This window comes from Oreochromis niloticus, linkage group LG22, assembly GCF_001858045.2.
Source record: "Oreochromis niloticus isolate F11D_XX linkage group LG22, O_niloticus_UMD_NMBU, whole genome shotgun sequence".
NCBI lineage: Eukaryota > Metazoa > Chordata > Actinopteri > Cichliformes > Cichlidae > Oreochromis > Oreochromis niloticus.
Window position 1 is genome coordinate 21,695,993 of NC_031985.2, and position 124,326 is coordinate 21,820,318.

Sequence of the window (124,326 nt, forward strand, 5' to 3'; positions counted from 1 at the left end):
AATCATATCTGTCACTTTTCCTCATCACTGTTCAAATCCACCTATTGTGCTTTTTATAAACCGGATACCTCTTTCACTCTCTTTGTCTGCCCTCTACCTGACTTTTCTCCCATCTTCTTCTCCTCTCCTCTCCTCTCTTCCCGATCCAAATAAGTCCGTCCTCCTCAATAAGTGTCCAGAGGTCTCCAATGAGGGAACACTCCCATTGTCTGTTTCATCTCCAAGCATGTCTCAGCTTGCTTGAAATCACATGAATGGCCTTAAAATTGCTCCAAAATAAAAGCAGCTACAAAAGTACAGATTGTAGTAATATCAACGATTCAAACAGGGCTCACACATCCAAGGCTGCCAGAGAATTTATTTTAGTAATGAGATGGAGAGATGCCCTGCGCATATCACAGCTTGGGCTTTGATTTATGCCGCTGAATGAGGTGATGCCGTAATTTGTGCACGAGGGGAAAACACACACAGCCATTTAGTGATGGGATCCAGCACTGTTCAGTGGCACTCTCCCAGCCCATCTGGCTTCATTTACAATCCAGTTGGAGTCACACACGAACATTATACTTGGCTGTCTTCGTTTTTATTGGTCAGCCTTGATTTATGACCATCAAAGTCCAACATAATTGGCTGACACTAGATGTCTTTTATAAGTCTTGTTCAAGGGGCAAAGCTTTGGCGGCAAAAAAAAAAAAATGCTGGAAAATGAGCGAAAACAGAAGGAATGCATGACGTGATGCCTTGAGAAGGAGCAGCAGAGTCTCTGCAGCCGAGGTTCCACTTGTGTATTTTTATAACAGGCGCCTCCTTGCCCAGCTATGTATGGCTGTGCCAAGCACTTGTGTACACAGCAATGGCCAAGTCATGTAACTTGTAGATGAAAAACATCTTTGTAGGATAGGTTCAGTAAGTAGGGAAAACACAGAATATATGTACAGGAAATATGAACACTGGGAAAAAACATATTACCCAATGTCTAATTTATTAGTTTAACAGCAATTTGAAATCACCTTATAACCTCTTGTTTATGTAAGGCAACATAAGTTATGACACCCCAGATAATATTAATATTATAGATAGATAGATAGATAGATAGATTGATTGATTGATTTTTAAAAAAAAACATGATGACTTGGATGACTTCAAACCGTGAAGAAATGCCCCAAATGGGTTATTTGCTAGGCAATATGATGATGTCATAATATGTACAGGAATGAACCTTCAGAGGCCAAAGATGTACCTGTGTGATAAGTTTGGCTGATCAGCTCATGATAGTCCAAGAGGAGTTCAAAGAAAGAAACAAAAACACAAACAGAACTTTTGTGTATTATGATAAGAATGTAAGAAGTATTTAATTTCCTGTGGATATTTGATTTCATGGCACAAATTACCACTAGACTTTAGTCTCAGTCATGGTATTTTACCACAGGACCAGTGCAGGTCTGTCGCACATTATTCAAAGAATGGATAAAGCAACTATTAGCTGTGTTTCACCTATGATCCTGTAGTACTGATGGCAAATGCTCAAAACTGAAAGATAGCGCTCCAGCTATAGCACTTCTAAGGAAATTAACATAATCATACAGTATAACATACCTACTACCACTGAAAATACAAAGTGTTTACCATTGCATGCAGTATCCATATATCTGTGATGTAATCTTAGACCTCTAAACTAAAAACAACATAATACTTGGTCTATTATTATGTGGATGTTCAGGATTTTGCCCCACATTTTTACTTTCAGTTTTACTCTTACTTGTTTACTTCATCGTTGTTGAGACATGACTGTGCATGGATACTAGAGTGCAGTCCACAGTTAAACCCAAATATCTACAACACAACTCAAAGGTTCTTACAGAGACCCACAAGGATTCATCACAGAGACTGATTGCTTGTAGCATAAATCAGCTGTGAAGTGACCCTACAATCGTTGACGGTTATATTGAGTGTGACCAATGCCCGTCACATTCGAAAGAATTAAAGGTGGCTTTCAGAGTGCATGTTTAACTTGTGATTGCAGTTTTATGGGATGGCACATTCTTCTGGTAAACTCGCCGAGGGAGGAAGTGAGATTTTGTGTTTCTGAACTTGTTTTTCAAAGTCTTTCTGTTTTTCTAGTGACATGATGCAAAGTCAAGACTATCCACATGGGTGTTCCTTCTGCAAATCACAACTAAATGAAAAGCTGCATTATGTCTCTTTCAGGAGTAGCAGAAGAGATTAAATGACAGAAGGAAAAAAAATATACAAAAAAAAGTAATAAGACAGCAGAATGAGAGCAGGCGAGTTCAGCCAAGCAGAGATTTTTTTTCTTTCTTTTGCCTCCGTCTTTTTTTAGTTTTTGGAAGGCAGCCTAAAAATGTGCCTGTCGCAGATGTTTGGACAGAAGGTGTTTGCATGCTGTTCGTTTATACGCTGCCATACGGGACACAGTATGACCACCACAATAACCAGTAAGTAACACTCTCCATGTGCACAATTCCTCGCCAACTTCTACCTTCTGTTTTTGGAGGAATCACATACCCCCATGGATTGAGATGTACCTTGAAGCTCCTGACTTGCCCCATAACCACAGTTAATGATGCTGCACCCAGTAAATGATTTTTTGTGTTATCTTGGCTTCGGGAAGGAAAACAAACTGTTTCATTGAGATTTCACTGAATCGCTTCGTGTGAATACGCGCACAGGTGTAAACTTCAGTGCGAGCACAGATTGCTGTAGATCGGGGCTTGTCAGAACTCCCACTCATGTAAACTTCTTCTTCATGACGTGGTAGCTTTGCTCAGCTATGCTCTACTGCAGAAAGCTACCCGGGCCATCTGTCATTCTGCCCGTGAAGGTGAACAGACTGTGTGCCTGAACCAGTTCCAAGTTTCTCATGCTACCACTCCCACTACATATTGCAGGGGTACAGTATCACTGTCACCAGCTTTGTGCTGCATATTCATCAGTTTCAGCACTTTGTCAAAGTTCTAGCGTCAACATCGCTGACTTCCTCTCAAACAGACACCCCAAAATACAATCCTGTTATAAAAGGAAGAAAACTGAAGGATCCCGATATGCTTTGTGAAAATGTGTTGATTAATGATGCAGACAAGTATCAGAAATTTACAATGTGGGGAAACTACTTAATGAGAGTAGCAGCGTGTAAAGTGACAACTGTGCCGTACAAATCAGCTCGTATGTGTCCAGCTATCAGAACCATTTGTCTTGCGTTTGTTTAAATCATCTCCGCCATCACATGCGAGGAGAAAAAAAAACTTCACTTCATTAATGCAGCTCACTGGTACGATGGAGATGAGGCAGACTGATGCAGCTCCAACCATATGCTGTTCATTTTTTATCCTTGAGCCACAGCTTCCTGCTTTTTTTTTTTTTTTTTTAGCAGAGAGGGGAAGAGAGCTGGTTTAGTCATAAATGTGTTATTAAATCTATACAGTCGCCAACAAATTCTGCATGTGGGTCCCACAATTCCCTGGACACATAGCCTCATTTTGAGGCTGAGAAAACACACAAGTCTACTAGCAAACATTTAAAAAGTAATTTTTCTTTGCTTGCCACCAGTTATTTGCTCTCACTGCTCTGCCCGACCGCTTTCAACGAGCTGAAACGTTAGCGATTTGCACAGCTCTCAAGTCTTACCCTGGCATTACTGAGTTGTGGATTCCTGGCTCAGTCGTTACTCTAACGGTTAGAAATACGAAGACGTGAGATGGTTAAAGCAGCTGCTTCTGCTAGCACAAAAGTTCAGAGTCCTGCTCCATTGCACGTGTCCTACTTCATCTATTCATCCTGAAATATGGCTACATCTCTAAATCTTGTACAAACATAGAGAGTGGATATGAGCTACAGTAACAACCAGCCGGCTGGAGTTTCATATTCACAGAAAAACCCAAGATCATAGCACAGATCATCTCATCTTACTGTCTAAAAATTGCATTATGATATTATTGTCCTTTTTAAAAACTGTTCCTTTAACTTTAACTTGGATTTAAGTAATGGGAGATGAAATTTACTGGGAGTCTTTGGACATTTGCCAAGAGATACAAATTTGCTGTACAGCACAAGATGCACTACTTCCTAAAAATGAAAAATCTACTGTATAATTCATATTACCAATATTTTTATCATCTACAAATACTGTTAGGACATATTCCCATTGAATGAAAAAGTAAATTAAAGAAGTAAATTAAACTTTTTTCTCTCGTCTTAATCAGATGGGTAATTTTTCTCATTTGTTGGTTGGCTTTCAAATCACTCAAGGCCAACTTGCAACACAAAATTTGGAACAACATTAAAAGGGATTTAAAACCCAGGAATAATATGAATATTAGCTGGTTGAATCAGGTGAGTTTTGATTTGTGCCAAAGAGCCTATTGGATGAAGGTGAAGTGGTAATAAGTTCCAAAGATGAGATAAAGCACAACTAAAGGCTCTGGCCTCCGTGGTGTTACGTCTGAAGAGAGAGGCTGTCAGGAGAGCAGCTGAAGCTGAGCAGGGATGAAGGAGGTCTGAAAGATAGATATGGGGGTACCAAATCATTGAGGGCTTTGAACGTGAGAAGTAAAATCTTGTATTGGATATGGGGTGATGATTCTTGCTGCAGCGTTCGGTGCTATTTGCTACAGAAAAGGCTTGCCTACCCATCCTGCACGACCTCAAAGAAACAACAACCAGATCTGGTTTTTAAAAAATAAGCACTGACTCGGAGAAAACGGAAATCTTCAAGATTTTTTCAGTTTCTTCCATTCATGTATGAAAAACAAACAAACAAACAAACAAAGCTTTGTTTTAACAGATATTGAAAGATGGCTTTAAGGTAACTTTACTGGATGATTTAATATCACTGCAGTTTTTCTTTCTTTGCAGTCTTACTGAGCTCAGCATTTAAAGAGAAAAACCTATTATATGTAACTGAATAGACTCTGCCCTTGAACAACCACTGTGTCAGAATAGCATAATTCATAATAACGTAGGTCTCTGAATATGCATGGCTCTGTTTTTGGTAGGAGCAAATAGGAGAGACAGTGACTAACACCCTTTGTCGAAGGAGCGAAAACCTCTCACAAAAACTTGTTTTCTGAATCGAATGAAAGACTTTGACTGAAAGAGTTAGCAAGTCAACATTAGGTAAGAGGCGATTTTTCAGCCATTTAAGCAATTTCAATGTGAATCTATTTTATTAAGTATTCTGGGATTAAACATAAAAGCAGCACAAAGTAACATTTAGGTTTGAGCTCTGTGAATAATAACAGATGTATATGACCACTGGGCTACAACACCAGTGTCATCATTTACCCGCTTTTCCATAGGAGGAGAAGAAAAACAACCATCAGGACTGGACACATTGCTTATTTGTTTACCCCCACATATTTCATTGACATGCAAATGTGTCTCTCTACCCCCACTCGTCACAAAAAAAAAGAAGAGAGAGAGGAAAATCAGTTATTAAAATTCAGGTAATGTATTCCTGTTTCTGAATTCTATTTGAGAAACGTTATTAATTTCATATATCAAGTTTGGAGCGGCCATCTGTTCGCTGCGCACCGCTGCACCTCCTTCCATCTGCCCCTGAGTTCCCCACGCGCCGTTCTGCCGCCGCCAGCTCCAAGTTTTTATGCACTCTGGCTTTTTGATTTGTCACTTATCGCCACCAAGGCCCATGTGACCACCTGAGCGCACTCGCTCCAGGATGGCAGCGGCCTGGCGGGGGCATTCAAAAGGATCAGCGATGGTGACTGCTGAGGTTTAATAAGTGACTTTGCTGAGCCACAGCCATGGCTGCTACCTCCTGATGCTGCTAAAGCCAACTATGGCTTTTCTATTCTCCTTCTATTTATTCTCTGGACCCACAGCCCCATACCCTCCTCTCTGCCTGCTATGTTTTTTGGAGTTTTAATCACGCTTCTTCTCCTTTTCTTCTCTTCTTTGTTTAACTCTCTCTCTCCTCCTCAGTGTTCTCTCCTCCAGCTACAACACCCCTTTCCTCCCTCCCTCCCTCCTTTCTGTAAGTGGAGGAAGCAGATTGTGCAGTCGGCACAGTGCGACGTGTCCCTGCCACAGTTAATTTAGCATCTGTGCCTTCATGAATATGAATACATTTACACGTCCAGGATATAATTAGGTGGTGGAGTGTGGAGAGGGTTCATGACACTCCAGGTGGGGAGAGAGAGAGCAAAGGAGAGAGAGGGAAAGAAACAGAAACGAGAAGTTAAAAAAAATAAATAAAGAGGAGCAGGTAAGGCTACAACAATCTCCCAGGCAGTGTGACCTCTGTTGCCCAGCTAAGCACTCACATCAATCACGCAGAAATGGCTACAACTGATGACTGAGGCAGTTTACATGCCTGGCACAGAAAGGTAGATGCAGATGCATATGCAGGCTGTGGGGCCAGTTGTGATATAAGCTGATGATTACCATCAGTCTCCACGTCTTTGTGTCACCACACTCGTATGTTTATGTGTACCTTCAGAAGCCTAATGACATATTTTAGGCTTTAGGTGCAGCAATCAGACTTAATGTTAGCACTACTGTGACATGTAAATACCCACGAGGACTCAGGGATGCTCCTTTGGTTTTTGAAGATGATATAGTCCTTTCTTTGTCCGACTGTGGCAGTCGGAATGCACTGGCATGGGCCACATTGTTAAATGGTTGTAATGAAGTCTGAAGCCAAAGGCAATTTGTTCTCACTGGACTGAAAAAGAAATTATCAGAGTGTAAAATAGCTCCATCAAGTGCATGCTGGTGGGGTTATATTGTTGTTTTCCTAGGCTGTTATGGTAAAGAAAATGCTGAGGCTGAATGTATAAAACTTTGTGCTCAAAGGTGTTCACACGTTTTGAGCAATGACCAAGAGGAAGAAAGAAAGAGTTTGCAGGGGGACAAGTCAGGGCTTGGAGGAGGGCTGTGGCTACCACTCGATAAAGCAGTGTACAAAGAGGAGAAAACAGTAGAGATGGAATTGTTGTATGTTTCTGAAATTGCCATACAGAGATGGGCAGTAACGCGTTACTGTAATATGATTACTTTTTTCAAGTAACGAGTAATGTAAGGGATTACTATTGCAAAAACGGTAATTAGATTACAGTTACTTTCACGTAGGAACGCTGCGTTACTGCGTTACTAAAACCGTGATTTTTTGCGAGAATGTCTCATGACAGTGACGTAAGCGAGTGCGACGTTCGTGACAACAGCTGTGTGCAGATCATAATATATCAAGTGCGGGAGAGAGTATAGCATGCAGCGTTTAAAGCGTGGAAGTACTGACCTTATTTTGAGTTTGATTCCATAAAAAGTGACAAAAACATTAGTGTCCGTTGTGCGTGGGAAGAAAACTTCTTTTTACAGCGAAAAAACCCCTAAACTTCCAAGCAAGCACCGAGTGCACTACGACATAATGTGAAACTCACAGAGAAACTCGCGGATTCTTCCACTGACCGCTGCAGCACACCTGCACCAGGGTAAACCTCCGCCTAACCCAGTCCTGCTTTACAGGTGAAAATAGAGCAACAGGACCGCTAGTCTTTGATTTTATTTATTTTCTGCTGTGTTTTACTTTCATCTATTTGAAAGAGTGAGTGTAAATACAAAAAAATATTTTATTTTATGTGCTGGAATGTGCAGAAAATAGGTTTAAATGTTAAACAAATTTCTTCCAGTCAGAGAATGTTGCATATAATTAAGTTTTTGCTTGATGCATAATGTTAAAAGATTTAAAGTTTAAAGTTTTAAAAAGAGACGTTTCCATTTGATTACATTTTGTATGATGGATTATGCAGAAAAAGTAGAATTGGGCTGAAAGATCTATTGCTTTATCACCTATTCAGGTTGTAAATCGTGTTTTTAAAAAGTAACTAAGTAACTAAGTAACTAAGTAATTAATTACTTTTGAAAATAAGTAATCTGTAAAGTAACGGGATTACTTTTTCAGGGAAGTAATCAGTAATTAGTAACTGATTACTTTTTTCAAGTAACTTGACCAACACTGTTGCCATATAATTTTTCGATTCATTTCTAAATATTGGGAAATAACTGCAGACTGCACAGGTGCTTACTCTCGAATCTCAGCAACCACCAATGGAAGCGCAGGATAATGGTAACTGACATATAATGGGATGGGAAATAACACTGCTTGTTACTTTTCCAAGTAATTTAGAAAATGACCTAATTATTCGCTGGAGAAAGCAATTTGTTAAACTACTTTTTACATTACTTCTGCGTTACTTTGCAAAATGACCTGAAACCCACCATATGTCACTCAGGGTTCTTTGCTAGCTTTGTGTTAGCATGCTACCTGAGGAGATGCTCGCAAAGAGCTGATGTCATGTTAGCAGCATGATGCAGCAGTTTCTGTCCTGCAGGGACTTTAACATTGTGCTCGTGTTGTTTAGTGCAATAAAAATAAAATAGTCACTGAAGGTGCAAAATGATCAAGAATCAATGTCAGAATTGAGCTAATTGAATTCAAGTTGAAAAACCACTGAACTGCTGTTGGTCATCGGTCGGGGTTTCGATGTTAGCTGACGGTGCAAAAGTGAGTAAAAATCCATTTCAGACTTCAACACTGATTCAGTGAAATTTCATAATTGAGATTCCATTGAAGTTCAGTTCATTTTTACTCATCATTCCAACATTATTTCAATATACATCATGCAAAACTGATGAGGCTGACAGTACAACTTAGATTTAACAGTTTGAATCAATTTTTAAATAATCTGGAAAATCAGCTAGCTGTAGCACGAGTGTGCAGGAAGAAAAAAGTGTGTTTGATGTTGTTTTCCACTTTTGATTGACCCGTCATGCATAAGTGAAGATCCTGAAGAATCCAAGCAAAGATATGATTGTAATTGTAATGCGATTACTGAGTTTATACGAGTAACACGTTACTTCGGAACATATTATACCAACACAGCAAGGCGGTTACCTAGACAACCAAAGCCTAGAATGGAAATGAGCAATATACTGTAAGCTACAAAGCAATAAGGGGAACTCTTTCTATATGGAAGAGTCTTAAGAAGACAACTGAGCAGACCTCTGAGATAAGATTTTCTTATACTTTATCCTGAAGAATTTCTCTAAAAACAAAAGCGAAGCGAGAATGAATTTTGGATGATTCACACATATGCATTCATAAATGCAAAGTTTATGTAAATCTGAACATGTGCATTTGCTGTAATTATATATTGTCGAAATATTTTTATATTAAGTTTACTCACATGTGGCATGTGTATACATTTGCATGAGTTTATAATGCAGATTGCTCTCATTTTATGTGTCGCTTTGTTTGTCTCAGTAAAATGAAGCTCAGCTTGGCATGTGAGTCCATAAGTCATTCACACTGCGTAATGGTTTATTTGCCAAAGCGCTGTGCTATTTAGGCACCAGGGAGGCACAGTCTCCAAAATGTTTAATGTTGTGTAGTTTAGCCATATGCCACTGTTTTACAGCAAGCATCGCCTGTGTCATTACACTCCGGTGCATTGGGCGCTTTCCATAATGGATCCATAACGAGAAGTTGCTGCAAATGAATAGCCAAACATCTTTGGGGATGTTTGTTTAACACAGGTGTTACCCTCATGCACTTAGAAATGATTTTGAGATTCTGCTAGCCTGTCAGGCAGCGGCTGGCGTTGGCGTGTGTGGAAAAGAGACTGCTTTTTTTCACCCTGCTGCTCTTTTGTGGAGTCAGTAAGCAAGGATAGCAACTTGTGGCTTTAGAAGTCAAATTTTGCATTCATCCGTTGTCTCTGTTCCAAGCTGACTGACATGACAATCAGTTCTTTTAACCAGCTTTCAAATGAGGGGATGTTTGAATTGATAAAAGAGTCTCCTCATCCATAAAACACTACATCGCTCCATTATCAGAGATGTCCTTCAAAGCAAGAAAACAACATTGTCTTTAAGGTTAGAAGTTTGTGATAGAGGCTGCACACTGTGCCACTCTGTTCCTCGCCAAATGCTCGCTAGGAGACCATGCAAGGTAATTGATTTTGGATGCAGTCATGCAGTGGTAGTCCCACCAACTGTAGATAAGAAAGAATTTCAAATCAAAATTATGTCTGCACTATGCATATGAATCAGATCAGACCTAATAAAATAAAGGTATTAGCAGCGAGGGAGGGAGAGAAGTAATTAAAGCAGCTCACCAGGCACGTCTTTCGTTTCGCTCTGGAGGTCTCGGTACCTTGGGGTAAGTTAGAGAACTTGAAGCTTTTAGCAGGAGGCACAGAGGTCATCTGACTTTGACTTCATGCCAACTTTTCAACAAGGGTTCATACTGTGGTTCACTGGTGTGCAACCTATATTATGTTTTATTAAATATGTTATTCCCCTTCACATCAAATGCTGTGGTACAAAATGTATAAAAAGACTTTCAACTCGGGAGTAAATAGAATAAGTGAAAAACAGTTCTACCAAAAAAAATGCTGCCTGTCATTTCTCTATATTTCACTTCCAAGCAGTCAGACTTGTAATTTTTTAAAGCGGACTTGAGCAATAGTTCTCCATTCTTTCAGAGGGTCTGTCAAATCTATTCTTTGGACATTGGCTGCTTTTTCACTCATTTTCAGCCCAGTCCTTGTACCTGACCACTTTCAGAGGAATCCTTTTTGGTTCGTGTGTTTGTTAAGGCTCTTAATAAACACATTTAGTGTCTAGACATAGGAGATAACTGAATAAGGAACCATGTGGGACATTATTACTAGCAGTCTGTCACAAAAACACGGACTTTGTCCCCATTTCTTTAGTTACATGTGCAGTATGTCCTTAAAAATGTTGAGGAAACTGGAAACATGGATGATGCGAGAAGACATGACAAGCTTAAAAACATCTATAGTAGATGGACAGTACTTGAAAGTCATGTCCTTAAGAAGCAAAAAAAATAAAAATCCAGCAAAGACCTGACACCATCTGATTTTGATCCACCACGCAGTACCATCTGGAAAGTGTCTGGTTGGGAGCAGCTTCATCTTTCAGCATGATAATGAGCATGACAATGATCCCAAACATGGTGCCAGTGCAGAAAAAACACACAATAGAAAACTATCAATCATGGATTGGCATCTTCAGAGCCCAGAGCTCAACACTGTTGAAGCAGTGTGGGATCATCTTGACAGAGAACAGAACAAAAAGTTACCCAGCACCCAAACAACAGCTTTGAATGTCCTTCAAGAGGCCTGGAGAACTATTCCTAAGGCTACTTAAACAAATTACAAGAAAGTTGCCTAAAAGAGTTCAGGCTGTGTTGAAGAATAAAAGTGGTCACACCAAACATTGATTTCAAGCTCATTAGAATTGTACAAACTCTGTTTTCACCTTAGACGCTGTATTTCCACTTCAATAAACTCCTGCACATATTTTCCAAACAAAGAAACAAGTAGAAGCTCAAGACCTTTTCACAGCACTGTACATATCATATCTAGAATATTGCATGCAATGCACACTCAAGGTTTTTATGCATTTAATAAAAAAAAGAAAAAAAAACACCTGGGCCTCAGCTGTATAAATTTATTTCATGCATGTTGAATAGACTTGAAATGAATGTAGACGGGAGTAATTAGACTCTTTGTAAAATGTTGACTCTAACAGACACAAGAACACAAACATTTCCCACAGCATGATATGCCACAAATTGACAAGCAACAGTGGCTGAAATGCCTGTGTCATTTTTCACAGTTCACACTCACTGTCACACACATTGTTCTCAGCAATCTTTTGTGCACACTACATTACCAGAGCTACTTAATCCATTTGGAACCAACTCGGGCCTGATCTCAGTTACCAGAAAGCAAGCGAAGTAATGAAGAAAACTAACAGACATATTGTTAAATGGATGCTGGGGGGAAAAAACATGCTGTGTTTCTTCATTTACATAAGAAGGATTTTGTCCATCCTCTACAGAAACACCAGGGGTCAAACTATAACAGCAACCTTAAACCTAGAAGAAGTTAAAAGTTCAAGCGCTCTTGATAAAAACAGTAGCTACTTGATCTATGCTTCTTTAAGTCTGTGCCACCAGCCACCTCTTTGTAAAACACACTCTGCACACCCTGCACTCTCTCTTCCTTTACTCTCTCCTATCAGAAGTTTAATTGAACAGCCCTTTGGCTGCATGGGTTGGGGTAAATCTATCTGTCTCTGCTATGAGTTGTGGGTTCTCTGGGGGGGAAAGGATTAACCCTGGCAAAAACTCTGTACCGTCACACACCTAAGGGCTTCCCTTTGAGTTTGTCCCTGGATGCTCTTTCAGTATCTTCCTTGATCTGGACCTCTCTGGGGTGCTCTCTCGTTCTCATTTTATGTAGGTGTGTGTGGGGGGGATTGTCCTTTCTTCCCACCAATGTATCAGTTTCTTGTAGTTTCTGCTATCCAGCTTTCAGTTTAAGTTTTAGGTTCCTCCTTTTCTAGAAAGGGGCACACACACAGAGACATAAGATTTAATTTAGTTACTGAAACAGGTGCAGTTGAAACATAGCTTAAGACTCAGTCTTTCCAGCTGGAGGAACTAGTAGGGCAGCCAGGGTCGCAGAAATGGCAACATACCTATTTTTTAAAAACTTTTATTTAAACAGGAAGCAAAACTCTTTAAGATTTAGGATCACTTTGGGGAGAGTCAGGAGACCAAGACAAGCAGCATTAACATAGCATGTTTTTTATGGCTGGAGAAACTGGAGCTCGCAGTGAAAAACTGCACAGCACACGTACGATAAAACTAAGGATCCTTTTCCTGTGAAGAAGCAGTGCTAAGCGTCCACTGCATCCATCCAGTGATTTTCATCTGCTTTTCTTCTGCTATCCCAGCTGCCATGTTGAGAGGTGTGGTACACCTTGGATCTGTGACAGAATCCTGCTCAACTTAGATGCACAACTTCCCGACTTCCAACCTCCTTACAGAAAAATAACTTGAAAATATTACAACAAAGAAAGATCAGCAGCATGCCAAGATGTTAGGGAATTCTTGTATTTGCATAGGTATGCACATATGTCTGTGGATGCAAAAGGCTGCAAGTTCAATTCATTTTATTTACATTCAGCTCAGGGTTTTTTCTCACTTTCTTTTCTCTCACTCATTAAATTGCAACATTATATTATGAGTGAGAAAAAAGGAAAAGTATATATACACACACAAAAACATGCACATCTTATTCTATGTGACTCTCCTTTTATCCCTGCTGGATTTTATCTGCTGGCTCCAGAATCAGTCCAATCCAATTTATTCTGTCCTTCACCCTCACAGAGTCATTTACGCCTACTCTAATTTCCGTATCATTTAATTCTCCTCCCTATCTTCATCTCTCCAATCTTCATCTCTCTCCATTTTCTCATGACACCACATTTGGAGATAAAAACAACTCTGCTAACAACCCCCAAAAAACAACCAAAGACTCAATGAAGACAGCGTGGTTTATAGCTTTCAAGAGAAGTGACCACTTCTCTTGGCACATGGGTGTCACAAGAGGTTTTACTGCTGATTTGATACTAAAAACTTCTTGTTTACCTTAATTCACTTGAAAGCTATCAATTTAGCAATCAGCTAGCATGCTTGAGCATATGGAATCTATTTGCAGTTAAGTATAGCTCGAAGAGGGATTTTCACTTCTTTCCTTTCATAATTCTGCACAGCAGCTATCACGAAGGCACATTTGGGAAATCAGTTATTTTGTTTCATCTCTGTGACTCTAGGTAATTTAATTATCTCATTATTTATCATGACTACAACTTAAATAAATCTCAAAGATAGCAAGTTTCTACAACTAATTCTTTTTTTATAGAGGAAAAATTGTTCCTATAGATTCATTATTTGCCTTTTATCCAAATATAATACACACAGTTTCCATCTGTATTTCACTTGTACTGCTGTAATAACTAATACAATAAATCGTCTTCTTTTAGTGTCTCAAGATGCCGCTGATTGTGCCTTCATGATGTTTAATGGTATATGACTGTAAGCTTATTGTTTTATAAAGTACAAGTTTTTAAATGCTCCTAGTCTTGCCAGATCTTTGAAACTGGCATGCAAACTGCCAGTTTGGTACAAGTACAGCTGGTCCAAGAACATTCAGATGACCTCCAAAAGTTGCGCCTTTGTCCTGAGAGAAAATGATGTGCCAAGTCCCCTGTCTGCATGCCCTGCAAGCAAACGCAGACCTGGCAGCGATGCCAGTCCAGATATGGGTAGGAGTTCTGCAAGCCATCTGGGAAAGCTCCAGGAGGATCCTGGGAGGGCCTGGCACTCATGAATGGGTTCTGGGACCTGAAAGTGCACCATAACCATAAACACAACTGCTTGAAGAATAATGGAGCACAGACACACGCCTTCAAGTTCACTTGTTTTACTTAAGCAATGTTAAGATTTATTTTTCTTATTCAAAATATAGAAAACTCTCTTAAAAATACTAATAGAGTGAAATATTTTTTTATACTAAAAGAAATCTGAGGCTGATTCACTTTGAAAATACATCACTGAACAAAACTTACACCCCTGATCTACTTTGGCTTCCCAGTGCACTGTGGTTGTTTTTGCTTCATAGATTTTTTTCCTCCCACAAAGCCTTGCCTCAATAGATTGATCACATGAAAATGATTCAAGGGATGAAAGAGAATTTTCAAGATGCCAAACTAATTTTTTTTTCTCTTAATGGTCAATTTACGCAGTACTTACGACTTTATACCGCTTTGAAGTCTTTGAAATTTTAATGATGACCTTGATTCTGGTGTGGATCAAATGCTTTAACGAGTGTAGAGTGCACATCAATGCTTCACGCCCTGCACATAAACCAACGTTGGTTGTCCAACAATGTCTCCAAGGACTCCAGAGTGTGGTGAATATACTAATTAATCAGTGAAGATGTAAACATTCTTTTAGAAGTCATGTTTTAAGCAAAGCAGGCGTTTGTGTTTGTTTCGCCTCGATGGTTGCAGCTCATTCGGTTTATCTGACCTCTGGATTCAAAGGAGGCACTTTTCATTTTTAAAAAGGACTCTGTAGAAATTGAGAGCACACCTTTACTTTCCCAAGTGTACATGCATGACAGTCCCCTAGATGTTTTCGCTCATAGTTACAGTCTGTTTATCTGTCCCATTAAGATGCCAAAGTTAAACTATTGGTGCATTAAATCTTAGGTTTACTCTTTCATCTCCTTCTCTCCCTCAAAGGGTATATTGATCATGGAGCTCTGTGGTCAATGTTACAACCACCCCACACCACCCCGCCCCCTCCCACTTCTTTGCTTAATGTAGTCAATAATCGTAATGGTGTGATCAGTGCGGCCCCGTGAAATGGCTCCGCAGCTGTGACTGCTTCATTTGACTAGTGGGAGAGCTGGAGGAGGGGAAGAGGAGAAGATCGGAGATTCAGAAGAGGGCAAAAGGCAGCAAAATTAGATTACGGATGGCTGGATGGCTGGCTGGCTGGATGGATGGCTGGATGGATGCTGAAGTGAATGAATATTTGCACATGTGGAAGCTTTTTAATTTTGAAAAGTGTGAAGTAATAGAAAAGTTGCCGGTTTACAGCATAACAGATGGGAGGATTGATGGAGTGATGGGAGCGTGGAGGCAATAAGGAAAGAAGGGTGGAGGAGGGGGGGGCGGGGATGGAGGACTCTTAAAGTATAGCAGCATTCAAGGCATCCCAGTGGAAGGAGATTAATGGCGTGTGGCTCGCCGTTGTGTGGCACATTGTGCTGAGTGCCCCCTCGTAAAGCGCACCCCACACATCTGGCACTGTTGTGGCATGGGGCTCCCATCCCCACTGTGTCGCCCTTTCTCTGGAGAAACTGAGTTCCTCATAGTACTGGTATACTGCATGTTTATGCTGCCATTGGAAAACTTGATACTGGTAGAAAATTGGTTATATAGCCTCTCAGTTTTCAGTGTTTTATCTCCCTTTTATAATATTTCCATGTGATGAGGACCCTCTTTGTGAGGTTTTTCAGCGGATGTACCTTTGTCAATTAAAGCACTTAGTAACCAACCATTTGGGAATGGCATTTCAGGTTACCCTTATAAAGACAGTAATACAATTATCTTGTTAGTCACTGATAGGATTACTCTCATACTGAATACAAATGAATACAATAACATGATTGGGTACAGCTGTATCTTCAATCAGCAGAAAGGATTCTATCTCGTATTTTTATACTCATTTACTTTATCACAGACACCTAATATTTTATTTTCTTTCAGAGTTGAATGGATAACATACCACAACTAAATCACACTTTTACAGAGTGCCAAGATTACATCACAAGTCTACCTTAGTTACAATGCTGTTAGAGGCTCAAGATCACAGGTGGTAAATGTTTAAAAAGCCAGTGCATGATGTCTCCTGCTTCAAGAACTATTCAGGAAGGTAGTTTCTGAGAGGATGAAGTCACTTCTCAAGTTCAGACACACAATTCTGTTTATAGTTGCTCACAAGCTCAACGTGTTGACTCTGAACAAAGGTTGTGTGACAAAATGTATAACGTCTGGTTTAACGTCTGATAAATATGCCCACTTTAAATCTATGTCTAGCTCAGGAGAAGAATTTTTCAGATATGATGGATTCATAGAACCTTTTTTTGCGTTCAGAAGAAGAAATGAAGCATAGAGTTTAGACATATCCTCAGATCACATCAGCTGATCTTAGGGTCAGTCTGGATCAGCTAGCATGTCAGCTGAGATGCTTCCACACATCCAGCTTGTAAATCTTACTGGGGGCACTAGTGAAACTGCTTTGATGTCGCTAAAATTCCTATGCACATGCAAGCTGCTTTGCAACCTATCTCACACCCAGCCCTTAAATTACTCTCATATATTCATTGTTGTCACTGATGCTTGATTTTGTTTTGTCTTACGACTGCTCTCCTCAGCTCTAGCTTTCCAGCTATTTTCTCATGGAAGACTGCAGAGATTTCAGAACAGCTCTTTGCTACAAAATATGAATTAATGGAGATGAGAATAGCAATCTTCTTTTGACTATGGTGGTCTTGACTAAAATACAACTGAGACAAGCTAAAAGAGAAACACTAAATGCAGCAGTAAATTATTACTTTAAACCAGTTGGTAGTAAGACACTATCTCAGTCAGAATAACTGGAGAATAGAGAGGAAAAAGCCTAGTGGGGTGACACATTTAACAATATGTTCCTGAGCGAGCACACTGGCCATGACTTCAAAAGAGTTTTCTGCAGCAGGTAAAGTTCTGTGAAACAAGTATATTCTTTGCAATTAAAAAAAAATGTGTAAAGTCACAATAAAAATGATTGAAGTTACTTCTTGATGATTTGCAGTTTGCACACTGAAGGCAAATATACATTTATGTACAAGTATTTGTAGGTACAATCATTACACAATATTTCATTATTTTGACTTTATCAAAAGTGTGAAACAGCACAATTTGAACAAAATATATTTGCAAATGTTAATTAGTTGTTCTGTATTTTATTTGTATAGCATAATATCACATAAAGAGGTTCAAAGGTCCTCAAAAACATAAAAACATATTATTAAACATTCATCTGAAAAATTGAATTCAATTGAATTAAGAGACTTTCTATTTTCTTTCATTAACTTATAAAAAGTTTGAAGTCATCTATATGTTAATTTCAATTAAACACAGTGTCATCTGTCTCTACAGAAACATATAGCTGTATATCACCTGCGTATCTATTTTGAATGAATGTTATGCTGTTTGATAAGGTTGTCAAAGGGCAGCAGGTATAATAAGAAAAGTAACAGGCCCAGAAAACCACCTTGTGGAACACCACAAGAGATGTCATGGACCACATTTTGCCATGATAAGTAGTTTCACAAGGTGAAAATATTAACCTCCATTCTATTTCTGAAAATTATTTTCTCTATTAACATTTTAGTTTTTTAAGTTTTCTTTTTTATTGTAAATGCATAGCTGTTGCTGTTGGTACTGTTTCACCAGTATCCGACTAAGCCAAGTGATACTTAATGATCTGAACTCTCTACAGTAGCCAAATGGCAACTTGTCATTTGAGATTTGAGTTAAATTCTGTACAAGAGGTGCTGAAATGAGTGTGATTGGTGGTGAGAGGTGAGCAAAGGGTTGCCTGTATACACACGTATCAGTGTTTGCATGTGTGAGATGGGTTTGAGGTTTTACAATACTAAAACACTTTGGATACTGAGCACAGAATGTGTGTGCCCTCGCGGCCATGTGTGCGTAACCTATCTGAGAGTTGGAGGCAATCAGTCTCTGGTGAATTCCTGTCGGCGCTGGAGAGCTGGAGCATTTGACGGATCGGCCTCCCCCACACTCAGGACGCTGCGTTCCTACACAGATGGCGTAATTAACGGGAGGCGAGCCAGGGAGGGAAATTTATCTTTGATCAGCACCTTCGCGCCAGATTGTCATCTATGTTAATATGATGATAGCATCAGTGCGCACGCGCGTACACACACTCACGCACACACAGAGGTAGAGATGGATGGTGAGAGAGTAGAGGCTAGGCAGCAGTCAGCCCTGAGGATATAGGGTTATGTGTGCAGTCACACATACACCCACACATGCGCGTGCACACACACACATACACACACACAAATACAGTCTTCTCCTAGTCCTTTGTTCACAGCATGAGGCTGCGCTACCCTGCTGTGAGGAGAGCTGTGGTGATCTTTGGAGGGTGCCTCAGACAGAATCAAACGTACACACATACCACACTTCAGACATAAAATTATAAATGTGACTTCAACTTTCAAGAGAATTTCATTTGAAAATGCAACTTCAGAGCATCAACAAATCATGGCAAAAAAATAACTCGATCCACTGCAAAAACAGAAATAATATCCATCAATTTTAAAAACGTTGCCTTGATATTAAGAATTTGAAAGTGGCGACCAGCTGAAGATTGGATCACACCAACACAGACACATAGAATCACGAGGTGAGGTGATACCAGCAATGTTGTCATGACTGGTAAACATTAAGGTGAAAGCAACACCTTAGTATTTCCACTCTGCGTTTCTACGTGTGTGTGAGAGTGTGTGTGCCTGTTACCATTTGAAAAGAGCTGTGACAGAAGAGCTTTGCCATGAGCGTGCTTTTGCCCCAGTGAGATATTAGGACTAATGGCGTGTAGGTGTAATAGCATGTGCTGTAACATCTGGGCTATCGGCAGAGAGAAAAGGGAGAGAGAAACACATGAAAAAGCTGGAGAGATGTACGATATACAAGTTCCCCGGGGACTTTAAGTGCTGTGGAGGTATAGGAGGAGGATGAAGCAAGACAAGGAGAAAATTAGAAAGGTAATTGTGAGGTCAAAGCAGGAGAGGACAAGTTTAATAAGAAGAAAGGAAATTAATGAAAACTGGTATAAAAGGAAAAGGAGAATAGTCAGATGAGATGAGAGAGACGAGAACTAAGGACATGGAAACAGAGATGTAACAAGAAGAGACAGGAAGAGAGGAAGCGATGGAGTTTGGAAGTAGCAGTAAACGAATGAAGGGACATGAGTATAAAAGAATATTGCTGGTGAGAGTTAAAACATTTCTAAATCAACCAACCAGCAGGGAGACAGACAGCAAGGTAGGGAAACAGTAAGACAAAAAAGACCGACATTAGGGAGAACAAAGGCTGTGTTCCTCCGCCTCGCTCTGCTGCTCCCCAGTCCATCTGCTGCTTCTGCACACAGCCTCCGATCTGTTTCACACTCATTTTCAGCTATCTCGCTCCCCTCCATCCTTCCCTTCCTCCGTCTTACACCTGATCTCTCCTTCTCTTGCTATACACACATTACAGTTTGCTCATTTTCATCTCAAGCTTGTGCCATCTCTCTTGCCTTTTCCTTCGTAGTTATGTGTCTCTTCTTTTTCACGCCCGTGTGTTATTTATTTTAGAGTTTCTCACATCAAACGGCCATTACCTGTAGAAGACGAAGGCAATCATGAGTCATCCGCGGAGGAAGTCAGTTTGTAGTGTTTCCAATGTTGCTAACCAAATATTTCACAACATGATGAAAAAACAGCAGATGAGCTTGTGAAATGCATTGATTTATAGTTTTAGGGCTTATCAAAAAGATGATCTTTGTTTACAAAAGCACAGAGACACAACTTGCTTTTTTGTCAATATTCTTGGTTGAGTCTAAACATATATAACTTGGGTGTTTTTTTTCATGTAGAATTTTTATATTTTTTCAAACTTAGTTTAATAGTTATATGTGATCAAACCATCACTCAGTCCTGATAAAGCTGATAAGATGAACTGTGCAGTCAGTAAACAATTCAGACGGTTTTAAAAATGATAGAATTTTTTCAAAAAATCTGGGCATACTTGAGAGGTTAAGCCAAATTTCCGGGGATTTAAATAGAACTTCTTAAAATCTTGAATTTCCAGATGAATTTCACAAGTAAGTTATCACGTTTCATATTAACAAGACAGCACAGAAGTTGAAAAGTTCCCATCTAACCTAACTTTTCACTATAAACTCTAAAGCATCAAGACATTTTTTTCTACTGTATAGTTTTATGTCCCCATTAGATGTATTTTTTCAACCTTGTAGACCCTTTAAGAAGACTTTTCTCTCTTTAATTGCTATGTCGTTCCAATCTTTTTGTGTGTGTGTGTGTGTGTAGTGAATGTGAAGTTATTCCAATTATATCTCAAAGATAAAAAAAAATGTCGCACTGAGAAATGTCATAATTGCTTCTTTTTAAAGCTTCGCTAGGCATTCGGATGGGAAAAAAGACAATAAATCACTGGTCAAAGAGAAAGAAGAAGAGAAAAAGAAAAAATCCAGCTAACTGTAACAGGAGCAAATGCACATCGGTACCTTAAAATCCTTCTGATAAACACTTTAAACCATTTGCTTGTCGGGATACATTTGTTAGGTAATTTTCTGATGTGTTCAGAAAAGCCTTAAGTAAGATAAAGATAACATGTAAAAGTTAAATCAATAGAATAATCCCTGATTGATGTTTTAATCACAAACGTGCCTCCTACAAAAAAATTGTATATGACAATATTTTGACAGGAAATGGTTTTTATTGGACTCCTGCATTTCAGGACTCCTGTATCACCAAACATCACAGTTTTCCAGTGCAACATCTGTTCTCCTAGTATAATATTGCAGTGACTACATTTGAGAGAATGAATGCCAAGTACTCACCCAACACCTTACCAAGCACCCTTAGCAGGTGTAAATCTGTGCTCTTGATTTATAAAGCGCGCTCTTGGATTTGTAATACACTTGTACAGTCCTGCTAGATTTGCAGCTCATTCCCACAGATTTTCTAAATCATGTGCACAGGTCTGAGGTGGCTTCAGGAAACAAGGAGTCTCCTGCTAGACTAAATGGAAAAAGCTGTATTGGGGGTGAAAATCACAAGAAATAGAATATTCAACAATGAAAGCTTTAACACAACTATTGCAAAACACAAGGATGCATTAAAACTATTCTTTAAACAGAGTCAGTGTAACGTACTTGGCAACTGAAATACTCCATATCATGTTGTCTTGAGATACATACACCTACATTCAGGAGCACCGAAATCTTGAGTCAAATCATGACTCTTTTTGTCAGATAAATGTAGCTTATCAGCTTGAGATGGTGTTTGCTAACAAACCTTTAGTCACACAGCTGATAGCATCATCCTTTGTAAGGAGCCCCAGCTTCACTTACATCAGTGCAAACATTTGCATGGTTTGCATTGCAATATGGAGAGATCATAAAAAGCTGTGCACAATTCAGACTCAAAAGTGTGCGTCCATTTTCATCTTTGTATATATTTGCATGCTTTTGCATCATTTTATTTAACTCCACTTATATTTATATGAAACCATTTTACAACAGTTATTTGTTATCACTTTACATTTTAAGTTAGAGATATTACAACATTACATAGCAAAACCCAGTGATTCCCTCTGAGCAGGCACTTTAGCATTTAGTTATTGGTCACTCTCCAAACAGGGCTGCCCCAGCCTATAATACAGTGTATAATAATGGAAGATTTGCTTTCATGAGCTAAGCTCTGGGAATGTTTGGACCTCCCATTAAGACTCAACAGGAGCTTGGCACCAACTCTGCACAGGTGCAGACTGAGAGGGAGAGGGGGAGAGAGAGAGAGAAAGAGGGAGAGTGAAAGGGGGAGCGACAATTGGGTCCTGTGAACAACATTCAACATCTGTGTCAATGGCTGTTGCACAAATTTTCACCAATAAAACAGAGAGCAAGGGGAAAGAAGAGAGTCAAACAGAGAGAGAGGGGGATAAGGAGTAAAGCGGGGATTCAACATCTGTCAGTGTCTGTTATACTTTCCACTAAATTGAGAGAGAAACAGAGAGAAAAGGAGGCAGGAGCTTAAAATAGCAGAGGGAGAAAGTTGGTGGCTGGCCAAGTCTGGATGAAGCATTCCACTTCCAGCTGTTGTAGTATTTGTGTATCAGAGAGAGCGCAGGAGGGGAGGCAGAGAGGATGGGGAAATAGGATGCTATTGAAGGTGGAGAATTAGAGAGCGATGAAGAAAGAGCAGAGATAAAGTAATCACACAAGAGGTAGCAAGGACACTGTGGTCCTATAGGTTAGATGTACTGGTAGGAATAAGCAAAGAAACTACACGTTACATACAATCATCTCACTCCACCTCTGCATTCTTTCATTTTTAGAGTGATGTCTTTTCCAGATCTATGGATTCACACCTATAAGCGTTTAGCTATTTAGCTACTGTGATCAGAATTTGTTACTTAAATTGAACAAACCAAAGCCTTCCAAGCTGAAACCTAAATCAAAGTCTAGTTTGACCCTCCAGGCAACAAAAGAGTTTCAGCAGCTTTGCCTTTGTTGGATTCCAGTCTGATCTGCTCTTTATGAATGCACCTGACCAAAACTTCCAGAAACCTAATACTGTGCACTGCAGCTCAGAAAAGATAATGAGCTTTCACGCAAACATGTGCAAGAAAAGAAATGTAGGTGTGTAAGTGTGTGACAGGCAGAAAGCGTAAAAGGTGTTTGTGAATAGATGAACGTCTAAAAGCATTCAGAGTGCTCGGTAAGAGCAGCGCTATATAAATGCCAGTCCAGTGATTATATAGTCTCGTGGTTTATTTACAACTCTAGACTAATGCAAGACAACAAGCAACAGATTGGTGTTGACTATTGATTCAATAATGAAAAATAAAATGGTGAACTCAGCATGTGCATTGTGTATGCACATCTCTCCATAAATAACATCATCATTAAATGTTTAGTCAGGCTATAGTGTAAACAGTAAGCATCAATGCCTGTCTTTTAGACTCAATAGAAGAAAATCTTTGAACTCTACATTAATTCCATGACTTTACATTTAATTAGTACTTACTATAAACTTCAGCCCCAAGAAGAAAAAGTGATTCATCTAAGCAAATTGTTATTAGTTATTTTTATGTATCAATCAACACACAATCTGTATAAATACACATGATTCCACCATTTTTTTTTCCTTTATCATTTCCTTTAACACCTACGACTGGATATTTCCCTTATACAGGCGTTATCTGTGACTGATGTATTTGTAGATGTATGTATGGAATTTTCTTTTCAGCTTTAGGTGTGGAGGTGGAGATGGGGGGTGTTGCTTATGCTGAAATCAACAGGCTTTTGAAATTTGCCAAATTGACAAGCCTGACTGTGGACCGAACAGGTGGGAAGTAGTGCACTCTTAATGTGATTGCATGCGTCAGAATCAAAACCAAGCCTTTTACATGAAGAGGCAATTTATTTGAGATGTTGCATTTTGCAGTCAAAAGGCTCAAACGAAGCAATTTTCAAGCTGCGTCGAGGGTGTGGGAAGGGGGGTGCGAGGGTGAGTGGGTAGCCACTGCAAAGAACAAATTCCCCCCATAAAATGCAAAATGCATACCCAACAATTTGCACGTTTTTATTGAAGTTGCAACTTTTTAACTGGGCCACACCAACAAGTCAGAGAATACCAGAATGTCTGTTTGGAGTTCTCAGTTTTTTGTTTGTTTGTTTGTTTCCCCAGACCTGAAGTTGCTGTTGCTGCTCAGAGTCCAAACTTATTTTCCACACTCAGCCGTGATGTTGTCATTTGGTCTCAGCTCAGTCTGAACAATTTTCTTAGCTTGGAGCGCCATGCATCCACAATAAAGATTGCTTCCTGGCTGTTACCCATGCATAGCAAATGCTGCCGCAATGCTGTGGATCGCACCCAATGCATAGAAAGTAGATATGAATATTTTTTTTAGCATGTTTTGAAATCTGTCAATACCGATAATGATGCCAGCCTTTTGTAGTCAGAGAAAAGTGTGTTTGTGCCTTTTTCAGGGAAACACAGAAATCATTTCATTTCCACCCAGAGCAGACCGATATTTGTCTGTGTAGTTTGTGTTTTTGCTTATATTTAAAGAACAATAAAACTGTAAAGATGAAAGAATTTTTTTTAACCAATTCCAATACGGCGGGGAAAAAAGTTTTATTTCCAATAACTCTTAAGAAAAAATTCAACCAAATAAATGGTTGAATAGAGAGAAATTGATTGAGCAGTTGTTGATGGGCCAAATAAAGGATTTTTGCACTGTGTTGATGGTGGAGGACGATAAAAGTTTCTGTGTTGTTTAAAAAGCCAAAAGAAAAAAAAATTGGCCTCATAACAACCACAAGTTCTACAAGTGTAGGAAAATGGATGGACTGATAGTCCAGAGCCATACAGCTACATTGTATTACTTTGGGGGCATTTATGCAAGCACACAGACAGACCCGAACATGTCTCAAGTCTCATGTCTTACTACTACTGTCTTCTTTTAAAATACATCTTCATTTGTTTTCATTTTTTCTCTGTGTCAGTGTTTTATTAGGATTTATTTTCCATTTAAGATGCACATGGAGCAAATGGTAAATGAGCCCCGCCTCACACTTCATCAGTTTAATACACGGCTTCTCTCAGTAAGCAAGCTCATAGATCGCCTCGCTTTAAATGGAAAGAATTGGCTGAGTTCATTTTATTTAAAAAAAGAAAATCTTATGTGTTATTTTACTGTTTTTTTCTTTTGCCAAATGTACATCCATAATATGTTACTTTGCCATTTCATGCACATGCTGATCTGTGCATGCATGTTCTTTTCTAGTACACACTTCCTCCGGTCTTCTACTCAGGCTATTAACCTGTCTGCTTTCTGCAGAATATCTATAATTTGGCCGTCAGCAGCTAAAATTCTACCTGCTGGCACGTGGAAAAAGAAAGGTCCCGAGCATTCATTCTGGACACCGAATGGACTGACTGCTAACACAGAGACTAATGTGAATGTGACGTCCTGGGTACTGGAGATTTGACACTGGGCTTAGCACACTGAGTGGATAATTGTATATGTGATGAGAGGGGTGGGTGAAATGGAAGGGTCGGTGTTTTTGCTTAACAGCACGAATGATGTAATCGTAGGCCAATAAAACAGCGACCAGTTGTGTTACTGTAAATGGGTACAGTCAGCCATTTTAATCTACACTGTACACATTTTGCACCTTAATTAAGTTTGAATATCTAAACGAAGGCAAAGTTATTGATAAAATGGATGTATGAGAAATTATATTTGCTAATAGTAGAGCTGTTCTTTCTAGTCTAAGGAAATTAAGAGCCGTATAAATATTCACTTTACCTGCAGGTGGCACGAGTACTAAAATTACAGCAGCCATCAATGTCTTTGCCTATAGAGGAAGCATCGACAAGGGCACATGTGCATATTACTTTCTTTTCTTAAGGCTTGACATGACCAAAGAGATCCCCCACCATTAGGTGCTTTGAATGTAATAAAAGTATTAATTATGAGCGACTTACAGACACAAAGAAGGGCAGAAACCTAAAGGAATACAGTACTTTAACATTACAGAAAAATGCTGTGACGCCCCAGCGTTTCTGCAGCATATCATTTTAAAAAGTTTGCTTTTGGTACAGCTCAAACAATGATATATAATCACCCGTCCATTCGTTCCATAAAGCTTATCAACGTCTAAGTCACAGGGGTAGCAGTCCAAGCAGAGCTGCCCAGGCCTCCCTCTCACCAGCCACTGCCTCCAGCTCTTCCAGGGAGAATACTGAGGCTTTCCCAAACTAGCCAACAGACATGATCATGTCCTGGGTTTGCCTAGGCTTCTCTCAAAACACCTCACCTTCATGGTGTCCATAAGCATTCTCATCAAATGTCCAAATCATCTGAAATCAACAGCCTTCTGCAATTTAACCTAACAGCTTTAGGTCTTAATCTACAGTAGTGATGACCCCAACCCTTATTCTAACCCTTAGCAATCACCTTGTTTCATCTGTGTTTTCATTCAGTTCCCCTCGTGTTGTGGCTATCAGGGAACAAACAAAAGTCATCAGTCTGACTGACGTGCATCAAAAATATATTCACAGTTCTTCCAAATAATCTTGTCCAAAGGGTTACCGCTGCAGCAGCTCTACTTTGAGTTCCTCCCAAATAACTAAGCTCTTCACTCTGTCACCAAGGATAAACCGACACCCTTCAGAGGGAGCTCATATTTGAATTATCTTATTCTATCACTACCGACACTATCATTCCTGCCCTGATCTACCAGCCAGTCTCCATATGTCCAATACTCACAAACAAAACTGAGAGGTACTTCAGCTCCTCCACTCATCCCCTCATCTCATAAACATGAGATATTTATGCAAAGTAATAGTCAGCTCGTTGCTAAGTTTGTGCTAAGCTGGACAGCTGCTGGCTTTAACCACAAAAAGCTAGAATGATAAGATTTATGTCACACTTGTTAGTTTATTCATGAGGTCTAAAAGCACAAAGAGAAGAAACATAGCTCACGTGTTTTGAGCCCAAAAAAAAAGTACATTTGGAAAAATAGGGTGTACATTTTGTTTTGTGATAGGAAAAAGGTTGGAATTCTTTTTCTGACTGCCAAGACTTGGAAATACAGTTTTAATGCTTAAAAATCACATATTCTGACAGCATAGGTTTAAGACTTTGCAGTGCAGGACCTCTAAGAATGAGATTATATGTTACCTGACTTTCCCGAGCTTTTCAAGTTTGTCTGATTTTGTGCATATGTGAGTTTATTGTTTATTGATATGTTTGAATCTGTGTTCATCATTCTCTACTCTGAAGTAGTGTGACCATTTTAACTTTTCAGTCCATTTTTATATATTTACCAAGCTGAAATTTTCCCCAGCACCTTAAACAGCAGCAGGGAGTCTATTGTGCTTTTGCCTTTGAATGGCAGAAAGAAGTTGCACAAGTACATGCGCCGAAGAAACGCAAGAAAAACATAATCTAGGCGAAACCTTAAATTGCTGAGGTTACTGTGTATCCTGTCAATATGTGTAGGACTGCGTGGTTTTTGTGATCATTGTGTTTCTATGTCTCCAAGATTATGCCAAAAAAAAAAGAAAAAAAGAAAAACAGTACACAAACCCATTTTGAAAAGGATGAACGTTTCCCTCCTTCCTTTCAGGCTAATATGAACCATACACTCACCCACCACAGCTCGCCAAGAACAAAATGGTAATGGTGGAACATTGAGGGGGTGCTCTTGATTATTTATTTGTGTTTCAACAGGGGTAACCGGAGCTCCGTCACCACTATGAGGCTATGAGTCATAAAAGCCTGTTTATTTAGAAACCAGAACTTGCTGCTCGACAGCACGTTACATCTGGTGGCAATTATATCATTCAGCTCTCCGATCCAAGCGCTGAATTTAAGTCATATGTGGGAGAATGTGTAGCACTGTATGTGTGTGTTCATGGGTTATACATGACTCACGACACGGTTTTACTTGTGATACAAAAGCTAAACACATTTTGACTCGGTAGTTGCAAAGTCAAAAACTTCGTGTTTTAGGTGTTTCTGCCCCTGAAACATGACTCTTTGAGGACGTCTTGTCTGAGTGAAGAATATTTCCAGTGGGTTTTGTCACCAAACTAACAAAGCCGAGCTGGTTTTCAGGGAAAAGAAATGCTGAACTTTCTATTGTGACTCCTTTTTTTATGGGGGCTCCAGTTCAACAGCTGCTTCCCACCTTCACTAAAACACCATTTTGGCTCTGAGAGGGAAAACATCTTGTTTCATTTTAGCCGCACTGTTGTTGGGAGGACATGGAGCACTCGCGCTCTCATCTTCTCTCCGCTCGTTCAGCCTCCTCCCCTCTCTCGCCTTTTCCTCACCTCAGGTCCTGTCAAACCTCTCGCTGGGGGAGAAATGGAAGGTGTGTGGCTTCTCGACGCCGTGTGTGCTTTTATGCGTGCTCGTGAACGCCTGTGCATCCGCACACCTTGGAGTGCGTTCGTGTCTATTCGGTCAAGTGTGTGCATGTGTCTCAGTGTGACTCAGTATGTGCCGTGTTTAAACCCACTGTCTCCAAAGCCTTACAAGACTCCCCATGTATAATTGGTGACCTATTACTTTCTGCCCATTGCATTTGACAGTTATGAATTGGAGACTGCCATGCAGACATGCTGATTAATGACAACCACAATTGGTACCTTTTAATTGCCAAAGATGAGGAGTCAGGCACTGCAGTGAGAAAAAGAGTCAGAATCACAAGCAAATGCATACGTTTTGCACACATCTATGGCTGAAGGGGTGTGTCAGAGTCTCATCTCTGAGTCTTTACATGCAGGTCATTTATCCCTTCAATTGACCAATGGTAGTGTACGATTGAGGCAGCTGTTTGCATCCATGTGTCTGTGGGCTTTTTTTTATGTATGTGAACCTAGAGGTTTAGGTCTGAAGGGGGGTGGCAGTAGTAATGTGTCTGATTTAGCACACATCTGGTCAAATGCACTCTGCATCAGAGGGGAGACTTATATTAGCACACAGCGCACACACTGGAACAGATCTCCACACCACCAATTAACCTGGTGTTTCTCAGAGCCTCTGGGCCCGACTTTGCTCCTGCCAAGACAGACGTGGGTGGCTTCTCGACCTAAATCAACCTACACTAATTGCTGGTCTACGTTCCCCTGTGTCTTTACCTTGCTGCCTATCAGCATCCTATCCACATGCCTGATTTGACAAGTAGCTCCCACATATTCCTCTTCTTTAACTCAAAGGTTTCGGTGTTTCATTCTGTATTGTCAGCATGCTGCAGAACTGGCTGCATGCTTATCTAGGATCTCTTACAGCCGTGTAGTATTTGAGTGAGGTGAAGTCATATGTTGCTGTGTGGATGGCAAGATTAGGACCCAATATGGAGTAATCGGAAGCGACACTGGGCTTAAAATACAGCTTTATTGCTAGACTCACAGGGATCAAAAATACAAAAGGACTTTAACTGGGTAGATACTAAGAATTTGCTAACTAGGAAACTAAATGTGGAGACGCTTAAGTACACAACTAAATCAGGGGAAACAAAACAGAGGGAAGCAAAGCAAGTTAACAGGTGACAGACTCACAAATACGAAAACATAGACATAAAAACAGAAAGGTAAACAAACACAGAGACAGGACAGATGCAGGGACATTACTCAGGAGACAGAGAGGGATGACAAACAGGATGACAACTGCATATTACAAAATAAGATGAACCAAAACATAAACAGACTACTGTATGAACAAAGAATATATTAATTGCCAAACTTAAACATAAAAAATCCTTAAAACTAAAGGGAATCCCAAACTCACTAAAAACTTAAAATACTGGGTCAGAGACCAGGACCATGACAAGTAATGGATGGATTCATGCCTCCTTTCAACTTGCAGTTGCTGAACTTTTCCTCTTCCTTTTCTTCTTCTTCTTCTTTATTTTTTACTGTATGCCTTTAGCGTATAGTAATTTCTGCCAGGGGTTCATGGTAAGGTTGCTAAAACTATTCATCATATTAAGAGCGACAAAAAGCCTCTTTTTTAAGTAGCACATTGATTCAGTGGTGGAGCTGTTCACTTAGATTTAGAGCGCAGGTTTGGAGAAGAATAAGCTTTAGGATTTATGGGTAGGTGAGTCTCCACTCACAGTTTTCTGCCTCTTTTACAGCTACTTTGGCGAGCTAACTTATTCTTGTCATAGATGTCTGTGATCACTTACAGTCACTCCATCCACCGCTTGCAACTAGGAATGGTTTTGTCATCAATAAGCATGTTGGCAGGAACCTCGGGACCTAGAATAGAGGTGGAGCCAGCTGAATTTATATGTAGCTGAGCTACTCCTAGATACCAGAACCTTAAAAGGAAATGTGGATTAAGTAACTGTGCTGTGTCATTTCCACAAAAGCAGCCATCTGTCTTCTTTTGGCATTTCTCTCCATGCTGACAGAGGTCGTGAGTTTATGTTGTGTAAGCATGAAGTTAACGGTGATTCTGTCGAACTTAGTGCAATGACATGAATATGACAGGAAAAGCATACAGCCTATAGTAGCTGGAAATAACAAGAGCACATGCAACATTAAGCTTTTTTATTGTTTTTTTATTGTCCACAGAAAGCCCTTCGTGCCTTTTCACCAATAGTATGATATATCTCATATAAGAACCCTAAAAGAAAGGCCAAAAGATGAATGATAAAATTATACAGTATCATTTACCTGCTGGGAGCATAATTATTCAAATGTGTGTGATAGGAACAGTCTCCCTGCCATTGGTCTTTCACCCCAACCCTCGGTTGAAGCTGCACTTTAAACAGCTGTAGGAGGGTGAAAGAAGGAATACTGGCAGGTGGGAGTGTGGGCACCAAAGCAGAGGGAGCGAACTGTGTGAGCTGCAAATCCATCAACAATATTTCACTGAGGCTGGCAGCACTAATAGACGCATCTAATTAAAATTTTATTAAGTGTATGATTTGTGGCTCAGCTCAGGGACAAAGACAAGGGGTACTGTGATAGTCATACCAGGCAGTTAAACGTGGTTTGCAGTTCTGAGAGAAAGTGTAAAGTGGCAAAAGACGCTATGTTTTCTGTATTGCTGGTGCTGCAATGAAGGAGTCACTGCAAATAATGACTTGAACAATTTAGGGCCAGATTTATCCAACTGTAAAAATGCACCAGTTAGAGGTGAAATTTCTGCAACTGAACTAAAAAATGCAAATTTTATGGACACAGCATGCAGCAAGCTCATTTCAGTGACGGCCAACACAATTGACCAAGAGCAGCCCAAATTAACGGGTCAAAACCTGATGAAATAACACAGAGTCAGCCACGCATATCTCTCCAGACACATGATGGTAATTCAGATCATGTGAGTCAATGTTCTAATATGAAGGCAAAGTCTATTGATGGAGACTGTGTGACCATGTAAGAAGCTGTTCTCTAGATAAATCAGAGAGCTTAGATGGAGTGCTGGATTCATAGAGAGTAAAACAGATTTATTACAAACTATTCTACTGTAGAAACCTGAGATCTGTGTGTAAGAGCTTATCTTTAGGATGCATAGAAGAATAGAAAATACTTTATACTGTCATTTACTGATCCTGACCAAGTAGGTTGAAGTTACTGCATCTGTGCCACATGCATGTTGTTGCGTTTTGACAGACATTTCAAATGTTTAAAGAGATGCAGGTATTTCTGTGCCCTCTGCAGATTTCCTTATGGACACTTTTTTTGTGAAGAAGAGTGTCTGAATTGTCTTGATGATGCTCCTTATTAAGTTCACCACTCTTTGCTCTGTTTCATCAAAATACAGTCGTGGATCAGGGCTCAGCTGAAAACATTTACAGCGACACGACAAATCCAAAACCTCGACACTTCACTCGCAGCATGGTGCTAGTACATTGAATCATAGGCAGTGAATAAAAGATGGACATAGCCACTGTGATTCAGATTCAAATATCTTTATTGTCATTTAGTCAACACATCATTGGTGAATGAAATTACGTGCACAGAGAAAAACAAGAAAATCACCCAGCGGTTCAAGAACATTTGAAGCCTCGACCTTTGAAACCAGAGATGAGCAGTAGGTGGGTCTGACAGGGACACTGAGGATAATGCATATGTAGTAGCAGCTCATCAGTCAGAAGGTAGGCCTCTCCTAAAGTATATCCTCCTTTATGTCTCTGATGTCAACCATAATTTATGATTTATGATCATCACATTATATTATTGTATTAAGTAGATCCCGACTAGAGTTGCCACTATAGCTCACCATTTACCGTGTGGCATTCCCAACCACTTGCTCCCTGCTTTCCTGTCTAATCTCTACACTGTGCTTTACAGTCAGACTAGATTCTAACAATCAGATGAGTCACCACCAGCTGGATAACAATCCAGCACTTCCAGATTGGTTTCGAACTCAGATGCGACATCCGTCTTTTAAATACAGTCTATGTGATGGATATAGTAAAATTGCCTGGAGTCTTTCATGTATGAAGAAAATATCTCTCTCCCTGTGTGTGTGTGTGTGTGTGTGTGTGTGTGTGTGTGTGTGTGTGTGTGTGTGTGTGTGTGTGTGTGTACTCCCACATGGATAACATTGCCATTCTGGGCTTTTTCTGCCTCATAGACTCACAGCTGCTTTCTCCCATTTGAGGAGATTTGCCAGGTCTAATACATAATACAATCCATTTTGATGTTAATTCACAGTCCAGAAAGCCACACAAATAAGAAGGCAGATGACATCACAGGTGCATACATAATCACACAGCTATATCTCACATGAACGCAATCAGATTCACTTGTTCATGTAAAATTATTTGCAGAAATACAACCGTGCCATCATCTGTATGACAAGGGTGATGATAATATGGTAATACTCATATTTGCATTACAAAGAGTATAATATGGGGACATATATGTTTTATGATTAGAAAACTTTATAAAGCAGTCCCCTTGTCCACATCATTGCCTAATGTATTGCCATTAGCGGCGTATAATGAAACTGACCAGCATGGAGCGAGGTTATCCTCCATCAAACCACCTTGAGGCTGTCACAGTCCCAGAAACCCTTCTAAGTCAAGGGGACTGTGAACAGCTCGCATCAGGGGGGTCATGGATGGATGTATATTGACTCCAGAGGATGACTGGAAGGCAGAGAAAGACAGACGGGCTTTGATATGGACTCTGAACCGGTCCCTTGTCATCTACTAGATGGAGGCCAGAGAGAAATACAGGAGGGGGGTAAAACAGAAGGAGAAGGGAAGGGGAAAGAAGGCCTGGGGAGTTTTTTTAAGTGAATATAGTTGTATCATGATGAAAGAAAGGAGGAAAAAAAGAAGGGAAATAAAGGGCAATGAAACCACCAGATTTTTCTTTTCTTTCTTTTTTTTTAACACATTCGAAGTTATGAGATATTGCTAAATGTTTATACCCGACTTGCATTTTTTCAAGCCTGAAAAAAAATATATAAAAATTAGCAAATCATATTGTTATATTTAGGCACTTTGTTGCTAGTAGCATGTCCCCAAAAAATTTCCCAGTTCTTTAACTGAATCTACAAAAACAGCAAAAATAATGCAGTTTCACAGGCATAAAATGGTGTTTTTGTGCCAACATGGTGATTCTCAAATGGCTGTTAGTATGGTGTGCAGTGTCTCCTTAAACTGAGGAAACATTTATGAACACTGACCCCTGTAATTCTTAAGCTGCATTTATGGTTACCTCATTGGCTGTTGGACACACCAGCAGTGACAACATCACAAATCTGCAGCCACTCAGTGTGGCAGCAGTGTGGAGGTCAGCACAGAGAGCTTCTGTACAGGAAATGATGGAAGGACCTCTGGTAAACCGCTTCACTACTATCGCTGTTTTCACTCTTTATATTTGCATGTTTCAATAATTCAGTAGTTGCAATTATTTTTCCATCTAGATATATAGAAATAAATGTTGGCTCAAGACTTTGAGCCAACAGATAATTTGCAGTCGTGTAAGGAACACCTTCGACTTTATGTTTAAACAAACCATTTTCACTTCGTCAGTAGTGTGTGTGTGTGTGTGTGTGTGTGTGTGTGTGTGTGTGTGTGAGAGAGAGAGATGGAGAGATCTATCACTGGTGTTCTGACATCTGTTTTGGGTGAGAGAGCTAAATGGGCCTTAGATGCGATCTGTGACCAACTGTCTGTCCCAAAGCACAGACAGCTTGACTCTGTGACCAGTAAGTCAGCTCCACTGAAAATATGTCATCTAGACTAGCCTGTGCATGTGTGTTTGTGTATCTTTGAGCGTGCTCTTTGTATTCTTTTATATACCCTTAGGACTCAAATCTGTCCATGTCACAATGGGTTAATGAGTGCCTTCGTTCCTATCTAGGGAAACGAGAGCGAGAAACTAAACAATTAACAAAAAATGCAAAGCTAACAATAGCGTGCCCCTATTTGACTTTACATAATATGAAATAAAGATGTTAATGGTAACAACAATAAATGTATATAAAGCAAAGAAAAGGCTTAAAATTAGAGAGTATTCCTTAAATGCTTCCTTTTCTCTTGCCCCCTCTCTCATTTTCTCTCCCGTGCACTCATTTTCAGTGCGAGCAGTGGTGGTGGGAGAAAATGTGAGATCCAGATGTTAAACCCTCAGTGCAGATGTTCTCACTTGGATGCCAAGAAATGCTGATCCGCATTGCCGTGCACGTGCACACACAGTGGCATCAAAGCGAACCTAAAGATTTAACATAGACCCATATTTTTATGAAGAAAATCAGATATACACTCGTGCAGACAGGAGTGTTTGTGAAATTAAACCCAAACAGAAAACAAATAAATAAATAAATAAAATGAAAAGCGCATGTCAGATCAATGTAAAACTCCAAAGCAGACCAGCATAGAAAGAAAGAGGCCTAAAGGCACAGCGCTCCCTGTACATCAATGATTTTGGTACAATAACTCCCTGCTCTGTTTTATTCACTTAACAGTCACTAAGCTCTCAGTACTTACCAGAATGAAACACACATGCGTGCGCACAAACAAGCCTTAATGGTTTTCAAAATAGCTCCAAATATTAATGTTTCCTCTGTTCACTACTTACATGCCTTGTAGCCCATTATTGTAAAAACAAGCTGCATTTGAAGGACCTTGACTATTCTTGTCCAAGGACTTGATGCTAATGAAATGAGAGGAGAATGCCAGCATTGACCTGCTTGCATTAAGACCATTAGAGAGAAATAAAATATGGGAACAACCTGGCAGAGGAATCCAATTTCCAATTAAAAAAGAAATTATAGTATTAGTGCTTCAGAGATTACAAAATACTATGTTTGGGGGTTTTTTACATTTAACTTTTTTCTTCATCAAAATTATTCAGGAAATGTTACAGACTTTTTTACAATTGATGGTGTTGTTTTTTCTGTCTACGTTCATGTAAACCAAACAAAAAAAGAGGACATCTTTCTCTCCCTCTCTCTGTGTTTCTTTCCCTCTAATGTGTATAGCACATCCATTTATATGTGGATTCAGAAAACAACATATTGACATCATGTTCGTGTGTGTGTGCGGCATGAACACTGTTTGCTCATTATTTGTCCTTGTGTCCTCCTGGCCAATCGGTATTGATCGGACCATATTAAGTATGGAGAAGGCTGCTTATGGCGGCAGCCTGACTGAGTGTCAAGGGAGGCACATGGATGGAGGGGGGAGGACTGGTGTGGGGATGCATGTGAATATTGGTGAAAATGTTAGAGGGTCAGCTTAGCGTGGGAAGATGCCGAGTGGAAGAAATTAAACTGTACATGTGTTAGAAGGTTTGGACATTGGACTTTCTGTGTGTGTCTGTTACAGACATTCATCAGACCGTGTACCCTCCTGTGCAAAGAAACACACCTGAAGGAGCTCCAACGCAAGATTTAAGAAAACCCACTTTACTAGCTAATATAATGCAATACATCCAGATACCTAAAGAACAGAATAGGTCGATTGCCGATGATTAACAGAAAGAACAAATATCATAATTTTTCATATTCTAACACTTTTAGTGAGGCAGGGTGGAGGTCAAACATTGCGTTATGTGGTAGAGGGTGTGGTGGTGGCAGGAACCAAACAAGCAGTGGCTGAATTACATATGACTCGTAAACTCATAAATCAAGCAAACTGTGCTTTATATTACTCTAAACATTAGTTTACCTCAAAACTATCCAGTTTCACAGGCAACAAAAATAAATGACTTCTGGGGATCTTAGGAAGAATACATGTGTTGATATTTCATATAGTAAAATAAATGCATGTCTAAAAGAAACTTAACTAGAAACAAAATGAACAAGAAGGAATGCTTCAGAGCAAAAATATAACTATGCCTAAATAACTGATGTGCAATAAAATATGTGCTTTTTTATTTCAAAAAGGACAACCTCGGCGTAGAAATTCGACTTATTTTCTCTCAGGATATGTTAAAACACTAATAGTGAAATACAGTATCCACAAATGTAAACTGAAAACATATTTTGTTTCAACACTGCTGTAATTATGGACGTTAATGACTTGCAGAAACTAATATTTTATTCTTGTGATTGAGTATTTGCAGCACTGTTTTGGGTAATGAGCAGCTAATGCTAAAACTATAGTCAAGTGTCTTCACTATATTTTTATCATGGTGGGGTTTTTTTAATGTTTTTAGTCAGCAACACTATTTCCAAGACAAATTTCCCCTTAGGTTAAAGGTTACTTTAGATTAATGCATTTAAGATTTATTTTATTCATTTAAAACAAATTTATATATAAGACATTTTTCTGTTATTTTTCTGGTACCACAGCTACCAGAATATTGCAATTATTAACATTCAACTTTTGTTCTTTAAACTTTCATTGAACTTATAATAATTTTTATTCTTACCGTTGTTTTGTTTTGTCTTTGTTTCTGAAGTACTAGCAGTCAGGCTATAGTTGGTGCACAAAAACACCATCCATGATAAATTTCTCTCAGGTTAAGTTGCTCCTTTTAGCATTTGGCTAAATGCTAAAAGCAAATAAGTGCGGATTGCTGTATAGTGTGAGAGGGAGGTCTGATGCATGGTTGAAGGTGAAAATTAGTCTTGAAGCACTGTTGTCAACATTGCTATTTGTACACTTGAACATGGGCTTGTCTTTGAAGAAAATGAGTCTCAGTATAAAGCAATTTATTTTTCTTGCTGCGGAGAATCTCTTTTAACTTGAAAACCTAAGCGCAAGATCTCTTTTGAATTGTTTATGTCTAAGAAAAAGCTGAATCTATTTATTGCATCTATTGAATCCATTTATCTCTCTCATTGTGGTTGGATTGCTACAGATAACAGCCCAGTATTCGTTCTGTTGGTTCAGGATTTGGAGTGCTGCCTGTTGGCTTGCATCAGTGCCCTCCTGTTTGTTTTCTCCACAAGAGTAGATGAGTCAACTGATTGGCAGTCAGACTACACGCTAGACGATAGTGCTAAACCTTGGCTGGGGTTGGCTGTTCAATTATTCACAGAAAGAGCAAAAGAAAGAAAGATAGACAGAAAGAAAGGAGGAGTGTGGTTCATGTGCGTGAGTAAAAGGAAATAAACGAATGACAGAGCCAGGAAAATAGAATAAAAGAAGATGAACAGGTGAAAAAGAACAATTCAAATGCTTAAAATCAGCTAATATTACCAATCGAAAATGTCCACTTCTTTTTATCACCCACCTTCAGTGGTGCAAGCTCTGCCTAATGCCTTAATCATGCTGCTAGCCACTGTCACCCACCACACTGTAGAGACACATACAATAAAGCAGCGCTAGCTCTGCCAACACTACACACAAATGCACCAACACACACTCCAAGCACTCCAGCATATGGGTCAGATCTAATCGCAATAATTTCATTTCCCCCCTCATCAGCTCCAAGCCAGATAGACTAAGTCCCATTTGTAACCACTGCAGCGCTACTGGAAGGAAATATGACAGATAAGAGGACTCTTGTAATAAGCCGGCTGCGTGGATCTGATAAATGAAGAGAGCTTTTGCCAGTTAGCTGGAGAAATATATTGTAGAATGGTGAAAACCCGAGTGTGGTAGCTTGAGGATTCATAAAAATAAATGAAGAAACAAATTAACTTTGTTGATTAGCGGCAAGACGGAGGAAGCCGCTTGGAAACAGCTCAGCGCCACTTGGGATATCTGATATCACGGAGAAAGCAAAAACATAGATGTTTAAGATACAGTAAATCCTCGTAGGCATCTTTTCAACAACAGTCGCTCCTCGTTAACACATGCACAAATACACACTTTCTGTCAAAAAAAAAAATCAACCTTTTCAGCTGTTCCTAGTTAAAACAGATGTGCAAGGCTAATTCTGATGAGAAATTTTAATATTTGTTTCGAGCTCGGGCCTCCATCACGCACATATGGTTTTCAGGGGTAGAGGTGGAGTCGCTCAAGCGGAATTTGAAACATAAATAGAACAAAGGATTGTGGGAGGTGGTTAATTTCAGCTGTTTCCATGGCAGGTAAGCTCCGTCGGCAAGGCTCTGATGTTTATTTGTGTGCTAATGTTTCTCTTCACAGCATGTAAAATTATGTTTGACATGCTTTGCACAGTTCAAAAATATGCATGAAAAAGGGGGGTTTAAAAAAGAATCGGCACTAAAGGAAAGTCGCACTTTGAGAAAATTGCAGTATCACACAAAGATTTTAATGGCTGGATTGTTTAAACGGGAGGAATTAGGGTGAAATGTGGAGCAGATTGAATGTTATTTGTGCAATACTGTTCAACATCTGATCCGTTTCTGTCGTGACTGAGAATTTCAAACCTTTTCTGAGGCATATTCCAGTGAAATTAGGTCAAAAGCAAAGTGAAGGAGGTTATCCACGAGCCGGAGAAATGCTTCAGTGCATCTAAGAAAATCACCCATGCGAGACCCAGCACATAAACAGCCACCTTGTCAATCACCTTGTCAATCAGTCGGACACTAGGTCATCAACTCGGTAGGCCAGTTCTGCATTCACCCCGCGACCCAGTCATCCATCTTTGTATTGTTCTCTCATCTTCCCTTCCAACCTTCCTTTATCCTCTCACCACAACTAAGCTCCACAGACCTGTAATGATCCACTGTCTCCTTCACTTACTAATGCTTGGTCGAGTCAAGCCAAGACCTCTTCCCTCCACCTCCTACTTATTTCAAGATTTGTTGTTTATCAAGGATTTTTTGTTGTTGTTTTTATCTTTGCTTTTGTGAAATTAGTTTGTCTTCTGAAATTTCAATAAGTTTTAGCTTTATTTGAGTTTGCGATTCTTAAGATTTTCTTTCATTAACTACTGATGTCTGTCAAACTTGCCGATTCAACGGTGCATTGTCTTACACGTTAAGGTGCAAAATTCTCACTACTACAAATGAATAAAACCCTACCAAGCATCACCCGAACAGCAGATGTGTTCCAGGTTTTATACAATAAAGTACACATTTTTACTATTTAAGGCGCCTTCCCCTCGCTGCATATTGATTCATCATCAAAAAGGAAAAAGGAGAAATTGTTTCTGTCTCTTTTCAGCTCTTTTGAAGAAAAAAAAATTAGTGTGCTTGTGAGGCCACTGAATTGGTATAATTACATGGGTTTAAATGCAAATTTACAATGTGCTTATTAATTCTATTCTGCTCATTTCAAATGACTGACTGCACTTAATTAAATCAGATTGATTAGACCTTTTCTAGACTTTCCTTTTACAACCACATAATTATGACAAATAGAGCCACTTGACACCAAATCTACAGCAGAGGAGTGAGCTTTCTTTTCTCTGCCATTCAGCGTCTTTCAAGTCCTGCGTGGGGATCTATGGGCGGGTCACAAGACGGTTGAAATGGGCCCGCCACGTAATCCTGAGGGAATAGTGTTTATTTATACAGCGATTTAAGGCCACTGACCTGTTGTTCACATTTTACCAAACCATTCATGAAAACATTACATCAGCCATTACCTCTTCCCACACACCACATTTCAAACACCCCCATTTCAGCCTCAGTTCTCTGGACAGACTTTTCCACTTTATTAGTTCCTCATCAGCACACCCACATGACCTGAAGAAACGGGAGACCACACTAGTCAAAATATATTAGTTATATGATGCTTAATCTTCCTATGAGCTCCTAAATTGAAACCAGGCTGTCAAAATAATACAGACGATGGCAGAAATACGTATTTCCTTTAATTTGATACACTTTCCCAGTCTGTGCAGCTACAGTGGCTCCTTTGGCTCTGTCCTTAATGACACAGCCTGTCTGGACTGGTTGCATTTTGTTCCACTCGCGCTTCCTGAAGTCTAATGAGCACACAAGATTAGTTGTTTTTCACAGTGTCACAAATCTAGGTGTGAGGCAGCAATAAGAAAATGGCCAAACTTGCAGTCGCTCTGTAAATATCGTTCTTTGTCTAAGAACATGCAAGAACTGGAAGAAAGGCGATTATGTGCATGAACTTTCTAGTATTCTTTTGTCAATGCGTTTACTCAGCTTGAATATTAATAATTCCAAAAAAACAGTGCTAATGGTGCGTTGAGCAAAAGGGGAAATAGGATTAATAATTAAGAGTGGGGGGAAAAAAACAATATGCAAAAAACATATTCAAAGAAATGTAATATTTAAAAAGCAGCACCCCAGGACCTGGCGAGTTAATGGCTGAAAGAGCTCCTGCTCCTCAAGTGTTTTTCTGAGCTTTGATTGCAATTTGGAGAAAGAATTATCTCATCGGGGTGCGTGGGTGGAGGGAGGTCGGATCTGACTGTGAAGTGCTTGTCATTACCAAGATCTCTCCCCTTCTATTTTCGCTTGTTCCCTTTGTCTAACTCTTTCCCGTTCTCCCCTTTGTCTCGGTCGTCGAGGTTGCTCTGCAACTGTGGCTTGGCAGAGTCAAAATATTAGCGAGTTTTACAGCACAAGACACAGAATATTTATATAGCACTGTATGATCCATGCAAAGAAGACATATTTAGATAAATGTGCAAATTTACTAAACATATTTGGAAAAACAAAACTTCAAAACTCAGACTGTAAACCTGACGGTCTATAGCTGTTGGATTCAGATTTATAATCAGTGCATCGACACATCTGCGAGTCCATTTGCAGATGCACGCTGAAGCTGCTTCTCTCATCACTCATGCACCCCATCAAGACAGGTTCATTTTCCACATTCCTTCTCCCTCCCTCTTCTCCATTGATTTGACAATCACTGTGTAATCTCGAGCTTAAATGACTCTTTTTAAAAATGCCGTGGGCACTAGGGTCATGATATTTCCCCTTAATTACTGTGCCACATTATCACCGTAAAGCACTTTCCACCTCTCTTGCACTTCTAATTACATTGCTCCGATTGCCATGACACATCCTTTCATTTGCCGATGCACTTTGCGAGCTTATGTGTGCGTGAGCGAGAAAGAAGTAGTGAAAGAGCAAGGGCAAAAGAGGGAGAGACAAGCAGCAGCGTGTCTTCATTGAAGAAATATTTTAAATCCTTTTTTCGCACTCACAATTCTGTTTGGAAGCCTTGACATTTAAAACAGATTAATACAATTTATCTGAACCATCGGAGATGAATACACAGAAAAAAGTTTCAAGCAAAACAAGTCAAAGAATAAGACCGAGAGCAAATACATACTGAGAACACAGCGGCGGTACGCCTGTGTGGTTGAATTTGTGCAAATATCAGTTGTGTATTATTGTCAGAAGCAGCAATTAATCTTTTTTCCGAGACATTTCCAACTGTCAAATGAGTCTTTTTACTTAAATATAGTTTCCTGGTATTTGTGCTTCATCCGTCTGTAGAGGGGAGACGGAAAGGATAAATTACTAAAGATTTGATATTAACTCGTTGTAATGGAATCGCCTATATACATTCATAAAATAAACTGCATAATATATATATACATACAAAAAAGCATGAGAGCATCAGTATTCATTAAGCAGCTGAATGCAGCCATGCTTTCTGTGAAGTAATGCATAAAATTTTGCATTAGATGTAAAAAAAACGAACAAAAGGTACACATAGTCAGTGTCTTGTTACCTTCTGATGGATACAGAGAGTTAATGAATTGAAAGAGAAGTTATGCACACAGCAGCTGGGGCCAGTAGGTATACTGTAACAGTCACTTATACTAAATGGATGGACTGTACTTATATAATGTTCCACTTAAAGCACTTTCTTAATATAAGCCTCATATAACACTTCACACCAGTTCTTTGTTCTTATGCCTAAACACTGGGGAGAAACGCAGGGCTCAGTTTTTTGCCCAAGAATTCAAAGATGCAAATGCAGGAGACTGGGATTCAACCACTGACCTTCCAATGGAGTTTTTCCGATGGAAAAACTGAAAATAGCAATAATGATAATGCATTGACTATATTTGATATAGTGTGAAATTTTTTTTTAAAAACAACTATTTTCATAATAATTTAATGTTTATATCTAAAATGTGTCTATAAGGCTGCTGGAGATAAATATCTAAATGCATTTATTTCCCAGATAAACAGTAGTAGATGTTAATTTCTAGTTTGATCTTAATGTTCCATTTTCTTATTCTTGCAGTGTCTAGAAAAGACACATGATACACAGTATTTGTTTTATTGTAACAATAATATAATCATGCTACAGTGGGATTTAGGTGATTGCTATTTAGCTTAGCATTGAAGGGTTTTGTTAAGAGCATCTCTGCAAACTAACATGTAGTGTACCAAAGGACAATGAGCGATGAGAAATTTATCTGTTACTCATATTTTTTAAGAGCAGAAACAAAGCATGAACATGAAACATCAATTCAGAGTACATATTTAGCACAGCCAGTGGTTGAAATGTCCCAGCCTTCAGCTGAGCTCCTAAGTGTAGTTTCCAATGCCAAATTTACAAAGCCAAAGGCGTGCACCCTCCAAAAAATGATCACTTTTTAACTCCTGTGGTCACAAATAGAGAATCTGCTTCAGCTTTTGGTTCACACACAACTGCAAAGCTGTTATACCTTACACAATAACCACATTGTAATGATCAAAAGCATTTGATTGTAATCAGAGATTCCTGGCCAGCTAATTCAGACCTGTTAAATGTCACCATAAAAAGTTACGACACAATGTGTGCAAGATAACACAGTGTAACTACACTGATTCAATATTTGGCTGGGTTTTCCCATTTTAAACACCCCAACTCCTACCAAAGACCCATTTTACTTGTCACTGTGTTCACAAACCATTATGAGGTCTTTTCCACTGGTTTCAGAGTGGGATGGGGGAGGGGCACGGGGGATGCAGTTTCACCAGGTGGGCTCTCTGCTAAATAGCCGCTGCTCACTTAAGCACTTATTACTTAAATCTAGCTACACAGACAGTGTTACATCTATGGCCATTTTTGAGAGCAGGGCTCCGTGGTGTAAATTAGCCTTTTTACATTTAGTGTTTCATTTCCACTTTAAAACTGATTTTATTTTATTTCGTCCAGAGCTGGTTACAATATGATCAACTCACTTTCAATGTCATACACTTTTACTGGGATCAATTCTGATCTTTTAGACACCTATGATTAAGAGGTTAACGCATAGATTTAAATAAGTCTTTTACATTATTTTATATCATTTGACATCATATTTTGAATAATTCAAGGAAAAACTCACTGGTGGTTGAACTGATGATGATACAAAGTGTCTAATCTTTGTGCATAATCTGTAAGCAAAGGATGACTCTAAGCACTTTTGTTTTTGCTTTCATTTATTTGAAATTTGTGTTTTCTCGAGTCTATTTTCTGTAAGATGAGTTCTGAAGGACCTTCTTGATGGCGCAGTGGGTGTTGGTCAGAAACACTTCATTTCCCTTCTTGCTGAGGTGAACTCCATCCGGTACAAACATGGTGTCGTCGTAATATCTCAGGGAGGGATGTTCAATGATGAAACCTCCAAAGGAATGAACTGCCTTTCTCATGACTGAGTTTACAGTTTTCCTTGATGTACTTTGGATTTCCATACCTCACACTTGGCGTTCGTTGATGCAGGAATATATGATTGTCATGGAGGGGAACTTTGCATGCAGTTCAATCAGTTCTTTTTTCATTGCAAAGGAAAGTTCCAGGGCGGATATGAGTCCCAAGTCGTTGCCGCCGGCACGAATGACCAAAATATCAGGTGGACTCTGTGACAAATATTTTGCAGAAATCTGTTTTCTTTTTGTTTATTTTAATGAAATACACAACTTTTAAAACATTGACTTTAATGTGCCCATTAAAGGCAGTGAAGTGGTGATATTGTTGGACAACCCTTTCCTGTGTGAACACTATTTGAACCCTGGTGTGTTTGCATTGGTGGTCTCCATTTCTCTTACTCTCTTTCAAGTCAAACCTATTATACCCTGAGTCCTGCAATGTGATACATAACTCTTCAACACTTTTGCCAGTGTGTTTGAAGTGCCATTACACAGTAAACTGATGTTGGTTTATGTTGTAGAGGGCAGAGACAAACGAGACACGCATGATCATTTATCAAATAAAAACAAATTGTGGCACTTTGGATTTTAATGAACTGTATATTTTATATATTGTGGCACCTACACAGATATACACAGATGAGAAATAAATTAATGTAAAAACCAAAGTAAAGCACTTTAGTGTTGAGCCGTTTACACGGTGCCTGAAGAGTTTCACTGAGCCTTCACAATGATTTTAAAGTGGAGTGATGGATCACCATTTCTCCTAAAGAAAGAAAGGTGGAAAAGAGTGTTGTTTCCTTCGGTGTTGATTTAACAGAAATATGATAATATAAATAATAGAAAGTAACATAAATACTCTGACAATTTTACAGTAGCTGGAAGTGTGGGTGATGTTCAGGCGGAGAAGTGCAGTGGATGTTTTTGTGGAGAGGTTTGTATGTGAATAAGATCAGAGAGGTGGTGATCGACTTCAGAAGAACAAGGGGAACTGCAGGGTGCATGGCTATCCTGGGACAGGATGTTGTCTTGGTGGAAGAGTACAAGTTGTGACCTGATGGACCAACACAGAGGATGTATGCATAAAGTGAAGAAAGTTGAGATCTTTCAGCACATGCACCAAAATGATGGAGTTTTCTGTTGCTCAGCTACAGCGAGTCTAGCGTGCATTGCTGTGGTCTGCTGGAGGAAGCAGCCTCAGAGCTGGTGATACTCTGACAGACTGAATAAAGGAAGGCTGGCTCTGTAAACAGCTGCAAACTTGAAGCTGTAATGGAGAGGAGGTCACCGACAACACTGTTAGCCATCATGGATAATCCTGACCACCCTGTGCACCACTTACAGGACAGACACCGGAGGACCTTCTCTAACAGACTGGTACAGATACAGGAAACCTTTCATACTGTTAAATCTTTATAACACAATCCATCTGTTTGACAGATCTGGCAGAGATTTTATTGTCATTTATAATTCAGTCTGGCTTTGTATATTTAGAAATATTTCATTTGTTTAGTCTTGACTTATTGGCTAACTTAATAGCTTAACCTGCCTTCACTTAACTTGTCTTTCATTGCATTGCCAACATTCATTTCAACGACTAAATAAAAAATGCAGAATCTGGATATATCTCCACTATCTCTCCTGTGAAAGTCACAACATATGTGACTATTCCCATGTTGTGGTTTGGTGGATGTCAAATAAATATATATTTAAAATATAACATGACTAATATAAAACTGGATGTATTCTGCTACTGACTGTTTCATTTCTACACTGTGCAGAAGAGTGTAGAAATTACCTGTAACATTTACCTGTAACATAAGTGCATGCCATGTTGAATTAAAAATCATCGCTCTGTTATTGTTAATGTGCTTCAGGTTAAGTAATTGACCCAAATATGGAGACAGTCCCCTGAACGTTGGCCAATCATACTTGATCTGAAGATAAACAGATTAAAGCTCATTATTTTTGCACAAGGCTATTTCTTAACAACCATTAAGCAGCTTAATTAATGAGAAATAGAGTTCCTAACATGCTCTAATATTTCAAAATTCCAAGATCCTCTACTCTTACTTTAAATCAAAAAAGTGTTATACAACAGATTCCTTTAATTCCTTGGTCAGAGTGTCGTGTATCATCACTGGCGGTCTCATCCATACTGTATATCTGTATATACTGCATATACTTTTTATAGTAACCAGTTATCCATCAATTATAATAATTTATTCCAGCATGTTAGCACTCTGCATAATTGCATCATTGCACATATGAATATGCTATACATGTTGTTATTGTCATGTTACTATTGTCTGTACTGTCTGTTTGTCTATTCTGTTTACAGTGAGAGGAAAGAAAAAACTCGCTGCCCAATTCCTTGTATGTGAACACATCCTTGGCCAATAACGCTGATTCTCATTTTGATTCTGAATATGTATTTATTAAGTATAATCTCATGCCATGGGTGCTGATTGTATGCACGATCCCTTCTTCATATGATACAATCCTCCACTCACCGGTTTTCAATGTAAAGTGTGCATTTTGGCAGAAAGGAATCAAGATGTCTGTGTTTGGGACTGCGTGTGCTTCTGCATCTGTGTCAGTGAATCTGAATTGGTTGTGTGTCGCTTTCAGCCTCTGATGACCTTTGCGTGTTGCTGCTGTGAGCAGAGTGACCCGGCTGTACTCATTAAAACCAATGGAACGGATCATTCCCCGCTAATTGTTTTCCACTGACAAATGGCTCCTCTGACTCCCGAAGACTGCTGCAGGGACCCTGCCTGCCTAAAGCATACTCACTTCACTAATGAGAAATGCCTGTCTGCAAGTATTTGTGTGTAAGTGTGCGTGTGTGCGACGGAGAGAGAGAGAGAGAGAGAGTGAGAGGCAATGTAAACGTATGTCTGTAAATGCACAAAAGTGTGCATTTGTGTATACGATATTCGTCGTGCCTGTCTCCCTCGCTGTGCACTGCCATGTGTAAAGTCGGAAACACTGCTACATTAGGCTCAACATAAGCCATTAAGGCATTTTTCTCTTGTCAGTCACCCTAACACCGAGATATTATTAACAAGTAAAGTCTTGTATCTAACTGCTTAAAAAGTCAAGATTTACAGTCAGACATGTTTCATGCAAGGTGTGGATGGCAATCATTTTAGTACAGCAAAGGTAATTTTTCCCTTATTTACACCGTAGGTAAAATATTTTCACCATGGCAGCTTTAACAAAACCAGCCAGTCTTTCTGGTATTTTTAATTTGTTTCAGTAAATATACAAAGCAACACATTCACCTAAACTAAAGGTAAACTCAAGGACAAAGGGTAACTGGCACTTAGAATACAGGAATTTGTTTTTATTTCTAATCTTAATGGCAGGACCAAAATTAGTGCAAAATACTATTTCGAAAGAAAAAATTATTTCCTGACAAGGTTTGCTTAGCTACAGCGCTGTGCCACAAAATGACAGTGTTAAGGTTTAAAAAAAGGGCGCGGGCGGGGGGGGGTCCATAAGGCCACACCTGGTGCTGCTATTACAGCACACACACACACCTTTATTTCTCTCTGTTGTCCCTTTCTCTGCTTCCACCTGTTCCATGGTCCACTGGATGACTGTGAATCCTATTAGGGGACACCCTTCAGCACCCCAGCCCCTCCCCAGCTTCACTACCTGGCACTAATCCATCAGAGGGGCAGTCAGGCTGTGCGCCACCCCTCCACCACCCATCCCTGATTCCCGCCAGTGCCCAGTGCTGCAGCAGAAGCCCCAGCTGGGGGACCGCCAAAGCTTGGTCGTTATCAGATGACGGATAGCTTCATATCAGGTGGGTAAAGTGCGCAAGCATTGGAGAGGGCCATCTGGCTGATGATTTGGGGGAAGTTGGGAAGTCGAGTCTGCAAGTGAGGTATAGCAAGGCAGGTGATGATGATAGATGGGGCTGAGAGCATAACCGCCAATCACGATGTTCTTTGGTAGCTATACATGTGTAGATGAAACAGTTTTACTACTAAGACCATGCAGGCATGCACAATAGCACTGTAGTACTATTTATATTGTGTACAAATTTCTGCTTTCTTCTCTCCTTTCACTGCACTGACTGCTGCTGTCATGCAGTGTCAACATTTAAGAAGTTTGATGAATGTAAGCACAGCAGAAGTGTTATTTAGTAAGACAGTACAAGAATAGGAAGCGTGATGAGGACACTGACACATCAGCTGCTGATGAAGGCGTTATTGCTTCAGCTTTAGCATCAGTCTTGGATAGTGATGCTTTTCGTAGTGCACCGTACTACGACTGTTATTTTGTTAATTTTCTATGATGATTAAAAATACATTAAGAAGTCCCTGAGCAGTTCTGAATGATGAAATTAATTACAAGGGAACCAAAGATATTTATTCACAAATATCTTAGTTGGCTCTGTTCTGACTGCAAGCAAGTCAGAGATATTTCTCAAAATGCATCTTTGCGGTTGTCCACACTGGTATCTGCAAAATGGATTTGCGTCTCCAGATGCAACCAGTTTGTGTCTGTGTGGGTTGTTGTATTAATGATATAGACATCAGTGAAAACAGCTATAGTAGTGAAGCGGTTTTCCAGAGGTCCTTCCATCGTTTCCTGTACAGAAGCTGTTGTTCTCTGTGCTGACCTCCACACTGCTGCCACACTGAGTGGCTGCAGATTTGTGATGTTGTCACTGCTGGTGTTTCCAACAGCCAATGAGGTAACCATAAATGCAGCTTAAGAATTACAGGGGTCAGTGTTCATAAATGCATGTATTGCATTTTTAGAAATCAGTGACTTTTATGTAACTGAAAACTACTAATACGTTGTTATCTTTTGTATAATTTAGGTCTGCATGTCCGTGAACTATTAATGCATAGTTTTTTGAGTTATGGTGCCCATAAAATTTTAAGGATAGGTATCTAGGTTTTTTTGACTATACAAAAAAACTTTTCATATGAGATGTGTTGTAAAGTTGTCATTGAGCACATTTGCAGTTGTTAAAACATGGTCCTGTCCTGGCAAATTAATCCACTCCATCATCCCAAGAGTAAAATCCAGTCTAAACTTTCAGAGGTTTTGCTCGCTTAAAAAAAAGCAGACATTCTGTCAGACCCACTGATGAGGAAAGCAACAGAACATTTCTCGCATCTTGTCTCTAGTCTTAGCTGTCAAGTCTTCTTTTTTCTTTCCACAACCAGAGGGAACACAGAAGTGACAAGAAAAGGAGGAGATAGATGCAAAGACAGAGAACGTGTGGTGGCAAACAAGCAGGGAGATGTAATCTTTTCACATGCTCAGATCAAGTGCACTTGGAAAACAAAGGATTGTTGGCCTAGGCAGAAGTATGTATCTACCATTTTGGGGATTGATGCACACAAAGACAATACAATGATGCTAGCAGGATAACTAAAGAGAATCTAAAGTCCAATAGGCACTCACCAATTAAGACTTAAAAACTGAGCATACACATACACAAAATTTCAACCAATTATCACTTCGGAACAAAGCAGACTTCAGCCTACTCAGTGTGATCTGTGTCAACCATGAAACAAATTCCAGAAGGGGGAAAAATATCAACTGACACGGGAGCAGGAGAGGCACTCTTCATGCTTCCTTCTTGTGCAGTCTATTGTGTCTATGTGCACTGTTTGAAGGTAGACTCCAAGGGATTAAGGGCTAGGAGGCTAATAAGCTGGTGGCAAGCAGCTTGGAGGCATCTGGAGTTCTGGTTAGAGGGTAGTTGGCTCAGAACATGGATGAGGCTTGTAGACTTGATGACAGTCTGCTGATGTGATGACTCAGCAGTTAGACCAGGCAGAAGACTAGTCAACCGCAATAAAGTGCTTTTTAAGAATCTCTCATTTCCAGCCTTTACCACAGCTGACTAGTGTCCTGCCTGCCCTAACTCCTGAGTCATCGCATCAGATTGTGACCAAGTCTGCAAGGCTCACATAGATTCTCAGACAAGCCTTAAAGGATGTTTCCCTGCAAGGTACTGTGGGAGCAGTTTCTTTGTACTCCATCCTAGAGGCCCCTTTACAATCACCATAAATAAACCCAAGGGCACATGACACCTCAAAAAAGTCTTTAAATAATGATTCTGCTCAATCCACAACTGGCCACAATATACTGATACACTGTCACACACTGTGTGAGATGTCCCTGCTTTTTTATCTTTTCGCTACTATCCATTTCTTCCTTAGAGATAAAGATTGTCCTTTAATATACCATAACACAATGAAGTGTCAGTATCTGCTGTGTGATTTGAAAGTTACTGCCTTGAATGTCTGCATGCTGTCAGGATATTTAAACAGTCTCCCACAGAAGTTAGAGGCACTCATTTACAGTCTCATGAAAGAAAGTGGGGTTGTCAGTTTTCGCCTACTTAATTCTTCTCCTTGCTATGAGCCAGAAGGCGGGTAGAATTCCATAATACCCAAGTGAGTGTGTAAGATGCCTCTCTAGACAGCGTACCTGCATAAGATGCTGCACTGCAGCTGATATCCCATTATGCAGCTCTCTCTTTATTCCTCCCTCTCACAATGCACTTCCATCTCTATCAAAGGAGAGATCGGAATTTTGTTTGTTGCTTAAATTTAATTTAGCGTTTTCCAGTTACATTTTCAAAAGCAAAATAATGTGCATGCCGTGTCATATCTAAGTATTTGATTGTTTTACTAAAGAAAAAATAACTGTGTGTGTGTGTTGATAAAAATGTGAGCAGCATCTAAATGATGGAATGAAGGAGTCATGCAATATGTCAGTAATATTTCAGGTTAAGCCAAATATCCCAAAATATTTTAGATATTAAATTTGAGGCAGTTAACAAAACGCCTGACTCGTTTAATGTGCACATTCCAACCAATTAAACTCACGAGGGCATTCAACAAAAGCCATGTTCTTTTTGTTCCCTTGACAAGTTTGCACTCCCTGCCTCCATCAATGCCACAAATTCATCAAATATTCACACGATGCTGAATCACTTGAGGACAACTCTAAAAGTTACTGTTACCTTGGACATGACTCTACAACAGAATTTACTTGCTCGCGAACCCATTATTTCTCTTGTAAAAGAATTGTTCACGACAATCCAATCTGCAGAGGAATTTTGCTATTTATAAAAGAACACAAATTAAATCTCTCCTAGTCTCCCCGTCTGATCGATGTTGTGTGAGTGATTACAGTACAAGTATTGTGCAAAACTGGACTGGAGTCCGTTTGCATGTGTTGTTACCAACACAAGAAACCATAGTGATCATTTCACTTATGTTGGATTACATTTGATGAACACATATATTTGTAGGTTTAAAGTTAAGGACTGTAGTTTATGTTATATAAACCATGGCTATAGTACGCTTTTAAATACACACAGGGCGTGCTGCTTCCTCCATTAGCATCAACTCTTGTCACTGTTGCCAGGGGTCCCCAATCCCAGTCCGCGAGGGCCGGTGTCCCTGCAGGTTTTAGATCTCACCCTGGGTCAACATACCTGAATGACTTGATTAGTTCATTACCAGGCCTCTGGAGAACTTCAAGACATGTTGAGAAAGTAATTTATCCATTTAAATCAGCTGTGATGGATCAAGGACACATCTAAAACCTGCAGGGACACCGGCCCTCGTGGACTGGGATTGGGGACCCCTGCTCTATACTCTAATTCACTCTCCCCGGACACCTCCTCCAGCTTTTCTAGTGGGACACTGAGGTTTTTCCAACCTAATATTATCTCTCCTGAGCTTCCTGGGTAACCCCAGGCATTCCTTCATCCTTCTACTCCAAGCGCTTCCCAGATGACGCTATAAGAGACAGCCCAGATATTCTTCAGAGAAAGCTCATTCCTCATTTGTCCATCTGTACTGACAGTACATGGCCATAGCTAAGGTCTCTCTTGACCACAACAGACTAGTACAGGTGCTACACCAATCCATTTGTCAGTCTACTGCCCTGTAGTTCTCCCTCCATCAGCCCTGAAATACTTCAACTCCCTCTCAACCTGGAGCAGCAACTCATTCTCAACCTGCAGCGGGTACACCATCCTTTCTCAATTGAATTATCATCCTAAAATGGCTCAGATTCCTATAAAAAATGTAATAGATAGATAGATAGATAGATAGATAGATAGATAGATAGATAGATAGATAGATAGAAACAAGCTTATAGAGGCGAAACATGACGCAACAGAATCAAATAAAACATCCAGAGAGTGCTCTGGAATAGCAGCCCAGACATGCATGTGAAGATGCCCTTGATGGGGAGATTGTTGAATTTTAAAGGGCCCCTTTGCCCGAACCTTTGGTTACCACAACCTGATTGGATGTTTTGTGTTTTATGCGTATTATTGATATATATATATCTGTGCGTGTGTGTATGTGCGGTTCTGCGTTTATTAAGCAAAGCCGTGTTCTCAGGAGAATTCTTGCTTTTCACATAATTTAAGCACATCCTTAACAAGCAATCCCATTATATAACCTTATGGTATAAAAGGCTCTCACCCTCGACCTGTTTATGTTAATGATCCAAATAAGTCTAAATAAGTCAGCTACTTTCTGTTAATTGGTTGTCTTCCTTTTATCCTCTTGCTTTTGTCAGCAGCTATGTTAATGATGTTGACGGTGGCCTGCTTGGCTTCAGGCGTTGTTGATCAAATGCCAGTTAATAAATGGGATTTGAATAGCACTTGTTTACTGTCAACTCTCAGCTTATATCTGCTTCATTCTTCTTTGTCCCCATCTATATGTGTGTGAGTGTGTTTGTTTGTAAGAGTTTGTGGGTGTGTGTGTGACTGTGTTACAGGTGGCCGCCTAGTAGGTGGGAAAATGCAGGAAGTCTGCTTGTCTGTGTCCACATGTATCAGACGCAGCATGTTTTTCCCTTTCAAAGGCGAGGTATCCTGTGTGTGTATGTGTGTGCGTGCATGTGTGTTTATGTATGTCGCCGATCACGCTGGGCGGCTGACTTCCAGGAACCCCTGCAGCAAAAACAGGCACTGTGTGTTTCCTGCTCTCGCACACCATTATCACAGGACACACACACACACGCATACACGGATCATTGCCCTATTCTCTTTTCCCTTGCAGGTTTCCTCAACGCCTATCCTTGTGCCTCCGGCTGTCAAGATGTTTCACTGTGATTGTCATGAGAGAACTTGCTCTCTGGGAGCAAACTAGAGAACACAAATAGGCGAGGAGTGACAGCATCCTCACAGCTCTGCCGCTTTTTCTGACCACATTAGGTTGCTCACTTCGAGTGGGCACCTTTCTTCTGCACCTATTCTGACCTTCGGTGCATCCTATTCAGCTATGCGCTCACAACAGAACCTCCTTCCGTCATTTCATCGTGACTCACGTCTCATTTTCTTTTCCTGTCTCATTATCATTCAATATCACTTCCTTACCTTTCCATTCCTCGCCTTCAGCATATCTATTCGCACATCCTATCACTCGTCTTGGCCCATTGCCTTTGTCAGAAGCTTGCAAAAGGACCTAGACGGGAAAATGTAAGTACAGTACAAGTGCTAGTGACACTATCTATCGATATTGCCTTTGAGAACACAACCCACTCCTGAGACAGTGCAGATGACAAGTGAGAGATGAGAGTAAGAAGAGAGAAAAAAGCGAGAAAGAGAAAAACTCACAAAAATACTATTGCAAACGATTGCCATTAATGGCATCATTTTTCCCACATGGTGATTGCATTGAGGAATCCACGAGCTTCACATTAACAATTCGCTAAATGCTTTACATTCAGCACACAACTGACAAATGTAGTAAGTTATGATGATGCTCCAAAATCCAGATGTTTGCCATTAAAAACACACAGACTGAGATTTTGTTATTCAAGTGTAACTTTTGGCCCATGATTTAAACCCAAATCAGCATGTGACACAACACAGCATTACACTGCACGTCATAGCACACCGTCTTCCAATTAAGTGATGCATAGAAGAGGACTACAAGTGTACAAAAACTGCAGAATAAAATAAAATACAATGGAAATGATTACAACAGAATGCTTTATGAGATGTTGTGAACAGGCAATGGTGCATGACTTGTTCAACCGTGCAGTTCAAGTCGCCCGGTTGTTATCACCGAGTTGTAAACGTAGCTTCTGCTCTGTACTTTCGCTGGCTCTGCGGGCGAGATGATTTCCAGATGGTCCCGGGAAAGTGTTTGCCTTAGGTTACTGCAGGCCAGCCAGCTTGTGCCTTTTTCAGCTGAGAGAAAGATAGAGGTGCAGCGTGTGTGTGTGAGAGAGAGAGAAAAATAGAGTGTACATAGAGTGGAGACATGGCTCACACAGCCCTACTTTTTTTTTTTGGCTTCAGACATCCACACAATAGTAAACCAGGTCCTCGAGCACCCAGCTGGCTGGATTCGGTCCATGACACTCAACTGTGTGTGCAAGTGGTTCAGTGGTCAAAGGGCTCCCCAGACTAAAAAACAAAAAACTAGATCATTTATTTAGAAGATAAGAAGAATTAATGCATGTTTCCATCCCCTACTGTTAATTGAATTTTGATTCCTTGCTGTGTGCCCTTTCAGCAGAAGAGGGCTCAGTGATGACTCAGTTAAAGGAGCACCTGCCAAACCTCCAACAAGCAAATACAATGCAGAGACCCTGATGGAAATATGGTATTTACTTTGTGCATAAATTCATGAGAGCCCTCCTCATTGGTCGAAACATACCTAGAGTTTTAATGTGGAAGTTTCTGTCACTGTTTAAGTAAAAAATCCTTTTCCCTGTCAACTCTATTTATTAGCATTACAGAACATTTTCCACGTCAGTATAACAAGATTTTGGTTTTGGTTTTTGAGATTCTGACATTTTCACTTGGGCTACATGCAAATTGAAAATACAAATTCAAAGTATTTTCAGCATGGTATCCTAACAAAAACTCGCAATTTTAAGCACTTGGATGACGCCTCAGGGATATATTTTTAAAAGAGCAGCCTACACTGGACCGACTTACCCTTTAACTGAACTATGAAAGAAGCTAATCGTGACTGCAATGGCTAATGATGCTGCTGAATATACATGTACGGGCATGTGAATTACGACAGACTTTGAAAATCACCTAAATATCCACTAATTTTTCAGTAATGACTAAAGGACTTTAGAAAAGGGTTTTGGGGGCTTCCTCGCTTCAAGTGAAAATCCTTTACTGCCACAGACACGAAAGAAAACACTTCTGACCTGAAACTGCTTTTTCCAACCTGTTTAGGGGACACAGATGCTGGCTGCTGCCCAGTCGCCTCCTCCTCCTCCTCCTCCTGCTCCCCTCCTCAGCAGCGCTTCAGTCCCGCCCATCGCCACCTGGCTCTGCTGCGCACCGCCGACTGGAGGCAGAGTGTCGCTACTCCTCTTCCCCACGCCAACGGAGAAGCAGAACACAAGGAGCCCGAGTCCGAGGGTGTGTGGATGATTGTTTTCTCACATATAAAAACTGATTTTTTTTCCGGAAGCGAAACAGACGCTTAAGGGATTTCGGAGGAAAGTAAGAAGACGGGTTTAAAAAAAGAAGAAGAAGAAGAACTCAGACAGGGTGCCCCTGCGCAGTACAGCATCCTCCCTCTGCATCTGTTTCTCATCTCTCCTCCTTTGCCTCTGCGCTTTTTACAAGATTCCCGATTCTCCCACACTGCATATCCCCAGTGACTGATCACTTATTGCAAGCCGAGAGGTGCTCTTTTTCTTTCTTTTGTCGGAGTTTGAACCACATTTCTGAGCTGCTGGGAGTATACCACCAGAGCCCCTGAGAGCTGGCTGGACTGTAGTTTTCGTCTTCCCGATACAGGCGGATCATCGAGGGGACCTTGCGCGGAGTCAAAAGGACTGGAAATTATTTAGCCCTCTCACATCGACGTGCCGCATGGTGGGAATTTCTGCCTCTTTTCAGTGTAAGTGTTCTCTCTATTAATAATAATGTTTATATTTCCCAATTCACGCCTTATTGGAGTGTTTTGTGACTTCGTATGCACACGTGTGCGCCCGAATTACGAATGATATCACAAAATACCCAACACACCTAACTGAGAATTTGTTTTATTTCCACTTTGATATATATTTATATATTAATGTAAATTAAGCAGACTGCGCTGCAGTCCAAACCCCTCTAAAATTAAAAATAATAATACGATAAATACATAATCGCCAGGGACTGCATTTTTTTTTTGTTAGAGAAATATTTTTGTTGTTGTCCGAGATTATGTGCAGATCTGTTTCACATAGAAACAGTCCGTTTGTTTTGTGCATAATCGTGTCGTTTGGTTCATTCTAATGGGAGAAAAAGACAGAGCAGTCAGCTCTGATGTGTCTCATAATACATTTATCGCTCAAAAAATTAGAGAAAGTGAAAATACTCCGGCTATTGCCTGCTAATTAATCTAGTAATGTAATTAATGAAGACAGTTGGCTTTCTAGTTTGTTTAACCAGCGTGCTGCTGACTTAATAAAAATCAGCTCCCAGTTCACGAGCTTGTGCCCAAGATGCGCAGCTCTTCTGGGGCAACAGGCAACTTAAGTTTACGGACCAAGTCATCACCTTCGTTTCAGGTGGAGCAACCTTCACATTAAGGGGTGATCTTCGAAAGATATTACACAACGTCTTGGGAGTTTAAAAAATAAAAAGTCACAATTTTTATTATTCTCACTGCAGAAACGGAGAGAAATATTACAAATAATTCCTGCAAGTAGTCAGTTTTAGGATTACTACTGACTACTTTATGTTTTTTTGTTTTGTTTTGTTTTTGCGTGGGGATTTTGAACTCAATCTGAGCCTCTCACTTCTGTTCTGTGTAGAGCTGCTTCTTCTAATCTTTGCCTGGGAGTCCTGGAAAGCATTTCTAGAGACTTTGCATTTCAGAGTTTGAATTTGGGGTTAAAAAAAGAAAAGAAAAAAAGGAAACATCATCCGGAGCGCTGACACAACTGTCAAACGCATCTTTCTCAAACCCATGTGAAGTTTCCTTCTCCACCCGCTGCGACTTTGTCATCATCACATAACCGAAAATCTCCAAAAACGGAAAACGGATTCCTTTTTTTCCCCCCTTTCTTTTAATGGAGTGGCATAGGGTTGAAATTAAAGGCTTTGGGCTATATTTACTCCAGTGGGAATCTTTTCCCCCGACTGGGAAAAGAACAGACATGCGGGTTAGGGAGGGAGGCTGCTATGGCACAACATGCTGTCGATGCCCGACTGTTCTCACGGCTCAGATTAGAGAGAGAGGAAAATATCTTCTGGAAAACCATAGGGCTTTGGACATTTTTTTAGGCATACCAAATGCTCCCACACAGCATCATACACATTTGTAGATGTCCAAGAGAGCGCTTGTTAAGTCCTGTCAAAGGCATGAAACGGAGCAGAGGTGGCTTTAGATGGGCTAAATAAGGGCGACCAGGTACAGAATGAGCAAGAGGCATTGATATATACTGATCAACAAGAAAGCAAAGTATGGCAGCATTTTAAAAATGCTCCTCTCAAAGAGACATTTTATTGGGATATCATGATGCAGGTGTATCCTGTGTCTGTGATTCTTTTAAATCACTGAAATGAAGATTCAGGATTATTTTTTATTCTGTCTTTCTTTCTTTTAAATCCTGATTTAGTCTAATAATTTACTGCAGTGGCCATGCCAGGTGACGTGGTTGTTGTGGCTGTCATTTATTATGTCATCAGTTGTTTGTTTCCCATCCTTTTAACACTGGGACTTCCATTAAAGTAGTGACTTGACTGAAAAGACCATTACCTGGAGTGTGTGTGTTTACAGAGATAAAGAGAGAGGGGGGGGAGAAGGAGTAAATGAAAGGTAAACAAAGCTGCTGATGAGGGGAGAGTAAATGATAAGTGCTGTTTGCAGGTTATCTCTGCGTTTGTGTGTGTGCGCACGTGATTGGACATGTGTGACTGCGTGCTGCATGTGTGTGCACTGTATAAACAGGCTTGTATTAACGATAGCTGCTAAGTCTCTGCGGTCCATGCTCTGCAGCATAGCACTTCCAGGGGCCATCTGCCCAGCCACCAGCCTGCCTCACACCTGTTCTCCCTCCTCCTCCTTCCTTCCTCCTCCTCCTTCTCCTCCTCCCAGCTCTCAGGCTATAGGGTCAAATGCATCAGACCGCTGCTCACACACGTGGACGGCCTTGCAAAAAATGATGGCAGCCATTTTATTCTCGCCTTCACACGCAGCCAGAGAATCACACGTAGACGTACCTCTGGTTGGCAGATGGAACAAGTGATGCTGAGAAAGGCTGTGTGTGTCACATGCACACTTTCGAAAATGCGGCATGAATATCATACACACACACACACACATATGCACACACACTCTTTGGTTTCACTGTTTTTTTATGTTAAGCACTGGTAATAGCTTCCTAGCAATTTATACTGCATCTCTAAATCACAGCAACAAACAAAAAATTACTGCTTTTAAAAAAAGAGAGAGAGAGATTTTTTTCCTGTCTCGCACAGAGTTACATTGAGACTCCAGCGCTGTGATGTAGTTACAAAGCACTTCTTTTAAGTGTGTCACACAGACGTTTGGATGCAGTCCAGGTTTGCTATACGGTGAATAAGTGATGATGACTCAACACAGTTCATATGCTGACTGTCTCTAGTTTAATAAAATCCACTTCAAAAGCAGTGCAACCCGGATCACCTGTAATTTTTTCAGCGTTCTCAATTGGCTCTATCAGAGCCAGATTCTAGTATACAGAACTTAACACAAGCTCCCTCATTTGTGTACAGCCTACAGTATATGCTCTAAGTTATGTATGCGCTCAAAGATTTTTGGTTGTTTGTTTATTGTATAATTCAGTGCTTAGAATAAGTGGGCTTTCCTGGCGCTACTACTACTACTTGGGATTTTCACAGAACTTCTGTGTCAATCTAGAAGGTCTGTTCTTATCTAACTCCACAAACAACATGAAAACTTTACAATATTCTTCATTCTTTTCACTGGGTTTTAGTGCACATTTACCTCAGCTGCTGTTACTGCAGAAATGTGTATAAAGATCGAGATGGTGGAGCCTTGGATACAGATTGGAACTGAAGCAATGCAGTCAGGGGGCAACTATCAGCTGCCGAACCGGATACTAAAATCAGTGTTGCATGCACTCCTTTAAGATGTATAGATCTCTTCTGATTATTCAGAGCTGTCTGTTATCAAGTCCCAGAGTGAATTATAGTGTGTGTGTGTGCGTGCGTGTGCACGTGCATGGGCATGCACGTACGCATGAATGCTTTTGGAGATCGATAACCCCATCGATGGTTATCAGTGAGAGGGCAGTTCTCCTCACTGCTTATTGAATTTCATCGCCCACGAAAGAGCAGCGGTGGTATAAAAAGGACTTGCAGGTAGGTGTGTGTGCGTGCGCGTGCGTGCGTGTCCGTTTGCATTGTATACGCGGCGCTTGTGTGTCCACACTCTCTTGTGCTTACAGAAGCAAGAGGTCTTTGTTTTATTGTCGCTGTGAGTTGGCCTTTACAGGGCCTGATTTAATGTCAAAGTGAACGGTGAGCGCCACAAACTGATTTTATTGGCCTTGTTCGTGTTTTTACTTGGGATAACATAAGACTTATAGGTCAAGTGAAGAAGAGGCCGACAGGGAAGGGCCTTACAGTTCATAAGGTTTCATGGAGGATTTTACCTTTCTAGCATTTTTTTTATTATTATTTTTACTTAGTTTTTCACTTAGCCAGAACTCAGATTGATAATAGATTGGTTCCAGAGCAAATCTAAAAACAGCCGTGTCATGGGAGATGTAGTTTTTTCATATGTTTAGGGTAAACGGTTAGCTGTATCTATTGCACTCAGGTTTCTTGGGCTTAAAGTACACACTCAAAATAGACACGTCCAGGACAATATAAACCCACACACTGTCACACACGCACAGCGCTTCCTCAGTCCTCTGTATACAGATGCGGATTGAGTTGCTAATTAACTCTACTTTCTCTAACTGTATCGCTCACAGACAGACCTCCGCACAAACAAATGCACACATATAGAACCTCTCTCTTAGGCTTCTTGTCATGATGTCTGTCCCCTTGCTCTCGCTCTCTCTCTCGCTCTCTTTCTCTTCCACTGTTTATTTTCCTGCCTCCATCTGGAGTCGGCTGATATTGTAATCGCCCTAATGCACATTGCCTTCCCTTCTCTCTCTCTCTCTCAGTCACACACACACTTACTCAACACACATGCATACAATGTGCCATCCTGACAAGCCCCTTTTCTTATTTCAAAAGATAAGCAACTGGATGTGATTGTGTGTGTGTGTGTGTGTGTGTGTGTGTGTGTGTGTGTGTGTGTATGCAGGTGTCTATGCAGTATGTCCAATGAATACAAAAGGACATACCCACGACTGTGTTTCCCCCTACACTCTGCTAAAGGTAATGATATTGAATAGGCGCTTCTTAGCGATGTGGAGCAGCGATAAAGTGGCCAAGTGAAGATGTTACCCTTTATCGCTCACCTTCTCAATATTCACCTGTCGCCCAATTTACATTTAAAGATTAAACAGAGGGCCTGAGGGGCTGGGGGTGGTTTGTGTCTTCTGTGAAGATTCATCTGAAAAGGAACAGAGTGTACTGTATGTAAGAGAGTCTGAACTGCCATCTCTAAGCTTTTCTTTGTGATTCAGCAGAGGTTTGAGATGCTATACGGTGGGAATGTCTACACGCACAACCAGACACACACGCACAAACGCTCACACAAATCCCGAGGACACACAGACAGGTTTGATTGATGGGAAGTATGAGCTGTGAAACTGTGCGATTAGGAGCCTTTTTTCTCCCCAGTTCACGAGAGGACAATTGCTGAAGAATGGACCAGTTTGCTTTGCTACCAGTCCATAAAACCTGACCATAAAAGTCGTTTTTGTGTGTTTGTGTGTGTGTGTGTGTGTGTGTGTGTGCATTAGAGAAAAGAGAGAGAGAGGCGGTGGAGTGGGCACAGACAGACAGCGCTTAAAACAAACAAACAGGCAGGCAGAAAATCAGACAAATTGACAAAGAGAGACACAAAGAAAGAGGAAGTAGATAACAAAGAGAGTGAGAAACATCACCTCACCCTGTCACGCTTTAGCGGTTTTAATCACCTAAACTGAGGTTGCTTCCTCTGTAAAAACTTCACATTGTTAACGCTGACCTAAATGAACCCGTGAGAATAATTTCTCTCTTTTCTCTTTTCTTTTTTTTTGTTTTACGAAAAAGGACTTATGTAATTTACGATCACCACCTCGGCTTATCAGCTTGGATATTTGATTTACAGCTCGGTTCACTCTCATTAATTTTGATGTATGGATTTGGACAGTACATTTTATGAAAAGGGCAGCCGCTAGAGTGGAGCCCTGGCTTGGTAAAAAGAAGTGTAATTAAGATCAGCAGACAGGGAGAGAGAGAGAAAGAGAGAAGTGTAGATCAATAGATGCAGACAGTGGACCCTCTGTTTTTTTCCCTCCGAGTATTGACGTGCTCAGTCAATTACATCTAGAGAGTAGAAGAGAGAAGAAGAGATGGGGATGTGGGAGGCTGCGTGTTCAAAAATGCATGTTAGCAGACAGGAGCGTACACGTTATATATTGCGGTGGTCTACTCCGGTATTTGTACACAAGTGGAGGTGCAAACAGCTAGCACCAATCTGCACTGTGTTTCTTTAATGTTCACAATGAAATACAATCGGCACCGGCAGAGCAATCACGTGCACGGCTGTTTTTTTGGACGTCCAGTCGCTGCCAGCCTTTTATGTCCCATGGGCAGACACAACTAAATCATTGTTTCCTCCCCTTGCTGGTTAAAATCACACCACTACAGCCAAATAATGAGGCCCTTTTCTTTTGTGCTTGAATTTGACTTGCATGATGGGTATTGTAGGAAGAGAGGGCTTCCAGCTGTTGTCAGTTAGTGTCACAGACAAACAGGGAGATGGGACAATGGGACGACGGCCGGTCGCTCCATCTGATTGTCTTGTTGTCAAACCAACAGCAGGTGCCTCAAATGATAAACGCAGAGTGTCAATTATTTCAAGGGAGGGCCATTTTAGAAATTGGTTGAAAGAGAAAGCGGGAGAGTGGCAGAAGGGACAGTGGGGGTTACATAAAAAAAATGGAAGGAGCTGGTCCATTTTCTCCAAATGGGGCCAAGTAAAAAGCCCCATTTTGGTTAACTTCTAGTGCGTCCTGTCCATGAAATTTCGGTCCCTATACATGACCGCTCACTGCAGTCTAACCTTAAATGGCCCGAATCATTGCTTCATTGCTAGCTCCCCTGCTAAGTGTTTGTTTGTACAAAAACAGAACAAAACCACAGTCGGTTTAATCTTTAAAAAAAAGTATATTTAATGGCAGTTGTATATACCCAAAAATTGAGAATTACACTTAGAGGCTTCTACCTCACTGCTGTTTCTCTCAAAAGGGATAAAATGTCCAGACTTTCTCTCTGAAAATGGAGAAAGCTCTCGCAGTTCAGTCAAACTGGGAGATTAGTTGTGAGGCTGTAGCTGTGTATCGATGAACAGATAGAGATCTGTAGAGCTCCCTCTCCTCACAAGTGTCCATGTGAATGTGTGTGTGTTTTTATATCTGCCTACAGTATAAAAACATATATCTTTTTGTCTGGCTTGCTCGCTATCTGTAGTGTCATCTGATATACATCCATGACCCCAGCTGCTCTTATGGATTTGCGATCGACAGCCCTTTAATCAAGGCATCTGTTCCTCCCCTCTGTCGTACTCTAACCATATGGACGTGCCATCCTCAGCTGCGCATTTCATACTAGCAATAGACGACGGGTCTCCATGGTAACCGAACTCCACTTTTAGAAATGGGATATGAATTATATGTTTTTGGGCCTCACATGTGCAGGGATGTACACACATGCGTCTATATTGCAATGTACCTTGACATTTATAGTGTTTCATATCGAGTTAGTCTGCATGATTGTGGACCCCATCCCGCGGCACTCTCTGAAGTTTTATGGCTCCAACAGTGTGCAGACGTGTTTGCCTTCTCTACATGATAAAGCCATTTGTGGAAGAATCCAAGCTTTTTTTTCTCCAAGACTTAAACAGCTCCAGATTGCGGCAAAACTTTTTAGTCCTGGTAACACTGAGAGCAGCGCTGCACAGGAGGGAGAAAGGCTCTCACGGAGCAATGAAAATCCAAGATAGAGGGAGAGCATAAATCCATCTCCTTTTGTAAGGTACCTTTTTTTTCTTTTTTCTTTTTTTTTTTGCAGATGTTTCAAGATGTTTGGCTCAAGTGATGGTAATTTTTTGCCCATCTGTCTTCTCTCCTCCCCCTATGTCTCTTTATCAACATCTGGTTTTCGGTGAGGCAGGGAAACAAGTATCCTTTATAAGCCAAGGGTTCCCAGTTCCCCCTCTGCTTGTGCTATTAACTTAACCTCAACTACTGCTCTCTCTCTCTGTGCACACATATTCACATATGCTAACCATTAGAAAGTCATACCATTCAGAAAATGTAATAACTTTCAGTTAGAGGCGGAGATAAAGTATTTTAGCTTTTTTTTGTTCGCTCTTCACTTTTTCCATAGCTGCAAAGAATTCGAGGCTCTGGTTTTTTTTTTTATGCCTCCCCTGAGGGAGGACAAATTACTGCCTAGATGTTAGTTTGAGGATGCTTTAGTGAGTGGAAAGCCCCTTCCCCTTAAGCATTTGGGTTGCACCCCTGGGTCTCCATCTGCACCTCTTCTACACATTTAGGAGTGACGAGCATAAAGCCGCTACTCAGGGTGATAGAATCAGAGATGCGTCGTTTCACTTTGTAGGAATTTTATTTGAGCATGGATGCACACAAACATTTTGCCAGACACTTTAGCAGTGCAACAAAAGTACGATCTTAATTTCCTGTTTCCTCTTTGGCAGCATTAAATTGTCCACATAATAATTCACAGCTGTGCAGGGATCATGTACTGGAGTGCAGCTGCAACTTTATGTTTGCTAATGTAGCTATCTCACACATAGGACTGAACTACACATATGTAAAAAAAAATAAATAAATAAATAAAAAATACACAGGTGTGCACTTGCTAAATTGGTCTCTCATAAACTCAGACAGTAAGTGGCTGAATATGCAAACAAAGACAAAGCTCAGCACCATATGGCAGGCTTGTCAATCTAAAGTGAAGGCATGCAGAGCTCTCTTTGTGTGTGTTAGGTGGTCTACAAGTTTCTTGGTGTGCGTTTGATGTGATGAGTGATATTTTTAGCATTATGTGGCATGCCATATTAACAGGCAGCCAGACACGCACACACACACTTTCGCTGCCATTCCTCATCAGAATGAACACAACATACACGCACTATCCTTTCCCACCACATACCCTTGTCCTATTTCTCGTCATTTAGTCACTTAACAAAAGCATGCTGAGCTCATTGTTACTGCCAATTATGTTCTATTAAATCAGTGTTGTTCTTGTAACACAACACCGTCTCATAAAATTTCATGAAGTGAACATTTATACTAAAATACGGCATCAAATGCATTTTAAGACCACAGCATGCAACATTTTTACCACTTCGTCAAAATGAAAGGCGTCTCAAACTGTTAAGAAAGTAGAGCTTTGGTTATTGCCAGCCATATGTAACAAAAGAGTGTAGACAATGAAGACAAGCAACCAAGTAGGGGAGTTAAAAACTACGCGCAGCAGAACCGGAGACAATCTGCATCTGTTTCTATATTTAGATAAAACACGACTCTTTGTATTTGCCACTTTGCCCCAGGCTACATGATGCAGCCACACAAAAGCATGTACACACACATGACAGATGCCCCGAACTGCTAAAGACACTAATGCATTAGTCGTGCACTGCCCCGGGCTTTTGCCTGGCAGGGCAATGACAAACCCAAGTCACCAGCTGATCAAGGGTAAGGGACACACACACACAGCACGCATGTACGTTGATCCTGATCCCATCATATAAAAAGGATTACATTTCTACCTAAATGTAGCCAACATGTTTTAAAAATTCAGTGCAATTCCTTAACACTTATTCCGTTGCTTTCTGTCTTCGACGATCTGTCCTGTATTTCAGCTTGATATGGTGTTAATTTACGTGGTTTTGATTCGAATGAACGAAGATGTTCACAGTCTGTCTGATCCAACCAACGTGTAACAAAACATAATAATAGTGTGTTGAAATGATTGTTGATCCTGGTTTTGGTTGCTTTTGTGTCTTGCAGACATCTGTTTGCTTGGCGCACTGAGTGTGTGTGTTTGTGTGTGTTTGCCTGTATGTGTGTGTCATTTGGGTCGGGTGGTATCTTCGTGGGGAATTGATTGCAAAGGATTAGAGTGTGATTACAAAGGGGTGGGGAGCAGAAGCAGATACTGGGGTGCAAGAAAGGTGAACAGTGACAAGTGCAGCAAGGTGAAATGGGGAGAGGCGCTAGGGGAAAAAGTAGATATCCATCATGTGAGGATATAAGGTGCAGACAGTGGAAGTGTCTTTTCTAGAATAAAAATATCTACTGTTTTGCTTTCTTTTGTCTAAAATAGAGACAGATATATTCAAGAAATAATTATTTGAGATGAAATATTCAAAACACAGGGCTAATTATTGTAGACTAAATGCATTTGTTTACGTTTCATCAGATTTGAGGTATCAGGGTTAGAAGAGCTGTGTTTTAGATTTTTAAAGAACACGTTATTAGACGGGGAGAGTGAGGTTTTTGTGTTTGTAGATCTGATGTCACCCTGTTTGCCTGTGCCAGCTCGAGAACAAGAGTCTGAAAACAGAGAAAGTGGGAAACAGAGACGAGCTAGTGGGACATAGCTGTGAGTTACTTTAAACTGCTAAAGGGCCAAAGCCAGAAGCCACAGAGTCAAGCAACCAAGAGAGACGCAGGCTGTGAGAGACAACAGACAGAGAGAAATGACTCATATACAATGTTAAATAACATTTATGAGTTTCAAATTGCTGAGCTCGGATACAAGCTTCTGCTTTTAGACCTTGAGCTGCTGTCTCGTTTTTTTCTTCTTCTTTTAGACAGCCAGTAATGCTAAACTGCATTTGGGGAAAAATAACACATGAAATCATTCAAGCTATATTTAACCAGCCCCTGTCAAGGAGTTCACACAGCAAGCGTTTACCACAGCTGCATGTGAGCACCAGTATATACTACACACACATATATATATATGTCTGCCCTACTGTAATTGAGAATTATAGTGCAAGTGGGGATTGTGAGGTTAGGCGAAAATACTGCATGGTATGTGGATGAAAGCTTGTAAAATGTGACATTCCCTGCAGCTAAGAGTACTTAGCTGAGACTGCTTTATTTCACGATAAAGAATAGTTGGTTGTGTGTGTGTGTGTTTTTTTATATAACAAGAACAAAGACAAAACTGCTCTTGTGTGTGTGTGCGTGCGTGTACGCCTCGTGAGGAAAGCAATTTTGAATTTATTGCTTCGTCTCATTTGAAATGTGTGCTTTCATTCCCACGCGGCAAATTAAATCAGAATCTGGAATACGAATGTGACAGCGTAAGAAAATTCATGAATCCACCAATACCATAAAATAGCCCCTGCACTAAAGGAAAATTGATATCGTATTAATTTCCCCCTGAAAGGATACACTGGTGTATACGTGACACACAGACCTGAAACAGAAGCGATCTATTTCCTTTCACCACATATTACACGGGGAATGCATGCACGGCACAGACGGATTTAGAAGCAGAAATACGTGTAGGTTATACATTCACGTAACGCCGTGTGACGCTGACATCTCTCTACCCCCTAAAAACCATCAATTCAGATGACGCTGAGAGGTTTAGATTTAGGACAGTCTGTCTTTGTCTCTATCTCTCTCTAGTGTCTGAGAACAGAAGTTATGGCACACTTGTGCTAGAGGAAGTAGCAAGGACACCGTGTTTTATTTTACCAGCCAAGCCCGGTGACTCTAGTTCACAAGTTACAGAGGTAAAAAAAAAAAAAAAAAAAAATTCATACTTATTTTCAATTTTTTTTCAATTCAGCTTTAGCAGAATTGCTTTTGGTGTCTGTAATCATTATTGGCAATAAAGCAGCCCCTCCTAAGAACGACTTGCAGTACCAAAATGTGCAAAAATATATTCAGCATATTTTTTTTTAAGTTCAGCAGCAGCTGTATCTATCCTGCATTCCTGGCCTGTTTCTTTTTTCTCTGTTTCCTTTTTGGTTCCTGCCATTGTCTCTTTATTCTTCAGTCTTCTTTCTTCTGTCACTCCGGCGATGACAGCCACCTATGAAATGCTAAAAAAACACTTTAGTACAAACCTTTCTTTTTCTTTTCACCGCACGTGTATATATGTGTGTGCGCGTGTCCTTTGACAGTTGAGAGAGCATATCTGCTCCACTTGTTGTCATGGAAACAGTGGGCGCCATGTGCATGTGTCTGTGTTTTATTGAAGAGCACCCCCACCCCACCACCTCTATCACCCCCCCTCCCAAAACAGAACTGGGAGCAGGGTCACATCACGACCTGCTTCTCACTCTTATGTAATTTACTTCTTCCAGTTTGTCCCCAGGGTTAATTCCCATCATTAGGTTCAGAGACCAATGCTCCTCTGGACTGACTCACTGTTTGGGGCTCCAGGCGGTGTAAGAAAGCCCGATAGGACAGTTCACTTACCAGGGTGGGTGCCAGGTCCAAAAGCCACTGGTCCCACTGCCATTCTCCAATCCTGCTTCCCTCTTATATCAACCACTCCCCCATGCACCTTGTATCCCACCATTGCTGTCCCAGCTTTAATTACCTGTAAACAAGCTTTAACTTCCTTAGAGAGAAGAGTAGCAGTATGCATGTGTATGTGTGTGCGTTTGTGTTATTTTTGCATGGGAGCAAGGCATTTATCTGAACAGCTCTACTTTCTTTCACACAGACACAAACATTGTCCCCTTTACACACATCCTGACCCCGACCAACCATCCCCACCCTTCTTTCCCTGGCTGCTTGGGTTTGCATCCTTAAGGCTTACACACACACACACACACACACACACACACACACACACACACACACACACCTCCTCTTCCCCCTCCCAGGTTTCTTCTGGTTCCTGACCAGCAGGGCTATCTCTGGATGGCCGGAGGTTCCTCTCATTCTGCTGGCCCATTGTGTGGCGAGCTGGGCTGGGCCCTGGGCCCCAGAGGCCGGGAGGGGAGCCAGGAATGGCCTGGTTCCTGTTTCTGTACTAGTTAAAGGAACTGTGGCACCATTTCCATTAGTCCCACATAACGGCTATGAAGCTGATTTTAGGGCTATTTTTGTAGAAACAGTCACATCCATGCAAGTTGTTTTCCTCGTTTTGGGAGAACTGTGGCTTTGATAAGGGGAATTGGGTAGCTTAATTGGATGCCTTGGGTGTTAAAATGACTTAATAACACAATTTGTTCCACAGCTGTTGCAGGACAAATCTGTGTTTTACATGTGCAAAATGCAGCCCCCAAAATGGATGGTTTTCCTCTTGAGCAGGATTTAGTGGGAGAGACACAAATAGGCAGCGATGATATATAAATCTTGCACTGGCAGATATTTTTGTTGTTTTTAAAAAGACACCACCTTTGAAATATTTTTTTATGATTTTTTTTGTTTGTTTTGTATAATTAAATCAGCATACTTCTAAGTCGATGCCTTAAAACTTTAATTCCTTACAACAATAACAGACACAGAGAGTTGTATTTTAATGAATAATTTGTTACCTTTGGCCCGACGCTGATTTAATCAGCAATGTCTGACCTCACTGGAGGCAGTGATCCTCGAAGAAGCCTCAAAAAGTCCTTCTCCTTTCCCCACCTGTGTATGTAGCTTAGTTGACTGCACACTGTCACTACACACACTATTAATCTCACACACACACACAGAGGCATGCACACACAAACATGACCATCATGCCTGGTGGCAGCTCTCACTATGAGCAGTCCTCTCTGTGCTTGGCTCACTGTGGTGTGTTGCATGGAGTGCTACACTAGCTAGTGCACTCGGTTAATTATGACTGCCAAGCCGGGCTGTCACAATGATTCACTATGGAAAGACGTAAAGGGGGAGGAAGAGGGGGAGGAAAGGGTTGGCAGGTGTACAGATGTATCGTTAGCGCCACCTAGTGATGCAGGGCGAATGAGAAGCAGCTCTTGCTGAAGAAAGACTCGAAGGAGGCTCGGTTTTGACAAACTGTTTGTCATTCTGTCTGTATTGCTATGTATTTTTCTTTCCCCTTGTTTTCTCGCTATCATCTATTCTTTTCAAACGTCCCCTTTTTCGCTTTCCTCTCCTCTTCCCTTCCCATCTTCTGTATTGCTCCTCAATCTTTCAGCACCCTGGCACTCCCTTTTCTTGCCTGCTTGTTTCTTATTTTTTCTCCCTGTCACCACTCCTCTTGCCGATGTCAGTTGTGGTGTCTTGTGTTCTGTTGCGACAAATCAAGTGCTCCATTCATCTCCTGTCATCTGTACTACAGAGAACTGTAAATGTGCGCTCTCTCCCCTCCTCTGTCTCCTCTCCACTTTATCATCGCCGAGCAGATCAGATTGGAACTGGGCCAAGTCACTCAGTGGAGGATAAATAGAAGGTGGCTGGGTGTGAGGATATATAGGACTGCTGGAGGTTACCCCAGCTGGAATTAAATGCCATTGCGTTTATATGGTTTGTTTGCTATAGGTCCTTGAGACACAGTGGTAAATGCATTAAGACTGCAGATTCCTGAGCCTATGTTTGCGGTGCTCTAGAAATCAAGCATCGGTGCAAAGCAACATCAGATCAGGTGTCAGTAATCTGGAGCTATTTTGTGCCTTCAGGTGAGAAAACAAAATTGGTTTCTGCACAACCATTAACAACTCTTTCGACAGTTAAGCAAGTGGTTTGGAAACGAGCAGTCGAGATTGGAAGAATTCAGCAACCCATCCACCCACACACGCACACACGCACACACACACACACAGGGCCGCACACATGTATGCACCCACTGAAAAAAAGTCATTTGTTCTACCTCATTAGCATGTATTGTGGTGAGCGGGCGTAACACACTGAAAGGTGAAATGGGTCCGCCATGAATAGCACACCAGTCGGCAGAGGAGAGGGGAGGAAAAGGAGGGTGGAGGAGAATGGTGGGTGTGGAGGGCGGGGTGGGTTGGGGGGGGAGTGTCCAGATGGCTGGGGACCTGCCGCACACACAGGGAGCCTCTTGCTCGCTTTTTTTTTTTTCCGCCCCTCTGCTGATTGCACCTTTTCGACTACACTCACTTTCACTCGCTCTCTTTTTGCAGTTCGCTCGCCTTTTTCTCACTTCCATCAGCACACACACACACACACACGCACAGACACACAAAGGCCAAGCCCATATGTAACCTCCCTTCCTCCAGAGTTGTTGCTCAGATGCAGCCGTTGTGCTTGCGCGCGCGCGGACGCACACATCAAATATTCTCAGATGTAATGTGTGTCCAGGAGGCAGAGAGCAGTTGAGTGCAGCCCAGTGGAGCGCCTGTTGTGGCCAACTGCACCTCTATACAAGCTGGTCACCTTCTTTCCTTTCCTCCTCCTTCGTGTCTCTTTTAACCACCTCCTCCTGCATCCTCTACATCCATTTTTCTGGCTTCCACCTTGTCATTCGACCTTTGTTTTTCTTCAGGCATCTCTTTATTCCTTCTTTTCTCTTCTCCTGTCAAATGGGGTGACGCGTGTTTGCCGATATACGCTTAATTAAAGATATACACTCGAGTTTGTTAGATAACACTAAGTGTTCACCTTAAAGTGTGACACATTTTGGAGAGATTTCACATATCCTCTCTCTTCAGTCTGATGACTGGGGTATGACTATGTTTGATGTGCAGCATTGAAACTGTTTCTGGCGAGTTACATCAGATTGCACTAAAGCTGAGGCCATCTTTGGTCGGTTTGCGAGAGGAAGAGAACTGACGTTTGCCCTGATGTTCCCTTTCCCTTTCTTTCTGTATTATGTAGCACTGCCAGAATATCTGTTCATTTATCTTCCCATCTGTGTGTGTCTGTGTATCAGTGTGCCAGTCTGTCACTGTCTCTTTCTCTCATCCTTCTTCTCTTGATTCTCCCCCCGCAGCCACCCCACCCTCCCTCTCCCCTTCTCTCCTCTACACTTTTGACTCTTTGCCTGTGTCTCTCTCAGACTATGTGTTCCCTCTGTGTCTGGTAGAGAATCACTAATAGTCTCCACTGGGGTGTAAACTGTGTGAGGTTCTGTGTATTCTGTAGCCTGTGCAGACACACACACACACACAGGCACTCCTCACATGGAGACAGCACACAAGCAGGGGTTAGTGTGCAGCAGAATGTAGGCAGAACTGTCTAGCTTATTGTATAATTTTGCCTTCTGCGACTAGCTAACTCTGTTCTCTCACGCACATATCACCCTGTGCCATTAAACATGCACACGCTGAGTGGCCAGAAGCTGTCCCGTGGGACTTTGCTGTGTGTGTGTCTGTGCGTGAGAGAGAAAGATTATTTTCTGTGTGTCTCACTCCATCAACTCCGCTATTCAAGTGCACCTCATTGACTTATCATTGAGTTGGCCCTCCAAAGCCCCATTGAGTTTACCAAGTCTTCCACAAAAAAAGTCACTTCAGTTCCTTCCAATAGAACCCCTCATCACACACACATACACACACCCTTCACCCACAAGATGATATACACAGGATGGCTCCACCCCACACAAAACAGCTTTGACGCTCCATTGAAATCTCCTTAGCAAAACGGTTTCTCCTCATCAGTATTGTGCGACTATTCAGTGCGTTAATGCGCTCGTATTAAGAAAGCCTTTTATTTGCCTGTTTTGAATTTAAGCACATATATTAACCCATATATAGAGAATGAGTCCTTATTAGCCTGCGTGGGGGAGGTGTCAGGAGGTTGCAGGAGGACACAGAAGGAAGGCTCTACAGTACAGTGTATGCAAGCTCACTTAAAGCCACAGCATTGACTTGTTTAATTCTTGAATGAAATAAGCCCCTGATGCTCATTCACAGACACACACACACAGAGAGTAATTTAACTCAGCACGGTTTGTATCCCAGTTTGCCGTGCTGGTGCCACTTGTCTTTATTTTATTTTATTTTTTTTACAAAAGTGTTCAAATAGCAGGGGATGCCATTATAACAAACTGGTCAGATTATGGGTATTACAAACATAGACCAATGCAAACAATCATCAGTGTCTGTCTGCAGGGTTTTGCAAAGCTTTTGTTGCAGTCAGCTGGATTATGCGTTTTGGCAAGCCTCTCGACAAAGTAGTTGTTTGGTTGCCTACGTCGGTTGCTGTTATTACCTGCTTTTGTTGCAGATGAGACCGTGAAAGTGGGCCTGATTCCAGGCAGTTTTGGACAGAGGAGAACAGATGATTTGAAAAGAGGCTTTAGCATCCTGCAACACGTATGAGATGATTTCATTGACGCTTTAAGCCAGTAAAACCTCTCCAGGTAAAAAAATCTGATCATGTAGCTTGACTGGTATGGGCTGGTGATAGTTAGGATGACATGTCTTCCTGTTACTACTGCCAAAGCTAATCAGTACGAGTTCTCTGATTGCAATAACTGGAAGTGGCATTTGAAGTTAAGCTCCCAACTGTTTATTAAATAAACTCAAATGCATTCTATCAATTCCTGTCTCTGAAATGAAACGTGAGCTTAGAGAGAGACTGGGTTTGCTAGTGCTTTTAGGGGCCACGTGTCTCCGGAGAGCTGGAGCAGCTATTGCTTTTGTTTATACGCTCCCATACTCACATCTTCTCTGTCATCTCCTCTTTCTCTCTGTCCTAATATAATTCCTTTTCTCTCCTCCCTTACTGGCATTTTTAGCAGCTCACTTGGGGAACATTAGTGCTTGTTGTCTTGCACTAACATTAAGACGCTTTGTCTCTGATCCTCACTGTTGTGGGCACGCACACGTTCACGCTCAGGCGGAGTGGGACGTAAATGTAGCTAAAAGGAGGATCGTGAAAATCTGCTGCCATTTTTGTCCTTTACACTCTTGAACCTGATACACGGTTTACGAGGCTGCGTGAATGCGAGCGCCTCTGTTAGTTCGCATGTGTGCAGATGCCTGCAAGCTGACAGGGAGTGAAAGCCCAGACATATGTTAATCAGATGTTGCGATGATGGCAGAGCAGAAGGAGAGAGCGAGAGAGGGAGAAAGAGCACTGGAGGGAGGAATGAGGGGTAAAAAGAAAGGAAAAGCTCTTAAAGACGGAGTGAGAGAGGGGAGAGAAATGAGAGCCAGCTGAAGAAGAGGGATGGGGAGAGAAGATTTCAGGAGTAGTCTGGAGAAAATGACAGGAAGTGCTCCAGTGATTAATTTTCTTACTGCTAAACCACTGCTGAGAATCGATTAGTTTAGCTGAAGGGACCCACACAATAAGTTTCAGGTCACTAAACAAAAGTGATTAATGTTTCCTGTAGGCACATGAGATATACATACTAACACACACAGTGCACAAGGAGGTGTTTTTTGTTTCTTTAGATTTTTAGTATGACATTGCTGCCCAGTTTAAACCCAGTAGCACCATTTAATTGCCCGCCTTAAGGATCAGACAAATGAAGCTTAATGAAGGGCTGAACGGTCAATATTAAAGCTGCTGAAATCATTTCTTTGTATTAAAAATGTGTGAGGTAACTATAACTATATCTTCAAGTGAGCCTCCAGATATACAGCTTCCCTTTGCACCATGGAAATGCTCCTAACTGTTTGTTTCTCTCTCATGAGCTGAAAACTTTATCAGTTTTAAATTTTTTAAAACTGTGATAACCTCAGTTACCAAAAGCAATAATTCAAAGCGATAAAATTAAGTAAAGGGGATAAGTTTTCTAGGTGGGATGAGTCTTATTTAACTGACAGCACTGACACGAGATGGAAAAAAAAAACGTATGTGATTCTTAATTGCAGTTAATCGCAAATCCCAGCTGTCGTTTCGCTGCAGGTGTGTTCTGTGTACTGTGGTGAGTTGGTTGCTTTATTTTGTTTGAATTCAGAAGAATTCTGCACACTACCCAGCTTGACGTCTCTTCTCAGATGTCATGAATCCAGTGTCCGCTGTTCATCCTAACAACGGGGCTCTAACACCTGGTTATGATTCACCCGTAAGCACGAGCGTCGTCGGCAGCTCCGACAGCTGTTTTTGACATAGCTCGTGTATTCTGTGATGACTCTTGAGTCATGAAGGCAACTCGTGAGTTGAGTCATTGGACACAGTTTAAACTTTGTTTGTCCTTTGTTATGTTCCTGGCTATCCATGCAGTGCATTTAGTAACGGCTATCACTTATTTGCTGGAGGTCCGCCGTTTCCTTCAAATACTGTCGTCTGTTGCTAATTACCAACTAACCCTGCTGATTTTCTCCTTCATGTTTATAGCAGCTGTCAACCAATGTTTCGGTTGAAGTAATGCCACCATTTGAAAATGTGTGTGCATGATCCAGGTATAAGGAATACTTGGTTTGGTGTTTAGATTGTGTGAATGGATTATTACTTTATCATGGCCTGTCCTAGTAACTGAAAATCAATTAAAAAACTGAATAACTTCATCTAATTTTGCATCTATTTTACACTTAAACGCATAAATTGGTATTTAAATTCTACTCTGTATTGCAATATTGACACCTTACCTGGTTGTGCGAGAACACAGGGACCACAGTGGCGAGAGAGTGAGTTGCTTAGGAAACAGAAAAGGCAGAGAAACAGGGAGAAATAATTAGAGAGAAAGAGGGGGAATCCACGATGGAGAGGAGGCAAGAGCAGAGATGTGGGCCATTTTTACTCAAGAGAGTTCAAAGGGGGTCGGAGAAGCCTCAGACGCCTGCTCCAAATGGATTTTCCTTGTTTGTAATGAGGCTACTTCTTCCAGTGCATGTGGCGCTTTTGGAGGAGTTGGACGGAAAGAAGGACAGCGAGGTGAGCAGATAGAGGAGTAAGAGGGTGAAAATGGTTGGAAGTTGTAAAGAGAGGGCAGGGAGTAGGAAGCACAAGGAGGAGGGATTGCAACTGAAGGAGAAAGAGGCTGCAGAGAGAAAGAATAATAGGAGTGCAATAGTGTTCGGTCATAGATCTTTCTGATGGTGTTATGCAGTTGCCAAAGGGTGGGGGGAGGGAGAGAATGGGGAGAAAAGGAGGTAGGAAAGGATAGATGGTGGGAGAAACAATCAGTTACTGCAGGTAGTGGTGGCCAGTGAGAGGGAAAGAAATAAATGGAACATGGAATAGAAAGAGAGGGGAGATTTGTGACTGAAAATATTACAGCTGTTGTGCTGCAGAGGAGGAAAGGAATAGCTTGGTGGTATTCCAAATGTGAAGCTGTTAAACTGCGATGTAGAAATGTTAAGATGAATGGAACGGCATCTGGAAAAGTACAGCTATTTTTCAACAAATGAGCTAATTGTCTAAATCCCTTGTGAATATACTCCGGCAGAAAAAAAGGGACACGAGCTGCATGTAGAGCACTTGTGTCTTTCTTTGGCCTTCATTTTCAAACAGTGGTTCAGAGGCTTTAAATGAGAAACATATGAGAGAGGTTCACCCAAGGAAAAACTCTGGTAAAGACAGTGACCTGCTTTAGCTTCTCTTTGAAGTGAATTCCACAGTCCTGTGCTCATATTACCTTCCTACTTCTGTTCTCCTCCTCCTCTTTATTTCCTCTCCTCTCCCCTTTACTCTTATCAATTTAAACTGCTCTTGTCATTTCATTTCTTTCTCCACATTGGTTTTCACTCTTTTGCTCTCGTATTCATTCACTCTCCTCTGAAGAGGAACACTGTGTAACAGGACTGAGATTGATATATTTTTTTCTCTTGTTCTCACTTTTTTTGGTATCTTTCTTTGGTTTTACATGACTTATGTGGTGTACTGTGTGATGGTTTGTGTCCTCAATGAAAGACTAATCCTGATTTTACTGCATTTATACTTTTTTCAGTATTAATGAATCACTTAAGGATATCTTATAGCCCCTCATCTATATATCTGATTGGCCCAGACTGCCCAACTCAAGTAAAAAACAGAGAGACTGGGTAGACTCTCTGTCTTGCTCAGTTCAACCTGAAAACAACCTCCCAAAAAATGACACTTCCTAATCCTATATGTCAGGAGAAATCTAAAGAAAATACATGTTGTGTCAGTGCACAGGTGGCAATGACATAACATAGGGATCTCTGGCCTGAAAAACTCATCTGATAAGATGGGGAACGATGAGAGAAAGTGTGGAAAGGAGGAAAGGGACCGCGCGTTTATGAAAGCAAAAACAAGGGCAGAGAAAGAAGCAGAGGGAGAAGTCAGAGGCAGCGCACAGATGGTGAGCTGTCAGCGGCCGGCTGTGCCTGTGTGTGTGCGTGTGTGTGCCTTTATATGTGTGTGCGGTGTTCATACCATGCATATTTGTGGATGCTACATAAATGTGGAGTGCATGTCTGCCCTTGCTTTCTCGTGTGCATCCATGCATGTGTGTGTGTGTGTGTGTGTGCGTGTCTGTGCCCTCTGAGCTGAGGAGAGGTACTGTATGTGCGCAGAGCTGTTCTTCCCAGATGGCACTGGCAAACAGACACTGCAAGGCTGGCGGAGCTGGCACGCCCACCTAGTGCACAGTTGGCACTGCCCGCCACCATGCTTTCCCCTATGTACCGGGGGCGAGAGTACCTGCTGCCAGCCGCCTAAGCTCATTGACTGGCAGGCTGTCTAACTACTGACTTTTTTCCATTGGTAAAGTTTCTCTGGCTTTGTTGGATCCCAAGAGAGCGTTCCTTTGACCCTAAACAAATGTAAAACCTCCTGTTTTTTAAGAATCCGCCGTTCAGGAACAGCATTTCATGAGTGTGTTACAACAGAAGCTGCGGCCAATGGAGATACACAAAGTCAAGACATGAGGCAATATCAGACAACCTGTCACAAGAGTTCACGTCACAATTTAGGCATTTTAAACGGTTTCAGTTGCACGCTGCTGCATTCTAGTAAAGTCAGCTGTGGCAGGCAGAGCTTTCATTCATGTCATGTCTTAACTTTATTGTGCGCTGACTAAACAGCGATGTGTCTTAACACACTGCTATGATCATGCTGATCTATAGGTCTCTGCTGGCAGGTTTCCAGTACTGGAGGCTTTCCAGCTGAACGCCTTGATGTTTTCGCTGTGCGCGCGAAGAAAACAAGCAGAAACATACAACGCTGAATAGATACCAACATAAGAGACCATGTTAGTGTGAATGCTTGTGTGTGTCTCTGTGTTGCAGATGCATTTGAATATATTTATCTGTCTATGTGTGTGGGCTTGGGTGATGCGGGAGTGATGGTGGATTTTATATTTCGCATGCCATAAACAGGACGTGTAAAGTAAGTACAGATGTATGCAAGCGTGTGTAACTGTGATCCTCTGCTGTGTGTACTATGTGTGTGTGTGTGTGCGTGTGTGTGAATGAGGAAGCAGCTGTGTGCGCCAGGTCGACAACACTTAAAGCAGAACCAAGGCACATGTGTGTGTGTGCTTGCGTCTGCATGTGTGTCTCGATTCTGGAGCATATGTGTGTGCGCGTGTCACAGTGCGCATGTGTTTGTATTCTTGTGTGTATGCGGGAGGGGTGGGGAATTTGGCCACCCATCTGTGCTAGGCTATTTCGCTACTGTTTCTGCAGGCATACACACACAGACACTGTCACACACACATACACACACTGTGGAGCACTGTGCCAGGCAAGCTGTTCACTAGCTGGCGCTGGCAACGCTCCAGAGAGAGTGGTGGCATCCATCTGTAGCACTGGAGAGCGGTTAGGCTGTGTCTGAGTCTATGTGTGTGTGTGTGTGTGTGTGTGTGTGTGTGTTTGTGTTGATGCCACAGAAAAGCAAAACAATGGGACTGTCTTGATGATGCTATTAGTAGTATCAGTCGTGGGTGTGGGGACAGAGTTCAGAGATGTGCTGGTTGAAAAACTGAGGCTGTTTGATGGACACGGGGGGGTGGATGTGGCGAGGATAGTGATCTGAGGCGCCTCCTGCGAAACAAAGGCGACAACATGTGATGCTAATACCCAGAAATTCTAGAAAACTAATGGACTGTCACAAATAATATCTCACATTTCTGTATGGAAAATTAAAAATAATGTATCAAACCTAAAATTTATGGCCAGTTTATGATTATTTTTTAACTAAATTCCACTGAACTAAAGATTAAGATTAAGATCTCACATTAACACACGATTATTTAAATAAAATGCAGATTGTAGAGACTGAACTGTACAGTGCTGTCAATGATGCTTCAGAGCTCTGTGTGTGTGAAAGTGTTGCTGTAAAATGGTATTCTGGGTCATGTTTAGCTCCTTTCTTCTCGCCTGTCAGTGGACTCAGATGGCTGCGTGCTGACAGGGATGCGAGACAGTGAAAGGTGAAAGAGCCCAGTAGAAAGGATGTAACAGTTAGATGAAAGGAGACAAAGACACATCGCTGACCTGAAATGGGCTGTGGTGACACTGGGCATGTGTGTGTTTGCGCGCAAGCAGAGGCCATCCCTCTGCCACCTTCGCCTCCAGCCATACTTTACTCACAGCCACTCAGAGCCATTAGCAAACCACAGTCACTATGTCACCCACAACAACACAGGTACACACCCACACACACACACACACACATGCGATGTAAGCTTAGAAATGCCCCGATCCAAGGTCTCACCAACCACCGCTCCCTGCTCACCAGATGTGACTAAGACCCTGTTTTTAAACATCTTCCCCTGCAGGGCAGAGGAGGCAGCAGTGGGGGTAGAAGGGGAAGGAGAGTAAGAAGGCAAAGGAGTAGTGGTTTTCAGAGAAGAGGTGGTAAGGGCTAAAGGGTTTTTTTTCCCTCTGTTTTGCAAATCTGGTTCTATTTAGCACAGCCCTGGAACACATTTCATAAATTGCAGACATATTTTTTCAGAGTGGTTTTGGGGAAGATAGTTAACCGGCAGTAATTTCCAACACATGGCAGCCGTCATGTGATATTTTGAAAACACCAGGCAGACAAGCTTGTTCCCTCTCCTACTGGCCCCCCAGGAACCCCCACTCTCTTACTGTTAGCCTCTGCCCTCTTTGTTTTCTGTGCTTGTCCTCTGCCTCCTGCATTTGATTTCCCATCTGTCTCTCATATGCCCTAAATGTTACCTCTTGTTTTCAGGCTCAGCATCCTTACCTCTCTTTTCTTAGCTCTTTCTTCATCTGTTTCCCACATCTGTTTTCAACCCTCACCCTTTCATCCTTGTCTGTTTTCCTACATGTCACACTAAATAACTGTACTCTCACTTAGCCTCCATTGTATATCACTCCACTCATGCGCCCCCTTTATCCATCCTTCCTCTAACTGGGTGTCTCCGTCTCTCTCCACGTGGTAAGAGATAACTGTCATGTAAAACACGACGGCCTTTACTGTCTGTTGAAAATTGATCTTGCTGCTGCTGAGGCCTGGAATATGATTCCTTTCAGCATGGACACACACACAGATACAAATTGGGTTCCATCTGGCTTATGGCTCCAACACACTGTAAGATTTCAGCAATCTTATATATTTTATTGAAATCCGCACTGTGGATCTAATAAATCTGGGTAGGACATCAAGTTAGATGTAGACTGTGTGATGATAATACCAACTGAATCGTGGGCTGCAGTGCCCAGCTGTGCTCCAGTATTGCTACTTCCTTCTTGCTGCAGTCACGATAACAGCTGGGACACACATCATACAAACAAACAAACGTAACGCCGCCACTGTTGGTTGGTTTGTTGGTTAGCAGACGTAGGTCACGGCAGCAGTCAAACTGTGAGATGTCAGTACCCACTGGCCTAGGCCATGCAGTGTCCAGCTTTGAACCTCTCTCACTGTGCAACAACCTAAAACATCATCATGATTCCTTCACATTGGTAGCGAGGAACTCCACATATATTTATAATGAAGCCAGAGGATTTGATGCGGGAAAGGCCTCATCCACCCTGATACCTTTAAAGGAGGTTGGCAAGCAGAGGAAAAAGGGGCGCAAGAGTGGCTCATGGAAACAAAAGCAAATATGCGTTATTTATAGTGTCTGAGGTGAGGTCCAGCTCCTGAAATTGAGATGTATTATCTCCAATTGAGCGAACATAAAAGGGAAATAATAAAAATTGCGTGTGAGCCTGTGAATGAGTGTGTTTAGAGATGGAGTGGCTATATGAGTGATTTTAAGCTGTACTTGAGCTACAGACCTGAACAGCTCTTATAAGGGGTTTGTGTATCAATGTGCAGCCTGTTCATAGCGGTTATTGTAGCGCTGACATATATGCATGTCAAAACGCACAACCTATATCGAGGTTCAAAAAGCAATTTCGCTGCTCTACACTGTAGACTAAAGAGGTTACAGACTGGCTGTGTGGGAAGCTTTAGAAAATAAAGCCATGTGTCATCGGCATTAGGATGTGTGCTGAGAGTTTTGTGTGAGTCCTTTGCTGGCGTAGAGTCTTGCCTGGGAAAACGCCCAGACCCATTTGGGCTCACTTTGCTCTGTGTCAGCATGGCATCAGAAATGAACCAAACTGTATACAGAAAGCAATTTCCAATAGGCTGGCTTCCATCAAGTGACCAAACATGGCTCACCGAGGCTTACATCTGATTTACATCATTCTATTTTTTCCCCCCCAAAACGCACCATTTATATCATTATTTAGACATCATGTTGTTAATGAAAATGACAAGCCAGCTTTATATAAATAAACGATGTCTTTGATGGAGTATTCTAAATATGTTGAGCCCCGTTTGGCCCCGCTGTGGAAAAATGTCAGATGGAATTAACATTTCTAGTTCCACCAGCACTTTAATAATGGTAAACTCTGTTCATAATGGCGGTAAATCTCCCGAAGTCGCTGTTTGTCACTCTGCAGCTCGTGTTGTCTTTACTTTTACCTCTCGCTGACCCTATTCTTCTGTCACACACATCCATTGCTCATCTTTACTTTTAAAAGAGCTCGTGGTTCAGCTTTGCCTGGCAACAAGATGTGGCAGGAGTACTTTCGATTTGAGAGGATGCATAACGGGCACTGTGAATCATTTTTATTGTTCCTTAACACTTGCTTCCCCTCTCTGTGCAAGTGAGACTTTTTCTTTTCAACAGATGGGTAAAACAGACATTACTATAAATCTGACTTTTCTTTTAAAAAAAAGAGCTTCTGATGCTATACACCACATATGTTTTATTGACCGCTGTGTGTGTATGTGTGCAAAGGTGAGCGTGGGTCTGAAAGATCAACATGTTTTTGTATGCATATATGCACGTATATGTGTTAAAGTTTGTGTGGTGGAACAGATGGTGTTCAGACCTCTGTGTGCAGTTGAGAAATCTCCGTATGTTGCACTGAGAGAAAAATACAGATATGGTGGGAGATGAAAAAGACTGTCAGCATTGATCCAGAGCCAGTCTGTTTGCAAAGTTTTAGTGCTTTATTGTACCACATTTTCACTGTTACACTCATCAACGGGGAAAGATTACGGATGGGAATCGAGCACCGGGTCCATATTGTTCAATTTCCTGGGTAGATTATCTTTTCCTTTAAACAGTGTTTTTCTTTTTCAGACAGTTATACAAATGCTGTCAATGTACTTCATTTGCATAGAAAGTTAACCAGAAATTGATAAGTATGATACAGGACCAAGCAATAATCTAAGCGATATGGCATCGGTATCCATAAAATGATAACCAAACCAACCCCTCCAGGCAGCACAAGCACACAAGAAACTGATAATTAATATAATCACAAAGGGTGGGAATGATAAATATGATTCACTTCAGTTCCCCTATTCTCATCATTCAAATCTATTTCAAGTAAACACAACCTTTAACCCAAAGTATTAGTTGGTCGCTAGTAAAAACTTCCAGAATCACCAGTGAGCCATATTTCAGTGAAGCAAACACCCAGGTGTAACATACATCAACAGTAAGATGATGGACTCTTAAACTACTTCACCAGCTGGCCAGTCAGGACAACATTGGAAGTTATTAGTTCAGTTTTTTTTCTTCACTGTGTTAAATTACTCGACTATCAGTCCATGTCTTAACCCCATCTCCGATTACACCGAAATATAAATGATGGATGTTTAACACGAGGGAAACCAACATCACTTTCTTCATTTGTGATAAATGTTAAACGAACACGTAAAGCAATCGTTTAAAGCAATTAAACACATAATTTCTATTGACAGTTTGCTGACTTTAACATGCAGAAACTACACTGTGTGCACTGGACATGCATAATTTAAGACAACGTTGCTGATATTAAGCGTTAAGCAAAAACCAACAGTGAACTTTCAGGAACAATACGTGATCACCAGTGAGTGTTTGCAGAGGGATTCACTGAAGACAGGAAGAAAAGTGGGAGGAGAAAAGCACGAAGGTAACGAAGGAGAGAGAAGGAGGAGGGGAAAAAAGGAGGTGAGGAGCGAGAACAAGGTGGCGAGAATAAAGTCAAAACTGATGCACTGATGGTGGTACTGCTTTCCTCTGCATTTGCATCCGCTGCATCTGCTGTGGAGGGAAATAAATAAGACAATGGAGATCAGATGTGTGTGTGCGTGTGTGTGTCTGTGTGAGAAGGACTGAGAATTGTGTTGTTTTGCTATCAGTGTGTACATGCGTCCCTGCAGCTGTGTGTCTGTGTACGTATTTGTGTTTTTGTGGGCTTGTGGTAGGGCGTTGCATCCATACATCTTCTTGACAAGCGGGTGGAGTTTGATGGGACATGCTCTGCATACTGCTCCATCTGGCTGTGCGTGCATGTATGTGTGTGTGTGTCTGTGTGTGCGTGATATTCCACTTGCATACAGATAAGATTCCTCTTGTTTCTCTTCGTACTCTGTCTGAATCTCAATCATCCTACCTGTCGCCCAGCACTGTTCTTTAACACATCTGCCCTTTCGTTCTCTCCATTTTTACCTCTCTTTGGTCCCCACTCCCCACATCTGTACCCAGCACACAGAGCAATCACCGCACACCACTATCACACCGACTCAGTATCGTTTCATCTCTTTCATTACTACACAATTACCTATCCGCCATGCTCCCTCTCTTCACACATCAATGTGCGCTATGTGCTGGAATAACCCACCTTGGAGGCTCCATCGTGCACAGCCGTGGGCACGTTGTGGAGACTAGTGCTCAAGCCACAGGCGTCCTGTGGCTTCAGCGCCTCATGGTTTTCACTTCAGCACCTACACATCGGTGTGCCCGGTGAGGGTATTACACATCAAGATTGCATGGTTGCCGGTGTGTTCAAGGCACAAGTGGGCCAGTGTGCATGCACTTTTCCATGTAATGATGGTATCTTACAGTATGTCTGACTAATACAATTGTGCGCTCACGCAGGCGCCAGCGCACGGTAAATTGTTTATGCCACAGCCGCCAACTCTCGAAAATTCACCCAGCATGATTGAAATCCATTGTCGTTTTGAAGAATGGGATTTGCCTGTGTGAAGTAGTCTCGAGTGGCATATTACTGCCACTGTTATCACATCATTTTCTGGGTCTCCACTGGTACTCTCGGCGCGCACACATACACATACGCAGAACCACACGCACACACGGAGGCAATTCTAGCTTATGAAGTGTGTAATGGAGATTGTTTGACTCTATCGCCTGATGATAGACTTTGAAGTCATTGTAGCCTCGATGAGTAATCTAAAATATCAAGGTTAGGCAATGTTGCTCTCATTTCGCAAGGTGATTTGAATACGAAATGACCTCCCAGTTTTGCGTGCGATGATGAAATGTGCGAGGTTTTGATATCACATTGTTTTTTTTGCCTTGAGTTATGGGTTAGCAAAGTCCTCCCTGTAACATATTGAACCGTTTCTCAGGGACCACGTTCCTCCTAGATATCGTTCATTGCAACAACCTTGTTTTAAGCGAGTGATGTAACTTGCGTGTAACCTTAGAAAAGGCATGTATCACAAGTCAGCGGGGGGATAAAATCTCCTTTCTTTGAGCTCGGCTGTAAGAGGGTACGGGCGAGAGGGAGAGAAAGACGAAGAAAGGAAGAAGAAAAAAACGAGAAAGAGGGAGCGATTTTTGCAAACACTGAGGATCACGTAATCACGGACGATGCAAACGGGTGATGTAAGTGTGAAGACATCCCTGTGAGTGGCAGGTAGTTGTCCGGGGCTCTGCCTCATTTCTAGGATTGATTAAAGTTACAAACCAGAGCAGATCGAGCTTTGCTTTGTTATTTTAACGGCGGGGATGTTTGGCATGATTTGAAGAACACAGCATATTCAGTCACTGTTGTCTTAGTCTCCAGTTGTTGTTTTTTCAAATTTTTGTGTGCCTTTATGACAATGAACGACAATCCAAGTAAGCAGTGCTCAGCTATAAAGAGCTCCAAGCAGAATAATGGTGGCTTAAACTCCAAGATGACTCACTACACAGCAGACCGTGCAAATATAAGGCTACTCCTTATGCAAAATCCTAATTCAGTCAGATATCAGTGAAATTACCTTCGACACTTTCAATATAATAGCATGGTAGCAATATGCATTTGTGCGCATATTCCCATCGGGTTTTAACTTTCTTTTTTTCAGGCCGCCTATATTACAAATATTTGCGCTAAGAGTTCCTTTAGGGTGCTTTAGATAAAACTGCGCAGGAAGTGGCTGTTGTGCGAGACATTAATCACCGTCATCTAGCGTGATCGATAAGCTCAGCACCTCGGCATGCATAAAGTGTGCTAGTGAAACAACACACATTGGAGAGACTCTTGTGTGCCTTCATAGCTAATTGGTGCCTCTTCAACAACTGTTCTCATCCTCTTCAATCCATTAATTCCTAGACAACAGCACTTCTGAGAAGCCGTAAAGTGAGTTAGCCAAAGTCAAAGCACTCATCACCCCCCTTTCCATTAAAGCTCCGCACATCAATACCTGTCCACTCCTGGAGTACCGTCGTCTGGCCACAGATCTGATGCTATCCCTACATGATGTAACTGGCGGTTCACTAACAGGCCTAATAAATGGACAATGCATGTGCTTTCGTCCATTAACTTCTAACATGGTGTATTACACTTGAGAAGCCCAACTTTTTCAAGGTTGTTTAAGGGTGCTTTTTGGATTGAATTATGCATGAGGGAGGGAGTACTTCCTATCGTTCAGCTATGTAATAAAATGAGCCTGTCTGATTGTCCTTCAGCGCCGATATATATTTTTTTAAATTTAAAAGTATACGTGACATATTGGCTCATGAAAATGGATAGCACACAGGTGTAGGGTTTGCTTTGACTTGTTTTCAGGAACGTGCTAGAGTTTTAAGATGTATCTGTATTTTGTCCCAAAACTGGGTAAATTACCTTGTGTAGGGAGAATTGCCATTGATTCAAGTGGCATAGCAATTGTAGAGTGAATAGCTGGATGCAGCCTTTGTTGGTTAGTATGAAGTCATTGATTTTATTCTGGTTATGTACTGTGCAGGGCTCTCAATCAAACCAGAAACAGACGATGCTGTTTGTAAGTCACATACCTGTAAGTTTGTGTGTGCAAGAAACTGTTATTGCCTGGATACACACGTGTGTGTACGCATGTGTGTGTGTGCAAAGGTTTCACACTAATTCATTCTTCATCCTTCATCTTCTTTACCTGAGGGACAGCAGATGAGTTTTGAATGCTTTCAGGGTTTGTTTCCCTCATCTCCAGCTGACGACTACCATCCAATCATGACACTGACCCAGGTGTTATTCTCCAATTACAAGCCTGTAACCAAACTCATCTTTTCATACCACCGCAGGGCCCACAGTTCCATGCAGGAGTCCACGTGGATTTGAAGTTATGTATTACATATTGTGTATCAAATGGACATTTTTTAGGCTTGTAATGTTGAAAATTGTATCTTTTTTTAAGTCATGATGCTGCAGCTGTAAAAATGCTTCAATTCTAGTTGTTCTATTTGGTGGAAAAACTGTGCATGCCATTATATCATAATATTATAATATGGATTTTGTTTAATAGGGCTTTACTAAAAGTCTATTTCAGATAGCGTTGTGCTGATGCGAGCCATTTTGCGTATCCATTTTCCTAACTAATCACAAAGATTCCTGATTTGCAGCCCTTCTATACAGAACTTATAGATGAAGTGAACTGAGCCAGAAATTATCACACAATTATAGGAAAAAAAGCACCATACGGACTTTTGGAAAGCACAAGCTCAAAAGAGCCATTGAAACAGAATAAGCACAACCATGTGTGATATAGTGGCTTTATTTCATTTATGCTTGTTAAGTATATACATGCAGGGCCTTTTTGTTTGACTGGAAAATGATGAATTACCTTGGGCCCTGTCACCGAGCCATCTTTTTTAATGACCTTGTATTTTCATAGATCATATTTTAGCAAACTATAGAGGATATGATAGCTGGCAGCCAGAGGTAAGACTATATGTTTCCACTAGCTATGTCTTGAGTTTATAAAATAAATAGTCCAGATTTTTTATATTATGGTGAAATTGGAGCAGTAAAGCTTTCACAGTCTGGATGGCAGAATGAAGAGAAAGGTTGTTTGTGTGGGTGCGCAAGGAAAGAGGTAGAAAGAGAGTCAATGTAAAGGACAGTAAGTAGAAAGGGTTCAATAGTCTCTCTGCTCGCTATACTTTTCTTTTCATATTGACTTTTCTTTAACCTCCCTTCCTCTGTTCTCTGCTTAGCTAATCACATTTTTCCCACTAATATGCACTTTGTATCCATTCATAGTGCTCTGCTGTGCCTTGTGCAACCTTTTCCTCTAAATTCCAATCAGCCCTCCATCACCAAGTTACAGCTAAGTCAGTAATAATCTTACATCACTGTGTTCTGCATTGATGGTGTAACTGAATGTGACCCTAAAAGCATTTTAGGCTCAAGGTCATCTGGCCTTTAGTTGCCTTTCTGCATCCATAAGAGTCACACGGTCTCTAATATGTGCCAGTGTGGTGTGAGACAAATTTATTCAATCTTCCCAGTTACTTTTCAGTTGACAGGGATAGGACAGTTAGCAGGCAGTAGTTGTCTGATGAGAAGACGTGCTGTCTTTATCCCTCCTTTCCTCTTTTTTTGACAATATCTGAGTGTAAGAATCCGAATCTTAGGGATTACTGGGAAATCCTTTACAGTTTTGAATATCCCCATTTTTTTCTTCAGCAATTAAAATAAATTTAATTGAAATTAAAATAATTTCTGTGTGATGGCAAACAATTCCCCTAGCAGCTACAGCTTAATTAAATTAAAATAAACCTTTGTTTCTTTGTATGTGAAAGCCTGGAGAAGCTAATCGTTGTTTTTGAACAGGCTGCTGGTCATGATGATTCGCGCCGACATGTTGTATGTCTTGTTACAGCATTGATTCTTTTATCGAGCTACCTGAAATTCCTTCGGCTTACTTTCCAAACACGTTGAATAAATAAAGAAGCCCTAAACGTTCAATCGCAGGCAGAGATTTGGAGTACTTTTTAGAATTTTGGTGACATCTCCATCTCTCACTCGCCTGCCGTCTAAAGTCAAGCTGGCGTGACTAAAATACTTCACACATACTTCGTCACAGTGCACTTTGGCTGCAATGCTTTTGAGATTCGGGCCTGGCTAACAGGCTTAGGCTCCTCTGTCTCTCTCGCGTCAGTATTTCTCCTTCTTTTTACCTAAACGTAACACTATGGCACTGTGGATCCAAGCAATCAGAAAGCATCAAGGCCACCATTTACTATTTGTGTTCTGCGGTGTATGTAGTATATGCTTTACTCAGTTGAATGCACAAATGCTTTGAAAAATCCAGAGGAACAGAAGTGAAAATATAAGATGATGTAACAACATACGCATTAAAAACATACTCACAAACACATTTTGGGGTCCTGGTAAAAATGAATGATGGGAAACACCCTGTGCCTGAAACATGCACTTTGCACCTTTACCACACTGTGGTGCATTTTGGAGTCAAATCAGATCCATTCACACTGTGGTTACAGCAAAGTTCCCGATGTCATAGATAGTACTTTACTTTCTCTTGCAGCTCCTCCTTCCTCCTTTTCACACTGTGCCACAGGTACATTTGATAAGAGTCTGTTGACTTTGTGATAGGCTTGTTACTGCTGTTGCAGAGAGAAGTTGTTTATCTCGTCTTGCACATTTTATATGGTCATTTAACTGGTGAGCACAAAGCAAATTAATTAAGTGAAAACGGTCGTGTCCGAGAAAATGTTTTGCTTAAAAAAAACGGTTTTGTTTGACTGTTTTATTTAATGTCTAATTAGTTTATAGGCTATCTGGTTGTCTGCTGTGATGCTGTCTCAAACAGATGTGAATATACTATCCAGAGATTCAAGCATTAAGGCAGTGTGAGAGTGAGTATGTGTATTAGTTTGAGTGTAATGAGCACTGCAGTCATTAGCTGGGACGGGGAAGGGGTGTGGGCTGCAGGATGGCACAGATGGTGGTGGAATGAGACCCGGACTCACTGCAGATTTATGCTTCTCTCTCAGGTGTCTGTCTGTGTGTCTGTGAGTCTCTGCTTGCTCACTCTCATTTCTCATTTCAAAGTCAGACACCGTGTGCCAAATGCGTAAGATGAGGGGAGCCATCTCTTTCCACATCTAGTCTCTCTGGGCCTCCTCACAAACATTTTGTCATCAAAATAAATACTGCTGCCCTTTGTACTGTACGTGCATTTGTGTCGTTTTTGTAGGCATACATTTGCACGATTTCCATTAATCAACGAGAATAATTCAGCCCCTTTTTTTTTCTTATTGTGAATAGCAACAGCTTATCAAGAGCATATGTTGTAACTGTGAAGATCTGGAAAAATAAATGCTCATTTTATATTTGATGTCAGACGCATGTTAAAAAAAATGATAGGGTCCTGTTTACCACTGTGTTGCATCACCTCTTCTTTTGACAACACGATAAGCGCTCAGGAACTGCCATAGTTTGGAAATCAAAATATTTTCCCATTCTCGCTTGGTGTACGATTTCATCTGCTTATAACTTTGAGAGCTTATTTGTTGTATGTTTACATATTGCGCCAAATCTTTTTATCTGGTGACACGTCTGAACTGCAAGAAGGCAAACCTATGCTGTTGTAATAATCACATCATCTGGACGGCAGCATAAATTGCTCCAAAAACCTGTTCAGCATTAATGGCGCCTTCACAAATGTATCTGTCTTAAATGAGCTTGGGCCCAGAAAAAGTTGGTGGCTTTTTTGGCTCTTAAATAAATACCTTTTATGATCCATCCATCTTCTGTCACGGGGAGAAGCAGCCAAAGCAGAGGCGCACAGATCTCCATCCCTCCTGCCATCTTCACCAGCTCTTCATGGATTGAAGTGGTTCGACACCAAGTCGTTCCCAAGCCAGCCGAGAGATTTAATCTCTCCAGTGTGTCCTTGATCTGCCTCAGGGACTGTTCGATAGCACACACCAGGAAAAGCAAATTTAGGAGGTGCTCAGGAGGCATCCTAGTTACATGCTCAAACCACGTCAAGTGACTCTCTTCAATGTGTCAGAGTAGCAGCTCTACTCTGAGCCTCTCCCAAACGACTGAACTCGTCATCCTATCTTTGAGAGAGAACCCAGATACCCTACTGAGGAAGCCACTTTTGCCGCTTGTATCCGCACTGTCATTAGAGTAAACCTGAGTGTATCCCACCTGGCACAGGGTGAGAGACAACAAAAATGCTGCTCTTTTCTACTTAAAGGTATTTTGCTTTAATATTTTCTGTCTTCTTTGTCTTTGCTCAGATCGCACTGGGAAGCGCTCCATCATGCCCGACTCACCTGCGGACGTCAAGACACAGTCCAGGTTGACCCCCCCTACCATGCCACCCCCACCCAGTACACAAGGAGCACCCCGTAACAGCTCCTACACACCAACCACATGTGAGTAAGCAAAGAGGACGTGTTTATTGCTGGTGGAGACGTCCAGCGATATAAGAAAACCTACTTTTATTGCAAACCATGACCATGCTACAAATATGGTCCAGTGTTGCAGTGAGAGAAATAATGTGACTACTTTTGCTATTAATGGCCACACAGCAACAGCCTGCTGATGAGTAGGAAGGAAGTCAGAAAATTACCTTCCTATAAATGTTCCCAGCTTTGCTCAAAGATCACAAAGAAAAAAAAACAAAACAAATAATCTTAACACAGTTAATATTTTACACTAATGTCACAGCTCAGTCATGTCACGGCTGGGTGTATGGTTGGGGGTATAACAATCATATAAAAATTGCACTCTAAAAATGGTTGTTAACAGTAGATTTGCAGAAGCTCATACAGGACAACGCAGTTCCAGCATGCGAGTTATTAAGGTGGACGTGTGGGACTCGTGAGACCCTCTTATCAAGTTGCATTGAACCTTTTCAAATCTTTCCCAACAAGTTCATTAACACCCATGCTTACAAACTGTTGGAGCAATGCCATGACGCGCACATAGCTTGTGACGAGCAAATTACACCCTAGTATTCACTCAGAAGAGCATACTTAACCACTTGCATGAAGAGCACTAGAATCAAAGAATCAGAGGCCCTGTGTGCTCAGAGCACTTGAGTCTGCATTGGTACTGCTGGTACTTTGCAACGGCTGAATTATTTTGTTCATTTTTAATCACATCCCCCCTTTTTTTTCATTTATGTTATTTACTTTCTCTCTCTCCCTTTGCATCTGTCTGTCTGTTTCGCTCTCTCTCTCCTGCAAACGCTCACACACCACAATTAACATTGGGGCTTCCGTGCAATGAGGGAGGAAAGGCCCAACTCTCTCATTACACATGCCAAAGGTTTTAACAAAGCAGTATGCTTTGATTTCCATCCGACGTAATTGTTACCAGATGCAGTTTGAGCATCTCGTCTCTCTCCTCTCTTTACAGTGGTGGGTTTGGACGGCGGCCAGAGGGGGAGTGAGTGGATCGCTAGTCACAACCTAATCTCATTAGAGAGAGAGCTTTATGCTGCCTTGTATCTCTTTGTACAGCAACTCCCCCAACACACACACAGACACATATAGCTTCCGCGCTGTGGAGCACAGGGGGGGGTTTCACTGTCACCGGCATGTTTAGAGCGTCAGGAAGAACAGAAAAGGGAGACGGAGGTAGAGAGAGGCAACGTGTCTCCAAATACAGAAATATGTTTTTATGGGAGGATGCCGTGAAGGTTCAAAGGAGGCGCACTAATTGGAAACAAATGCGGACGCTTGCGGATGATTTTAGGGGAATGCACATCGTTTGAAATCACTGGTCTCCACAAAGCTGTTGTTTCCTCCATGATTTGTACGTAGCAGGAGGAAATCCTGTGTTACTTTAACAGTAATGTGATTTTATCAGAAATAAAATTTAATGCAATTAGCAAATGCCGTGCTTTCCTGTCTGCTGCTGACATTATTCTCTATGTTCTTATCTCACACAGTAACCAATGGCAGTAGCCACTCCCCAACGGCGCTCAACGGCGCTCCATCTCCTCCAAATGGTTACAGCAATGGTCCTAGCTCATCCTCCTCATCGTCTCTGGCCAACCAACAGCTGCCACCAGCCTGTGGTGCCCGACAGCTCAGCAAGCTCAAGCGCTTCCTCACTACTCTACAGCAGTTTGGGAACGACATCTCACCTGAAATTGGCGAAAGAGTCCGCACATTGGTGCTGGGATTAGTGGTAAGAACCTATGGTGTCTGTGAGCTGGAACAGTGCTCTTAGAGAGGAAGTAACTGCTTGGTGCTGTTAAAAAAAAATGTGTTAATATGTGTAAATGCAGTACTGTGTGAATCTTTATTTCCTTATATTTTGATTCCAAGAAGTCAGACTTTCTTGTAATTTTTTAAAGTGGTCTTGGGCAGTAGTTCTCCAGGCTTTCTGAAGCTCTTTCATTTTTTAGGGCGGGAGGGAACAAAAAACATGTTACTTTTTCACTCAGTAACACTGACCTGTAAATCATTCAATCAAAAAAAAGACACCTATCTCAAGGAATTAACCAGCGTTGTGTCTACACATAAACAACTTAGTGAAGAACACATTTTAAATTATATCTTTAGGCACTTTGTTACTAGCATCCTTTCAAGAAAATCTTGAATCTATGAAAACGGCCAATGATAACACAGTTTACAGGTTTAAATAGTATGTTTTCACCAATAAGATGACTCTGAGAGGCATATTAGCATATCCTGGAAGATTTTGGACAAGTAAAAGGACAAAAGAAAAAGTGGCAGGCCTTAAAAAAATATCTCCAGCAGACAAGGGTTGGTGCAACACCTTTGTAGAGTTTCTGCCTTCAAACCTGTCATCGATTGGTAACGTGAAACTCATTCTTGAGGATCCCACAATGCCTGGCAAACAGGGAAAATACAGCAGTGGCATGAGGCTGGCAGCATCCATCTTTATGCAGCTGATCTACAATGAATTTAACTACACTGCTGTGATTTCAACTGAAATGTAACAACATGGAAATGACGGTGATATGGATTAGACTTCCCATTCTAGCATCAAACTAATGTTGTCACTAAGGGTGTGCAGGTGTCTGACAACCTAACATAACTCACCCAGTTGCATATTAAAACTGTTATTTATGTAGCTAATGAATAGATGTAATTGCAATCAAGTGATGACTGTGGCTTTAAGAGGATGCTCAAATTAAAGCATTACTGCTAATCACACTTCTAACCCTAATTAAGATCCAGCAAATAGAGGGAATAAAACAGCGTTTGATATTCAACATGTAAATCAGAATTTGTCAGAGTTCGTCAATTATGAGTAAAATGTAGGAAAAGATTGAAAAATATGAACACAATTGAAGGTATGAAGGTTTTAAATACAGCACGTTCTGCACTAGAAATTCACATTGGTACCATGAATGTAAATATTGGCATTTCTACAAAATATACATCGAGTACATTTGATAAGACAGATGTGTTTCCCAGTTTAGCTGACACGGTTATGCTAAGGATATATCAGGGAAAGGATTTGGTGTAAAATACAATGTGCAAATCTGAAGATTTACCACACGTCTGTGTGATCTGAGAAATTTTGAGCTTAATGAGCAGGGGAATACAGAAATAATGATTGAATGTTGTGCAGAAAAGAGGAGGAGGCGGAGGAGATGGAGGGAGGAATTTTTTTAATTAGCCACATAGAGCATAACCTCCTTTTGGCTTCACTATGTTTATTTTTCTCACCGTCTGCATACGCACATGCCTCTCCTGTGTCCTTTTGGTTTGCATACCTCCCCGCCATATCCTCCCCCCCCAGTCTTCCTCTCTCGCTCACTGTCTCTCTGTCCCTCCCCCTGCCTTGCCGAAAAGAGTGACACCGTTAATTAGCTGGTTGTGTGCTGGGGAGAGGGAGAGAGGGAGACTCAGGAGGTTTCACTAGCTGTCAAGAACAGCCCCTACGCAATCTGGGCGAACAGATGTAAGACTGAATGTAACAAAATTCAGGTCTGGGAAATAACGCTGAGAGTGTTGGGAGGAAAAATAATATCTGCAGCTTTTTTTAATGTTCTCTGTGTTGCTTGATCCCCCCCCCCCCTGTTTGTTTTTAGTTTTTTATAGAAGATTCCTCTCCCATGTGCAAGCACACCTTTTTCCATCTCTGCTTTTTTTTACCTCTTCCTTTGTATTTTGGGAATACCTCATGCTGAAAATTAAAAATAGTGCCACTGTCTTGTCAGACACTGATGTAGCTTTCAGCAGCTAGACTTTATTTGGGTGCCGAAGTTGACAAATTGCAATGGTTAACCCACTTTTTGACCAACCCCCCCACTGCTTCGGACGCTTAAACCATCTCCACATTTGCACTATTACAGAAAAAAAAGACATGCTCAATGCACACTGTGTTTTTCTTGACAATCTCCTGCTGCTGAAAAGTATTTTGGTTACTCTGCTCTGCGATCAGTTAAAAAAAAGAGAGAGTAGTACATAAATAAGGAGCATTACGGCACCAGTGTGATAGACTCGTGCACTGCATTGATCCAGAAAAGGATGCTTGCCATGCATGCATATACAACAAGTATACCAATTGTGTGAATACCCCATGATTAGTTTGTTTAGCATAAATTATTAAATGCAGTGCATTATTATCCATGTCCCCGATGTCTTCCGGATATAGAAAATCCTCATTGTGTTTCAGCTTCTGATTATAATTCACGAGCAGACATGCGGTAATGTGAAAATAGAGTGGAAAGCCACAAGCAACTGTACTTAAATGATTAAATAAATACAAAGATAACTGTTTTTAAATGAGCCTGTATCTCACGTATGATAAACTCCATCAGCGTTCGTACAAAAGTCCTTTTTAATCAGATGCATTTGTCCTTCATGCAGGATGTGTTTGGATGATGTGACTCCTGTATGTGCGTTTGTTTCTTTGATTGAAGGAGATGTGTGCCTTTGTTTTCTGTGGCTCTTTTTCGCTGTGGCCTGCCCATGTGCTTCCTATTACAAAACCCAAACTGCTCAGTCCAGGCCAGGATATAGCTTAGCTTCCAATAAGTAATATTATCACTTAATGCCTTCCACATGGATTCATGTGTTTGTTTTTTGTGTCTCTCTCTTCTCCAGAATTCCACTCTGACCATCGAAGAATTTCACTCCAAGCTGCAAGAAGCCACCAACTTCCCTCTGCGACCTTTTGTCATACCCTTTCTGAAGGTAGAGGCATTTCAGTACACGTTTACACCAAGAAGGCTGCCCGCCTGTTTGTTTGATCAATGAAATCTGGAAAGCATTTAGCCGGCACAGATTCCAGATGTGCATACTTATGTTCACGATATTTATCCCTGTTGTTGCTCTTTTTTTCTTTCTTTCTTTTTTGAGTCTCTCTTCTTTTTTGCACTTTCATCCCGTCTTTCATCCATCTCTCACTTGTTTATTTCTTGCTTCTTACTCACTTTCTCTACTGTTGACGAGAAGCTTTCAGGGTTTTCTTCTTTTCTTTTGCTCAGTCTGTCTATATAGTGCAAAGCGCTGACACCGAGGCAGATTTTTTGGAAGGAAGGAATTTGTTGTTTTTTAAAGAGAAACACAGTGAATATACTGAAACAGAATGACTGTGGTTTTATCCCCAAGGACAACATATCTGTTTATGTCCTCCTTATCTTCGTATTGGTCTTTGGCTTGTTTTTGTCATTATTTCCCTTATTCCCACTAAGCTGCATTTCAACCATTAGCATGGTATATTACTAGTGGAAAGAGCACTTTCTTAAGCATCTGTGCCTTTCCCTCAGTCACAACAGCATATCTCCCATATCTATCACACTGTGGAAGATAAACGTGAACGAGATGAAATTATTTCTATTTGTGTCCACAAAGGGAATAATGTTTATTTAATGTGTGGTTTGTGTGAGATAGGTGCATGTAGTGCTTTTTGGTGCATATTCTGAAGTCTAAACTAGTCTGAAGCTGAGCTTCACTCATTTTTTGTTCTTTTGCACACCTCTGTAAAGGTAAAATGCTTTCTCTTTTTTTTAAAGCTCCATTTTTTTCTTGTTTTCTTCTCCAGTCTTCTTCTTGATTTGCATCACTCTTTCTTCGCCTTTTACAGACTTTCTGCTATTTGTAACTGAGCAATCTGGGAACCCATCCGCTATTGTTTGATGACTAATCTCTGGGGACAATGGTGAATATTTCAGTGCTTCCAATGTAGCCAGCGGATATCCGGATCAAAACTTCCCGTCTGGGCATTGTTTATGAATGCAAATCAGGCTTTTTTATTCTGTTTTTTTTTTTAAAAGCAAATAAAAAACTAAATCATCATCAGACCATAAGTTCCGGTACCAAAAATCCTGTTCCTTCTCTACAGATTCTGCAGGAATCGGCTTATAAAGGTTAGAATTATCTAAAACAAAAATAGAATTAATAGAGATTCTGAGTGACAGATGGATAAATGTTACTTTTGAAAACACAAGCGGCATCTTTTCCCAACACAATATCCTCTCACTTTACATGGTGCACTCACATCTGCATTTGCAGATGTGTGCATGTGTCAACTGACATTCACAAGTTTATGTTATCCACCAAGGGCCAGCGTGGTTATGGGCAGCAGAAATTGGTCCCACTAGAACTGCCATTACTCTTTGTTAACGATACAAACAGGAGCTTTGTATCCACCCCCTCTCTTTCCTACATCACTCCCTTGTCCTTAAGTTTTCTTCATTTTCTTTCGCTTCTTGTGAAAGGTTTTTTTTCTCCCTCTGCCTCCTTCTGTCCTTATCCCTTTCGTTTCTCTGTTTATCTACTGTTCTCCATCCATCCATCCTCCAGTCCCTCCTTCCCTTTTCCTCTCCTCGCCAGATGGTTATTGTATCACTGGGATGGCTGCGGAATCAAAGATGCAACTCTCTTTTTTTTTTTTCCTCCATCGCTCCTTCTCAGCCCCTCTCTTTCTCCCCAGTCTAATTTTAGTGTCTTCCCACTGCGGGGCCTTTAATGCCAGCTACCATATGGTAGCAGAGAGCAACTGGAGGTGTGGGGGAGCTTTTATAGGTGCGTCGAAGCACAGCTGCAACAATGCATGTCAGGGCTCAGGGTTTTTCATTACGCTAATGTTATACTGAGTCAATCCCACCAACTACCCACCCCCTCTCAAATTCACTCAACTCCTTTTTCCTTTTCTCTTAATGCTAAACCGCAAATTGGTTGGGATTCTTTACTGGAAGGAGGCAATCATAAACCACACAATGGCTGTGACGTGATGTGCTGGCGAGATGCGGGCCACACGATTCTTACGCGATCTGAATGCGTCTCAGCCTTCGACTTAAAGTTGTGCCATTTTTTAAAGTTCGCTCTTTGTTGTTTTAGTTTTTCTTGCGTCAGATTCAAGTGTGAGTAGTGCTGCGAGACGGGGGAAAATAAACACATACAGCTGTGTGTTTGTGTGTGTGTGTGAGAGAGAAGGAGAAGGAGAGAGTCTGCTGCGATAGGAAATAATTGAAATAGGGCAAAATAGAGATGCAAAAAACGAAGTCACCTTTCTCTTCCAACTGCAAATTATACAGAGAGAACAGAAAGTTGATGAAGTGCAGCACATCCTAAATGTGGCATATTCTGAATTGTTTTTTGGCACCGTTTGACAAAATGACAAAAGCAGTATTTGAACAATAAATCACCCCAAGTAGAATTTAGCTGTGGCTGCTGAACATTACTTGAAATGTGCCTTTTTTCCCCCCTTTTTTTTGGTGCAAGTGCAGATGTTGGTTAACGTAAGTATGCGGAAGCAAATCACCGCACTTTATCATATGAAAAATGATCCAGTCTCTTCAGTGGTCTGCATTTCTTGACTCAGTCTTTTTGTTAATGTATCCCACATCTCCTCTGGCAATTAGGATGACCTCTAATTAATATAAGATGAGTTCACCAGGGTCAAAGCAATTTATTTTATGCTCTCTTTTTTTTTTTTCCTTTTTCCAGAGGGTAATTATGATCATAAACTATTAACGGACCATTAACTCGGGCAGGTAAAGCGAAGGCCAGCGGCTGGCATTTCTCTTACTGCAGCCAATTACTAGAGAGAGATTTTCATGTGATTACAACATTAATACTACTAAACAAAACATGGCCCAGTTCAGGTAGTGTTACTTCTGTGTGCAGCTGCAGGAAACAGAAGAACAAAGGAGTGAAGACTGAGGAAGATTACAACACAAAAAAAACAAAAAGGAAAGGAACCACAAAAGAAGCAGGAGACTTGCGAGAGAGATTATGATTGTGAGGACAAAGCAAAGATTAACGGACCTAAAACTTGCAAAGATGGCCTCTCCAAAGGCTCTTGTGATGTGCCTCGCCAAAATAGCCCCCACTCTCATTCTAAGCCTGCTTGACGCAACACTTTCATCTTCTTGCCTCATAATGCACGCCATCAGATGTCTTTGAAGTCGACGTTCGCATACCTGCATGGCCCCGTAACTCCACACAAGAAAGTAGACCCCCTTGTTACAGTACGCCAAAGAGTTTGAAAATAGCTGCTGTGTTTTTTAAAATTTTATGCCACAGAGAGACTTTATGGCCGCTAATGCACTCTGGGTCCCAGAAAGCTGCGGTGGTTCAGGAATAATGAGCAAAGAGGGGTGAGATGGTATGGGAGAAATGGATCTCTTCTTACAATAAAGTGGTTTTTGGAATAAAAATCTTATAAGACATTGGCTTTTATGTGTGATTCAGTTCTTTCTGTAGGATGGTAACATGTCGGGTGTTAGGGCTGTGTGTTGTCTACATTTCCAGAGCATTAATATGATTAAATTTACCTTTGTTACAATGCAAAGCACCCTGAGCAGAGCATAGTTTTACCGTAAGTCATAAGTGCCACTTTTATCACTTTTTGAACCTCCAAAGTTTCAATATTGTGTTTCAGAGATAAGAAGTTTTAGTAAACAGTAACTAGCTCATAATCTGAAAGATTATTCACCAAAGGAGACTAAACTGAAATATGTTGTGAGGCAGAAAGGCACGCACTGCTCACATTCTTGAGCACTCAGGAAACAGTCATCAGCATTCTTGTGAATTTCCCGTAATAATCGAGTGTTGTTTCCTCCTGCAGGCCAACCTGCCGCTCCTTCAGAGGGAGCTGCTGCACTGTGCCAGGCTGGCCAAGCAGAACCCGGCTCAGTACCTGGCCCAGCACGAGCAGCTACTCCTGGACACCAGCACCACCTCCCCAGTAGACTCCTCAGAGCTCTTGCTGGATGTGAATGAGAACGGCAAAAGGAGGACACCAGACAGGTGGGTGACTCATAAAACCAGATCATTACTCTCAAATATTACTGTTTCATCATTTTAAGTGTTTAATAAATCTTGTTTGGGTTGGAATTGTTAGAGGATAGCTGGAATCAGTGGGTAGAGCTTATACATTTACCAGCTCCTGGGATGAAACTTTTTTTTTTTACCCTCTATTGTTTGAGCTCATGCATAAATCCCTTTGAGGCTGCCTGCATCCCCATGAGCCCCTGCATTACTCCACAGACACAAGCTGAGCCAACGCAAGGCAATAGTGTCATGTGCAAATGTATGTATGGGAAGCGTCTGCCAGTGCGCCACCGGGCCTCATGATGTGCTCCGTTGGACAGCTCAGCTCCTGGCTTCTGCTCTTAATGGGCCAGAACTGAGGAGAACATGAGATGGGAAAAGTAGACCTGGCTACACCCAGGCACACATACGCAGAGAAAAAAGACGGAAGACAGCTGTGCCGTAATGAAAAGCATGAATAGATGTGTCACTGAATGTGTATGAAGCCCTCCGATTTGTGTGTTTTTGATTCCAAACTTATAAAGTTATTTCCACGCTTGCTCGGGTGTGTAAGTACAAAGTGTGCGCCTGTGTGTTTGTACGAGTCTCTCTCCACATCAGTTCAACTCCCCCCACCCCAGCCAAATCATTACATCCGTTTGCTGTCACGGACTTTGGTAATGACTCAATGTTCCTTGCTCTAATGGACAAGCACTGAGACGTTCCATCCAGAAACACACAGCGCCGTAAAAAAAAGGAAAAGAAAGCTATCTTCCTCTCTGTCTGGCACAGAAAAAATCTATCCAGACCAATGGTGTGTGTAAGTGCATGTTCAAGAATGTAGCTCATTTGCTGCCCCAGTAAAACAAATTTGAGGTGATAGAGCTGCGATATGAACGAACCATAAGATCAGACTATAAATCTAGAGTTTGGCTTTACTCTAGAGGCTCTTCTCTAATCAGATCATAACAGAGGCTAACAAGCCTGCAGCAAAGTCTATTAGACATGCACAGACCCATACTGAACTATTTTTTTTTTGCACTGGAGTTTGTGAACGTATCTGATCTGTTGTGGGAGCTGTGCAGTACAATGTATGTATTGTTTTGTGAAATAAAGTCCCCGGGGGTCAGAATTTTTAATACAGGCAGGGGAGACGAAAATGTACATTTTATGTTTGCTGAGGGACAAAAATGCTGAATGTGATATTAATAATTCTCACCTCTCTTTTCCCCAAACACTCAGATAGGCAGACTTTTTCTGTAATACCTGCACATTTGCAGGGCGTCTGGTGCATAGGGGAGCGAGCTTAGTAGAAAAGGTGCACGTGTAAATGTGAGAGGGAATATGCGGGAAAGGGGGGGGGGGGGGGGGGTGAGTAGGCATCTGTATTCAGTGTGAAAACGCAGTCTTTGTGTGAATGCGTGTGTCTGTGTTTGTGCATGATTCTGGATCCTGTGTGAACGTGTGAGCGTGCTTTGTTGTACGTGCGTGTAGTGTATATATGTGTGTGTGTGTGTGTGTGTGTGTGTGTGTGTGCCTAGGGAGATGGGCTGATAACACATACAGATGAGGCTCCAGCACCAATATGGCTGGCTAAGCACCTCTGGTTTCTGCTTACCCCTGCTCTGCATTCCCACTTATTGGAGCCTGTGTCAGAATATTGGAATTTGAATGAGAATCCTTAATTACAGACAACAATACACTATCAATGCATTCTGATTAATACCATCGCCTGCAGAAAACAGACCAGGAAAATTACAGTATAGCCTTAGATACTGTGTATGTTCAAAAAGCCAATATTTAAATATCATCTGAGAGTACAGTATTACTGATGATCGTACTATAATAGCAATGCCTTTTTGGAAAACTGTGCGAATTACATTTTAGTGCATTTCCAGAATATTAATTCCATCCGTGGCATACAGCATAATCATACACAACATGCTATTTCTTCCTTCCAAAAGAAATCTAGTCAGTAAATAATATTCCTGCGTTGTTTCAAATTTAAAGTTAAATGCACATATTAAAAATATGAAGTGGTGCCTTTTAATCGCATCACTGTAAAGAAAATCTGAACTGTATTCAAAAATAAGCGCGCAAATTACCACGTGTGTATCGTTTAACAGGGCGTGCACACCGGGGTTTTGCACAGGTGACTGTAAATGTGTTCACACGCGTATACTTTAGTGCCTGAAGATATAAATATTGTTGCAGCAGCAAGGCTGGGCAGACAAGAGTGGGGGGGTGGGGGTGGATGGATGAGTTGAGGGAGACGGAGAGATGGACGAATGGAAGGGAAAGAGCATATGGAGAGCTGTGGATGAGCATTAGGAGCCCATAAAAACAGCTCATTAAGAAGTTCAATCTGTTCATCGGAGAGAGAGAGAGAGAGAGGGAGATGGGAAAGGAGCGGAGAGAGGCAGACAGAGAGAGAGAGGAAACTGGTGGACTGCAGATAGCGGGGGAGGTTGGCAAGTTGTAACTGTGAAGTGACAAAAGTGAGAACACACACACAAAGGCATACAGAGCACACATGTGCGAGCGTGCTCACACAATAACACACCTGGCCACATTAATCATTGGAAGCAGGCTAACAAAAATCCACCTGATCCCCTGAAAACTACTTGTGTGAGTATGTATGTAAGCATGCGAGCACACACATTCAGGCTTATTTGTGTATGTGTGTGTGTGTCTGTGTGTGTGTGTGAATAGACATGTTTTCAATGAAAAGATTCCAAAAGGAATCCAGGAAAAGTAGCCTTTCATTGCAAGTGCTTTGTCTGGTAGGTTGGACTCAAATATTTCCAACAGCACAAGGGGGCGGACCAGTTGTTGTACTGATATGCTTCGGGTCTGGCTGGAAATAACTGTAACAAACACATTTTGTATCACTTATTTTTACAAAATAGGTGTGATGTAAATATCACACTGATTTGTTCCTGTGTCGTCCGCTCTCCTCTCTTTTATTTCCTTTTCTCCCAATCCAATGCACCTCAGGAAGCCTTTTGTTATCTGCAGAGCTGTCACTAGAAATTGTTCGAGCTTGGTAATAACGGCAAAGATTTATGCCAGCTTTGGCCCCGTATTCTGTCTTCAAATATTAAAACGAGTGAAAAATTTTGCCGGTACTTTGGACCCTTAAAAAAAAAAGAAACTAAGAAAAAAATTACGACCTTATTAAAAAAGGAAATGATCCCACGTCACTGTTTGAAAGAATCTAAACAACGACGACAGCCACATTAATCATCTGTCTGTGTCTCCACTCAGAACCAAAGAGAACGGCTTTGAACGAGACAGCGCTCTGCATCCGGACGTTCACCCCAGCAAACGGCCCTGCACCATAAGCCCTGCCCAGCGTTTCAGCCCATCCAATGGACTCTCCTACCAACCCAACGGTCTGCCTCACCCAGGCCCGCTCCCTCCACAGCACTACAGGCTAGACGACATGGCCATCGCCCATCACTACCGCGACACCTACAGACACCCAGCGTCTAATCATCGAGAGATCCGGGAGAGAGCAAGGCCCATTGGTGAGGATACTGAGGATTACATTTGTGTACACGACTGTATATCTCAGAGTAAAAGATCACTTTACATACATTTCACCGGTTTCTCATATCTTTATAATCCACTGAGATGAATAACTATTACGATAATCAGTCAGATTATCATTATAATCAGTCAGACTCAGAAGCCACAGACGTTATAAAAAGTGAGATACATTAACACTCCGCGGAGGCACATTTAGATGTGAGATCATCATATTAGATCTTTTTTTTTTGCATAAAGCTGGCCTTGATGAAGCTGTAATAATGACTTGGGCTCTGTTTTAAAAATAGGAGACACATTTAGCATGTCTCACCTTGTGATGGATGTTTACTGGAGGAGAAGCTCAGTCATCTGAGTCCTGCCCTTGGGGTGGGAGAGCGATATGGAGACAGCAGAGAAAAGGGGGAGTGTGGGAGCAGGGAAAAGAAATGAATAGAGAAAGAGTGCCAAACTGAATTCAAATGAAAAGGGGAGCAAGGGCTTGATGGAGTAATTGATTGTGTCATGCTGAGTTGCTGTTTGTTTATCTGTCCATCTATTTGTCTATCTTTCGTTCTTGCAGGTATGCACGCAGGCACCAGGCAGGAGGAAGTGATTGACCACAGGCTGACAGACAGAGAATGGGCTGAGGAGTGGAAGCACCTTGACCATGTAAGAAAAGTAATAACAATTTTATTACTATACTCTACAGTTTTGTCTTTGTAGGTTTTCTAAGTATAAGTTCATATGAAATTGTTATCTAGCACATCTTGTGGCGAGTCTTTGTTAAAGTTTAGATGCTTTTAAGAGAAATGTTCTGTTTCTTTATGAGCTCAGTCAAAACGATGTTTGAAACTACATGTATGTGAAGAACCCTACCCTTGACAACGACACCTTCTTTGAATTCAAGTCAGCCCATTCATCCTGTCTATGTGTAAACTCAGCGCTGTGTCTGCTCGCTGTCACCTCCAGCTGCTCAACTGCATCATGGACATGGTGGAGAAAACAAGGCGCTCACTGACGGTACTGCGGCGGTGCCAGGAGGCTGACCGTGAGGAGCTCAACTACTGGATCCGACGATACAGCGATGCCGAGGAGCTGAAGAAAGGCGCTGTTAGCGGGCAGTCGAGGCAGCAGAGCCCCGCAGCACAAGAAAACACAACTTCAGGTATGGATTCGCTTACATGCTAGAAGTATTATTGTTAAATTATAATTAATATCTATGTCTGCCGGTTTTCAGCTTGTTGTTCATCTTTTAAGACTACTGATTTTCAGTTTTTCGTTGTAATCTGTGCAACTTTTGTTTGTTTTTTAAAGGTTTTTATATTAAAAACAGAATCTAAAGGTGTCAGCTGATGTGCATTACCTTGCAGTTTGTTAGGTCTCTTAAAGCAAGGATTATACTCTGCAACCCTCTGAGAGGGTTTGTGCAGACGTCCGTGTGCCTGCCTGTTTTTGTGACCACACAGACTCATCCGTGGAGAATTTATGTGACAATGTGCCAACTAGGCCTGTGTCCAGCCAGGAGACTTCAAAGAAGTAAAACACGAATGACTGTTGGGTCTCCAGCTGTCCCTCTGCAATGGAATATATCCAAGGCTTAAGGCTCGGAAGTTTTTAAACCACTATTAAAGAACCTCAAATCTGAAATTAGTCCAAAATTAATTATTATTAGCTGTAAAATCTTTGTTGTGTTTTATGAATTAATAATATTAAGTGTGGAGTCCCCCAGAGTTCAAATCTAGGCCCCCTATTTTTACGTTAAACGTGTGAATACTGGCTGATAATAATTCAATTTCATTGCATTGGTCTCAAAAAGTCCTTTGGAACATCAAAAAAAAAGCCAAAAGGTTACATATTTCACAGTCTTGTGTACTATGCCACTGATGGATCTCTGGTTACCACAGCTGTATGTTGGTGTCTTCCAGAAATTCACCGGGAGCTCCTGCACCGGCCTGTCTCTGGCTACGTCCCTGAAGAGATCTGGAAAAAAGCTGGTGAGCAGCACTTCCATGCCTCTGATCAGTGCACGTAAACACAGTTCCTCTCTTTTTCCGCTAATCTGAAGGTTTTTAAGACTTTATGAGGCCATGTTTAGGTAGATGAACGAGAGAGGCTGCTCTCTCCCCTTTTCATCCCAGTGTAGTCTATTGTCTGCAACACAAAACCTTGCTAGATTTGATTTAAGGCAGGTTATCTATATCTGAATCTGTAGGAAGTTTCATCACTACGCTCTGCACACTCCGAATATGATGTCAGGTCTTACAAGGGTTTTATTGCAGCAGTCAAATAAGGGACATAAGGAGCTTTTACAGCTGGCCCAGTGGTCTCCCGTTAGAAGTGGCAAGATTTGGTTTCAATTTGCTTTTGGCACTTTTTTCATTCCCTTAATGAGAGACACTGCAGCTATTCTACTTAACAAAATTGTAGAGGAAAATGCGTAGAGTTTAGAAACTCCTTAATGTTTTAATAACCCGATTAAAATCAGCACTTGCATTCATTTTTTATAGCATATACAAACAGCATTGTGTCACTGTTGTCACTCTGAAAACCTGAGGGTTCACTCTTTGAGGACTCCGTTTTGTATTCTCCACCAGTGATACAGTATATCTGCCTTTTAAACCCCCTGGAGAAAAGAAATTGTCCCCTTGCTTGACCAAGCATGATGTGTGAGATACTCAGAACAAGTAATATGCATTTAAATTGAATTGAGTATCACCATCAGGACTCTGCCTCCTCTCCAGTACTCTCTTTCCCCTCACCAGCTTTGATCGATCTTCCATCTAAGGCATTTGGTGTGTAATCACAATTCCATGCACAAGGCATATATCACAAGGCACCGGGGCAATTTCCATGACTTCAGGCAGCATAGTAGGTTAAAGACAAAAGCACCCTGGTTTAAAAATTCGGCTCAATCACAGTGGAGAGAAAATGTTTCTGTCTTTATAAAAGCATGCAGTCGGTCTGATATCGAAAACAGATTTTACATTTTTAACGCCAGTGTAATATGTACTAAGAAAGTGAAGCATATTTGTCAGGCATAAAGCTGTATTTTATCTTTTGTCTGTCGGATAAAAGGGGCCTCTTACTTTTCACTCTATTTGCCTTATCCTCAGTATTTTCCGTTATCCATTTCATTCATATTCTGGCTTAGGAGAGACTGATTTAAATGTGACCCGGGGAGGATTGCAAAATAGGATTTTTAACACAATGGAGTGCAGCGGCGAATACATCTGTTTGAAATGGGCAAAATGTTTACAGTTGGTGATAAATATTCAAGCACCTTGCACGGTGTCCTACCGGTTTCCCACTTCCCCTCACCGCATGGGCCTCTGGGATCACAATGGAAATGCATAATTTAAATATAAATTGCCTGATTTGCATACACAATTAGTCAAGTTACAGGCTTGATGGGAGCAAACAAAAAAGCCCTCCTTTTGCTTTGACGTTCTGTAGGAATTCCACCGCTTAACACCCACGCGGAAGGTTATTCATTCCTCAAAACAAGGATAAAATAACATATTGCGCCGGCTGAAAAGCACGTTTTGTGAGTGATTACCTGCGATTAATCAGCTCATGTTCTTGTGAGAATATCCTCGGGATATTCTTTTCCAAATTAAAATATATAAGATCAAGATCTTCCAGGAATATTGAACTTTACATTAATATGTCACACAGATGTAAATATGCCTATTTAGACATTTAAAAAGTTCTTAAAAAGGAATTAATCAGTGTTTGAACTACATCATAATAGTTTAATTAAATCAGCTGACGAGTGTCCCCGTTATCCTGTCAGTCTACAACATTTAGACTTGATGTGAAATCTTGTCAGATATTAAATAAATGATAAAATACTAATATTAAATATTCTAAGCTGAAAGTTGGCCTTGAAATATAAAATAAACATGAATAGTTAAAGTAGTTTTCTTTGCCGTGTGAAATAATCCATTGCAGATTTTGTTTTCTGGTTTGCATCTTCTAGATGTGTTAAAACAGTGATGCAAGTTTAGATATAGTGTGCATTTAAAACATGCATGTTTGGACTGATGGAGTAATTGAATTCATTTGTAGCAGGAGAAATATATTTTTTTGTTGTAATTTGTTGCTTGGTTTGATATTCCCATAAATAAATACAGACAGCAGGAGAGCCGAGTAGCGAAAACATTCGTGTGCAGTTGAGTTTAGCAGGCGCTGCAGACTTAAACACACATCAAGACGAGCTCAGCCAGCAGCTCGTTGAACGCGCTTTAGCTAGGAGAGGGCACGAGAGAGGTTTTCTACTGAGATGTTTTTGCAGACTCCCATTGGTTGTTAAAGTGGGAGTGAGTTGCAGTCTCTGCTGTTGCCACATTTTGAGATATTGCTGTGGAGTCAGCCCTTATGGGTCTCTTGCAGTTGCCTGTCTTGCTGCCTCAGAAGCTGAGCATCTGACTGAAAGCATAACAGGAAAAAAAAGCTTCTAGCCAGAATATGAAAACTGTTCCTCCACGCAACTTGAGACTCAGCACTGCTCTCTCCTGAAGTAGACGGGATGAACGACCGGAGAGCAGAGCAAAAACCTGACAGAGACACAAACAAGCACAATGAGACTGTGAATATGCTAAAGGGTTGTTTAGAATGGCATATTAGGAGTAGCAATTTTAGCAGCGAATATGTTATTCCTGTTTAAAAAGCGATGGTGTACTCATACTGAAAATACAGTCCAGTGAAAATGCACGCGCTACATTGCAGGTACGGGAGGCTTGACTTCCTCTGTCTCCACACTCTTTCCAGAAGAGGCTGTGAATGAGGTGAAGCGGCAGGCCATGTCAGAGCTGCAGAAAGCCGTGTCAGAGGCTGAGCGCAAGGCTCACGAAATGATCAGCAGCGAGCGGGCCAAGATGGAGCGAACAGTGGCCGAAGCCAAGCGCCAGGCAGCCGAAGAGGCGCTCTCCATAATCAACCAGCAGGAGGACTCCAGCGAGGTAGAAGCGAATGTACACATTCTCAGTCTTTCATCATCAGTGTCGTTATCGTCTTTTTGTGTTTTACTTTTGATGCAAGCTGTGGTAGATTATACAGATGCTCGGGTTTTTTATTACTATTTTAGAAAAAATATTACATAGCACATATTTTATAGGAACTAATTCTGATTATCTACCCCTTATGTGTTGGTACAAAATGAAGTAAAGCGAGGATAATGAAGCACCTATTACCCCCGAGTAGCTACTTTACAATGCTTGGAAGGGTGTTACCATTTGAGCTGAGAGGAAATAAGTAAAGTAGCTCTCATTTGGTAATCACCATTAGAGACCTTAAAGTTTAATCATTTAACTGAGAGGGAACTCTGCCGCTCATCTGACGTTAATTGCAGGAGCGATGTTTGTAAGAGAGAAGCGCCCCAGAGGAGAACTTTCAGAGGCTGTTTATAACTTTCTTCTCGTCTTTCCTCTGGCTATGCAGGCGCCCTGACATGCTCTTCTTGCGGTTTCCAAGATATATAAGTGGCCCTAAGTGTAATAAGAGATTTTTTTTTATCTGTCTGTGGTTTGGGTCAGGCTTAAGTGCCAAGCATAGAAGTAGAGGCTTGTTTGGTATCCTGTGTGGTGCACCACTTTCTGCTGCTAATCTTCACGTTGTATTTGCTAGTTCCCAGTTTAATGTGGAATTTTCTTTACTTTTGGTCACAACGTGTGATTAGATTTTCATGTGAAAAGAGCATTAAACCAATACAAATTGGTTTTTGTCTGACTGCTACTTTTTTGGGTTATTTGACTTTGTCTCTTTCTGTCCGTCAGAGCTGCTGGAACTGCGGACGCAAGGCCAGTGAGACATGCAGCGGCTGCAACACGGCACGCTACTGCGGCTCCTTCTGCCAGCATAAAGACTGGGAGAAGCATCACCATGTGTGCGGTCAGACCCTGCAGGCTCAGCAGCAGCAGGCCAGCCAGCAGCAGGGAGGGGCTCCGGGTTCAGAGACCCCCGCTCCCATCAGCTCCTCCGCTTGCACCCCAAGCAGTGGGACCGGGAGTCCGGCTGCTACCCCCCCTGCTGCTACCCCTCGCTCATCCACCCCTAGCACCCCGTCCTCCTCTGCCCTTGATAGCACACCGCGCTAAGAAACTCACACAGAGGTAGGAGGCAAAGGCTTCCCAGGTGTAACAGCCAGCCCTCAACCCGACAACTATCGTGGCTGTCTACATTGCACTGCAAAGATGCTTAGATACTAGAATGAGACGGCAATACTTCTGTCTATCTTGCAGCGTAGTCATAGAAGGAGGAAGAGGAAGTCCATAATCAGGTCATATTGACTTGCCATGACTTTAAAGAAACACAAAGATATTCTTTGTTTTGAATGAATGAATTTAAAAGTTGACATTCTTTTACTGTTACACTTGCTATTCTTGTTGACTGTTTGTCCTTGTACCTGTTGTTGTTAAAGTTGTCGTCATTGTAGCTTATCTTATTTTCCCCTGTAAATATGAAGAGACTGATCAGAGATAGCCGTGAACTCAAGACAAGTATATCTGACCTCCCCTTTTCAAATGTTTTTATTTTTCATCCTGGAGTCAGTGGTTATTTCCTTCCTGTACACGAGATGGGACACGAGACTAGTCAACCTCAGACATTTATCAAACAGCATATCACGGGGAACGTAACTGTCTCGGAGAACACTTTGGGATAAGAGAGATATTAGATTTAAGAATCCTGAAAGACACGCAGAAGGATGAATAAGCATGTTCGCTGCCTGGAGAGGGGAGAGGGGATGGACTGAATCTCTGGCCCACAGACCGCCACGAAACGGGCAGATGTGAAGCAGATTGCCAGCTGTTCAACCAATGTTATTTCCCTCTCACTTGTAATAATATCCAGGTCAGTGGGCTGGGAAATACAAATCCATTTCTCTGATGTAAAAGGAAGAATTCTTGGATAAGATACAAAAACCTTGCCCACTGCACACGTGGAGGACGGACCAAATACAACTCGATCGCTCGGTGGGTCACAGACGCTCTCAAACAGGAAGTGAAGTCATCAACCCACTGGCGAGACTGTCAAATAACCTCGACAGCAGGCTCGGGAAACATAGACTCGCCCCAGAAAACCTCCCCTCCTATCTCGACTCTGACAACATTTTTCATCTTTCTTCACATTCTTACTCGTTTTCTGTAGATGTCATGGTGTTTAAGACTTCTGTCCTGTGGTGTCACCAATGGTTATTTATTGTATATGTGTTGGACAATTGTGACAATGCATAGTACTTCAACCAGTCACAACTCTAAGTCCTTCATAACTCTTTCTCTCTAGCTGGTGCAAAAAGAGATAAAAAAAAAAAAGAAGTGTTATCTTTTCTTTTTTTTTCTTCCCCAAGCTGCTTCTTTTCTATTCTGTGTATAAGTGGTAGATTCCTTGTAGTTCTATAAGTTTTCCTTCCCTACGTCCTCAAGAAAAGACACAAGCTATATCTCAGAGCTGCTACTTGAGTCCGACCCAGATCTTTTCTGAGAACTAGCATGTTGCGCGGAATGCTAACCTAAATGTTTTATACAAGGGACATACATAAATGTATTTGCACTGTCACAGAGGTTATCTCGGCATGCTTCTTTTCAGCATACTTGTGTTGTCGGTATAGAGCCATAACTGATCAAGTCATTTTGTATGTAGTATTAGCATCTTCTGTTTTCACTTTCTCTGGATGGGAGGAGATGGAAAAATGTAAAACACCAAACCCATTCCGTTTTTCTTTTTCTTTTTTCAGTTTTGTTTTTTTTTTTTACTTAGCGTGCTAAGAAGAGCAGCCATAACGTCTTTTTTTTTCCGTTGTTGTTGTTTAAATAGTTACAACAGTGCATGCACATTACTGAACGTTTGTTAAATATTTGTTATTTTTTAGAAAAAACTGAAAAAAAACAACCAAAAAAATTATAATAATAATTTAAAAAAAAGAAAAACAATACAAAAAAAAATATTCTAACAAACTAACTTTCCAAATGCAGAGGTGTAGACTCCGATTGACAGCTTTAACACTGCAAAGCACCAGGTAACACGCAGTATTAACACAAGAGTTAAACATAAAAACACCAAAAACAGCCAAAGACTGACACCAAGGACCAAAATCCTGATTTAAATGATTTTTGAAAAGAGGTTTGTCCACTCAGACATTCGGGCATTCGTTTCTGCAGCTTTTGTTCACATTTCCATAAACAAAAAGAAAACGACGTCCAGCATCAGAAGATTCATTTATCTTTACCATATTCGGGAAACCACGAGCACTCGTCTCACATTGTGGAATGAGAAGGTGTGAATTGACCCCGATAAGCGTGCAGAGCAAAGATCACTTTAACTGCAGCAATAATAGCTAATGTGACACAAACTTCTGAAACCATTTTTGAAGCGATTCTCGAGATTTCTTTTCTTTTTTTTTTACACATTTTCTCATTACACAACTGTCAGATTCAGTGCCCATTTCAGCTTTAAGCAGTTTTTGATTCGCAGAGGTAAATGTGAGACTGGGCTTTCACACCAACGCCATTATACTGTATTTATTTATTTATATCATTTGGGTTAATCCGTCGCAGTTTTGTCTTAAACCTTTAGCGTAAATCAGACAAACCTCTCAATCGCAGTACGAGAGCACTTACCCCGACACTCACCCCAAACACCTTGGTGCTACACAGAAGCGCGTTACAAATTCTGACCTCAAGGAACAAGTGGAGGCCCACAAAGGTTTCGGGGCAGTTTGCTCCCTCTGTACTTCCTCATCTCTCCCTCCTTGTCTAACTACAACATACACTTGCATTCTTGACTTTAAAGGGTTAAACAATCCAAAAAGGTGTCTGACACCCTACTAGCGACTTCTCAGAAGCTGTGAAGAAACAGCCAAGCTGTTTTAACACTAGTGTATTTAAAGGTATACAACAAATAATGTATGTGTTCATAATTATCAGGGCAAAATCTGGGTTTAAAAAGGAAAAAAAAAGAGAAAAAAAAGCTAGGAAACACGATCATTCAATGATGCTTTGAGAAGCTGTATTGGTTTTGTTTTTTTCTTTCTTTCTTCCCTCCTCTATGTGTGTTTTGCTACAAATTCCTCGGTGGCAAACAAGTCTCACTCTACCTCTTACAGCACGATAAGAGCATCAGTCGCGGCGCTGATACTGGTCTAGTCGAAACCAAATGGGCACAAGAGAACAGGAAAATATAAAACCCAAAGTCGAAGCTCATACAGCTGCAAAACCATATCACTACTTGGTAACAATGCAGACCTCATAAATAAATGAAACCTAAATAGAAATGAGAAAAAAAAACAGAAAAAAAACTTTTGTTATGTTCCTTTATGCCTGTGGCATTTCTAGAGTACATCAAGAGTTTGAATTGTTTGAACAGATTTGAGAAAATTGTGCTAATTTTAAAGAAAAGTGTTGTCGATTCCTATCTCGACGGCACGAGCTAAGGTCACAGATAAGAAATGTTTCTCTTGCTCTTTTTTCTTCCCTGTTTCCCCACCGCCTTTTCTCCTCTTTTTTTGTTGGTTTTTTCTCTGTTGTTAAGACATGCGGAAGTGCTTGTCGATTTGTCAGCTGGGGGAATATACAAAAGGTCAATCTTGGAAAAGAAAAAAAAAATTTGAGGCTATGAGTTTAGGCATGCCTGTTTTTCACAATGGGGGGAAACGTTATTAAAATTTCCTACTTAACATGAAACAATAGGGAAATGGAGGGGCCGGCAGCGAACAGCAAGGCCGTAGCATTAATTTGGGGGGGAAGGAGTTGAACTTCAGGGGTGGGAGGGTTTTTCTGTTCTCTTGAGAAAATTTATTGTGAAAAAAAAAAACAGAGCTCAAATAATTTGAAGTTGTTGTGCAATACTTAATTGAGACATGAAAACCACAGGTTAGTGGTAGGCTGACGCTAAGCGGTCTTTCCATCGCTTACTGTCAGTGTCCTCTAGAGAGCTTTCCAGTCTACTATGTCAGAACTGTGGTTTCTTGTTGATTTTATTTCTTTTTTTTTGTTTCTTAATTTTAATTCTTTTCTTTTTTTGGGCTGTAAACTATGGTCTGTCAGTCTGTGAAACTTTGCAGTATAATTCTGGTATTGTTGTTCTTTACGGTGTAATAAATATGTTAATTCCTGCCCAGAGAATTCAGAGTTGTGTTATTTCATTACAGCGGCAAGCCTAAAGGGGCGTCCACGCAGGAAGCTGTATTTTCAGTGGCGCGGCGGCCACAGACAAAAAGTCAACGACATTAGGCGACTTTAACAGGTGAACTCACAGGTGCCGGTGTGAAGTTAAACTTTTCTCTGAAGCAGCTACCAGTGAGCGTGAAGGATGCCACTGCCTGACACATTGCAAGGTGATAACTGCATCAGAGGGTTACCTAGACGATCAGAGCCCGGAGTATCCGTTAGCGACTGATTGTCAGCATCAGAAAGAGAAAATCGTTTCCTTTGTGGACATCTCCTTAAAGCCAGCTTTAACAAGCTTTTTTTTTATTGAAACAGCTGGTCTCCATAATGATGACCTTATCTTGGACTAAGAAGTAGACCTTTGACATTTGAAAGAAGCAGACATTTAGATCCATTGTATTCCTGTTGTGTAGTGCCTAACAAACGGCACCATACAACGAAGTTGACGTCAAATTAAATTCCTGTCCACTGCTGTTTCCACAGGTCGTGCACTTCTTGATTTTTGTAACCCAGCTGGGTTGTCGCCACAACAGGGTTGAAGACAGAAGTGTACGATCATGTCGGAGTACATAAGTTCAAAGATTCACCGATTATACAGAGGGAGATGTTGCACCAGTCTGAAAAGATTACACTAGTGGAAAGAAAAGCTTGGACATGGCTGTGTGATGATGTTATGAGCGGTGCACGAGTATGCTGGGGTCTTTAGGAGGGCGACTGGCTCTACGGGAAGACACTGTTGCACTGCTGCACTGCTGCAACAGATGAGAAGGATACCGTTAGGTCGTATTCAGCATATCTTGAGTCATATTAGAAACTATAAGGCAGCCGTTCCTACCCTATTATAACATTGCGTCTAAAGTTCATACACAGCCAACTTTAGCTCAAGGTGTGCTTTACACGCTGCTAAAATGTGGAGTGGAGGTCTAGAAGTAATACACCTGCCAGTGTATATCTTCTGTTCAGTACATTCAGTCTGCCCAAGTCACATCTTGTGTCTTGAGTTTTCTTAGTTTATTGCGTGTTTTGCATCATTGACAAGCTGAAACATGAACAGATTTGAGTGTCAGGGCTTGTATTACTTAAAATATAAGCAATTAATTGCAGTTTAAAACCTATTTTGCTATTTTGTTAACTTTTAATTTGTTCAGCTGTCGTCGTTAAAGTGGAAATCCCAGGAGTGCAAAGTAAATAAAATAGTTATTTCTAAGTTCTCTGTAGCGAAACCCCAAAAGTGACTTCTTCATTTCTCCACACAGATGGTTTTTCGGTGGTTAATAAGGGGCACATTTCTTTTACTGTGTCTTTAAAATGTACATAGAAAACAACAGCTTGTTCCTACTTAATTGTGACATGATATAAATCTGCAAATATTTTTTGTTATGATCTTTAATTTGGTAGCTTGCAATTATAATATTTCACACGTTGGTTCATTTTATTTACTAGACACTACAGTCACAACTTAACAGCGCCCTTTGCTGATTGCACCCACTCAAGACAATGCCACCACATACTCTCAAGTGCATTTCTGAGGCATCCACAATAAGGTCAGTGGTCACTTAAAATAGCTTCAGTGTTCATTTTTACACACTCAACCTCAATTTGCACAGTGCAAATGAGGAGAACAGGAAGTCGGGCAAAGTAGAAGCCATCCAGTTTTCAAAATAAAAGACATCACCCAGCCTAAACATGCTACACAGAGAAATACAGCAAATCAGGCATTTCTTATAAATTGTGGTCCAACAGAATCTTTTTTTTTGGTAAACTAAGGAAAATGGCCTGAAAAAAATGTTGGTTCTCCTAGAAAAGATGGAATTTATTTCAGTGACCATTGCGGTTTTTTCTTACCTTAACGGAGAGTAACCATCCTGAAGAGTTTCTACAGTAAATGTTGATACTGAAACAGCATACTGTTTTACTTCTTGATCATAAATACAATAAATATTATCAAAAACCTTTCTTATAATGTGTGTGATGGTGATGTCCGTGTCATTAAAAAGCTATTTGTTAGAGTTCATCTGTCTGTATAACATCCATGACTCGTGGCATTGTGTTTTTAGGTACACCTTCTTTGCATTCTTGCGTTAACACCTTATTTCAGGAATTTCTTCAAAATGGGAACAAATGTTTACATGGACTTAAGAATAAAATGATCAGAGAGTTCGTGGGGATCTTAAAGAAGATGATTAAGACTTTAACCCGATTCATGAATGAGATATGGCAGCAACACCTCAAGAACATGTCTTAAAATGTGGTAAATATGTCCACTTAAAGGTGGGCTGATTAGATTTTGGTGGTAAAAGGTCAAGGTTAGTGGGAAAAATCATACAAATAAAAAACTTTTTATATTCAAAAAGTGAACTTTGTAGGACATCACAGTGATTTATTTTATAAAGCACCACTGTGACCATATTTACAGTTGGTCTGACACTGAATAGGTGACCTGCAGATTCAGGACATTCTGGTAAGATTGTTCTCCTGGTTTGCTTGAGATTGCCTTAGCTCAAAAGCAAAAGTAGAAACTGCAGTCAATAATTTAGTTTCATAAGTATGTAAATCCAAAGGTTTTGTTATTAGAAGCTGCAGGCTAAAAAAAATAACATCTTAAGCATTTGCAATGTAATGAATCTTTTTTAAAATCAGTCTACATGCACTAGTTTAAATATAACATTCTTGCTTTAATGAAGGCAAAAGTTATGCGTAAACATACCTGGGTACTGATTTTGCTTTTTCTCCGCTCTCCCTCTCTCATTTATTAACACTGTTGCCGACAGAAATGTGTGTTATATCTTTCAGCAAACCTTTGGATTCTCACTTTAACCACAAACATATTTTTATTTTTAGAATAAAGCCTAAAAAGACACAAAACAGAATAAAGTCAAGGCAGTAATTCTAGCCCTATCTTAAATGACATACTCTGACTGATGTGAGAAATCACATTGTGCTGTGTTTAACAAGTATGAAACACAAAAAGCATCAACAATTTTGTGTTTTTAAGTTTGATTTATTGGAGCTGGCAACTGATGATTCGTAGGTGTGGATGTGAACATGAGTGGTTGCTGGGCTGTCCGTGTCGGCCCTGTGATGGACTGGCCGGCTAGCATGGGCTCCTGCTCCCTTGCTACTCCCGTTGAATAAGCAGTTAAGAAAATGGATGGGAGGAGTGAGGTGCTGATGTGGCCTGGTCAGAAACAGGTGCAATAAGTAAATCTGCCATTAGCCAGTAAGACATATGGTAAAAATTTTACTGACTCTAAACTAAACATATTATCTCCGCCTGCATCAGACTCTTGAAAGAACAAAGAGCAGCTGCAAATGACAAATGAGCACAAGTAGGTAAGAAAACGAAATGATTAATTTTCAGGGTGCCACGCAGCCTCGGGTGGCCAAGTGTTGGGGCTCACTGTGATGTTTAAAAGAGGACAAACAGTAATCAAAACCAGCTGGAGCCAATTTGTGGCCTTGTAAGCATTGATTATCATCCCATTAATATGTGACCTGTATATCTATGTGCTTATTAATACAGTGTAAGAAACGAGCTGCAGTGATTATCCAGTGTGGGAGACAGCATCTCATCTTCTTGAAAGACTAATCAAACAGCTGGTGTAACAGCCCCCTCTGCTATGCATTAAAATGTCACCAAACATAGTGACAGGGCTCAGTGAAGTGTTAAAATTAAAGTAGAAGGATATACATTACAACAAAGCAGTTACCATATGAGACTTTGATGGAGGTTTTTTTATGTGCTGCTCTAACACCAGTGCAATTAACCCTGAGCTAACCTCAGGTTTTCGCACGACAAGATACTGCTGGACGTCAAAGAGCTGGAATCAGCTCCCATTCAAAACAAATGACAGTGAAGCCACAAAGCAGCTCGTCAGCTCTGGAAGCTCTTCCTTTTTTACAACCTCGTCCCCTATCCTTATCTCTGTGTTCAACCACTTTGGAGTTGATAAAGCTCAGGGATGAGTTGGACTGCTGTGATATTCCTGCCACATTCTTCTACATAAAGTTCATTGTGACCAGAGCTCTTTTCTTCTTCCCCCCAACACCCACCCACCCTCATCTTCCTCTGGCTCTTTCCCTGTCTTTTCTCACTCTCTCTTATCAAGCCAGGCAGAAGCAGTCAGCAACTTGAATTAAGTGCTAGTTGGGGGGGGAGCTGCTTGGAGCCGATAACAATACAAAATGGATTTTCTCAAACAGAGAAAAACAGCTGTCTCCATTATTTGAATGCTTCACCTTTCCCCGCTCCATTAATTGGCTCTTTGATCACAGGCAGAGGTGCACAGTGACTGATAAGGAGTAGGTTATTAGTAAAGTAGCCTGGAGGACCGGGAGGCGACCGGCCGTGGCGGGCTGCAGGAGATGAGATAAAGGCGTGGTAATGCCGGTGTGAGAGAGTGCCGGTGAGTGATAGGGCTGTGCCGTCTGGCCCTCTCGCCCCTGCTTGGCTCACGGGCGGAGGGAGAAAGACTAGCAGCAGGACGAAGTGTGATATAGCCGCTAATGCAGGATTGTGAATCAGCTCGTGGGGGATAGAGCGTGGGATTTGATTCTGGAACGGCTCGTTCCTTTAAGTGGTAGATCTCTCCCCTCCTGTATGTCCCTGCACTCACCCACTCCTCACAAAATCAAACTGTGTGACAGGAAATTTCCTCTGCGCTTTTCATATTGGCCTGATATGTGGTAAATATTACATCTATGATTGGCCAGGAGGAAAAAAAATTAAGAGGGGGGGTGACATTACCCCCATCTGGGGCCTTTAAAAAAATGGGCGGCTCCTTTGATGTTGTGCTGAGCTAAATTCACTGCATTAAATCTGATGGAATTTTCACTATAAGCCTGTTTATGTATTTTCTCACACCCATGGACAAGGGGCGATTTGACACACTTCTCAGTTGAGGAAAGGAATCTTCAAGAAGTCACTATCGTGTAATCCCCCTCCCCCCCACCTTACTCCCTCCCTCCCTCTCTGTTCAAGAAATAGGACCGGAGGGGACAAGCAGGGTATTTGTGTGTTGTAAAGCGTGGTAAGAAAAGAGGGGAAGTGTTGATATTAAATTACCGAACACAAGGTTATCTAGTTCCTGCACATGGCTAGGCTGCCCTGGGCCAAGGGTAATCTGCTAATAGCGTTCACAACGAATGACATTATTAAGGAACTGGGCCCATGTGTCAGGCCTCTCTCTGTCTGTCTCTCTCTGTGTCTGTCTGTCGCTCTCTCTCTCTCAAACACACACACAAAGCAAAACAGCGGAGAGGAAAATAAAAATCGCAAAAGAGACAGGGGCCAGAGATAGATGAGCAGAGCTGGTGGAAGAGATAGGAGCTGAGGAATCAGAGACGCAGAGAGAGGACGAGGAAGCGCGGGGAAGTCTAGGGGTAAAGAATATGACGCTGAAATGCTCTCCTTTTATCAGCAGGGTTTGGTAATAATGCCCAAATCGCAAAGTTCAAAATGATTTATGACTCAGTGAAAGCAAATAACTCCAAACCTGTGAGTATTGTGTTGAGCACTGTGAGCTGCAAACCACTTTGGTTAAGCAAAGCCTGCATTATGTTTAGGTGATCCAGCAGAATGGGATGGAGAAAGTCCTTCCAGTAAAAGACAAAATCAAACACCAGTTCCACAGACACTCTGTATCTTGCTGTGCGCAGGGAACGCACAGCCTTACATCTCCTCAACGCTACAGTGTATTCAGCTGTGGAGGACAAAAGCTATTGCAGCTATCAATGTTAAGTAATGGCCTCCATACACTGCCCAGCAGGTGAAGTAGAAAAAATACACAAAGCCTCTTATGTCCGCGGGGAACAGTGAAAACTCAACACAAGAAGTCAATGAAAAAAAAACTCTTTCCTTTTCATTTCTTTACACTCCATCCCACCTCCTGCAATCTCACCCTTAACCGTGATAGCATCCTGTAATCCACCATGTGGTTGTTCTGGTTCAAACAAACACAGCTGTTTCACACAGATGTAGATGCACATTCAGTTCATACACACATGCTGATTCAGTGCACAGGTAGACAGCTTGAACAGATCATACAGTAAACATACAGTAACTGCTTTTAGCCCATTTTCAGTTATACAAATGCTAAAAACAAAGTTCTGGTGAGTTAAAAAAACATTTTTTCTAAGGAATATAGAGAGTCTAAGATATGTAAACAATGAAATTTGGACATACATTCCTGTACAACAGACTACGCAGGAGATGGCCTCACATCTCACCTGACTCTGGTGAAAATAAGATACCCAAGATTCACAAGCAAGCCAATAGACCTAATCTCTTGGCTTGATTGGGCCTGTGCTAAATTCTTCTCCCAGTTTTACATGCCCTGAGAATCACCTATTTGGTGTCCACCGAGCATCCTTGTCAGATACCTGAACCAATTTAATGAGCTCTTCTTTGGCTCAACTTTGAGATACATCCAAATAACCAAGCTCTTCACCTGATCTCCAAGAATGAACCCAGATGCTCTAGATCTCTCAATATTCCTCATCACTCTACCTCCACATATGAACAAGAACTTAGCTTTTCTAATTGAAGCATTAACTTATCTCTAACCCAGCAGGCAGGCCATCCTTTGTCAAAGCTTTGAACTTGTTTGTTTATTCTTACTCCCGAAACTTCACACTTGGCTGAAAACCAACCCAAGAACAAGCTTGAGCTCACTGCTCCTCAGACCAAAAACAAAAAACCTTATTATTTAATTATTAGGGTTTTTATACCAAAGGTTTCCCACAAACTACAATTTTCAAAAGAAGAAAAATTCTAGAAACTGAGCAAATTCACTGGGAACAGGGACATCAAACCCACGCTGGATCCTGGATTATGGAGGACATGCTCATCGGTGAGCAAATGGCGGCCTGCCCAATGTACCTAGCTGGGCTTAGCCCGAACAAGCCACACAAGCTCCGCCTCCTGTGGGAAGTAGAAGCCATGCTTTGTAAATAAAGCGGCAGTCAAAGGAGGCCTTGGTAGTTGCTCAAACTGGCTTCATGTTCAAAATTAGCTTGAAATAATTTTAAAAAGGAAAGATCTTAACCTTTTGCAGAGTTTATAGTATCCATGGACTTCCTGTGACATTTCCAAAAGATAAACAGGACAAACAAGCTATTTAACTTTAAGAACATGCAGACCTTCCACCTGCTCTCAGTAAGCAACCATTTCTCTGAAACTCTTTGACATTGTCTTCTTGAGGATGAGCGAGTATGTGTTTTTACTGTTTGCACGTGTGGCTGTGTGTGTGTGGGCGGGTGTTTTAAGTGCCAAACTGAAGATCTTGCTAGGATGTGAAGTCAGGAGGTCTCTTCCCATGCAGGCAGCCAGTAGAGAGGAGGTGATTGATGGCTAATGAGGGCTGAACGAGGAGTCGAGGCCAAACACACAGTATACTGCCTACTGTGGCTTTACCACATGATGGATAGCATGCTGGGATACAGTACCCACACATACACATGATTCAGTTCCAAGTGTATGTGGAAAGGCTTCTTTGTGTGGTCTTAGTGGATGTGTCAGCATCAGACATGCATACTGATATCGAAAGTTGTTTTTTTCATTTGTGTTTTTTCAGTTCGGGTATTCTTGGGCACATGCCCTTTATTTCACTGTTCCATGAACCAGCAAAAAAAAAAAAAAATTACATCTGGAAGTTAAAACAAATCTTGTGGTACCTCTGGAGCATTTCTGCTATGTTGTATCTTGTCTTCAGCCCATTTGGTTACAATCTAAGCCCACTGAGCCAAATCACATCCAGAAAGTTCACCGCGACACTCAGTGGGACATCACAGCCCATCAGTCATCTCGAACCCCACTGTTTCCCGCTCAGTGAATCCATCCCATACCATTCAAATATTCCACAGACTTCACCTATATACACAGTGTGAAGCCTTGTATAAACCCTGCAACATATGGAGAGCTAGGAAACCGTGTTTTATCCTCCAGGTTGGCTCGGTGATTAATTGTTCTGTGTGGAGTCCTGACCTTGACAGAGTTCCCTGCATATCTAAGAAAATACACAGACCCTGACAAGAGTAGTGTTCCTACTAATTATTAGTCTCATCATTGTTTGTGGTGTTTTTTTTAATTGTCCAACAGCTGAATCTATCAAAGGTATTATAAACCATAAGATAGCTTACATTGTTTTTCCCAGCGACATGGCATTTAAAGAATTTTGTTCCTAAGAGATAAATATATATATGTATATAGATTTGTTAAAATGCCTCAAATTAATAAAAATGGTTAACACTATTTTTTTTAAGTGGCTAGAAAATAATCAACAAATGTCATAATAACGAATCAATCGTGGCTGACTGCGACCTCAAGTTGAAGAAACTTGACATTATTCAAGTTACATCAACTCTTGACATTATTCAGCGTATTTAAACTTTCTTTTTTTGAATTGCGAACAGCAGTAGGGAGCCGTATCCATTACTGTGATTTAAAGGTGATGGCAGTATATTTCCCTGAAAGGTGCCTGCTGCTAGAACAAGTGCGATCAACCTTTTTCTGCCTGGCACTTGAGGCACAGAGAATTTGTGGTTAAACATTGGTTGCATACTTCTGAGCCTTTTACCGCATTGTGAAAGTGACTGACAGTTGGTCCGATTGAACAGTAAGCCACCGTGCCTTTGAGTGCCTGCGATGTATCTCTCTCAAGCCTAAATGAAGCACCGCTTATGCAACACGTTTCTTTTGAGCTTTACCGCTTCTTTTTTGTTGTCTTTCTTTTGTGCGGATCGCCATGCTGCTTTCTCCTTTCAACTCTTGTCCGTCAACGGAGACGGCAGAGAGCACAGAGCAAAGTTTACGCTCGGAGGGGGAAGCAGCTGTGACCAAGAGGGTGTGATGAAATTGAGCTCACCACCACAGCAACAGTGAAGATTAGTAGTTCTGTTGCAATGGACAGGAAGAAGCCATAAGCACCCTGAGAACCTCTGAGAAAGTTATAGCTTATTCCTGAGCGTCCTTTACATCCCCTGGCCCCACTTCCATCCACCCATCCCTGGTCTACTGAGTCCCCAACTCTCCTTTCCCAGCACACTCTCCATGGCTTCCCCAGCTGTTATGCACCTGGATGCTAGCCTAGAAGAGAGGCAGCAATGCATGCCATCCATCTCTGTAAGGGGGCACATGTGGTGTGTGCGCACGTGTGAGTGTGTGTTCACTTCCAGAAAGCCAAAGGACATGATGGGTGATGGTTTGTCCGTAAAACTGAATGACAAAGATGTAGTTTTGTGTTGTTCGATTCCCCCTGTAATCAGTGTTATTTAATCCTAAATAAAAATCATAACTATGACTACCAAAGGAAGCTTAAGAACACCATGTTACTGCATTAAAAAATGTCTGTATTTATTTCGAGCCTGAAAGCGGGAGGTAAGATGTAAAAATAATAAAACCCAAGAGTGAGATGTGGTTTGGCATCAACCAGCATACATGCAAAGGTTAGGGAAAAGAAGAAATGTAATTTATTGATCTGTATGAACCTCTGAGATGCCACAGATGAAAGAAACGTTTTAAAAAAAAATATGAACTCCTAGAACTTTTAAATTCGAGTGAAGGTCTCAAGGTTTATAAGCCCGAGAATCGTGGCAACACGGGTTGCTACAATAATGGATGGAGAAGACATTCAGTCTAAAAACTATGAATGTTTACTGTATTGAAACACTTTTTAAGGTCAGTCGGGGAACTTTTAAGCATCACAAAACAAAGTAGCTCCTCTCAAAGTCTGCTGAGTGCATTGATTCAGATGCACAGTGAAACAAAGCAGCAGTCTAAATAGGCTGTTAAAAAAGTTCAAATATAGGTTTGAAAAAAAATACGTTCTTGTGTTTTTGAGAATTAGCGAGAAAAACATCTTGGAAATTAAAAATACAAGAAAACCAATAGTTGGAGACAGTGGCAAGACATAAATTATTACAAGTGTTCCTTTGAACATGGGGACCAGTGCTGCTACTACTTGCAGTAAGTTGCCATCTTCAAAGCAACTTCATCAAGATGGTGATAAAATGGCAATAAGACGATCAGTCTGCTATCGGTCTCGAGTTGGCATGCAATCAGTTTGTGATAATACAGCGATTAACTGTGATAAACCTGTGAAAATCACAAATCTGTTGTTGTCTACATGCACAGAAAATCACATTAACCACTCACACTCAAAGTCCACATTCAAAGTAATTGCTGCAGGCTGGCAATTTATAGCAGAATGACATGGGTGCTAAGCAACCCTGCTTTTATGCAGGAATATAAACAGCTGGCAAACAGTTCAGTAGAGACCCCTATTGCAAATACATCACAGAAGACTTGGAGTCATCAGCGCACACTGACTCTGAGTGTAACATGTTGGCAATTTGTCTGCGTTTATAAATTAGGCAGCAATTATTTGCAACCCTTCACTACTTTTTCTGAGAGCGACTGTAGTCGGTTTACATGAGACCACAATTTTTGGAGGCAAGTTGCTTCTTGTGAGGTAACATGTGCAATTGCCTTGTAATTAAAAGTGGTTGCCCCAGCTATTTATAGCAAATGCACAAAAATCACCTGTTCATTACAGTTTGCTACATATTGCACATAATTCTCCAAGAACAACTGAGCAGACAATCAAACAATGCATCTGAAATGCAGTCAGGCCGACTTTGCTGTGACTCAACAGAGAATGTTTCAAACCTGAACCAAAAGAAAACTAAAAAAGGAAGACATTGTTGATTAAATAAAATTTAAAGTTGATAGAGGCTCTTTTAAGATTTTAGGATATCATAAAAATGTTCCAAAGTTGACAAAAAGTTGAAAAACCATAACAGAGCCAATAGAATATTAATAGTGGAATACTTAATGAGGCTGTCTCTGTGGACAATACAAAATTAATTATTTCCAATGCCATGTATTAATAAAAATATTAAAATGTGATAGCGGCACTGCAGGCGTGTCAAGCCAACATCTTGATTAAAAGCAATTTATTCGTGAACGGCTTGTTTGCGAAATCAATTTTTCATTCTAAATGTCACATTCCTCCAAGTTTTGCAATGCAGATTGGCTGAGATATTTTGTTGAAATATACATGGGACTTCTTTGCTCTCCCATGGCACACAAATTTGATTGGTTTGAGACGGAAGGAAGATGGATGAAGATTGTCCGTGGTTTGTTGTCAAGGGACCCGGAGAGGTTGAAACGTTGCTCTATATCTGCGTGAAATGTCTCCGATCAGAAATGGCAGTTCCCATATGGATTTGAATCCAGACACAACCGGCATACTGATAAATAAACTGCACACGGGCAGGGACGTACTTAGAGGCTTGCACAAGCAACAACTGGAGGAGAAACACAGTCGGCTGAAAGAAACTAAACAATATCTTCTAATGGGGTTTTAAATTTGTGGCATGGTCAGTTTGAATCTATGCTAACAAGAGATGTTAGGCTTAAAAATATTACATATTTAGTTTTATGGAAAAAGCACCCCTTTTTTCTTTCAAATTGTGAATTAAACCATTTATAAACCTGTACTGAGGTTATACATTATTATGCCAGTAAATGGTGCTTTTGACGTGCTGTGGATCTACTAGAAAGACTATAGCTAAAAGCTGAGCCCGTGTGCAGGAAAACCCAAATTTTGATTTCCTCTCTATTAATCTACAGGTCCTCAAAGCTTACATTAATATTGCTAAATTGTTTATAAAACTAATTTTCATAGATCTGGCTTTACAGTGCTCCCTAGTCTGTGTGTGCTGTTTGCACCAGATTCCCCACAGGTCTGCGGTTGGTAGTACAGAATAAAGCAAATGATACTAAACTGTATTACCCAGGGTCCTCCTATGATTTTTTAATGCTATATGAAATACTCGTTCTTTATTTTAGATATCAATTTTTAATCAGTTGACTTCCAGTTGTACTGAGAGTGAACAAGCAACACTCTGTAATGAAGAACATCACTTAAAAAAACAGGAACATCACTCCTACGTACACCAAAGAGTCTTTATTCATATTTTTTTCTCAGGAGATGTGAAGTCAAACCAGAGCTGGCCTTGTATTTGATAGAAAGCAAGCAAAAGGACTCCTGTGGCTTGTGTCACTCTTTTTTTGTTGAATGAGTAAGCAATGTAAGGCGTTTGCAGCTTAACAGGTCCATGTCTGTTAAGCTGCGGAGACTGTTTTTTTAATACTTAGCTTAGTGAGAAATCGAGTTAAGGGGATTTAATGAGCTACTTGAAGCTGTTTTCACACGTGCCTTACAGCCCTGAACTTTGGACATCATCCAGTAGAGGTGTGTGTGTGAGAAT

General features: G+C 41.1%; 1 protein-coding gene and 1 long non-coding RNA gene across 6 annotated transcripts; one reads left to right on the top strand and one right to left on the bottom strand.

Moving 5' to 3' along the window:
- Positions 1 to 53,688: 53,688 nt before the first annotated feature.
- On the bottom strand, positions 53,689 to 54,987 carry LOC109196667 (uncharacterized). Of its 2 annotated transcripts, XR_002058074.2 has the most exons (3): positions 54,889 to 54,987; positions 54,001 to 54,127; positions 53,689 to 53,908 (listed from the first exon to the last, which is right to left on the bottom strand). It is a non-coding gene; the product is annotated as an uncharacterized LOC109196667 (long non-coding RNA). The 2 variants fall into 2 exon arrangements; XR_002058073.2 differs by having other exon boundaries at positions 53,689 to 54,127.
- Positions 54,988 to 55,059: 72 nt separating this feature from the next.
- runx1t1 (RUNX1 partner transcriptional co-repressor 1) lies at positions 55,060 to 112,008 on the top strand. 4 transcript variants are annotated; one of them, XM_005478549.4, is made up of 11 exons: positions 55,060 to 55,592; positions 89,405 to 89,542; positions 91,066 to 91,307; positions 94,205 to 94,294; positions 98,175 to 98,356; positions 101,627 to 101,889; positions 102,471 to 102,568; positions 102,860 to 103,055; positions 103,816 to 103,884; positions 106,619 to 106,851; positions 107,665 to 112,008. In XM_005478549.4, the coding sequence occupies exons 1-11, from the start codon at positions 55,565 to 55,567 to the stop codon at positions 107,983 to 107,985; spliced, it is 1,860 nt and encodes a 619-aa protein (XP_005478606.1). In that variant the 5' UTR covers positions 55,060 to 55,564; the 3' UTR covers positions 107,986 to 112,008. The 4 variants fall into 4 exon arrangements, with proteins under 4 accessions (XP_005478606.1, XP_005478607.1, XP_005478608.1 ...); XM_005478550.4 differs by having other exon boundaries at positions 102,471 to 102,559; XM_005478551.4 differs by having other exon boundaries at positions 55,061 to 55,592; positions 106,661 to 106,851.
- Positions 112,009 to 124,326: the final 12,318 nt, after the last annotated feature.

What these genes read in the sequence shown, in the direction of transcription:
- runx1t1 (XM_005478549.4), top strand. Translation starts at nt 55,565, where the DNA reads ATGGTGGGAATTTCTGCCTCTTTTCAGT. An exon ending in CATTGGTGCTGGGATTAGTG is followed by an intron (nt 91,308 to 94,204) that starts GTAAGAACCTAT and finishes TCTCTTCTCCAG; the next exon opens with AATTCCACTCTGACCATCGA. An exon ending in TTGTCATACCCTTTCTGAAG is followed by an intron (nt 94,295 to 98,174) that starts GTAGAGGCATTT and finishes TTCCTCCTGCAG; the next exon opens with GCCAACCTGCCGCTCCTTCA.